The 109459-nt window shown below is 43.1% G+C and overlaps 1 protein-coding gene and 1 non-coding gene across 5 annotated transcripts; both read left to right on the forward strand.

Moving 5' to 3' along the window:
• Nucleotides 1–2521: 2521 nt before the first annotated feature.
• ETV5 (ETS variant transcription factor 5) lies at nucleotides 2522–59473 on the forward strand. Of its 4 annotated transcripts, none has more exons than XM_036350565.1 (13): nucleotides 2524–2720; nucleotides 5825–5942; nucleotides 6081–6168; nucleotides 6266–6352; nucleotides 6446–6496; nucleotides 30830–30959; nucleotides 31880–32167; nucleotides 43539–43798; nucleotides 46405–46464; nucleotides 50924–50992; nucleotides 51154–51323; nucleotides 55525–55626; nucleotides 56932–59473. In XM_036350565.1, the coding sequence occupies exons 2-13, from the start codon at nucleotides 5898–5900 to the stop codon at nucleotides 57151–57153; spliced, it is 1572 nt and encodes a 523-aa protein (XP_036206458.1). In that variant the 5' UTR covers nucleotides 2524–2720; nucleotides 5825–5897; the 3' UTR covers nucleotides 57154–59473. The 4 variants fall into 4 exon arrangements, with proteins under 4 accessions (XP_036206460.1, XP_036206458.1, XP_036206459.1 ...); XM_036350566.1 differs by having other exon boundaries at nucleotides 2525–2720; nucleotides 6305–6352; XM_036350567.1 differs by lacking the exon at nucleotides 55525–55626 and having other exon boundaries at nucleotides 2522–2720.
• Nucleotides 59474–96339: 36866 nt separating this feature from the next.
• LOC118677916 lies at nucleotides 96340–96502 on the forward strand. Its single transcript, XR_004974624.1, has one exon. It is a non-coding gene; the product is annotated as a U1 spliceosomal RNA (small nuclear RNA).
• The last annotated feature ends 12957 nt before the right edge of the window (nucleotides 96503–109459 follow it).

Consider the following 109459-nt stretch of genomic DNA (forward strand, 5'->3'; position numbering starts at 1 on the left):
CCAACCTGTGGAGAAAGATCTGCTCTGTATCCTCGCAGGTAGAGTTATAAAGTATGATTGAGCCTGGCCTGCGTCAACCTATGAACCAGGAGGTCACAGTTGGGTTCCTGGTCAGGGCATATGCCTGGGTTGCAGGCTCAATCCCCAGTGTGAGGCGTGCAGAAGGCAGCCAATTGATGATTCTCTCTCATCATTGATGTTTCTGTGTCTCTCTCCCTCTCCTTTCCTCCCTGAAATCAATAAAAATAAATATATACATTTTTAAGAAGTGTGATCAGTGTGCTATAGCTTATATGGTAAGGCCATGTGGCCCTATGGGCCGCAGGCCTTCCAGAGGGCTAGAGCCTGAGACAGATTTAAGCAAAGAGAAGTACAAAGCTCTTCTGGAGAAACTAGATCAGACAGCAGATAAGATGAGAAGAGGTAGGACAGGATCCGGGCAGACAAACTGGGGAGGAGGAGGACCCAGGAGTTAACCTGGGCCCTGAGTCTAGTTGGAGAGATAGAAGCTTCAGGGATGTCAGCAACACCCTGGGAACACAACTGGACTAGGGTAACACCTCTAGTCACCAAGCGGAAATGGTGCTATCTGGGGAATGAAGAGAAGCATAAAGTTACTGGAGCTGGGGCCAGTAGCAAAATGCTCTACTAGGAAATTAGATATCATGGAACTGCTCATTAAAAGTGCTGAGCACTTTCCCACCTATCAACTCATGCCCACCCTAGTGTCTCCCAACATCAATAATAGCTCAGCCCTAACTGGTTTGGCTCAGTGGATGGAGCGTTGGCTTGCAGACTGAAGGGTCCCAGGTTCGATTCCGGTCAAGAGCATGTACCTTGGTTGCTGGCACATCTCCAATGGGGGGTGTGCAGGAGGCAGCTGATCGATGCTTCTCTCTCATCGATGCTTCTAACTCTCTATCCCTCTCCCTTCCTCTCTGTAAAAAATCAATAAAATATATATTTTTAAAAATAATAGCTCATGCCTGGTCAGTCCTGAGCCCAGGATTCAATCAGGGTATTCCAGGTCCCTTAGGTGAACTCCCACCTTTCTTGAGCTTTAAACTACAGACCAAGTGCCTGCCGGCTCTGTTTAAGATACACAAGAGCGGAAGCAGAAAAAAAGGTGGGCAAATTTTGACCCAAAAAAAAAAAAAAATCCCCTCTAAAAATCCACACTGCATTCTTTATGGTGGGATCCAGGAGCAGCCCCGGAGTTCGCTACCCTGGGGACCCCTTTACTGGGGGCTCTCTCCTAACATTTGGCGTCTTTCCACCCCACCGCTAGCACTCGGGATGAATGACAGGGCAGAGCTCCCTCACAAGCCCCCGCATCCTAGGGTGGAGCGGAGCCTCCCCGCGGTTTTCACTGGAGAGGGGAGGGGGAGCCGGGAGAGCTGCGAGAAGACTGTTTATTTGTTTCCTGGAACGCCCCGTTAAGAATCTCGGCAATTGCAGTTAGTGCCCCATCGCTTGGCAAGCAGAGCAGCTTCTCGCCGCTCCCAGCTGCACGGGATCTAATTCTCAAATGCACCATCTTGCATTCAACACTTAAATGGAAAACAAGCAGCCCCCGGGAGAGAGGCAGGCGGTCTAACTCCGCAAGCCCTTTTCCGAGGGATTGATGCCCCTAGGTCGGTTGACTGGTTGGTGCCCTTCCCTGAGAGGATATTTCGTTGAGCGCCGACCCTCTCTCATCTTGGATCCAAAACCCACGCTAGCGGGGGTTATAAACTGCAGTTACACATGGATAGAAAACGGGATTTGGTTCGGCCTTAGGCCTTGCCAGTATAAAATAGTAACTAAAATCTGTTCAAGAGCTCAGATTTTAAAGGAAGATGCTGCTTATTCTTCCCCACTGGAAACCTGGGTAAAGGAAATTAAGGCCTCTCTTAAAGGTAACTAAGATTAGAGGGCTCGGTTTCCGTTTTCTGTGTTTCTGTGGGCCGAACGCCCAGGTCGGTCAGCGAGTTTCTCTCTGGGTGGAATGACGAATTCCTCTCGCCTGGATTCTAAAATGATCGTTTTTGCTTGGTTCTGCAGCTGTGAACGTCTGTCGCCCATGGGGCCCAATCCTGGCGGTAGCGCGCTGCTAGTGGGAGAAATGGGTGAATGGGGAAGAAGGACGAGCCATGCCTCTGTGAAAAGTTGGAAGACCTGCGAGGAGACAAGTAACCGCAGTTCCTCCGGGCCTCGGCCCCTTTAAGGGCTTCACTGACTCAGCTAAGCTTCCCCCTCAGGTCGTGTTTTTTATGAATGAAAAACGTCCTTACATTCATTATATAAACAAGCCTGTGCTGATTGGTCAATGGCCCCCGGTGCATAGATTATGTAAAACAGATCCCTGAGGGGTGGGGAGGGACGTCCCATTGACCAATGGGAGCCTGAGTTGATGGGGCGGCCTGGCTGGATTTGCCCGTAGACAGGGTAAACAAGAGGTGATGGACAGCTAAGGAAGCAACCTTAAGCCAATGGGAACGCGGCAGGGCTAGGGCTATGGGCCAATGGTGGCGGGCGGAGCAGCGGGCCGCGGGGGGCCGGGCCAGTGCTCCAGCCTGGCTGGCAGCTGCGGCGCAGAGTCCAGCGGCTTGTGTGCGGAGCGGTTCCCTGTACCTCGAGCGGTTCGGCCCAGCCATTTGCTTAGGCGCCCAGGCCCGGTGCGCGCGTGCGTGAGCGCGCCTGCGCCCGGGGCCGCTGCAAGGGGAGAGCCGCCGCCTCAGGTGAGGGCGCGTTGGGGGGGCCTCAGAGGGGGAGTCCAGGAACGGGTCGGAAAGGCCCTAGAGTTTACGGGCTGATTCAGAATCTTCAAATAGGGGTGCACTTTTTATTTGGGATAAGCCCCCCCCCAGGGGTCTGACCGCCCCCTCCTCTTATGGCCCGGTCCGGTTCGATTTCTGGGAGGCTTCGGGCGGGGGTGGCTAACGGTTCCGGAGCGCATGGAGAGAGGGTTTCCGCACGTCTCGGGGGAGGCGCTCGGGAGCGCGAAGTGCGGGGGCTCCCGGGCGGGGATGGGGGCGCAGAGTAGCGGGGCTTTATAGTCTCCGGAGGTCTGAGAGCCCCGAGGGGACCTGGAGGCTCGCGAGAAGAGACGCTCGGCGGAGCTTTGCAGTGGGGAGGAGGGGGCCGAGAGCAGCATAGGGGGGAGTATTTGAGAGGTGATGCCCCAGAACCCCAGGAGCGGTTAAGTGACATTAGGCTTGTCTGCGGGATTGGAGGTTGGCCCGGAACTTGCAGGCCTTGCAAGTTTCAGGGTGTGGAAAGTGGACACCCAAGCCCCCAGCGAACTGAGCGTCAAGCTGCACAGCGATTCCCGAGAAATTCGGGAGCATCAGAACAGCGGCCTGGGGATGGCGGGGAGGAAAACGGGTGCGGTGGGGAGGGTGAGGATGGAGAGATGCTGGAGCCTCGCGCAGGATTAGGGATCTAACCTCATTTTCAGAGGAGAGGGGACTTCTGAGGGCGGGGGAACAGAACTCCTTGTTGAGGAGGGGTGCCAAGGAGGGATGTTCGGAGGGTCTTTTGGGGGAAAGGGGAGGAATTGAGGGCGGTTGGTAGCTCCCGGCGCCGCAGCTCGTTTTTATGAATGTGAGTGACTTTATGAATGAAGCGGGTTTCTTTCGTCGGCTCCTGCTCCCTGCGGCTTTTTTTTTCCTCCCCTTTTTGTGAATGAAGCATTGAGCTTGCTTCCTAAAACGCTGGGGTGAGGGGCCTGCGTCGGAGGCTGGGCGTGCGTTGGGAGTGGGGGCGGGGGCGCCGCTGAAGGAGTTTTCATGAATGGGGAAGGCTGGGAATTGGGTGGAAGTGTGTCTTGTTTTGTGAATGGGGCCCAGCGCGAGGGATCCAGTTACAGGCTTTACCTGATGTGGCTGCCGCGGCTCGCTCTCCCATTCATAAAACCGGGGCCGCTGTGCGCCGCGGGGGAGGGGCCTGGATCGCTCCGCTGCGCCGTGTTAAAGTTTTCCTGGGGGCACCGAGAAGGGCGAGGGGGCGAGGGGGCGGGGGGCGGGGGGTGGGCGCAAAGGAAGTAGTTTAAACTCCTGGATGAACTCAGCCTTCCCTTCAGGTTTAAATATATACTTATATACTTTGAACACGATTTCTCTAGCCCTTGAACTGCGAGGACTGCTTTAAAGATCCTCAATGCCTCTTGGATTCGCGTGTGGCATCCTTCTTTCTTTTATTCAATTTTTTTAAAAAAAAATATATTTGCTCGTCATGGTGAAGTATTTTGCAACGTATTTTATCATGAGACTGAAACCCTCCGGTTTCTCCCTCGGATCTCCTACCCGTTGTCCCCTTCCCTCAATAGACATTTACAGAACTTCTAAGGCCAGGATTTAATCGGACAGGTTTTTGAAGGGCACAGAAGACTCATTTTCATGCCCCTCAACTCAGTGCTGGTGATTCTCAGATTTTGTATACGGGTTGGTGACATTTGAGAAAGGGGCTTTATTCTGAACATTTAGCGATATTTGGAAGGCACGCAAGCAGGCTAGCAGGAGTGTTTTTTGTAGGAAACTGAACTGTGTGCAGTTTTGCTCCCCCCCCCCCCCACCACCACCACCTTTCTCTTTGACTGAACATATCTGATTACTTGTGCCAAAGTGCTGAGAGGAGGCTGGCCGTGAAGGGTTTCCTTGCATCCTGCTCACCAAAATTTGATATGCTCCACACAGTGTGAAAAACAAATTGGATGGAATTGTCCACTAAGAAAAGGTTCCCTACTTAAAGTTTATATGCAAGTTAAACAAAAGAATTATCCTTAAGCATTTTACATTGTTTCAAGTTCGAGTGGGTGAAATTGTTTTCCCCATTTTGTTGATTAACTGTGTTTCCTTATTTGGAGAATAAAACAAATTGTTCAGGAAGATGGTACCTTCCTAAGATTGTTGTTTTATTCCTCCCAAATTAGAAAAGGTTCCCTCCTCTCCATTTTAACCCCCAATTTCTCTTTCCAGCCCCAAGACTTGACAGTACTGAAACAAGTTTAATTTTATAATTTGGTATGTTGGGGAGGGGTGGAGAATGAACCTCAGTGTAAGGAAAATACTGAATTTTCTTTTCATGGATCTTTTGCTTTCGATACTTTCAAAAAAGATCTGTGGTAGATATGCATTTAAAATATGTACAGTGGAATTTAGTTTCCTTTATCCATTACTCTTCATAGTTATTTTATTATTTTAGAAGTTGGAGGTATCTCTGTGAGTTGCCATGGAGATTATTTGTGACATTACAGACACACACCTGTTTGGACAGAAGGTTTAGGTTTTAGTAAAGAGCAATGTGAAGATAAGTATACCTTTGGTGGATATATTCATGGAACTATATATAGTGTTTTTTCACTGACCTACAAAATACTTTTAGAAACACTATGTATGTCAGATTCTTAATTGCCAATAATTTGGAATGCTTAAACCCAGTTTTCTACTTCCTGTCACTGTAGTAGAAAAATTAGATTATCTATATAACAATCCCAACACTACAAATGCCTTAGAGAATCTTCTATTGAAGAGAACTTGAAATCACCTTTTTATAATGAAAATAAGGTGCCCCCTCCTTTTTAAAAAAACAAAGGAAAGATGATAGCAAACCTATACTCTAATGATAGAAAAGGATGAGCAAATGGATTTGGCACTAAGTACACTATGTACCTTTGATGCCCTTAAACCCAGCGTTAGTCTGTAAAGCTAACACCTTGAGTGGGCTTCACGTACCTCAAAGAAAGGTAGTGGTTTACATAGGCCCTAAGAAAGAATGGAATAAAATTATTTCACTTCTCTTCTTCCCCCTCCCCCAGTAAAAATCTCCCAAATTCATATTACAGGAGGACCCCCTTCCCCCAGAAATTACTCAATGCTGAAACCTTTCCAAGTGATATTAGAGACATTGGAAGCACCATGGATGGGTTTTATGACCAGCAAGTCCCTTTTATGGTCCCAGGGGTAAGTTTATGTGGCTTTTGATTTGTTTTGTCCTCCCTCTTCAAATCCCAGTCTTCTCCTTATTGATTTAGTAATACCACCCCCTTTCAAGACCCCTTTTTTACACTTGAGTCTTCACTGTTTGTTTGCCTTTTTCAGAAATCTAGATCAGAGGAATGTAGAGGGCGGCCTGTGACTGACAGAAAGAGGAAGTTTTTGGACACAGATTTGGCCCATGATTCTGAAGGTAGCGAAGCTTTCCCCTCTGTGTTGTGGCTTCCTTAAATGGCTCCCAGGGAAAGCCGCAGATTTTATAAAGTAGATTCTTCCCTTCTCCCCAACAGAGGAATCTTCATTCTGGTGTCTTCTGTTTTTAATTCTAGAGTTGTTTCAGGATCTCAGTCAACTTCAAGAGGCTTGGTTAGCTGAAGGCAAGTTTCTTGGCTGTCCTATTTTCCATATAAAACATTTCACTGTGCTTTTTAATAAAACGTAAAGGTCTAAAATAAAAATCTCTTTTTCAGCACAAGTTCCTGATGATGAACAGTTTGTCCCAGATTTTCAGTCTGATAACTGTAAGTACCTTTCTGGTGGTGGCTGACTTGTTCTGAAATTGTTTGGTCTTGGATTATCCATGTCTAGATTGCTTTTTTCAGATATATAGTCAGCATGTTTGGACAGTGGAATGCATTTTGTTTCTTTTAATAACACAAAGTTAACCCCCAAAACATTTGTTTTATTCTTTATTGAAATTATTTCTAAAGTGCTTTTATTCTATTACAGGTAAGATTTACTGAACATAATTTAACCCTAAATTTCTTTTCCCTAAGAATATTGCAAGGCTTCAAGCTCAAGATTATGAATTAATTGACATTGTATATAAGATGTTGGACTAAACATCAATTAACCAGACATTATCTTACAGTGTTTTTGGTTTGTTTTATGAATTAAGTCCTTGATGCGAATCATGAGCCTGGCATTTTATTTTCTTTTAAAGGTGCAGAAAATAGTTAATGGAAGGTTCAGTTAATTGTGGCCTCACCTAACATGTTGTCAATTTTGTTTCTACTTCTAAGCTGAAAAGGGGTGATCACAGGGTGACCTGAATTACTCCTAATATTCATGTGTTCTCAGTACTTTATCACTCAGAGAAGAGTAAAGCTACTTTAAAAATGGTCGTTAAGTGATCTTGTCATTGAGATAACAAATAAGGTGGCCAGCTCAAAAGACAGCTCTCCGGGCTGGCAGGGGTGTGGTTAGCTTTGCACTGATCTTTCAGAGCTGTCCTCAACAGGTTTGGGGAGCTTTTATGGTCCAGGCAGAGCTATCAAGGACAAAGCTGGCTGATGAAATTTGAGCAGCACAGGGCAGCTCTAGAGAGCATTAGTCACTGGCGAATGAGCAGGTTTGAGAGAGGCCTGGAGAAAATGCTGCCTCTCTTGAGAGTTGCATCATAGAGAAATTCATGTCTCTTAGTCATAGTTTATAATAGCAAGCACCTGAGCCAGGCAAGGATTCGATTTCTCATTTTGTACCAACAAATTCTTCCCAGCTTTGTTTTAGAGAGAGAGGGGAAGAGAGAAAATGAATGACATAAAGAGAGAGAGAAAATGCTTTGGGAGAGAGGGTGTCTTTGAGTTTCAGTAAAATCTGGGTGTTCTAAATCATTCAATGAAAGATCAGAAGCACCAGCTAACCATTCTTTAATGATAGGTCTCATATTCAAGGCATAATGCCATGAGACTTTAAAAGGGGATAAACTATAACCCACAGATGCATGGTTACCTTAGCTTTGTCACAGCTTGCTGTGAATATTTTCTTAGGAAAGTAAATGATGTTAATTTTTGCCCTTTGATGGCTTTTAAGTGATTGGGAAACTTGCCACTGAAAGACTAAATAAAGATAACACAAAGCGGGGTGTGTGTGTGTGTGTGTGTGTGTGTGTGTGTGTGTGTGTGTGTGTGTGCATGTGTGTGTGCATGGATGCATACATAAGATAAAAGGCAGGATTTGTAATCCCACTCTGTTCTGTGTTGACAACTTGGCCCAGCCTTTCCAGTTCTTGCTCAGAGCAGCATAAATTGCAGTCTGTTTGGGAGGTGGCTTTCTTGGCAGAGGCTCGTTGAAATGCTTTTATGACACTTTGTTTGTTTCACTATAACCCAAAAGAGTGAAAGGGAGGTGAGATGACTGCATTCAAATTGATTTCATGTGCTAGAGCAGAGGTATGTTCTTTAGAGGAAGATGTCAGCAAACAGGATTTATATTTGGAGAGATATTTATCTGCAGGAATAAGCTGAAAGGAAAGAATCAATAAATGGCTTTTGGCTCCTTAGAAGCGAATAGAATGTGCTAAATTCTTTCATTAAATTGTCATACCTAAAATGGAGGTGCTTTGGGAGACATTTCTGCTTACCAAGTGTGCTATGTTTTTTACTTTGTTTGCTTTTTGCTTTAACTTCTTACGGTTGAGCTTTGCTGTCTTTTAAGGATAAAACAGATGGTTGAGTAGCCTTGAAAAGTTTTTTAATAATTCTTTCCCCTTCTCTGTTATTTCTGGAGATGGACCCTCAAGAAGAATAGATTTTAGTAGAGCCACTTGCTTTAGAGGCTAGTGAAGAACACAAATTTGGAATGGTGTATCCTTCATCCATCCATCCGTGCTATTAGTGTGACTGGTTTGACTTCTGTTGAAACGGACAATGTAGTTGCATGGATGCTGGCAGAGCCCAAGGCTGGGCCCACTCTTCTCTGTGAGTGCGTCTCACAGCCTTGGGCTGAGGAGCAGCTTCTACTCCTGTCACTTCTCCTTCTGGAAGAGCCTATGATTATTCCAGGGGAGCGGGAGAAACTCATTCATTCAGATTTAATGAAACTTTATAAGTTGGTTTGAATCAACTAGTCCATGAACTTAAAACAAACTTGCACTTGTTGGTAAAGCAAACCTTTCCCTACTCTAGCAGAGCATCTGAAACAAGCACTCTCCTGTGGCTTGCCACTTGGGATGGTCTGCCTTTGCTGGGAATGCTGATTTGGTGAATTTTCTATTGTGCATGTGTGAGACTGTAGGCGAGAGAAAAAGAAATATCATGTGGGTAATTGTCTTTATTTTAGAATTCAGTTTTGAAAATTATGGCGTACTTTCTTCAGTAAGCACTTACAAGGTTAACTTCTAACGAGATGATATTTTGTTAAGTGTTCTAGCTTTAGGTTCCTACCCATAGGCATCCATCCACACTGAAACCATTGTTCTTATAAGTCTTATATAAATGCCCAGTTTATTTCTAGCTATATAGATTTCACCTTACTTCACAAATATAAACATTAGTAAAGTATCTCCCATCTGGAAACTCTTCTAGGTCAAATTCAAGGGAATAAAAAGTGCAACCTATAGCCTATAGGGGTTCTGCCAATTTCTCCCCATTGTCCCCTGGTCCTGAGAAGTACCCCTGAAAATCCCAGATTGTTTGAGCTGGAGGTTTCTTGCAAAGATAAGTCTTGTCCAATCCCTCATTTTACAGAGGGCCTAGATAGCTGGATAGCTGGAGAGCCTGACTAATGTGAGGGGCCAATAGCAGGGGTTAGGTGAAATGATGAGAGGAAATTATACAATAATATCCTTAAAGAAGCAAAAGCTGCAGAGGCAGGGGGTACTGGAGGGTTCAGGTGTACCCAGGGCTCCCCCTCATTATTTCAAATACCTCCAGATAGCCCTCGGGAGAGCCCTAGGGAGACTGCTGGCTGCCTGGTTCAAAACCTCCATTCTCTTTATTCCATGATCCTGAGAAACTTATTAAATATCTCGGTGCTTTGAGTTTTTCCCATCCAGGACTTGGAAGAGAGAGAGAGAAATTATAAAACAGAAAAAAATATAAAATGGACATGTTTCCTAGAAGACATATTAGCATGTGTATAGATAAAACTGTGTGTTATGCATCCTGTATATTATAAATGAGTATATGTGTGCATACCTATGTAAATGTGCCTGTGGCTAAATATGTGAATTAACACATAGAACTACCAAACCAGGGAATCTGGGTCAGTAGATGGATGTATAGACATTTTTACTACACATTTTCACAGAATTAACTACAAATCAAAAGGTAAGAGTGGAACTCAAAATCCATAGATTTGGGGTGGGGTAAGGGTTATATTGATTTTTCTGAACTGAGTGCTTGAGCATTTAAGGGTATTCCTGGATTTTAGCATGTACAAATCGTTTTGTTAATGCAGATTTCAATTTTTTTCTTAGTTATTTCATTTGTGATATTGTGAATGTTTACCAACATCTCAAATAACAAATATTTTATGCTGGGGAGAAGGCATGATAAAAATCTTATTTTAAAATCATGGCCTCCATACTAAGTATAATTTAGAGAATTGTTTTAAAATCTAAGTGACCTTATTTCCCCTGAACTGTTATTTTTAAATATGTGTCTCAAAAAGAATGGCAGGACTGGAGGAAGTACGAGTAATTTTCAAAGGACTGTCTAATTAACCGATGAAATTGACTTTTCATAAATACTTGTCATAGATGGCTGGGGAAATAGGTTTAACTGTTATGACAACCCTTGAGCCTAAAACACATTGATCTTAGTCCTGTTTCAATATGAGATTATTCAGTTGGACTTTTTCTTTTTTTACCAAATATGTGAATTAACACATATTTAGTATGAGGTTGATACAGTAGAGGCAGTGACTTCCTTTTGGAGAGGACATACCATTTTGGACCCAGAGGTGGGTAGCAGAACTCTAGGTTTACTTGCTCTCTGGTCCTGGGCCATTTCAATTTGAAAGGATCCTCCCTCTCCTTTCCTCTCTAGAATCAATAATATATATAATATTTTATTGACTTTTTACAGAGAGGAAGGGAGAGGGATAGAGAGTTAGAATCATCGATGAGAGAGAAACATCAATCAGCTGCCTCCTGCACACCTCCTATTGGGGATGTGCCCACAACCAAGGTACATGACCATGATCGCTGGGACCCTTCAGTCCGCAGGCCGACACTCTATCCATTGAGCCAACCGGTTAGGGCTAAAAAATATATATTTTTAGATGAGAATGTTGAAGAAGCAAAGCTATCAATTTATCGTTTTCAGAAGCCAGTAGTTGGAAGGTGGGGAGAAGAAAGAAGAGTGCTGAAGAAAGCCGGAGGAAAATGTGGGGTTGAGGGAGATTATTTCACTCCAGGTTTACACTGTGTTTTCAAAGGCTCTGTGAGCTAGTTCTGACCTCTGAGAGGGTGCTAAATGATAGGATATCCTTCCTGTTTTGATAGCATCCAAGATCCTTAGACCCAAGTCTCTTAAGAAACCAAGACCTAGCCCTGACCGGTTTGGCACAGTAGATGGAGCGTCAGCCTGTGGACTGAAAGGCCCCAGGTTCGATTCCAGTCAAGGGCATGTACCTTGGTTGCGGGCACATCCCCAATGGGGGGTGTGCAGGAGGCAGCTGATCGATGTTTCTCTCTCATCGATGCTTCTAACTCTCTATCCCTCTCCCTTCCTCTCTGTAAAAAAATCAATAAAATATATTTTAAAAAAGAAACCAAGACCTAGAGTGCCCATTTAACTAAAAGCCATATGTTTCTACAAATCTGTTTTCCTCTAACTTTAATGCAGTTAGGCTTATTGAAAACAATGGGTTTTTCTCTGCCTCTTAGGTGTCTTCCTGCTTTTACTCCTCTGATAAAACCTACTAACCTTTCCAGTCCTTTGTGTTTGTTGAGAAAGACTTGGGATGAGGAATTACATGGGGTCTGCCTGGTAGATCACTTAGGTAGATTCCAGGTAACAAAATCCTGTCATCCCTCAAGAGATTACCATCTATCCCCTATCTCTCATCTTTCTTCACTTTTGTAAGATGAGGACAGGTAGCATGATAAAGCTGAGAATTTGTACTATCTGCCATTTCTACCTTCTAGTCGTGTCATTGGTGGTGGAGTTAGGTGGGGTGTGTGGTTCTCTACCAAGAGACTGTTCCCTCCACGTGTTTCTCAGGTTTTAATGATGGTAAAGTACATCCAGGCTCAGAGGCTGGCAGCCCCTGGTGAGCACATGGCTGCCCTTGAGGCAGCTCGGGCCCCATCTGTGCCCTGGCACACAGTGCTTCTCCACTTGCAATCCGAGGAGTGCGGAGTCTTGTCATGTTGCAGCTCCCAGCTCTTGGACAAGTGCCAGGCATGCTGATGCCAGTACCGGATTAGGTTGCTTTTTTAAAAATTCATTCTGTGAACTCATCAAGCTCATTTAACAGGGACTTTGGTCGTCAGTTTCTATCATTGTCCCATTCCTCTTAGAGGCTCAGCTTGAAGGAGGGGCAAAATAGTAAAATAGTAGGCCCTAATATGCGTGTGTGTGTGTGTGTGTGTGTGTGTGTGTGTGTGTGTGTGTAGCCATAATATAAGTACACCTTTGGGCTTGGCAAGTAGATCATGGACTAGCAGCTCTCCTCAGGGAGAAGAGCTCCCCGCCCCCCCCCCCCCCCCCCCCCCCCCCCCCGCCCCCTAGGAAAGGACCCTGTGTAGCAAATACCGGAGGCTCCCATGCCTGGAAGGAGAAAGCATCCAGGGGAAAGTTAAGGCAGAGGCTGCCAGATGCCAGGGAGCAGGGTAAGATCTAGCCTTGCAAAGGCCAGGTGTTGAAGACAGATCTGCAGGACAGCCCAGGCATTGATCCCGACTCTGTGGTCAGAAGGACTTGACAGAAATGCTTTACGAGTCACCTCCCAGTTCACTAGGGAGTGGGGGTGACGGCAGCAGAGAGAAGGCGTCTAAGCATGAGACATTTGACAAAAGCCAGATATTTTATAAAAAGGAAACAACTAACATTTATTTCCTGGCTTTAATTTTCACAAAGTAGTATGTTTTTCCTTGAAATAAAGTCAGATTGTCAGACTGGCTTCAGTAGATCTCTCTCATGGGTGATTATTGAAGGTTTGAAAAAAATATATCAAAGAAACCAAACCAGGTTTTAGCCTCGTACTCTCTTTTACATTGTCCTTGGAGTAGCCCCAGATCTCCACTGCTCTTCCCTTTGGATGTCTCATGGGTATTCAGAGGCGATTATAAACCTTACAGGCTGGACGAAGCGCCAGGAAGAGAAACTGGAAGTGAATGTGTTAATAGTAGGTAGCTTGCCGCCTCCCACTCTGCAGCCACAGAATCTAGAGTAGAGTCTCCGGAGACCCTCTCCCTTGGGGGGAAAGCCAGGTGGCTCCCGATGTCGCAGTTGGCAATGAATGCAAAAGCAAGGAGTCTGTGAAGGCCAGCTTCCAGAGAAAGCTGTCCTCTAATGCAAACCAGCTCTCCCCCGGGGGCAGGAGAAATACCGCTGAAGTCTGTTTCTCTCGGCTGGTAGCGACAGTCCGATTCCGAACCAGGCAGTCCAAGAGAGTTTTCTTTCGCCCCTCCCCCTTTGCCAGCGGGCACTGGCCGACCCCACTCGGAGCGGACTTGCACACCCTTGCAGATTTCAACCCCAGTCTGAGCCATCTGAATCTTAGGGAGGGTGCGGAGCGGGCCGGCGCCTGCAGCGTCTGAATTTCTTACATAAACACAACTCGCTGGGCGAGCAAGCGTCCCTGCGGCGACAGCTGGGCTCTGCTCCGCCTGCCCCAGTGAGCCGAGCTGCGAGTCCCCCTCTTGCTGAATGGAGCATTCCAAATTGGTTGTGAATGGAGGGCGGGGCTCCCTCGCAGACTTTTTCAATGAATAACCAGACCCCATTGTGTAGCTTGTGGAAAAACAACCAACTCAAACAACACTGGGACTGTTAGAAATATGCTTGTGATTGGCAGCTTGGAGAACCTCCAAAATTAGTTTCCTTTGGCTTCCCTGCTGCTCCCTGTTCTCCGAGCCTGGGCTTAATGGGGTTTGAGTTTTCTTTCAAGTGCTGACTTTAACCCTTCAACTGCCCGGCCAGAAGGGCTGCTGCTGACCCATCTGGCCCCCCTTTCGTGGTCTCCGTTCGTGGTCTCTCTAAAAGGAGTGATAATAGGAGAGGGTGGGTTAGCTTCCCTGGAGGGAGCGGTGTTGAGACTTGATCTGAGGATATTACCCTTTTATCTCCTGCTTCCCCTGGGGCTGGGTCTCTAGCTTCCTAGTGAAGTTTGCCGCCCGCTCGCCTGCTGCAGTTTCCAGTCTTCCCTCCTGGCCTGAAGCACGGCTGTTTGCCGGCCCCCCGTGCAAGTATTTCTTGCTCAGGCTTACATTTTAACATGGGAGCGACAAAGCTATAGTTTCTCTACTCTTTGGCCTTCCTTCTTCTAATTCATTTCCCATTGTGGTCAGATATGTGTCATCTTAAAATGACACTTCCCAGACTAGGACTCAGCTATAGGGGAGCCCTACTATGGCTGCAACCCTTCCGGTGGGTGCTCCTCAAATGCCTTGTTTCTGCTCCAGAGCCAGGGTAGCCTCAACCCAGAATGAGGCCCGGTTCTAGGGGTACACTAGCCTCAGTAGCACCCCCTAAACATCCTCCAGTATCTTGGCTAACACCTCACAGACTACCCCAAGGGCTGTGTGGGCTAGACCCAGGCTGTATGATGCGCTTAAAAAGGACAACCAGTTAAAAAGCAAAACAAAACTTAATAGTAATCCAGTGCAATTTCCTCAGGGTTTTTTAAAAAGCTCTTCTTAGTCCCTAGTCCTTATCCTCACAACCAAAATGAGGCTGTTAGCATCTGTGTTTTGCTGTAAGGAGGTTTTTTTCGTAAATAGTTCCCTTGATATAAGTGGGTCCTTCTCTATTAAAAAAAAAAAAAAAAAAAGAACAGGCCTGGGCAGATTGTCCTTTTGTGAGGGAGTTTGAAACCTCTCAGGAGGTAACCCTAGATATCGGCTGTGTGAGAGGATGCTGATGTCTGTGCTTGCTGAGGAGGACTTCAGCTTACATAAACACTTTCCAGCCCAGGGCCTGCAAATGCTTTGCAAGTGCCTGAAAGGGCACTTCATGAGGGTCTTTTATACTTTTCCCCTAGAAAGAGTAGAATAGAAGGGAAGGGGCGGACTATTCTATGTGACCGCCCACTGTAAAGACCAGATCCTGGAATGCCTACCCTAAGTTTCCTAAGCTGAATTTTGGTAGAGAATAATTTAGTGGTCATAACTTCACTGTGTCGAGGGATACCTCGAGTCAGAACATTTCTGCCCTCCTCAACTCCCTTTTAATTCCTTTCGTTCCCCACCAGCCTGGAATCTTATTTCCTGAGGAATAGGGAGAAAGCAGCATAGGGATTTAATGTGCGGTATTTGGTATCTTGATGAATATTAAACTGAGTCCCTGCTTCCCAATTTTCATTCTGTTGAAACAGGAAACAAATTCTCTTTGGCTCTAAGTGTCTCCAATAGCAGAGAATCCCTGCCTTATGTTTCCTCAAGCCTGTCTCAGCCATAGCACCTGCTCTGCACACAGCCAGTACTTGGTGAACGTATTTGCACTCTACCACATTCTCTGTTATGTTCCCTTTCCACCCCATCTTTCAACAGCCCCAAGTCCAGTCTCTAGCTGGTAGGGAAGTAACTCTGTAGAGGGTCTCAAGACCTGAGTTCTGAGAGCCCTCGGGATGACCTTAGAGATAAATGGAAAAGAACTAGTTAGGGCTACTTCTCATTTTCTGGTTCCTCTTTTAAACACACACACTAGCCAAGTCTTCCTAGGCTGCATTTAGACTTTGTGCAGCTAGTGCTATGGTTCCCAGAAAGAGCATGTGCGAGAGAACAGCCACAGTTTAGGCACCCTTGACACCCTTGCTGGGTTGCGGCTTTGGGAGGAGGGCTATAGATAGAAGGAATGGTTCACAAGAGGCGCCGATTCCTCTAGCTGGGATTTTCTCCTGTCAGATTTTAAAGATGAATTTTAAATTGGAAGATAAATTTTTCCACAGTGCTTAGATCCTATTTCAAGTATTCCCTTTACTGCCAATTTAAATGAGAATTATATAAATTGGAAATAAATTATAGAAGGGATGTTAGAGAAGGTTTAGTTTTTGCATGTTTTCCCCTTTCAGGAAAAGTGCCCTGTTTCCCCTTTACCTGATGGTGTGTTCCACAGTGAGTAGCCTTCCGTGGTAAAATCTAGGGTTGAGCAAAGGCCCATGGTAGAGGAAGCCATCCTGTCATCTCTAATAAAACTCCAGTTGGGAGGACAGAGCTCTCTTTAGGCCTCTTTCTCAACTGTGAAAATTAAACGAATAGTTGTCTATCATATTGGTAAAGACTGAATATTAAAATTTTTTGAACAGCTGCCCCAGGAAAGTAGATGGTATGAATCATACTCAGCCCCTCCTTCTGGCATAATTAGGACAGTCAGTCACCTTCTCCTCCCAGCCATCTCTTAAGCGTGAAGGTAACCAAACACCCCAGGTGGAAGCAAGGCCTCGAAGCTGCAGGTCTAAAAAGATCCAGCCTGTGGCAGTGGAAAGGGGACGGTGCATTCAAAACCAGAGGAACCACTTATTTCTATCTTGACTCTCCTCGTGGTCAGCTCTGTACACTCGGACAAGCCTTTTATTTGACTGTCAGATGCTTTGGTGTCTCCATAGCCCACAAGTATGGGGATGTGATATCTTACGCAATTAGAAATATTTATCCTGTACACAATATTTTTATGAAAGAGCCCCTATCTATTAATATACAAGCCCTACCTCCATCAAAGTTGGGCCTGTTCTTTTCTAAGCTCCCTTTTCCTCCCTTTAATTTCTGACTCTCACATTCAAGGCCTCTGGGTTTCCTTTTGCAGAATTCTAAAGTAGCAAACCTAAATTGTTAGGATAAATGAGTTCTTTGAAGAAAAGGAACTGCACAAATCCAACCTATACTTCAAAAATAATTCTGAAGTGTGGAGAGAGTGTGCACTTAAAGGAAGTAAATCTGAAACTCGTTTATCTGGGGGGGAAAAAACCCTCTCTACGACCATCGGTATTAAATTATCTCCTTTAATTGATAACAGAGAATTTTCTGTTTGGAAATGACTATTTGAAAGATTTGCAGTTTTGTGCCAAGAATGAGATGCAGCTATTCCGTGATAGACACTTGTTTTTCACCAGTTCCCCATCTGTGAGTCAGGACATTCCTAGTTTGGTACATACATCCTTATTGGGCTCCCCTTACTAGCACAACCACTTCTGTTGGGAGGAAGAGAGAAGAAGCATTAATACAAAGAATCTCTTTCCTTCTATTTTAGCAAGACTTAGAATAGAAATCTTTAAAAATCACTCATGTCATTATTGTTAGTACTGATAGAGGTGAAGAGAGGACAAGGCCAGTATCCCAAATTCCATTTAGCAACTGGTCCTCCTAGTTGATGACCAAGGACATGAACAGCCAAATTCTTTACCCTGATAGACTTGTCCTTGGACCATTGGTCAGCCTTGAGGACTGTCCTTCTCAGAAGGTCCATTATTACCCCGACTTCTTCCCAGGCTAAAGAGCAGCTTCCAAGCTCCTTGCAACTGAAGACGTAAATTGCCTTGAGGGCCACTTTTGCTCTTCTTAGCCAAAGCTATCCCATCACTGTCCTCTAGGACCTGGGTGTCATCCTTGAATTGGATCACATGTTTTCCTCTCTGGAGGGGGAGTGAACAGGGGAAGCCTCAAGCTCCCGTGAAGGATAGGACATCCTCCCACCCCCTACATGTCAAGTGGTCAGCCTGAGTGGTACTATTCCAACCTTTGGGTTGTAGTTGTACATTATACAGTGACTTCCCAAACTGACTTTCATGGGAGAAATTTGATTTTGAGATACCATGTGCTGGCCTGCTGACCAGCTGCTACTATTGTTGAAAGAGGCAATGGGAGGAGGAGCGTAGGAGGGAGGAAATTTGGGGGGATGTTCTAATCATTGAGCTGGGACTAGTAAAAGCAAAACTCTAAATCACCTCCTCTCCTCCCCATTCTATGAAGCCACTAGATAATATAAACATACTGTAGTTTAAATTATATGATCCCAGCAGTGTAAAGAATGCCCCCAATAAGGCCCTGTAAAGTATAATCCCCTTGTTAGGTCAACCGCCCCCCCTTCCCTCAGAGAATTTAAAGTCTCTTTATATGCGTAAAACCATTATTTTCATCTTTTATTCTAACCAGAAGGACCTTGTTTTGGGGTCTAATGGAAGCTGCAACATGGGGGGCCCTTACACTGAGACTGCTAATGTGCTTTGGCATCTTCGGAGCTGGGCTTCTCCAGTGCTGAGTCTGTCTTGTAGCACATAATCCACATTCCAGAGAGCAGTAAGGGCATAAAATAACACCATCCTTATGCAAACAAAATTTACAAACACTTCCCTCTCCAAGCCAATGTGAGCACTGCAGCATCTTGTCATCCAAGCACCAATCCTAGGTACTGCCAGCATTTCCCCAGAGAAAAGAAAGATCTGCAAGCCCAATGCATTATCTATGGCTCCACTTAGACCCATGTTGCTGTTGTCAGCTCAAGTCCATAGCAGAGATTTAGGGTTATCCGAGATAAACAGAAAATGGAAGAGAGGCTTACAGAGAACAGCCTTGTGGTTTTAACTTCTCCATGGTATCCATTCTGTTGTCTAATTTAAAACCCAGGTGGGAGAAACTCTATCAGTAACTCTAATTCCTGTACTCTGGGAGAAATTCCACTGCCTTTGCAGGTGGCCTCTTAAAGTTGTTTCAGATTCCACTCTCTACTAATTTATACAGGGGTTGGCAAAAGTAGGTTTACAGTTGTCAGTATGCAAAACACAGTTTATACTTGTATTATTATTTATTTATTACTTATTGTATTCTTTGTCATATTATTATTATTTTGTATTCTTACTCACAATTTATCTTTTAGGTAATGATGGCTGGTAATTTTAATCTACTTTTGCCCATCCCTGTGTATTTTTTTAAATTGGACTATTTTTCTAAGCTCCCTTTACTTTTTTTTTTTAATCCTCACCCGAGGATATTTTTCCATTGATTGTTAGAGAGAGTGGAAGAGAGAGGGAAAGACAGAGAGAAATATCGATGTGGAAACACACCGATTGGTTGCCTCTTGCATGAGTCCTGACCAGGGTCAGACCAGGAAGGAGCCTGCAACCGAAGTACGTTCCCTTGACCAGAATCGAACCTGGGACCCTTCAGTCCACAGGGCGACGCTCTAACCACTGAGCAACACCTGCTAGGCTAAGCTCCCTTTATTTTCTAATGCTATGTTCAAGGCTTCAGGGTTTGCATTTTCAGAATTCTGAAATAACTAGAGGCCCCATGCACAAATTTGTGGACTGATGGGATCCCTCGGCCTGGCCTGCAGGGATCAGGCCGAAACTGGCTCTCCGACATCCCCCGAAGGATCCCGGATTGCTAGAGGGCGCAGGCCAGGCCAAGGGACCCCACTGGTGCACTATCGGGGCAGGGGAGGGACTGCAAGAAGGTTTCAGAGGTGTCCGACCCATCTTGTCCAGTCCCGAGGGCCGGACCCCAGCGGCAAGCTAAGCTACTGGTCAGAGCATCTGCCCCCTGGTGGTCAGTGCGCATCATAGAGACTGTTGAACAGTCGAACAAACGTTGGACACTTAGCATATTAGGCTTTTATTATATAGGATCTTCTCATGACCCTGTTAAGCCTGTTTTTCTACCATCCCTGTTGTGAATTGAGAGAGGGCTCTCTGGAGACACAGTCTCCACACTATCAAGTAAATGCCTATCACTTTTTAATAGGAGCTCACCAACACAGTATTCCTGGCTTGCATCCCAAAACAGCTTCCAGCTCTTGAACTTCCAAATACTTGGTATAAATTTCCACCTACTCTTATGGGCAAGAAAGGTGTCTTCCTCCCTCATCCCTTTTCCCACTGGACCAAGACCTGGCTCCAGTCTCATTGGCTATTCTTTCACTCTGGTATTCCCCAGCCATTTTTATGCAGGATCATCAAGACTTAAGTCTCGCTCGCGGGTTGGTCCTGTTTCTATATTAATGTAACCCTAACCCTATTTGTTAGTTCTGACTTTTCCCATAGGTTATGTCAGAAGTTCAAAGCCTTTTTTCTTATTTTTTGAGCTGATTATATTATCCCAAGTTTCTAGCTCTAAATCATGAAAAATAGAGTGTTTTTTTGTTCCCACACCAACTCCTGAAGCCTCTCTCCTGCTGACTATAGGTTTTTGCCACTGCATAGGAGAAATCTGATTCCTGGAACCAAATGTTCCAGGAACTAGCTTTATCAGTTGCTAATTTGGCTCTTTTGTTATTTCTTGTACAGATGATATTGACCATATAGGAAGGACTTCTACAATTGTTAATTAATGAATTCTGCTTCCTCATGGTTGACCCTGACCCCTAGGACCCTGCAATAAACCATTAGCATGATAGTGTTTGGGTCCTCACTGAGAAAACAGGACAAGTAGGAAATTACCTGGAATAATCAACACCATAACCCCACCCACCCAGCACCACCACCATGATGAATCACCAACCTAAAATTCTGAATACTGCTGCACCGTGTCAGGCCTGAAGAGATCGGTTCCTATACTTACTGATACCAAATTCTACCCCAGAGCAGAAGCCTTGCTTCCTTCTTGTAGGACTTTGTCCAGGACAAATTCAACTTTTCTTGTAGTTTGAGATTGTAGAATGAGCCTGCCCTGAAATCTCAGCCCCTGTATGTGGTATGCTTACCTAGATGTTGGCTGTACCAGATGTTTGTCATCTTTACCACGAGTTGCACAGAAAGCCCTGATTCCACATGAGAGTCCTACGTCCATCCTTGATTGCCAGGATATAAATATACAGAGGATTCTCCAACATACTTTCTTTAACACAATCTAGGTCTTCAGCTCCACATTCCTTTCTGATCTCCTAGGCCAGTGGTCGGCAAACTGCGGCTCTCGAGCCACATGCGGCTCTTTGGCCCCTTGAGTGTGGCTCTTCCATAAAATGCCACGTGCTGGTGCACATGTACAGTGCGATTGAAACTTCGTGGTCCATGCACAGAAGTCGGTATTTTGTGGAAGAGCCACACTCAAGGGACCAAAGAGCTGCATGTGGCTCGAGAACTTCAGTTTGCCGACCACTGTCCTAGGCTGTCAAGCTAGGTTGGACCAGTTGGAGCCCCCAGAAACACTTGTGTCATTTTTCCTTAAGGCTCAGAGCACCAAAAGCCCAGGCCACCTGTTGGGGAGCACACGAAACTTGTTTGGAAAGGTCAAGGAATAATCAGGGGCGCTGCCTTCGGCACTGCCCTAATTTGGAATTCCGATAAATAGGGCGGGCCGCCTTCAGCACACTTCCCTTTTCTCAGAATGTCCTCTTACAAACTTTCCAACCAAGTCTCGTGTGCTCCCCAACAGCCACCCATTTCGAGCTTCTGGCCCTGGCCCTGCTCAGCCTTTATGGGCAGAAGGAGCCAAACCAGCTGCTTTGTGGGGAAGAGCATAAAGGAGAACCTCAAGGAAGAAAACTTTAATTATTTTTAATTTTGTCAACTTTCACAGGTTGGTGATGGTTGTACTATATCCTCCTTTTTTTTTCTTAATCCTCACCCGAGGATATTTTTCCCATTGATTTTTAGAGAGAATGGAAGAGAAGGAGGGAGAGAGAGAGAGAGAAAGCAACATCGATGTGAGAGGGATACATCAATTGGTTGCCTCCCACACTCACCCCGACCAGAGTTGGGGATTGAATTTGCAACCCATGTACATGCCTGTGACCCTTTGGTGCTCGGGCCAAGGCTCTAACCACGTAGGAAAACTGGCCAGGGTTGCACTATATCCTCTTGAATGCTCTGGGATGAAATCTAATGAGTTATCTAGCTGTTTTGGTAATGTTCTAAACCTCTTGGGCATGTATATTCAAAGAATGAATGTTCTCCATTTTTTCCCCCAAGAATGCTTTGTGGTCTGGAGGTGGACATCTGTTTTAGTTTATGTATATTAATATCTATATGGAATTACTAATAGATTTCAGTTTTGTTAATATTTGTACTTATATAATTGATGTCATTTTACAGCATCAGTTGGAAGAGGGGGCAATGGGGAAGAATCATGTTGACAGGAGTAGCAGTTTTCATTTTGTCCGCTCCTGGGTGATCCCTTCTCCTTTCTAAGTGGGCCAGAGCCACACACAAAATTTGAGAGCCACTGGCTTAGAAGTTAGGGTACGACCAACATTTGTTCTTGTGTAATTTTAGATTCCTGAGGCTATGTTATCCAAACATAGTAGAGGTACAAATAAACAGGCCAGTATCCTTTCATTTTGGTAATAGGCCTGCGTGACTTTCCTCATGTGTGAATGCATGGTTTTGAAGTTCTTTGCACATCTACTTGTGACCTTTTTAGTCAACCATAAGATAAAGGGATTTTTTTCCTCTAAGTATCTCAGAGATTGGGTATTATACCTGCTTTACTGATTTATTTTAAAACATTGCTACATTTGTTGCATTTCTCGATATATAGATTTTTTTTTTATTATTTCTGGATCATTTGAAGTAAGTTGCAGACATTTTGATATTTTACCTCCAAATACTTTTGTGTACATCTCCAAAGATTAAGGACATTCTTCTACATAGAAATTAACTTTTATCCACTAATATTCAGAATTCCCCAGTTGTTCCCAAATGTCTTTTATAGCTGATATTGATACTGTTTTTTTATCTAGGATTCCATTAAGAACCATATATTGCATTTATTGTTATTCCTCTTTCATCTTCAATCTTTACAATCAGCCTACATTTTTTCCCTCATAACACTGAGGTTTTTTAAAAGGCCTGGTCAGTTGTTTTGTAGTTTTGACTTTTTTAGGATACATTTTTAAAGGATATATAGAAATGCAAACATATAGGAATGCTAATCTTAAATCTGGACGTCTCCTCTCCTGTTTAAGTCTGGAAATCCCCTGTTGTCTATTCTCACATCTGATATCCATGTTATTGTGTTGACTTTAAAACACTGGTAAAGTCCAGCCTCTGTGGTTCAGTGGTTGAGTGTTGACCTATGAGCCTGGAGGTCACAGTTCGATTCCCCGTCAGGACACATGCCCAGGTTGTGGGCTCGATCCCCTGTGTGGGGCATGCAGAAGGCAGCCAATCAATGATTCTCTCTCATCATTGATGTTTCTATCTCTCTCTCCCTCTCCCTTTCTCTCTGAAATCAATAAAAATATATAAAATAAATAAATAAACTAAAACACTGGTAAAAACAGTGAGCCAGATGGAGATACCTGGTCAGAGATAGCTTGTGCATGTTCAGGAGAGGGCTTTTGAGGGACTTATTTTTAAAAAAAATTTAGCATAGCTTATTAAATAATTGATTTATGGGTGATTTTTCACTATATTCAACTTTTGAATCTATGCTTTCAAATCTTAGCTGTGTCAGATATTAGAGAAAATAGCACATTCCCCTATACCTCCTCCAATTCTTCATTTAGAACCTGTGCCCCCTAACTAAATTTGATAACACTTAAAGTTTTTAGTTTTGGAAACTATTCCCAGGCAGAATTGGTGTTAACCATTAAACAAGTTTGAGCAGGTCTCTTATTTGGTTTGGAAATCCAAAAGGCATCTCCTTTTCCAGATGTTCTTTGTTAAGTGCCAGAACCATTTACTTTATCTCCCTTGAACCTCTTGTTTCCCAGAACAGGTGCCATATCCTTGTCATTCACTAGTGCTGCTATAGCAATTACAAAGAATATTGAGCTATTAACAATATATTTTATGCTTGAAATGAATTTCTAATCTTCTGAGCCCTAGAATAAAAACATATTTCCGACCTCTTCTGGTAATATGGGACAACTTAAAAAATAAGCCTCATACGGTCTACCTCTTTTTTTCTTACTAATTAGCTTTGTCCCAAAATGTCCTAAAAAGGGAAAGGCAGCCTTGTGTTGGGAAGTAGGCCATTTGCTTTGTTTGTACTCTTCAAACCGAAGAAACCAAGGGATGCTGCATTTGGTGACTTAAGCCCTTTGATCTTTGGCAATGGGGTACTCTGACAAGCTAGGGGTAAATCAGGGGAGAAGAAGCCACACCTGCCTTCCAGGTGGCTTCCTCAGTTCTGTTTTGCAGTGTCATTTTATGTTCACATGTCCATCTGCTTGATAGTCTTTCCCTTTGCCTGCCTCCCTCGTGTTCCACTCACTGTCATATCCAAAGAATAGTGTGGGCAAATGCCTCAGGCTCCTTCATCCCCACATTCTTGAACTATACAGCACATATTTCGTAGTATGGAGGGAAGTGAGGATGGGTGGTCATGGTTTAAGAGAGGAACAGTGAGCTAAAGTTGGTGGCAAAGAGAGTAATAAGCTTAGGAATAGACCTTCACTTCAGGATTACGGCTCTGGAATCCTGAGAAGTCTCTGACCGCGACTATGTCCGTTCCACATCATGTTTGTTCAGAAGTGCTGTGAGAGGCTCTGCAGACCGAGGCTGGCCACCTGAGACCTAGCCTCATGGACATGCCATTCTGGTCAACTTCCGCATGAGACACAACTTTCCATGTAAAGTAAGAAGATCATGGCTGTCGAGTGTGACCAAATAAGGTTCTCCCTGAGGTCAGTCTTGCACAGCTGATGTGGGAAAGATGAGTCTGCCCCAGATGAAGGTAATGAAACTGCAGAAGAGAAGAGGAAAACCCCCCAAACAAGATCTGAACAACAACTGGTGGAAGGCAGGCAAAGCCTGTGTGTGAAGCGGGAGTAATAAGGACTAGCTTGTTCTTTCTCCCTCTCAGACGGCAGTATAACTGATCGGCAATTTCTCTAACACTTAACAACTGCATACATGTTGTATGTATTCACAATAGTCTGCGACTTGTTGCAACTTTGATGATTATGAAACACCAAAGTAAAGGTTTATTGGACAAGGTGTGTTGTGTTTTTTGTTTTTGTTTTTGTCTTTCTAAGAAAAGAAACAAAACAATTTCTTGTGACTTAAATTGTTGTTCATCATAACATTCAACAAAAGTATTTTCCTTTGTTTTGATCCTCGAAGCTATAACAGCGAAGTTCACAGCCAGCACTGGCATGGGGTAGCTTCGTTGGATAGATTCCATAGGCCTGTACTTGTGGGCAAGAAACAGGTTTTAGCAGCAAAGGGAATTATTATTCCTCTTGAATGGGCCAATTTGTCTATTTTTTTCTCTTTTAAAACAAGTGGGGTATTTCTTTGAAAGGCTGCTTCTATACCATCACACACTAAGATGTCTAGAATTGCTAAAATTTTAGACATCTTAGTAACTATTAACTCGATGATGGATAGGGCTCCTTAGCAAAAAAATAGAAACCTAATTGAAATAACATACAGCAATCATAAGAGTACAGTTTGATAGATTTTCACCAACTGTATAAACATTTAGATCAAGACCTAGAACTTACCAGAAAACAAGAAGATTCCTTGTGCCCCCTAAACCAATACTACCCCCAGTCATCCTGACTTTAAACACCATAGATTAGTTTTGTCTCCTTTTGAATGTTATACAAATGGACCCATGTAGTATGTACCCTTTTATGTCTAGCTTCTTTTGCTCAACATGTTTATGAAATCCCATGTTGAATGTAATTTACATTTCATCCTCATTCCTGTAGTAGTGCTGAGATTTTGTTTGGGGTTACCTTGAGTTTATACATAAATTTGGGGAGAATTGATATCTTTATAATAAGCTTTCCAGCTCATAAATATGCCATATCCTTCTTTTTATCGAGAGTTCTTTAATTTTTCTTAGTGTTTTGTAATTTTTAGTTGAGGTATCTTACATGTTTTTTATTAGATGTCTTCCTAGATATTTGATATTATTTGTTGCTATTGTAGATGTATTTTTTTTAATTTCACATTGTTTTAGTTACAATGTATAGAAATAGTTCTTTTTATATATTGGCCTAATGATCTTGGTAAATTAGTTTACTTATACTTTGTGGAGACTTTTATATTTTCTGTGTACCCAACCAGGCCATCTGTGAATAATGACCCTATATTTCTTCTATTCTAATTTTCCTACCTTTTATTTATTTTACTTGACTTATTGCATTGGCTAGCATCAGGCATGACTTTTGATCAATTTTTCAGAGAGAAAAATCTTTCATGGAGTTCCCTAGTAAAAAAAAAAGCAATTTATGAAGTTAAGTTGGTTGATTTGTGAACATCATATCCAAATTTAAAATGGTGTTATGATGGCCTACAAAGCCACCATACACTGTTCCTTATTGTGCACACCCACAGATATGGATTGAAAATCTTGTCAGCCAGCCACCCTTGTCTTTCCTACCCCAGACAAGCAGAGCATCTCATTTATATTTGTGCATGTCCAGACCACTCACTGAAAATGTTCTTGCCTCAGAGGTGGAATTAAGAGAGTATTGTCAAGTAGCAATTTCAGGAGGGCAGAGCTTGTGGAGAGATGGTATCCAAGGCAATGGTGCCCTGTCTGGCAAGTCATTGGCTGGCTGCAGAAGATACCAAGTCTTCCAAAGTGCCTGCAGTTGTCTAAAAGAGCAGACGATTTTGGTCAGCTAGCATATAGAAGGAAGAATGATATCTTTTAGATGGAACACTAGAACTGGAGGCAAGGACTATAAGAAGTTAAAAGCTGCTGGAGTCAAGAGATGTCAGCTGCCAGTAGGAGGGAGAAGGGAGGAATCCTGGGCCTAGAGATAGGAGAAAGTGTAAGTCCTTGAATGAATTCAGGTGTATCAGGTGTACCTCCAGCTGGAGAGTGCAGTTTTAGAAAACATGAGGATACAGACCCTGAGAGCTGGCAAAATGTATTCTTCCTATCTCTTCTTTGGTGTTGTCTTCCTTTTCCATCTCTTTCTCTATTTCCTTTAATCCCTTAATGATGTAATCTTTATCTGTCAGATTTCATCTGGGAGGCAATGTGACGGAATGACTAAGAACTATTTAGGTGGAAATCCTGACCACTTACAGCTATGCAACCAGAACAGATTACTTACCTTTATTAAGCCATGGTTTTCTCATCTATAAAATGGAGACAGTGGAAGTAACTTTTCTATTGTTTGGGAAGATCAAATAAAATAATGTATGTAAGAGTAACTTGGCACAAAGTAGATGCTAAAGGGCCCATCTGGCTGCCTCTCTCGTGGTCTGTCTACCTTGTTCTTTTCCAGAGGTATTAGTTCTTATGCATGTTTCCCTTGTACTAAGTGTAATGTGTTTTTCTTGTTTTAGTTGAAAAAAAGCTTTATGTCCTCTATTTTTAATGTACAAATTGAGTGAGTGAAATATCTTCCATTTCTGTCCCTGTGGTAGATTACCGAAATGACAGTGGGGGATGATTTCCTCCTCTCCCTTCTAATGGCAGCAGCTCCAAGACCTTGAGCAATTTCTTTAACTTCTTTGGGCCCAGGGTCCTTATCTATATATGTAAGGGACTAGATTAAGTGGACTGTGAGGCTCTTGTCTAACTCTAATTATATCTATGAGAAGATGCTAAAAGTCAGATTCCTCACTAAATTATACATGTCATGAAGAAACGTGTCTGTTTTGCTTATCATCATATCCCAGCGCCTCCAGGATGCCTGGCCCATAGAAGATGCTCAGCAAATGAATGGTTGACATCTTTACAACAAGGAATGTGGTTCATATTCACCAGGAGTTGTCAGAGCACCATTGGCTTTATGGGCCCATCTTCAATAACTCTGAGAAAAATTTCTAATGGTAGAAAATGCTTACCAACTCACATAGTCAACTTTTTTGGCATTTATTTTCAAACTTATGAATTCAAACTTCATAAATATTTTAGAGTTCATGATCCTTTCTCAATTTCAATTTGTTGCCATGCTTTATAGCCCTAGGTCTCGCCGTCGTTCAGTATGTCACCTGTATGAAGGTAAAGACTCTATTTTTGAAAGCACAGTGTATAACTACACAATATCATAGCACCATCTGCAAGGTGCTATGCCATTTTCTTTATTTCTCAAGGCAGCATCACAAAGCTCATTTACCAAAGGAAGGAACAGACTAAAGGCAAGGAGCATTCCTTGGGCTTCTTCTTTCTTGCTTTAAATATACATCACTATCTCTGACTAACGCGTGCCATAATCAGAATCCTTTATACATCCTCTGGCTCAGTTCCTTGGGAGAGCTGAGCCTTCTTTCTTACTGCTTGCAGGGCTCCTAATGGCTTTCCTATCAGTGGTCTGTGAAACTTCCAATTCTCATTCCTGCTGTGTTCCACTCTCTTCTTTCTCCTTTAAATGGTAGATTCCTGGGGAAGAAATATTCATGACTATCATTGTGTCTAGCTTTGTAGGCTAGATGTGGTTAAGAATTAATTGGAAATTTAATCCATTCAGTCACTCATTGTCTTAGTCCATTCAGGCTGCTATAAGAAAATACCATAGACTGAGTAGCTTATAAAAAAACAAGTTTACTTCTCACAGTTTTAGAGGCTGGAAGTCTGAGATCAGGGTGCCCGCATGGTTGGGTGAGGGCTCTCTTCAGAGTCTAGAAAGTTGGCATCCTCACATAGCTCTGCTCTCATTACCCAATTATCTCCCAATGTTCCCTCACCTTTTAATACCATCACATTGGACATTAGGATTTCAACATACGAATTTGAGAGGAACACACGTATTCAGACCATAGCACTCACCAGATATTACTTGAATTACTCCTTTGTGTAGAGAATATAGGATCCCAGGTATAAGACAATTTGGGGGTCATAGAAGGTTTATAATTTAGAGCCAAAATGGTGTGGTCCACACTAGAAGTACTGTGTAGATTTAAAGAAATCAAGACTTGGAATTGTCTGGCAGTTCATATTCTCTTGCAAAGTAGATATACACTGTTCCTGAAGCCATTATAAATTTTTTTCTTTTCGGGAAGCTTTGGTTTACCTTCTGGTGTTAGTCTTATCAGCAGAACTGATAATATTTATAATAATATCATGAAAATGTCAAGACATTTCTAAAACCTGAAATGAGAAAATTGAATAGTACCATAATCATTTACTTTCTAAACTTAGGTAAAACAGGGATTGTAAACTTAGGTAAACAGGGATTATTTTCTTTAGATAAAGTAAGAAAAGTAGACACAGAACCTTTGTTTACATTGGGACATCATCACCTTTCTCATTGTTTTGCCAACACTTTTATGGCAGAAGACGAGTAGTGACAAAGGGGCAGTGCTGCCTTAGAGAAATGGTTTCTGTGTCCAGTTGTCTGACTCTCCCTTCTCGTTTACTAACAAGATGCTAACAATAACAAGCCTAGCCATTTTCTGTGTCTGAATGTCTGAAAACATTGGATAACAATTGAGAGTTGGCTGCCATGATGTCACCATCAAAAAATCATGGGAGAGACTCTAATGGCTTCTACATATAATCTGCCAGTTCTGAACTTATTTCATGCACTCAGGAATAGCAGTTGGCATTATGTAGGGAAGAAATTATGAAAACCTGTCCTCTCCAGTCAGTCACTGGCAGGACTTTGCTTTATAAACTTGTCATCAGTGATAGACTTTCCTGTCTCATTTGTTAACTTCTCAGACCAGAATTCATGGTTGGAGGAGGCACTGAAAAACCAGTTAGCCTGAAGATTGTTCAGTCTTATCAGTCAGAAAAGGGATGATTGTTGAGCTGTAAGTCTACCTCTTTTAATCACAAAGAATTTGCCAATCTCCTGAAAATATTTTAGGAGTAAACACTAAGTCAAACAAAATTTTCGTGGGTTACCAGGGCACTGACTGTGGTTAGCTATTTAATGAGACCTTTGATACACTGGAAAGTGGCTAACACAAATGCTTAACTCATTCGCGCTTCCCCCACCCTCCAGGATAGCTGGACAGAGTAGCAATTCTGACTATAACAAGAAGAAAACAGCCCTCATAGTGCAGCATCTTTAAAGTGTGTCCTACTTTGGGTAAAATGCTCCCTCTAAAATGAGTAGCGCCTAGATAAGACCGAAAAGGCAAACCTGGTTTGATTTAGTTCAGTTTGGTTTGGCTACTATATGTAAGTCACCTTGACTTGAAAAACTTGTTGCTTTGGCTTCTCAAAATCACATATGGAATATGCAGTTGACTTCCAAATGGAAAGCAACAGCTCTGTGCACCATTTCATTCATTGAGGAAAAGTAATTGGCACCATCCATGAAAGGATGAGTTATAAAAACCTGCCCTTCCTGGGGAGTCACTGGGAAAAAAACACACATAAGCGCAAAGGTTTCCAGGACATTTCCTGTACAGTTAGCCTTTCCTAGGTTGTGGTCTGGTCCTTTGTTTTACTCCTTTGCTTTTAAAAATGTTTGAAATGTCCCTAAAGTTGAATTGTCTCCTATTCAGACCTGATATTTAGAGTTGCTTGTGGAGGGACTTTTAAAAAGTCATGTATTTAATTTATAAATATGCCTCCAAATATGAAATGTATTTGCCAGAGGAATTTCAAGTCTTTGATGAGTTAATGTGTAATGTCTACCAATATGTTTTTGGCTGTTTTGTCCTTTTTGGATACAAAATTCTTCATGCTTGCAATTCTTGGTTTTCTATCATACCTGCTCTGGGGAGGAAGAGGGAGCATCACCTGCAGAATGTTTAAGTGTTTCAGAGCCTCTGGGAAGCAGACCCAACACCAAAGAAATTTGGAAAAGACACTTGGCCCTGGTTGGGTGGCTCAGCTGGTTGCAGGTTCCCCATCAGGGCACACACGTAGGTTGTGGGTTCGATCCCCAGTCTGGATGCAGCCAATCGATGTTTCTCTCTCTCTCTCTCTCTCTCTCTCTTTAAAAATCAGAGGATTAAAAAATAATAATTTTTTTAAAGTGTCATGTGATGACACTTTAAAAGAACTTTTTAAGGGTTTTAGATGGAAGACTATATTTAAGCACTTGGCTTTCTCTGGCATGTGACTTGACATGAGTTCCAAGAACAATCAGCTCATTTCAGGGTTTGCAGAAGGAAGCACTGTGCTCCCTGTTAATCGGCTGTCCTCCCTCTTCTCATTTCAGTGGTGCTTCATGCCCCACCTCCAACCAAGATCAAACGGGAGCTGCACAGCCCCTCCTCCGAGCTGTCATCCTGCAGCCATGAGCAGGCTCTCGGTGCTAACTATGGAGAAAAGTGCCTCTACAACTATTGGTAAGTGGAGCCAGAGAAGGCTGGCCAGAAAGTAGCCTTCAAGCTGACTGTTTCAAATATTATTCAACAGACACTCAGCATAGCACACCCCATCTTTACCTGCAGTGTAATCCTCTAGGTGCAGGCCAGCTCAAACGGGCCTTTCTTTGTGCTGAACATGAAATGCAAAACTGTTCAACTGACTGGGGTGGTGGGAGGACTCAGTGCTTGGGGTACTGAACCCCCCTCCTCCCCCAAGGGAAAAATCCTTGAATACTGAGATATTTGATCTGTGACTTCGAGGGAGGGAATGTATACTCCTTCGTGTCTATCATATGTTAATGTGAACTTTAAGCACCAAAGAAGTAATCTTCAAATCAGAAATATGAAAAGGCCTTGATGCTTATGCCCTTTACTTAAGAATATCCAGGCTCAGGAATGAAGCTTTAATTTTAAATCATTCTTTGCTCTAGAAGATAAACATAGATCTACTTGAGAGGGGGGAGGAGAAGAGTTGTTAATTCAAGTGATGTTACAGCAGAAATTCGTCTTCAACAAAGATTCTGACTAATTTCTGGGAACCCTGGAATACTTGGGAGAGGGTCTGGGAAACTTCTCCAGACACGTAAATTCTGCCCCCATCTGTCCACCTGACACACACATACATGGAGAACACGGTTGGAAGGGGGGAGAAAGGAAACTGGAAGCAGAGGCTAAAATTATCTTTGAGAAGAATCACTAGAAGTGTTAAATAGTCCCTGTGACGCAGTGTGTTTGTCACTTCTCAGAGGTACAAATATTCCCTCGGGGCTGCCAGCAATTTAACTATGTTAATGCTGTCATTTCCTGGCAACTGAGGGCTGCAGCATTCTGCTGGACCTGGTGACCAAGCTAATGGCTTCATTGCAGCTTACTGGTTCCTTCTCTTTTTCTGTTTGCAGTGCCTATGATAGGAAGCCTCCCTCTGGGTTCAAGCCATTAACCCCTCCTACCACCCCCCTGTCACCCACCCATCAGAATTCCCTATTTCCCCCACCTCAGGCAACTCTGCCCACCTCCGTGCACCCTGCTGCAGCAGGCCCAGTACAAGGTGTGGGCCCAGCCCCCACCCCTCATTCGCTTCCAGACCCTGGACCACAGCAGCAAACCTTTGCGGTCCCCCGGCCACCACATCAGCCCCTGCAGATGCCAAAGATGATGCCTGAAAACCAGTATCCATCAGAACAGAGGTGGGTGCTGATCTGGGCTTCCTTTGCTGCCTGCATTCCCCTCCCCTTTTCCTCACTGGGAGAGGGGGAGCCGTTAGTCATATTTACCAGGTGTCTATAAAGTTCTCATTCCACTGCGGCATCTTGTGAGGTAAGACTAATAATAACATGAATATGACCTGTTTACATGTCACCCTGTTCCTGAGGTATTCCAAGTGGTTTATAAACATTACAACGTCCTTTTGAAGCAGGAATGGGGAGATAATTAGTACTGTGCCCCCATTACAGAGCCCAGGGAAGAGTGACTTTCCCAGGACACATTATCCATTGACCCTCACTCAGGGCCGCTCTCCTGGCTGCTCACTGGATACTAGAATTGAACCTTGATTTATGCTACCCATACATCCTTTATTAACACTTACCTATTGGGGAAGCTTGCTGGTAGGAGGTATTATTACTCATCTGATTTTCACAGATTTTAGCAGTAGGAGATTAACTAAAGACTTTATTTATAATTATCTACTTTTGAGATAGAAACCTCCTGGTTTCACTCCAGGTAGTTCTACATTTCAAATAAGGAAACTAAGACACCAGGAGAAACGTGCCCAAAGTCATGTATTCATCAAACAAACCAATGTGTGTGAAGGGAACCTGCTCTGAAAACATGAAACTTAGGTCCCGGCCTTCCCAGCCTGTAATCTGCTGTGTTCTAGAATTTTGGATGCTTGTGGCCTTCCTTTATGTAGGGTGTCTTGGGGGTCTCGGTTTCTCATTTCAAGTCTCTCTGGGATAAGGAGATAATGTAGGCGGCAAGTTGTCAGTGATGTTACCAAGGGCTGCAAGATGGTGGCCATTGTATTTCCTTTCTGTCTGTCTTGCTCTGCACTGGGTGGGTGTGAGGGCGGGAGGCAGGAGAGGAGGGAGGATGAATGAGTACACCTCCCCCAGGCCTGGCCCAACCCAGATGCCTCCCCGTGTTTACTCAGAGGTCACTTTATTTCTAAATGAAATGAAGAAAAACATTAGCCCTCTTATCTGGTTCTAATCCCCTGACCCCCTTGCTGTGAAACTCACCATAAAGAACTACCTCATTTGGCTGGTAGTGTTTATTCCCCGGTGAGGCCAAATGCCACAAACACCAGTGATACATGGGGCCCAAGGGGTGAGCACTGATTGGAGGCTGGTTCAGTAGTGGGCCTCCATTTACACAGAACTCATCTAAAGGAAGCAGCCACCACTAAGCTTTGCCAGTTATTACCTTGTTAACAGCCTTGCACTCTTCCAGGAGAATTCGGAAATTTGGATTTTTATGTAAAAATTCCGGGTTGCCTTTTTTAAAGTTGGCAAGTAATTCAAATTAAAAACAACAGCAACACTTTGCAGACTAAACAAAACCTCTCTGTGGGCAAAATTACCCTGCAAGCCTGCCAGTTTGTGAACTCGGGCCAGGATACCATTTTTATTCCAATAGTTTTTTTGTGTGTGTTTTTAAATAGTATCCTCCTGATTATCTGCAGAGATTATTAATTGAGGGGAAGGGATGGCGTAGGGCCTATATTCAGTATTTTAAATACTTAGTAAACTTTGTATTTGTCATACCCTGTGTAAAAGAAAATCTCTTTCATTTATACAGTTGTGCACTGCTTACCAACAGATACCTTCTGAGAAATTCATTGTTAGGCGATTTTGTCATGTGCGAACATCACAGAGTGAGTGCACTTACACAAACCTAGATGGTAGCCTACTACACACCTACGCTGTGTGGGAGAGCCTACTGCACCTGGCTACAAACCTGTACCGCGTGTTACTGAGTACCGTAAGCAATCGTAGCACAGGGGTATTTGTGTATATAAACATCTAAACATAGGAAAGGGATAGAAAAATAATGTACTAGTATATAAGATAAATAATGGCACGCCTGTCTGGGTACCTACCATGATTGGAGGACTAGGAGTTGCTCTGGGTGAGTCAATGAGTGAGCGGTGAGTGAATGTGAAGGCCTGGGACAGACTGTGCACTACTGTAGACTCTGTAAACACTGTGCACTTAGGCTCCACTCAATTTATAAAACAACACGAGATTAAATCAAGCACAAGAGAAATGATGTAATCAAGCAGCAGGGTAAACACGAGACGTGTGAAGCTGCTGCTGGCGTAACACAGCATACTATTTTTGTGCACTCTAAAATGAGGATCAAAAGTATAGTAAAACATAAGCCAGCAGCATAGTCACTTATTGTTATCAAATCAAATGCACTGCACCTAATTGTATGCTCTATACTTTAATATGATTTGCAGCGCAGTAGGTTTGTTTACACCAGCATCACACACAGACACGTGAGTAACAACGTGTTACACTGTGATGATACAGTGTCTATGACATCACCGCATTTCTCTCTCAATCTCTATTTCTTACCAGATTGTGTCAAAGGTTAACTGAACCAGGGAAAGAAAAGCCCTAATTCTGCTGGAGGTTATTTGTCCTCAGGCAGGCCTGGCAGAGAGGGGGCCTTAGTCTCCAGGCTGCCCAGCCTCCTCCCAAAAGAAAGAAATTTGATCCCTGATAGTTAAAAGTTTCTGACCTCAAGTGTCCAAAAAGAAAGAGTTAGGAACCAGAAAGTAAGCATTTCTTTTATGGGGTGATTCCTCCCTGAAATTTATCTGTTCGTCTTGGACTTACTTCCCCTTCCCCTCTGCCATTAGGAATGATGAGTCTGAAATAAAAAGACCTCACATCCCCTGGGTGATACAAAGATCCTTGAGAGAAATGGGGTGAAGGGTGAAGTTCCGAATCGATAAATAAAAAACACTGGGGCACTTAAGCATTATACACCAGAGCTCTGTAGTCTCAAAGTTGAGGGTACACAGGAGTTCCCACAGGGGCTTATTAGAAATGCAGATTCCTGCTGCACCCAGAGATTGACTTGGTGGGTCTGGAGCCAGGCCTGGATATATTATTGTCACATTTTGAGACATCACGATCCAGCCCTCTCTTTTATCCCCATCTCTACTCCAATGCCCCCCTTTCTCGCAGCATCAAGTACTCAGTACTCTGAATTTTTTTCTTATTGCCCTGATCTATGACGAATGAGATCATGTGATATCTGTGTGATGCAAAATGCATTTAAAAAGCAACAAACAATTTTGCTTATAGATACCGGGTAGCACATGGAAAATGAGACAAACTGAAATCCCTGGTCTGATTTTGTAACAGTAACAGTAATTGCAGGCATGTATGATAAGCTTAATAACCACATGTTTAATAACTTTTATGCATGCCCGAAAGTGGGGCAGATTACTCGAATTAGTAACTGTAGTTTGTTCTCTGTTAACTCTTTATTTAAATTAGAGGGAATATTACTTCAAAAACGAACCCCCTTAACCAAAAGGTATGGTATTTTGTGGGATAGAAGGAAATACAGTCTTATTGGAGCCCTTTAACAGCTCTGTAAACAAGGAAGAGTAAAAAAAAATCTATTTTACAGATAAGAAAATCAGGCCTCAGCAACTAAAGGACTTCCTAAATGTCACGTAGCCAAATGCAGGGTCCTCCATTTAGAGACCAAAGCGTTAACTTACAGCTCCGCCATATGGTTTGGTTATGATTTGGGTGTGGGGGGCAGGTTGCTAATGTCTATTAAAAACTGAGTAAGTGACCTTGAGAAATTTGTTCTAGCCTTGTACTTTATCCAACTCTTTATCTCTTAAACTATCAGAACATACGCCATCTCTTAAACTATAAAATCCTACTAAATTCCTTCATCATTTACAGACGTGTTATAATACGTATCTGTTTTGTTTTGCTCATTCTGTTGAATAGAGTAAGCCTGTTGAGGTTTAAAAACCATGATTTAGACCCCTTTTTTTAGACCACATTTAACCCAGTATCTTACTTGTCTTCAGTATGTCTCTTGATGAAGTGATAATAGTTTGCTAAGATTATACTTTAAACAACTAAAACATAATCTTAATGTTTTATGCAATCTTAGTATATAATTCTTCACAACTCAAAATTTATTTTTAGAAGATAAATACTTGTTTGGGAGGGTGATTTATATTCACTATTTCCTCCCCTCGAGGAGGAAAAACCCTTGTAATTTGGCACGTTCAGACCTGTTCCATTTATCCTTAAAGACCACAGCTGCTCTTGAAGAGGAGAGGAGAGTGCTTTTCATTCATCCATTGCAGTCTCACGCGGCTTCTCATCGTGCTGTTTACCACATTTACATGGCAAGGTGCTGGAACTTAGAAAATATCCTTACGTTATGCCCATAGTACTGGCCAGATATGGTTTTGCCTTTCACTGTACCATTTCCCATTACATCTAGAGTTGAGACTCCACAATTCAACTTAGGCTCAACTAAAAAATTGACCAACTAAGAATTTTAGAACACACTATTCTCTCATTTGGCATCAAGACACAAAAACTCAAGAAAAGACAAAGTTTAAAAAAATATTGCTGCTGTTGGAAAAATCCTCTGCTTGGATGCGACCCGAGGGCATAGAATTGTAACAGGCTATTCTGCTGATACTGATAGTCAGATTACAGTGCCCCAGGGTCACCTAAAAAGGATCAGTCACGTGTGGCATCTTCTGAAGGATGAATGGCCTACCTGCTAAGTTCTCTCCCTCAGCGGTTATGACCAAAGCTTCAGAGCTCGAAAGGATGAGCTTGAGTATCCTGGAATTGTGATTTACTGGATACGACTCATTCTCTAAAGATGGTAGATAGTAAGAGAGTTAACATATTCAAGTTTTTCTCCTGTTTCTACTTTCTCTTTTAAAGCCCATCCCCAGTAAATTGCTGTTCGTTTTTGTCCGTCATACTTTGTAGCTTTTAGAGAGAGAAGAACTTGACTGAGTCACATTTGTTAGCCTGGACTGGAACGCAGTGAGTGTGTCTGATGCATCTTCTCGCCGTGCACTCCTGTTAGTACCATGTTACAAATGGCAGCACAAACTCACTCTGGGATCCGAAACTGCGTTTCATAGATGCTTAATGGAACCTTCTTTAACAGACTCAGTAATCTACTTCTAATGGTTACAGTGTGGGTGTTTTTAGTTCTGAATCTTAAGAGAGCTTGTTTTCAGCAATTCACCATGTTTACTATAGGGTTTTTGTTACCTTTTAATTAGGCTAAAGGAAATTTCCTACTATCCCTAGTTTACTGAGTTTTTAATGGAATGGATATTGACTCTTATCAAATACTTCTCCCTCTGTTGAGATGATCAAAGGAAATTTTAATTTCCCACTGTAGAGAGTTACATTGATTTATATGGAACCAACCTTGTATTCTTGTGATAAACCTAACTTATCTGTTCTGTATCATCTTTTGTACGTTGCTGGACTTGATTTTCCAATATCTACTTAGGACTTTTGCATCACTATGATTGAGATAAATGTACACTTTTTCTTATATTGTCCTTGTTGGTTTTAGCATTGAGGTTATACTCATCAAATGAGTGGTGGGTATCCTCCTTTTTATATATTCTGGAATAGTTTGTGTGAAATTGGCATTCTTTCTTCCATGAAATCTTGGAAGAATTTGTCAGTAAAATCATGTGGATCTGATATTATCTTTGTGGAAGATGTTCAGTTACTGATTCAGCATCTTCACCTTTTTATAGTTTTGCTCTGGTGTTTCTGTTTAGCTGAGTGAATTTAATAAATTATTTTTTCATTTTTTGTGAATTTTTATGCCATAAAGTTGTTTATAATGTTTTTTTAAATAAAACCTCTATAGCATCTATAGGTATCGCTTTTTCATGTTTGATATTTATCTAGTTTTTTTTTTTCTTTCATAGTCTTAGCAGACAATTTCATTCGTCTTTATAACAAATCAAATTTGGCTTTACTCATCCTCTCTATTGGGTGTTTTCTATATCACTGACTTCTGCTTTCACTAAAATATCTCATTTTATTTCAGTTTATTCAGTTTTTCTTTTTCTAACTTCTTTGGTTGAATGATTACCTCATTAATGTGTAGCTTTTTTTCTTTATAATATAACCATATAACCAAATAAAACTCCTCCTAAGGCTCGGTGACCATACATTTAGTTTTTCCCAGGTCGTGTATGGTTCATGTCTTGTCTGGATGTAATTGCTAATAGCATCCGCTTTAATTCCCCAAAATATCCTGGTTGGGGCAATCAATTATTTTATCTCCCTGCCCAAATCCTGCTTAAGCTGTCCCCACAAGTTCTGATGTGTAGTATTTTAAAAATTCAGTTCTAACTGTTTGCTATTATTTCTTTTAGTCTTGAAGTTCTTTAAAAAATATATTTCTTAATTTCCAAACCTTTGAGAGTTTTCAAGTTGCCTGGACTATATTTTTATTTAAATGTCATAAGATAGTATTTAAAAACAATTATAGAAACAATTGTAGAAATAGTATAGGCCAGTAGCTCTGGAGTTGGACAGACAGACCTGGTTTTGAATCTGTATGACCTTAGGCAAGCAGTTAACTGCTCTAAGTGTTGGTTTCTTCATCTGAATGAAAATGGAGAATAGTAGATACCACAAGTATCATTGGGTGGATTAAATGAAAAATCATATTGGCACAGAGAAGGTACTTATTAAATTATAGCTTTTATGACAATTTCACTACTTAAAAATCACTCTTATATTTCATAAAGGAAACTATACTTAGGGAATCTTCCTAAAATGATGTAGATAGCACAATTTTAGAAATTGCAAGTTTTGAAAATGTAAAAGCCCTCTTTATCCCTAATCTTTTCTGTTTGTCATCAGACTTATTAATAATGTACATATAAAACTAATACTTTCACTATTTTATATTGGGGACATCTCATGTTTACATCACCTTCTTCCATATTTGATCTTGAGAAATCAGATAAGCATCTAAGCCTTTAAAATTTTATCACTCAATGTTTTATCGCCGTTTAAATGGGCCAACTTGAGTCTAAGCAGAGCTGACAGGCCTCCCAGAGCCCTGAGAGCTGTTTCAGAATTCTCTGGTTTTGCTTTTAGGGACCGTGTTTGGGTTTTGTTTTGCAACAGTGTCTGGCTTGGTATATGGCAGGAAAAATAAACAGTGTGAAGTTGGGTAGCACATTGCCACCCAGAATATAAATCAGCATTCTCTTTCTGAGAAAGCAAACTGGATACTGGGTAGGCAACTAGTGGACTCTTCTATTTTGTGTGAGTGATAGTACTCTCTCCCAATTCCTTAAGATCTTTCCTCACATTTGCATAACTTCTGAATTTGGCTTCTTGCGGGCTGGGGGAGGGCTGGAGCATTTGATAGTGATGTTTAAACGTAATGTATATCAAGAACCTAGCAGAGTGCTGGGCCCTGTTTCATGCATTATCTTACATAATCTTTACAACAGACTTTTGGGACAGATCCCATGGTTGTCCTTATTTTACTGAAGAGGAAACTGAGGCTCAGAGCAGTTACATAACTCACCCAAGGTCACATACCTAATAAGGGTAAAGATTGGATGTCAACCTAGGATGTGCTGGCTTCACAGCCAGAGCCTCTTACCCAGCTATGCTGCTTCTCTATGTTCTATCTGCTCTTAGCCTTAACGGAAATATTAAGCACTTGGTGTTGGTGTCTTGGCTGATCTTACATATCATCTCTCAATGGCCTCTGAACATCACTGCTTCACCTGGCACCCACGGCCACTGTGTGGCTTTCATTGAATCCACACTTTTCTCCTTTTTTTCCTCTAAGCATTGTGTTTACTCTGTGTGTTGGCAGCAGGAACTGAAAAGGAAATGCAGAAAAAGCATCTAACGGTTTTCATAACGTAAACCAAATGTTGGTAGCGTGGGTGAGCTCTTGGGAGGAAAGGCGCTATATAAATCTGACAGATAAATAAATAACTGGTTCTTTAAATAAACTGGCACTGAAAAAGCCTTAATCTGTAACCTATTGAATTTAGAATCCCTTGATAGTCAGAAGTCTCCTTTTGCTCACCAACTGTGACCTCACTACCACCTGAGCCCTGTTGGGATATGAGTGTGGGAGTGCGGGTCAGAGGGGTTGGGAGTGAGCGGGGAGAGGTTTGTTAGGAACCAGGTCTCTCTTCCACTGAAAATGCTTGCCTGCCTCAGTAAACAAGAGGCATCTTTGTCACAGCTGTATTATGTATACAACACATTCTTAGGTACTTCAAAGGATTGGGAACAGGGAAAGGGGGTTCAAATGAAGGTCAGTGAGTAAAGTTCACAGAATGTATTTAGGGGAGAAGAACTGAATTACTTTACTAATCTCAGCAAATAAAAGCCGTTATCAGCAGCAAGCTCTGAGAGACTTTCTTCCAAATATGTTGGTTTTGTGACCTACCCTTAAGATCCCCTTTGCCACTTCCACTCCCTCAAAACAAACCAAGACAGAACCATCCCAATGACAGAATCTATCTGCAGATCCCAGGCCCCCAAGTTTCACAAATCCTTCCAGTTATGCTGCCTGATGCCCATCTGGAAGTACCTTTTCCTGAAGGGGCTGTACCAGGACAGCTCTAGAGTTTCATTCTGAAAGGTGAGAAGATGAGCGGAAGTGGAGTGGTTGGGCCTGCCAGCTGCAGAGGCTCTGATTACAGAACTGAGTGGTTCCTGCCATCCCGGAGCCATCAAAGGAAGTGATTTGTGCAGGTCACCTTTGAAGGTGCTGAGATGGTGGCAGAGGGGAAAGATAGAGAACAGCAGCCTTATTGCTGTTTCTTCCTGCTAGCATAAGGTTTGGGTACTTTATAAAAATAAGGCCTTGAGAATATCCTCATCTTTCTTTTGGGTTCCCTTCTTCAAATTTTTCTTCAAAAACTCAGGTTTTCAGTGTGCTGCTGGTGCCTAAATTCTATTTTCCTTTTTTTTTTTTTTTTTTTTGGTAGCTATATTCTAAACATCAAGTCGAACCCCGAGTTTCAAATTTACACTTCTTCAAAGACTCCGCAAGGGTTTCCTTAAATAACAGCATCCTAGAAAATCTCATTCCTGATGAAGTTCCACTGTAATGCATTCAGTCCCTTAGTGAAAGGCTCTCAACCCACTGAGCCTTATATAGTTTTAAAACTTATTCAGTACATTGGCCAGGCAGATTCTGATGCTTTTAGTTCTGGGATAAAAGGATAAGTATATGTAAAATTGTTGGTGATCTTTATGTTATAAAATCATCTTAGGCTGCTGCTTTTTTAAAAATCCTCACCCAAGGAGTGAGGATATTTTCCCCATTGATTTCTATAGAGAATGGAAGGGAGGGCAGAAGGGGAGAGTCAGAGAGAGAGAAACATCGATGTCTCTCGCATGGATTGGTTGCCTCCTGCATGCTCCCCGCTTGACTGGGAATCGAACCGACCCTCCGGTGTGCAGGCCAATGCTCTGACCACAGTTATGCCAGCCAGGGCATAGCATGCTGCTTTTGATAGGGTAGTAAAGACTCAGAGTGAGAGCCATGCTGTACCCTGATCTAAAAAGTACTTTATCTGCACCCAATCTTTTCAGTTTAAGATTTTAAAGCTTGATATCCTAGAAATCTGTTGGCCACCTGTTGCCACAGACTGATTCAAATCAAATTCAAATGATTTGATTAAAGCTATTAATAGGATTCAAGCTAACAGGAGAGAGTAAGACCTTAATATTACAGGATTATATTGTTGATTTTTAAAAATGTATTGAAATTAGCTCTAAAATCTTTACTTTTTTCCCCCTGAACCTTGGCTCGTTTTTTTTACCTGAGGGCACATATTCACAAATGCTTTTCTTTATACACATAGATTAGTGCCTTATGCATATTTTTTCCCATCTCTAACTGCTGCACCCACCCTCCTGATGTCTACCCCAGTTCGGCAGTGAATACAGCTGTGCCAGAAACCATGCTTTTGTAGACATGACTTTATTTCATCATTCCAGTAGCATTTGGTCGGAAAATACATCCCCATGTTACAGATGAGGAAACTGAAACCAAGAAAATGTGCCCCCCATCACTTCCCTAGTAAGCGGCTTCACTTCAGGACCCCAGGCTTTCTCTTTTACTACTCCACCTTCGCAACAGGGCAGGGGCAGTTGGCACTCCTCTGGGTTGCTCTGACAGCTAAAGGATGTTAATGATACTCATTAAATAACAATAACAAAGGCTTTTATTGTTCTGTCTTATTATAAAATAATGCATATTTATTCAACTATAGATGAGCAAAAAAAGAAAATCACCTAAAATCATTACCACCCAAAATAAGCAATATGAACATTTAGGTACAAATCCAGGATTTTATATAACACCATACACACTTTTCCTTATGTTTGCGAAAATGTGATGCTCTTTGTACTCTTTCACAGCCTGCCTTAAAATATCAAAAATACCTTTGCAGGTCCTTATATATTTGTATACTGCATCATTTTTTTATGATTCCTTTCAACTAAATGGCCGTATTACCACATCCTTAGCCAGTTCCTGTATTAGACATTTGTACTCGTGACCATCTTTGTAGCTAAAATCTAACTATATCTATGATTTCAGTGTGTTTTATGTGTCAGACACAGATTTATTAACTGCCTGCTCATCCTCTAAGTAATCGGGAAAAACTGTCTCTCTCCTTAATGATTACTAATGACTGGTTAGTTAAACTTTTTGTTTATTTATGAGTCCCAATATTCCTTCTTTAATGATTTTTCCTGATTTATGTCATTTGCCCATTTTTTTCAGTTGGGATGTTCATCTTTTATTGATTTTTAAAAGCCCTTTCTGTCAACAACATTAACATTGCTGTATTTGTTAGAGAATTTTCCTCCAATTAGTTTAATTTTGGGGTTTGATTCTGGTATTTTCTGACTGTCACAGATTTTCCTCCCAGTTTGTTGTTTCTTTGTTGGTTTTGTTGCTGATGTTTTTTGACTTATAGAAACTTATACAATGAGGTGTGTTCATATTTATTTTGGTGGTTTCTGCTGTTGGTACAACGTATAAAAAGGTGTTTTTCTCCAAGATTTTATGTTTTCATATATATTTACTTTACTATTATGTTTTTACATTAAATCTTTATTCTATATTAAATTTATTTAAGCATATGGTATAAAGCAGAAGTTCAACCTTTCCCCTCACTAATTTAAAATGCCTATCTTAACAAATTTTGGAATATATTTGACAGTTTCTGACTTTCCATTCGATTTCTTTGACATGCCTATCTTTCATTTCTTCTATTCCTGTTTTAATTATTATGGCTTTATAATATTTTCAGTGTGGAATAGATCATTCTCTTTTCAAAATTATTTAATCTTTTAAATAAAGTTTAGGATCATTTTGTCAAGTTGGTTGGAGAGGCATTGCTTTGCAAATAATTTCCTTAACCTGAACATCTGATCCTCAGTGCTAAATTATAGAAGGTATTTGTGATGTTCTTAATTAAACAATATAACTACTTTCTTCTTGCAGATTTCAGAGACAACTGTCTGAACCCTGCCACCCCTTCCCTCCTCAGTCAGGAGTTCCTGGAGATAATCGCCCCAGTTACCACCGGCAAATGTCAGAACCTATTGTCCCTGCAGCTCCCCCACCCCCTCAGGGATTCAAACAAGAATACCATGACCCACTCTATGAACATGGGGTCCCAGGCATGCCGGGCCCCCCAGCACATGGGTTCCAGTCACCAATGGGAATCAAGCAGGAGCCCCGGGATTACTGCGTTGATTCAGGTTAGTATGAAGTCATGCCACTTCTTTCTTCATTCTCTCATCCATCTTTCTGGGTATTATTGAATGTCTTCCTCCTGTAGGGCTTTGGGGAATAGTTTCATAAAATTAGGAGCTAGTAAAGCAGGCGTGTTTATGCATAACTGAATAAAAAACAGAACACAAAAGCCATGCAAATCGTAGGAAATGCAGGGGGCAGTCAAAAGTGGTGCAGGGAGATTTCAAGATGGTGGCAAGTAGGTGGAAGCTACACTCACCTCCTCTAGGACCAAACCAGAATTACAACTAAATTAAAAGTGGTGCAGAATACACCTCTGAGGCCAACCCTGAAGATTGCTGTGGTCCAATCTTTTTTTTTTTTTCAGAGAGGAAGGGAAAGGGAGAGAGAAAATCATTGATCGGCTGCCTCCTGCATGCTCCACACTAGGGATTGAGCCTGCAACTGGGGCATGTGCCCTGACTGAGAATCTAACAGTGATCGCCTGGTTACTAGGTCGATGCTCAACCACTGAGCCATGCTGGCCAGGCCCGGGGTCCAATCTTGATGATACTCTTTTTAAGACCTATTATCTTAGGGTCACTGGACACAGGGCATATTATTTCTGCATCTTAGTCCTGTCCCTAGTTCTGTGGCTTTCTTTCTTAATACAAGACTCATAAACTTTCAATATAAGAATATGGAAGAGAGCCCACATGTGGGAAGGGATTCTTTCTATTCTTGAAATGAATGGTGTTCCAAGAAAGCACCTAGTGTGTCATTGCTCTGTGGGGTGCTGGGTGCGCCATGGGAAAGGTGTCTTTTTGGTTGCTTCATGGGATTCACTGCTCTATTGCAGTGTTTTCATCTGGAAAAGTTTCTGTGTCCTTCAGTGGCTGCTGGTATACACAGAGAGAGATACATTAGGTCTCCTATTATTTGGTTACTAGAGGCCCAGTGCATGAATTCATGCACAGGTGGGGTCTGGCCAACCTGCCCCAATGGGGACCGATCAGGGCGGGGCGGCAGGGGGGAGGGGCCTAGGGAGGTTGGCCGGCCGGCTCTGCCCCCAGTCAGGATGGTGGGGCCAATCAGGAGCAGGGCCGGCGGGGGGGGGGGGGGGTCTGCAGGAGGTTGCGGGGGTTGATCAGGCCCCCATTGGACCGGTTGACCACGGCAGTGCACATCATAGTGACTGGTCATTCCAGTCATTCCATCATTCCGGTCACTTGGCTTTTATATAGATAGATAGGTTACTCTTGTCTAGAACCTGAAGCATATCAAGAGTTTAAGCTGTACTTGGGGGCCCTGCTGTCCCCCCTCCCCTCCACACACACTCATTCACTGACTACATATCTTAGAGGTCAGGTTTATTCAATGAGATCATCAGGGAAAAGGAGGGTTGTGTTGTCGCTTGCACATTTAGAAACTGTTTCTTCTGCTTCGTTTTTCCTCCTTTCAGAAATGACTTAAGTTTTTCACTCTTTTTTGCAGTTGGTGCTAAAGGAATTTGAGGGTTGGTGGGTAGGTTTTCAGCCTTCCCCAGGCATGCTTTTCTTGAAGACCCTAGGGAAGGCCGGGGCAGTATATACTTGAATGGCTTTTGCAAATGAAATAGGTAATAGAATTTACTCAATGGCCTTTTGTGAGATAATACATAGGTTGCTAAATTCAGGCAGAAATTGGTTATGAAAAAGGTTGAGGAGGTAAGCAGATGGGAGACATCTGTTGCTTTATGATAGAAAAATCACCAAGTATAGATATCAATAACTTGTAAAGTTCCCATTGGCATTCCTCCTGAAGGCTTTGATGTATTATTCTCAGGAGTAGGCATGACCAGAAACATTTTTACTTTGGGATTGACATTTTAATCTGTCCTGACCAGTTTTTTACCCCATCCCACTCCCTTATAGCAAGACACTCAGCAGATGTTACCATATCTGTAATTCTTTGGTCTGAGTGGTGTCCTGGTATGTAGGCAGGCTTGCCCTGCATAGACACAACTCAACTCACTGTCTTGAAAACATGATGCCAGAAGAAGAGATGGCTGTGCAGGGGTTCCATTCTGACAGGTCCAGCATGGTGCAAATGTGCTTGCCAAATCCACTCCTGCCAGTTCTTGTCCTAGCTTCATAGCTTCAGATCCCCTAATCTCTTTGGCCTAAAAATACCTTCACCTCTTACAGCAGAACTGGATGTGACCATCAGCTATAAAGAGTAAATTGGGAAGATCTTAGTGACCCTCCTCCCCGTCCAAAACCCCAAAGCCGCAGAGTTGTTATAGGCAGAAGGCCAACCTTGGCCTTTTAAAAGCCAGTTTCTTCTACCGTGAACTCTCCCATCAAGTTTGGTGTTAAACTAATTTCTAAATGAGCAAGTTGTGAGAATGAGACATTTTTTTCTCTCAGTTCTTGATTTAGGAGTCAAGAGTCCTCTTTTCAGATGGTGGGTTATATGGTGTTTTCCATGTTGGTTATTAGGGTGGTACCTCTTTCCCAGGACAAAACCAAAATGACATGACCTTGGAGCAGGAGAAGGTTAGGGCTTCACTGCAGAGCTGCAGTTTGATTGTTGTGATGACTCACCACAGAAATGATTGACGAGAGTGTGCCTGTCTGTGTTTCTCTTTCAGAAGTGCCTAACTGCCAGTCAACCTACATGAGAGGGGGCTATTTCTCCAACAGCCATGAAGGTAAGTAACTTTAAAAAAGAAAAGTATTCAAGGAAGCTTAAAATTGCTCAGTTTCCAGGCTAAGATTTGAGATCATAGTTTAAACTTTAAACCATCCTTAGCTCATGAATATGAGAGCTAGTTGATCATATTCTTCTGTTATTTTGCACACACAGTCTGAGGCATGCTCCTGAGCACTGTGAGGGCTGCCAGCATTTTCAATAGCAATGACCCTAACTTTAGGAGTTCAGGGGAGAATGTGAAGAAAAGGTGGACCAATCAGTTTTCCACATTTCCATACAAGGAGATTACACAGCTGTATATAACACATTCGGCCTAAACTGGAACTTAGGGATTATGTCATGACTTGAGATGGTAGGTTCAGGACTTCTCTTCTGAACACTGAAACACGGAAGAGCTTTTTCCTTAGAACAGCTTCCCCAGAAGTATGTTTTATTTTCTGTTAATCACTCCATAAATATCTAGAGCAGTGATTCGTCAAGCCCAGGGCATAATCTTCACCTGGAACTTGTTAGAAATGCAAATTCTCAGTACCCACCCAGACCTGGGGAATAAGAAACTCCCAGCAATCCATGTTTTAACAAGGCAGGTGATCGGATGCACATTCAAGTCTGAGAACTACTACAGTGGGGCCTTGACTTACGAGTTTAGTTCGTTCCAAGACCGAGCTCGTTAACTCAAATTACTCTATCAACTCAATGCAAAAAATCCCCCGAGAGACAGCTGGTATCTCAAAAAACTCGTTAGTTGGGACACTCGTAAGTCAAGGCCCCACTGTATAGAGCAGGGAGTCTGAGCTTTGGCTCCACATTAGAATCACCTGAGGAGCTTTTAAAACAGTTGATATCCAGGCTTCATCCAGACCATTAAGCAGAAATTCTGGGGTGGAACCCAGGGGTTAGTAGCCACTAAAACTCCCCAGGTGATTCTAATGTGCATCCAAAACTGACAACCACTGTTCTCTAGAGCAGTGGCTCTCAACATTGACTGCACATTAGAATCACCTGGGAATCTTTTTAAGATCCTGATTTCTGGGCCTCATCCTCCGGAAATTCTGTTTCTTTGTTACGGGGTGAGGCCACAACATTAGTAACAAAGAAACAGAATTTCCAGAGGATGAGGCCCAGAAATCAGGATTTTAAAAAGATTCCCAGGTGATTCTAATGTGCAGCTAAGGTTGAGAACCACTGCTCTAGAGTTTTAGAGGAAGGTTGAAAGAATTAGTAAAACAGCACTATGAAACATTGGCTGGTTTTTGTAAGTGAGTGGTTCACAAGAGTGGTTTCAATGAAAAATTATTTCCCACTGGCTTGGTTGGAGGGGAGACCAGGTGTTGTTGCAAGGGGCACTGAGATAATCAGAGTGAGTGTCCAGCCCTGGGAAGGAAGGGCTTCTATTGGACCTCTGACTGTGATCGGCACAGCTGTGTGGGGCTCTCTTCCAGGTTCCCAAATGTTTCTACAGAATCAATTGATGTCTGCAGCAGGCAAAATAAGAGGGAGTTGGGGGGAAGAGGGAGGAAAACATTTTGCATAATTACCACATTTAGAAAGGAGCATGCTCTTAAAGGAACTATTTTTAGTAAGGCATTGGGCCGCTTACTACACACAAAATACCTGGTGAGTTTGTGTTCGTTGCCCCGCTCTTTCCCATTCCTTTCCCTGCCCCCACACAGTGAAGAAGTTCGTTGCAAAGAGACCTGCATTTTTAATTGCTCTAAATTATTCTGACATGGTTTTTCCCTCCGTATACAGGCTTGACCACAGATGCCTGTGAAACAGTTAGTGGAACAAGTGTTTCTGATTGGTATCTGTGATTACTAAGATAGCCATCTTGCCTTAGCGTTCACCTGGAATCTTTGCATACTGTTTTGAATCTCTCATTTCTACTTTGCTCCTCAAACAGGTCCTTCCTGCCACCTTTATTTGAGTGATTAGATAGTTGTAGCCACAACTGATGTAATTGCTGGCGCAAATTCAACTGACTTATATTTCACTTAAACCAACAGCATCTTCCAGATGTTTTAGAGAATCACATGTGGTGATAACTAGAAACCACAAAATACATCAAAACGATACTCATGGGCAGGCCTTCATCTGATTAGTTTGAAAACCAAACCTAGAAGGTAATCTAGCTTTACATTTTCTCCCGGTATATTATAACTGCATTATCTTTACGTTAGAAGAAGAAAAGCTCTAAAAATAACACAGCAAGTATAACAGGTGTGTGAACTTTGAAGTAGTATATTTATAATGACTATCATAAGACCATTCAAACACCACTGGAGTTACCAAAATCCATATGGAAAATCAGGAATATATAGTTTTCTGGCAAACAAGGCAAAAAGCATGATGTAACTCCTGTTGATAGTATAAAGTATTACAGTTTGTCATAAAAGTCAGTTTTCTAATCAAATTGGAAAATAAATGTATCATAGGAGTCACTGAATTCCTGATTTAAAAGTTAGCATTGTATTCCTAAGTCTTTTTTAATGGAGACTGTAGATTCTCTCATTTATTCAAATACTTAATTGAGCACTTATTATGTATCAGGTGCTATGAAGATATGAAGAAATTCAGAACATGGTCCTTATCCTCAAGGAATTTAGAATCTATGAGAGAGAATAGAAGATAAAGCTCTCACATTATTCAATTAATTTCTTAATAGTACTTATCACAATGTACAATTAACTATCTTAACTTTTTTCAATTATCATTTATTGCACACTTATCAACCAGGAGCTATTCTTGGCACGCCAGTATAAAGATAACTAGATCCATGGAACAGAATATATATTAACTTGTTAAATTCTCACAACCCTATAAGGTAGGAATTATTATCTTCCCTAGTCTTCATATGAGGAAACTGGAGCACAGAGAAATTAATTAACTTGTTCAAGGTCACACAGCTAATCTAGGTCCATCAGTCTGGCTCTAGGGCCTACACTCTTTAAATGTTCCATACCACACTATGTCTTATTTATTTTTTTTTCTTACTTAATTGTCGGTGTGCATCAATTGGGATGCGAGCTCCATGAGCACAAGCACCAAGTCCATAGTCTTCTCATGTCTACCTCCTTCCAGCGCAGTGCCTGGCAAAAATATTTATTGAATTAAATAATAAATAAATGACAATAAAATTATACATCCTTTGAGGTAATTAAGCAAACAGAGAAATAGTGCTTAGAGCTGAGGAAACAAAAAATCATTCAAACCTCAAAAAAATCTCAGTTTCCTTTAAATTGGACAGTGTTTTCCCAATTCCAGGCCTCTTAAAAATGGTGCTGGTCCTGCCAAGAACTTGGTCTGGACTGATCATGAAGAAAGAACAGCAGATTGTTCCTTGGCACCTTTACCTGTGGATTTTTCAAGTTATAGCAAATCCCTCTCAAAATCTAAGATAGCCCTTCACTGCAGAGTGCCTCCCCTTGCCTGTCCCCACTGCAGACCTGGCATGCATACACCTATACTACACAGCCAGGTTTGTGGACCAGAGAACTGAGCACAGGGAGCATCGTTTACCAGACGGGAGCCCCTGGTGCTTTCTCCTGAGAAGTGTGCTGGTGGAGGAGAGTATACTAGAGTGCTCACACCTGGAAGCAGGCCAGACTATGGGGAGAGATGTGGTCCCCATCAAGCCTGTCTATTAAGTGGCTTTGATTTGAACTGCTGATCTTGTCAGGATGCCTGGTGACCTGGTGGTCAGCATGGAATGCATATTAAGGGTTTTTGTGGATTGAATACAGGACATTCTTTCCTTCTTCTTGACCCCTTTAACTTTCTGCCCTGGCTTCCTTTCATTTCCACGTACATGTGTTATTGGACCAGTCAGTTCCCCTTTCTTGATCTCTGTTTTGTTATCTGCAAAATAAGTTTTATTGCTAGAACATCTCTTCAGATTCCTTCCATGTGCCTGGTTATTACTGCAACATGCTTTTTAAGTTATTACTCTGCGAAATCCTCCACAGGCCCAAGTCTTTACTCAATTGGCGAGCCTCTCTCCCCTCCAAACTCTTTCGTAATTGAATGAGGTATGTAGGCAGCCTCAACAGAAAAAGGTTGAACATGGCGAGACTATGCACAGATCAATCAAATCCATGTGGCTAGGCCGACTGAAATAGATGAGATGTCTTTTCAGATATAAAGCCTTAGTCACAGCAACACTGATCCATGCAGACATCAGAAGCAAGATGTGAAGGAACTTCTGGTGACTCGGTGCTTCCCTGCAGTCTTAGCTCTCAGAGCAGGGCCGCTCTGAAGCTCTGGTGAATACATCAGAACGCGAAGGCCTGAGTCCTTTTGAAATCCCCCAAAATTCAGTCTGGCATCGATATTTCCGTTAATGGGGCTTAGGGCCCAAAAGGATAGAATCCCATTTTAGTTCTTAGATCCAGAATTTTAATAGAACACACAGAGAATTTGTTAAGCAGCATGGTCTTTCTTTTTAACTTCTCCTTCAGGCTTTTCATATGAAAAAGATCCCCGGTTGTACTTCGATGACACTTGTGTTGTTCCTGAGAGACTGGAAGGTGAGTAGCCCTATCCAGTTTGTTGCTAAGCCGGAGGCTCAGGGATGTCAGAGCACCTCCCTCAGTCTTATTAATAGCAGATTAGCATTAACTCTTTTTTGCCCAAACCACTTGAAATACTTAAGATTAAAGTATTGCATGTGTACCTTTGTCCCAAACAGGCAAAGTCAAACAAGAGCCCACCATGTATCGTGAGGGGCCCCCTTACCAGAGGCGAGGCTCCCTTCAGCTGTGGCAGTTCCTGGTTACCCTTCTGGATGACCCAGCCAATGCCCACTTCATTGCCTGGACAGGCCGAGGCATGGAGTTCAAGCTGATAGAACCTGAGGAGGTGAGCATTGGATGCTGGACTCGAATGATTTTTTATGTGTAGATGGTGCTGATGTTCGCTCTTGTTTAGTTCTCCATTGAGGCTTTTACAGTGTTAAATATGCTCTTCTCATTCAGATCTGGCCTGGTCAGTGGCCTTGGCGGTGCCCTTCCTATTATCCAGAGGTCAGTTTACAATTCACAGACAGGCAGATTCTCCACTGTAAAATACATTAAAACGCATTAGTATCACTTCTACAAAGTCTGGGGAGTTGGCCATAAAGATCTAAATGGGGCCTGTTTTCGCCTTGGAAAGTTGTTTACAAGTGTTGTTTCAGTGATAAACTTGTTTTGGTGTCGGCCCTTATGTGTCATAGCCTATATGTGGAGATACAGAATATTTGTGTGATGCTTTGGTAATATATTACAGGATGCAGCTACCCTAGTACATATTTCAAATAGCTCTAACCTAAAGAAATGAAATTATCAGAGATAATTTAGATTTTTTAAACTATATTATGTGACATCACGATAGTTGAAAGATGACAAAACCTTCGTTATTTTGTTAATAGAAAAAGAAACATGGTTAACATTATTACTGTCTGTTGCTCAGAACTATTGACAAAAAGGCCTACGGACAGAACCAGTACCATTTCTTCAATGGGGAAGACATATTACAGAACCCCTTACCTGAATATCACATAACAAAGTAAATTAAATTAGACTCTCAGTTTGGCATATTCCAAAGGGATTGATTTTTAATTTCCATTTGACTTAGATTCTAGAGAGATTATAAATGAGAAGAAGTAACAGCCCTGAAAATCTTGCATGTGCTTTGTAGAGTAGCCTGTACTTAGGTGTGTTATATATTAAATCAGCAGAGCATAAGTCTCTTTGGGTATGTGTAATTGAAATGAGAACAATGTTCTTAGAAAACATTCGAGCAAGAACTGCAGTTTTAAATGTTGTTCCATTAATTCCAGGGCTCAGGTTAGCACACTAAGGGGTTAAGTTGGTATGAGGGCTAACAGCAGAAGGTAACAACCTGGCACTTGATTTGGAAGAAGACAATGGTCCAGAAGTTAAGAGGAGAATGTGTGGATTGGAGGCAGTTATAAAAGGAGATGCACGTATGGTGTTCCTTACCTTGTATCACTCACGAAAATGGAAATGTGTCAACATTCCATGTTATAAATGGTTTCTGTCAGGACTCAATCTACCTTCAAAGCCAGAGTCCAGTACTGTGGTGTTTCTAAGCGTTTCTTTATGGCTAAGTCATGTGGAAATGGAGCCATGTTTTCGGCCTCCAGCCATACTGGGGAGCCATCGGCCCGCATTCTGTTCCTCATAAAGCAGCCTGGTTTATGTGAGGCTTGAGGAAAGCATGTCGCCTAGACTCTCCGAGGCTTTGTGACAGTAAATCTGTCCTGCGGCAGCCCTTATTGATTTATCCTGTTGCACAAACAGGAGCTTTTATTACTTTATTGCCACTGCCTCGGGCCTAAGCACAGGCTGTACAGCTGCAGGTGAACCTGGTTATGACCCTTTGTAAAGCTGTTATTGAATCTTCTCCTCTCCTACCAGTGGTAAAGAAAATGATGAACAGATGGCAAAGGGCCTCTGCTTTCTCAATAAAGAAACTAATATTAATCCAGAATGCTCATAAATGCCAAGCGGCCAAGTCACATGAGGCCCGTAGTGGCCTTGAGCCCCCCCTCGGCTGATTGGACAGCTTCGTTTCTTCAGGAAGTGCTCCTTCCCACCCCACCTTGCCATCCCAGGCATTCCATGAACCCTGAATGTTCCAGGCTCTTCACCCAGGACGGCTCTGTTCCATCTCTGCACTTTACCTCGGGACAGGCAGCATTTGTGGTGTGTTTTTCCCACTGTACTCCTTGCGGGCCCTTCTCTTGTTAATGTCAGGAAGATACCAACTCCTCAGAAAAGCTGTAAGAAGTCGTCATGAGGGGAGCTGGGAGGGTAAAGTGGAGGAGGAAGCTGTTTGGGACGTAATTGTAGGCAGCTGTGTGGCTGAGTAGTGCACTCTGGGTAATTATCCATAATATCCATTACACTGTGCATGGAAATTGTGGTTTTAGAACTGCGTTTTGGCAGGCCCCCTAATCAAATGTCTTTTGATAGTCGTCCAGCTTAGCACCCTCTCAATTATGACTGACTCGGCTTTAATCTGGAGCCATTTTAACTGTGAATCTGCATTAATGAATATTTTGGGGGTAGGGTTGTTTGTTGAACATGTGGCAGATAACTGATGCCATGGGAGGTGTAAAAGGATGGGCTGCAGAAAGAACCGCTCCCCGTGCTATGGCTGCTCTCTCTTGAAATGGAAGGAAAAGATATGTGGATTTTTTTTTTTTAACTCCTTCAGCCTCTATCCTCAAGATGCCTGCTATCAAAGGAATGGTTGGGAAAGATGAAAGGCAGAAAGAGCTGGTAACAAACCATTCCCTGCTCCCCTCACCCCAGAAATGAGGCAGCCCTAATTCCCAGCTGCTCTGCAGTTGTGCCACATTATGCATTACTGCAGAAGGAGCAGCCCTGGTGAAGGCTACTGAATCATAGGGCCCTGGCCCAGGAGGATGAGTCAGTAACTATGGCTACCACAGATGCTTTGAAGTCTGTGCATATACAAAACCTCTCTCCAGTAAGCTATTGCATAAGCAAGTGACTGCAAAGAGAGGTTGTGGCAGAAGCGGAGGAATATTCAAGAATGTTTTCCACCACTAAATATACTAAAGTGATGAGGCTGGGCTTCTTTTAAGGGTCCCTGCGTCACTTGTGGCTGACAGTAGGTTAAGTATGGTTTCATAGTCTCATTTCTATTGAGCCAGGGTGGAAGAACATATATTAGGGTAGCAGGTTTCCCTTTACACTACTATTTCCAGATGTAATTTTTGGTTAATTTTGCCCTTTTGGCTATTTCAGAGATAGAGCTGAATGGATGCATTATGGAGAAAAGAGGAGAGCCAGGACATCGTGTGTGCATAGGGGCAGGAAGTAAACAAATGGAAATTTAACTTTCACAGTTTCTTGCAAGGCAGAGTGGAATCATGGCTATTAAATTATTCTAATGTAATTAGGACAGATGCATTCCTCCTTACTTATCAGATCATTTCTGGTATTTATTAAAGGTCATTTTAGAATCCTGAATTCAGATGTTGTTTTCATCCTGCCCAAATACTTTCAGCAGAATGCTGTTTTATGATTTACGTTTCCACTTGCAATCTCCCTACTTCCCGTTCCATATTTAACATTTGGTGTTTTAATATAGTTATTTTGCTTTTTTTAAGAAGTTTCCAAAACTGACCTAACATGTTCAAAACCTGACCCCTGGTTTGCATATATTTAAAGACCTCTGAGAAGACTCACATTTCTAGGGTTGTTCTTTTCCTGTCTTGATAGTCATCTTTATAGGCAGGATTTGGGCTCTTGAGAACAGAACTTGCTTGGCTATCCTGAGAATTGGGTAAACTCTACTAGGAAGTTTTTTGGCTGTAAGACTTTTTTTGCCCAGAGCTCCAATTACTTCTCCCCATCACTGCACCTCAGGTGGACTGGGTGGGATAATGCACTTCAGAACTGTTGGGGAAAACCTGTTAATTTTTCATTAAGTGGATAATGGTGCTACATGTTTTAATGTCCATTCTGCAAGTCCTCTGGGAGCAGGGGATTGGATGGCAGCAGGCTGAAATGATCTGGTTCCCCCTTATTCCATGAGCTGCAATAAGTAAACATCTCCCAGCCCCTCTCCAATCTTATTAGAATTGAACTTTTGCTCTGCTGGCCCATTAGCAACTCACTAGTGTGTTTCTAATGTTTCAGGAATGACCATTCTAATTATTCCTTATTGACTGCTACAGAAACTATAGCACTTAATGGCAGCATGTTAATGGTCTACGGGTATTGGTCAATAATTCATATGTGGAGAAACAGTAGAGGGCCTGCTTCCTCTGGGACATTATCCAAGCCCTCTGTAATCTACAGTGCTAGCATTCTTCCACCTCTAGGTCTCACCTCTTAGCCGTTGTGACCGAATCATCACCTTTGTGGAATGTTTAGTCTTGAGGGAATGAGATGCTTTTCCTTTCAGGTCAGGGAAATGGAGCATTGACCAGAACAGTCAGAGTACAGAACTGGCTCTCCTGGGTCAGCAGAAAACCACTAGACCCAGGGAATGAGTTTCCATTGCTTTCCTGTCTCTTCAGGTTGCTCGGCGTTGGGGTATCCAGAAGAACCGGCCAGCCATGAACTACGACAAGCTCAGCCGTTCTCTACGCTATTACTATGAGAAGGGCATCATGCAGAAGGTGAGACGTTATGAGAGACACGAACTGCTCTGACCACATTCAAAGAGAATGTCAAGGGCTTCTGCAATTAGGCTGTTTATAATGGCTGGCTGGAGAAAATTAGAAAATAAATGGTCTTCTCAAGTTCTTCCTGGAGAAAATGTCAGCCTCGTCAGTGATTCTGTGGTAGGAGAAAGCCTTGGAAAAGCAAACTTAAGACAAGAGTCAAATGAGATATAAAGAGTACCTTTATTGCTCTTGGGTGTACATGAAAACCAGAGGTTGTGTGTGGAACAAATCATGGGAAAATTAGGCTCCTCTGCTTTACTTAAACTGCCTCTAATTACGAAAATGTCCAGACACTTAGGCCAATTATTGTGTCCATAAAGGAGCATGTGTGGGAATTGACTTGAATCTCACAAGAGTTTCGTTGAAGTCTTTAGTTGTTAAAAGCATTCTAGACCTTCAAATATGTTGGTTTAATGCTCTCAAAAATGTTAGAGAAGTAACCAACTCTTGAGGTGGGGAACCAGAGATTTAATGTAAAACTGTGGCTTAGAAAAACTAAATAGGAATGGTTAAATGTATGTCTGTATTACCAGCGAAGCTGATTTTCGGGTTTGATTTTTGGAGGTATGGGATGCTAAACAACCAGCAGAGAATGGTTCCCAGTGACCTAGATTGCTCGTCAGCTACATCATGAGGCCTTTGGATAATCAAGGCTTTTTGGTGCTAAATAGTGTTATGATGCGTAAATCCATATAAAGTAGTTATCAGTTCCTCAGTGTAACAGAACCATGGAATGAGCAATTTAAAACTGCAGGTAAGCCAAGAAGCAATTCTTTTTGGCTTTGGAACAAACTTAAAATTTCCACATAGGCTGTCTGATCAAATTCCTAGCCCTTCAAAATAACAAAGCTTATTGTGGAGATTGAACTTTAGAAGTGACTGAAATCATGACCTGGCTTCGGCTTTGTACCTTTCAGTGCCGAAGCCATTGTACTTCCTCGTAACACCAAGCGCCAACCTCAGATACTCATTCTTTCTAAGTTGTGACTATAAGACAGTGAGCCCATCTAGTGTGAATATGAAATTCAGATATCTCAACTGCTGAGCTGTGGTGTCAACACAACACTTGGCAGGTAGCAGGTCCCCAAGATTTATCAAAATAAATCTGCATGATTTGGATAATCAGTTACTAATGAGCCTCCTTTGGTCCCTGGCTTCCTGAGAGCTTGGTGACTTAAAAATATATCATTATTCTTCCCTTGGTCCCCACCATGCCCTGTTCCAGCTGGGCCTTATTAGGTGCGTTTTCTCTCTCAGGTGGCCGGGGAGCGATACGTCTACAAGTTTGTCTGTGACCCGGATGCCCTTTTCTCCATGGCCTTCCCTGACAACCAGCGCCCGTTCCTGAAAGCAGAGTCCGAGTGCCACCTCAGCGAGGAGGACACCCTGCCGCTGACCCACTTTGAAGACAACCCTGCTTACCTCCTGGACATGGATCGCTGCAGCAGCCTCCCCTATGCTGAAGGCTTCGCTTACTAAGTTTCTGAATGGCTGAGCGGCCAAACCCTAGAGCTAGCAGTTCCCATTCAGGCAAATGAGGGCAGTGGTTTTGTTTGTGTTTTTGGCTGTTCCTAAAACTTGCCCTTTGAGTATTATCTGGAGAACCCAAGCGGTCTCTGGATTGGCACCCTTAAAGACAGGCACCTTGGCTGGGGAGTGGGAACAGGGAGGGGCAGAGAAACCTCCAAAAGGCTGGTGCCTCAGCTCTGATCCTGACAGGGTTTCTGGGAAGAGATTGCAATGGAGCCTCCTTCCCATGGACAATATATGCAAAGCAATACCTTGTTCAGGTTAGTACCCACAAACTGGGGGAGAGTGTGACAATCTGCATTGATCACGAACTACTAAATGCCTTTACATAGAAGGGCTCTGATTTGCACAATTTATTGAAAATGAAACCACAAACCCAAAGGATAGTAGGTAGGCTAAGTTGGGGAGGCTCAAACCACGAAGGGTTAAAAATATATCATAAAATTCAGAGAGCTCATCTAGCTCAATCTGTAATGTTTCCCCTTGGTTTAGAAAAAAGGGGGAAAGTCAGAACAGCTGTTACCCACTCCATGGTTCTCAAATAATTAGCATTGCTACTCCTGGGAACCTTCGGGCCATGTGGTCACCAAGTAGAACAAGCCCCCTTTTCTCTTCCCAGTCACATGGCTCTGTGCGGATGGCTTTAATTTTAGGAGAAGGGTGATTAACACTTTGACAGTATTTTGTTTTGCTTTGATTTGGGGGATTGTTTTGTTTTGGTGGTTGTTTTGGAAAAACAGTTTATAAACTGATTTTTGTAGTTTTGGTATTTAAAGCAAAAAAAACAAAAACAAAAAAAAAAAACCACCAAACCTTTTGGTAACTGCACTGCATCCCTTAGATGGGGCAGTGCCGACTTATGAAGACGCTGCAGCTTGAAAGGGGCTTTGTGGGGGCTTCCCCTCAGCCGTGTACAAGCCCACTTTACTGCCCACTTTGTGCTTTCTGCACCAGACAGCCTGACGGAACACTTGCACCTGAGTTGTACATTTTCGAGGTGTGCAGGGCAGCCTGAACACACCGCTTAGATTCTATGTGTATAGTTCCCCACGGTCTCTAACACCCTCTCTGGAAAGCAAATGTACATAATACATGTCATGTCCATTTGGAACCTGGTCACCTGGTGGGAACCCAGGGGACGCGTCCCTGGGTATGACTGATGACAACTTCCGTTTCATCAGTTTGTTTTGTTTTTCCTTTTTCTTTCATTCTTGGACTTTAAACCCTGCATATGATTCCATAGGGTTTGAGACTTACATGTGACACTGACAGGTAAACAGTGCTAGCATTTTAGTTTCCTGCCACCTTAAAAAAAATAAATAAGAAGCTTATCTGGTTGCTGTATTATACTGAAGTTTTAAACAACCCAGCTAAAGCTATGTGGAAGCTGAGCTCAATGTAGAGGAAAAGTTCATTAGAAAAGAGGTGGTAGCACCTCGCTGCTGCCGGCCTGCTCTGTTGACTCTGCTCCCGTGACACTTAGCGCTGAGAACAGCTGTGCTGCTCCACACTCGGAGGACAGCGTGGGCTCCGCGAGGGTGACACCTGCCGTGAATTGTTTTCCTATGGATGGAGCGCTCCACAGTCACATGGTCCCCCCTGTGACCGGCAGCACATTTGTGAAGAGGGTCATGGGGGAAGGGGTGTGTTTTATAGCTATGGAAACACAAGGTTTTCCTCTGTTGGAAGCGACTTAAGCCCACAAAGGTGTTGAACCTATAGCTTGGGCCTTCATTAGCATTGTACTCTAATCAAAGGACTCTTTTTCAAACCATATTTATAGCTTTCTAACCTACACATAGTCTATATACATAGATGCATATTTTATCCCCAGCTGGCTAGAGATTTATTTGTTGTAAATGCTGTATAGGATTTGTTTTTTCCTTCCTTTGCTTATCCTGGTTTGGGTTTTCTGGGTTGGTTTGGTTTTTTTAATGGGTTTATGCTATCTTAGCAAGAATGAAAATAATCGTGTAGCCTGAGCTCCCCCTCCCTGCTGTGACCGCGTGGCCTGTGCTGTCAGGGGCGTAGGATGGAGGCATCACCGTTGCATTCCCATCGGACTCATGCACCTCCCGGAGGGTTTTATTTTTGTTTGTTTGTTTGTTTTGGTTTGCTTCTTTTCCAGAGTGTGGAAAGTCTACAGTGCAGAAAGGCTTTAACCTGCCAGTTGATTTGAAATACTTCCCCCTGCGCAGGGCCGTATGCATCCTGCCAAGCTGCGTTATATTCTGTACTGTGTACAATAAAGAAGTTTGCTTTCAGTTTACCAAGTGTCTGAAACCCGCCTCTTTCTTGCCCTCTGTGCCTGATTTTAAAGCAAGCAGAAGCCACCTGGCTATGTCTCTTTCTCTCTCCCTCTCTCATTGTCTCTCAACTGTTGAGCATTACCCAGGATTGTGGAGGTGAGAGTAGTGTAGGGAACTGTTACCTAGAAATAGAGAATGCAGCTGCTCTTTGGCCTCACCTCTTAAACTCTGGCTGAAAATGTGATCCAGAGGAGAGGAGGAAGAGGTCCTTTTCCCAGCCAGTGGTGAGCTGAGGTCACCCCATCCCCTTGAGCCCACCTACTCACCAACACTTTAGTATTTTTTTTAAGATATTTTTATTGATTTCATAGAGGAAGGTAGAGGGAGAGAGAGATAGAAACATCAATAATGAGAGAAAATCATTGATTGCCTGCCTCCTGCACGCCCCACACTGGGGATCGAGCCCACAACCCAGGCTTGTGCCCTTACTGGGAATCGAACCATGATTTGGTTAACCACTGAGCCATGCCAGTCGGGCAACACTTAATATTTTTTAAAACATAGCTCGTGTCTGGGCTCTGAGTTGTGTAAAAAGATTACTAACTAGCCAGGACTTAGAGTTCCAGAATGACTCTAGCTCAGCCTCTTACACAGATACTTTTGAAAACCAGTAAAAACTCGAGAAGATCATTTATTTCCTAATTTTCCTGAAATAAGTTTTGATCTTAAAAGTAAAAGTTTTACTAATAGTTGGTCCCTCGAGAACAACAACAGCAAAAACTTAGGGAAGTCTTTCCTGCTTTGTTTTTTCTGACCCTGCAGCAGTGCAAAAATCATCCAAATTTGTCTTTTTCTCATGGGTTCGCTTGGGAAAAGTCTGGGACAAAATAAAGTTTGCAGGGTTGTGTGCAGTATTATGCCTGTTAGTGTTCCCATTTCAGCCTTTTTCTGCAGCTTACCTTGGGCTTTTCAGGACTCCTATTACAGTAGAGGAATAAGTAGAGCCTTTTTTCAAGCCTATAACAGAAGGCTTTCTGTAAGTTTATCTACTTTCTCTCTTAAGGGCATTTTACAAGCCCTTAAGTGTAAAACCATCTGAGACCGAATGGGTGCACAGCCGCTTGAATGGGAGCTTGTGAGGAATGAATGTCTGCCACATAAACCCATTAGCTCGGACAGATTAAGATGCTTGGGGAGAAGGCAGGAGCCCAGGACAAAGCAGCTCTGCCTCAGCTTCACCATGATAAGGCTTTGACAATCAGCGTCCCATTATTCATGGGCTCATTATCCAGCCCGGGCCCAGACCCAGGTCGTTAACCTAACTCGGGAGGTCACCAAACACTGGGCCGCCCTTTTCATGCTGGGCGCTAGGATAAGGAAGCCCAGAAAATGTGAAGTTTACTCTTCATCGAGGTCCCTTTTCACCAGCCAAGCCAAGGAAACAATGCTTATTCAGTTGTTCAATGACAAAGAGGTAGTGTGAGGGCAAAAGAATGTGCTTTTGAAAGCCAGAGTATGTGTAGAATCTAAATTCGAATGCAGCTGGGACAAATGTAAACGAATGTGGGAGAAAAACACTCACGTTTCCAGTTGGTCGGAAACCTTGGACAGACAGTTTGTTGCCCAGTGGTACAGGTGGCTGGAGCTCAGTGTGTGGCCTCTCAAACACAAGCAAAAGGGGAGTGGGAGTAGAGAGAAAAATCATCAGTTCTAACATATGAGAGCATTAATTTTATTCAGCATATAGGTTGTACTTAAAATAGAGGGTGGGGATGAGAGTACCACACAGATAAGCCCCGGAGTCCTTTTGATCTCGGCAAATAACGCTTGTGTCCCATTCAGGAGGGACCCCTTGCATGGCCAGCCTTCCGTTAGCTCCTCCAATTTAAGAGCTGGCTCTACACCCGCCTGGGTTTGTTGACCTTGGCAGTGAACCTCAGAGAGCTAACCTTTGGATAGCACTTTACAGTTTACAGAGCACTTTTTCATTCCCATTATCTTTTTGGCAGACTTTCTTAAATGGTAACACTTTGTTGAAATTGAAAATACGGCTGTTAGCCTCCAAAATTACTTTCTTGGAGTGTTCACCGTGGCTACACTGGAAAGAGGACTAGACAGGGATTCTGGCCCCAGCTCTGAGGTTGACTGGATTAACTAGATGATTGCTGGGCCATCCTGGCCTAAGCTTCTGAATTGAAAATAGATTGTAGGGGAGCAAGACCAAGTAGTAGGCTATTATAGTAATCCAGGTGAAGTGAGACAGTGGCTTTATCCAGGGCATAAGGAGGTCATAATTTGAATATATTGTTATGGTAGAGCCAATAGGTTTGGATGTGTAGAGACAAGGAAGTCAGTTGTGGCTCCAAGGTTTTTGGCCTGAGCACAAGTGCTGACGTTTCCATTTACTGAGAAGAATAAGACTGAGGAGAAAAAATTGGAGGTGGGAGTGGGGAAAGAACAGGCATCCTGTTTGGAACATATTGACTTTGAGGTGCCTCTTGTAAATCCAAATGGGAATGGCGATTTGGATATACAAGCCTAGGGGAGACATCCAGGCCGGAAATAGAAATTAAGAGTCATCAATGTGTAAAGAGTATTTAAAGCTGAGACTAGATGAGATCATTAGGGAATAAGAATAGATTGAAAAAAAAAGTTTCCAGGACTGAGCCCTGAGGCACTACAAGATTAAGGATAGGAGAGATGAAGAACCATCAGAGGAGACTGAAAAATAATGGCTAATGAAATAGGAATAACCAGGAGGCTATTTCCAGAAGAATGGAGACACCAACTATGACAGATGCTTCTGATGTGTACAGTAGGGTGAGGACTGGGACTAAATTAGTAACATGGAGGTCATGGATTACTTGCACAAGCCATTTCCATAAAGGGAGAGAGATAATAGACAAAACTGATCCATACTACTAGGATCCAAAGGAGGTTTGAGTTTACCCTCAGTCTGGGACAGGGATCAGAGAAGGCTCATAGTTCCAAAGTCCTGGGTTTGAATTCAGCCCAGCCGCTTACTAGCCCTTTCATTTTCATTCTCTTAAAATCTGAAAGAGGCCCTGGAATCCCTGCCAGGTATCCTGCCCCGAGAGTGGTTTTTTGTTTGTTTGTTTGTTTGTTTGTTTGAGGATAAATGAGCAATTAAGATGCTATTATCACCCTTTCCCATCTCCATGGGACTCTACTCTTGTTTTATGCTCAAATTGGTTTTTTTTGGAAATGTTGTGTTTTTAAATAACTTTCTTTTTCATGTTACACAATTGGCATATGTTTTTTATAGAAAACCAGAAAAAAAACACAGCCAAGTTTAAAACTATTCTAAAAATTCAACTAGAAATCACAGTTAACACTTTACTGCACATATTTCCAGATGGCTTTTTTTATATTGTTATTTAAATTTTAAAATGTGGTCATATTTATATCATACATAATTTTGTAAATTACTTTTTAAATAATATATTTGAACATCTTTCCATACTAAGAAATATTCTCCTACAATACCTAGCTGCATGCTATTCCGAAGTACATATATAATATATTTAAGCAGTCCCCTTTACTAAAGATTTAAGGAACCACAAATATATATTCAAAACCAAGCCAAGTGATCTCCATCCAAAATCAAACAAACAAAAAAAATAATAATTTGAGCACCAAATGTTGGCAAAGATATGACTCTGGGGGAGTATAAAATGCAACAACCACTTTGGAAAACTGTTTGGCAGTTTCTTATTAAGGTAAACATACATCTATCCTATGATCCAACAATTTCAATCTGAAATATTTACCCAAGACAGTTATAAACATGTGTTCACAAAAAGACCTCTGCAAGAATATGTTTAGAAGCTTTATTCACAATAGCCACCAAAAACAACCCAAATGTCCATCAACAGGAGATCAGATAGACAAGTTGTGGTGTCCACATAGGAGAATACTGTACTACTCAGCAACAAGGAAGGAACAACTATGGTGATAGAATCAGAAAGCGGTAGCAGGGGATCGGTGGGCAGGAACTATTTGGAAAGGGGTGGAGGGAGGTTCTGCAGCAATAGAAATATTCTACATCTTGGCTTGGGTGATTGGTACATGTATGTTTGGCAACACTTGGAAAACTGAACACCTGAACTCTGTGCATTTTATTTTATGTTAATTATTCCTCCAAATAATATTTGTAGTCATTTCTTGGGATAAAACTAAATTCCTTACCTTGGCCTTACAGGGTGAGTCCTTGCATATCTCTACAGCTTCATCTTGCTACTTTCTCTCCTTTATGTTATACTAGAGGCCCGGTGCACGAATTCATGCACCAGTGGGGTCCCTCGGCCTGGCCTGCGGGATCAGGTCGAAAACAGCTCTCCGACATCCCCTAAGGAGTCCCAGATTGCGAGAGGGTGCAGGCCAGGCCAAGGGACCCCACTGGTGCATGATCAGGGCCAGGGAGGGGTGTGGGAGGTTGGCTAGCCAGGAAGGGACTGTGGGAGGGCTCCAGGTTGGACTCCAGCCGCAAGTTAACCTACCAGTTAGAGTGTCTGCCCCCTGCTGGTCAGTGCATGCCATAGCGAGCAATTGAGCAGCCTTAGCATATCATTAGCATATTACACTTTGATTGGTTGAACAGATGACCAGACAACCAGACACTTAGCATATTATGCTTTTATTATATAGGACTAGAGGCCCGAGGCACCAAAATTTGTGCACTCCAGGGGGGGCGGGGGGACCCTCAGCCCGCCCTGTGCCCTCTCGCAGTCTGGGACCCCTTGGGAGATAACGACCTGCTGGCTTAGGCCTGCTCCCGGGTGGCAGAGGGCAGGCCCAATCCCTAGGTGCAGCCCCTGGTCGGGCTCAGAGCAGGGCCGATTGGGGAGTTGGGGCACTGCCCCCTGTCATACACAAAGCAGGGCGATCGGGAGGTTGTGATTCCACCCTCAGTCACGCTCAGGGTAGGGCTAATTGGGGTGTGGGGGCACCGCCCCCTGTCACACTCAAGGCAGGGTCGATGGGGAGGTTGCGGCGCCACCCCGTCATGCACAGAGCAGGGCCAATCAGGGGGTTGGGGCATTTCCCCTGTAACTCACAGAGCAGGGCCCATCAGGGGGGTTGGGGCTCTGTACCCTGTCACGCACAGAGCAGGGCCCATCAGGGGGTTAGGGCGCCGCCCTCTATCACCCACAGAGCAGGGCCGATCAGGGGGTTAGGGTGCCGCCACTCTCACACTCAGGGCAGGGCCGATGGGGACGTTATGGCTCTACCCCATCACACACAGAGCAGGGCCTGTGGGGTGGGGGGGGTTGGGGCGCCGCACCCTGTCACACACAGAGCCACAGGGCGATCAGGGGGTTTGGGAGCTCCCCCCTATCAGGCACAGAGCAGGGCCGATCAGGGGGTTGGTGTGCCTTCCCCTGTCAGGAACAGAGCAGGGCCGATAGGGAGGTTGTGGCCCCACCCCCTGTCACACACAGAGCCACAGGGCGATCAGGGGGTTTGGGCGCTGCCCCCTGTCATGCTGATCCCAGTGCCGGGAGACGGGAGATGTCGCGGCTCCGCTGATCCCGGTGCTGGGAGGCATATTACCCTTTTACTATATAGAATAGAGGCCTGGTGCATGGGTGGGGGCTGGCTGGTTTGCCCTGAAGGGTGTCCTGGATCAGGGTGGGGGTCCCCACTGGGGTGCCTGGCCAGCCTGGATGAGGGGATGATGGCTGTTTGCAGCTGGTCACACACCCTTCAGGGTGGGGGTCCTCACTGGGGTGCCTGGCCAGTCTGGGTGAGGGGCTAAGGGCTGTTTTCAGGCTGGGACTGAAGCTCCCAACTGCTCCTTTTTTTCTTTTTTTTATTTTTTTTATTCTGAGCCAGCTTTAGCTCTGAGGCTCCAGCTCTTAGGCCTCCGCTCCTGAAAGCAGGTATCTGGTTTGTTTAGGTTCTACAATCGAAACTCTGTATCAACTCCAGGTCTGAGATCCTGGCTAGCTGAAAGCTGGTTTCTGGGGTTTTGTTTAGCTTCTATTTTTGTAACTATGTTTCAAACTGCCAGCTCAGAGGCCTGCAGGGGCAGGCGGGGAACGTTGGAGTCCTCTGTCACTGAAGCAAGCAAGCCTCATGTTAGTTTCAAGCTGCCTGGCTGCCGGCCGCCATCTTGGCTGGCAGTTAATTTGCATATCTTGCTGATTAGCCAATGGGAAGGGTAGCGGTCGTACGCCAATTACCATGTTTCTTTTTATTAGATAGGATGTTTAGCACCCTGCCTTCTTCTGGTGTCTCAATTATACCTTGCTCCCTCCTTGACACAAACTATTCCCTAGACCTGAAACTTTACACTGCCTCTGAGTCTATTCCTAACTCGATCCAGCTCAACCCCCACACATTCTTTTATCCTCAATTCGAAAGCCACCCCAGGGAAAACAATCAACTAATCTTGCAAGTAAATGAATAATTTTAATTTCCTGGCCTTCCTAGATATGATCTTATGTCCCAATATATGAGCGCTCTTCTTCAGCACTCACTAGTTTGGTGTGTGTTTTTTCATATCCCATCTCACAATTCTTAATTATTCACATATTTGGAAAGTTAGTTGATTGTCTTCTCCAATAGACTGTAAATTTCATGAAGGCAGGACCATGCCTCTTATGCTAACTGCTTTATCTCTAAATTAAGTAATTAAGAAATATCTTTTGGATGAATAAACATAATAATGAACATCTTTTTTTATTTGTGACTTTCAGGATAAATTCCAGGAAGATAGATTGTTTGGGCAAAGGGCACATTTCAAGGCTATTTATATGAACTGCAAAAGGCCCACCAAAAAGTCTGTATTAATTTGTACTTGTTTCAGCAGGAGACTACTGGTTCTCACAACCTTTGTCTACACTGGACATTATTTATGTTTATACATCTATTTGCCATTCCTTCCTTCTCTTCTTTACTGAATTCAAATATTATTTACTGGGTACCTATTAATACCATGTACCAAGACAGATGTTGAGAATTCAATAATGAATTATAGCAGCAGTTTTGACATTTTTGGCTTACATACCCTATAAAAGAATTTTGAAAAGTTAGGTATCCTTTAGCACTATTTTAAGTTGACATTAAACATTTTCCATCATATTTTTTAAAGTTGAAAAGGATAGCCCCAGCCAGGTGGCTCAGTTGGTTGGAGCATCATCTCATACACCAAAAAGTTTTTGGGTTCGATTCCCAGTCAGGACACATACCTAGGTTGCAGGTTCAATCCCCAGTTGGAGCACATACAGGAAGAAACCTATCAATGTTTCTCTCATATCTCTCTCTCTCCCTTCTTCTCTCTCTAAAATCAATGAACATATCCTCAGATGAGGATTTTTTAAAGTAGAAAATGGTATAATTTTCAATTTATTGTACATTCTGTCTTTTAAAATGTAATTATTCCAATTTAACAATGCATTCTATTTACATTAGCAATTTAATTGCCACCATCACTAAATTATCACCATTAATTATCACCAAATACACATTTTTTAAATGTTTTATCTTTTTTCACAATCTCTTTAGCAGACTTTTGTCACTCCTTTTTATCCTTAAACTCATATTGTCATGTATGTCCCCAAAAGAATTTTATCCTAATACAATAATACATTTTTGTGCTTGGAAGTCTTTATCCTACTTTTTTATCTTGCTCTAACATTTCCTTTTGATGGTAAGACTCTACAAGTTAAATATTAATTTGCATTGAGTGATTATTACAATTATCAGTTCATAATTTATCAAAACAGCATAAATATATAACCAAATATGATATGTAATTATTAAACATAAAAAGTAGAAATTCGACAGAAATGAATCTCTCAATGATCTCATTGGGATGGGAGTGTTATTGGTTTTTCCATATGTTCACTACAAGAATGAGATAGGGCTTAGCACTAGTTCTATTTCTAATTTCAATTTTAAGTAAATGCTAAGTTATACCATGTGACAGATTATGCTAGCTGTTGACCAAAATAATTTTTCTTTTCTCCCTTGGTAATAAGATTGTAGCCAAATGTGTGACTGACTATATTCCCCAGCGTCCCTTTTATTGTAGCTTACTGGTTATTAATATGTTGCCTCTTAGCTCAAATTCACCCTTTTTGTTTGCTCTGTGAAACGGATCCGAGCCCTTTAAACATTTTTCCGTTGCTAACTGGCACTGAAGCTTTGTCAGTAGAGGGCATTAGAGTGACTTTGAAGGAGAAGAGAGTTTTATTAGTTCCTGTGTGCAGGTTCCTAAAGTGATAACAGCTTCCTCAGTGCCCAGCAGCCAGCAGCTTCCCTCCCAGATAGTTTTGTAGCAAAGTGCCTTGAGCAGCTTAGATTTTCAGCAAGTTCCACCAGCCAGGCATTTCTCTGCCCTCCAGTGAGCCATAGCCCTGCCATCTAGTACAGTAAAGGATTAACTTACCAGGCTCACATTGTCCAAATCCTGCACATTCCAGAAAAAATTTGGCCTTTGCCTGGCTCCTGGGAGATAACTGTCAAGCCCTTGGAATATCCTATCTGGGAATAGGGTATTGGGCCTATGCTATGTTAATCTATGCTAACAATGTGGTTTATGGTAGGGGGCCTTGACCTCTGGAAGGGCTGGAGACTAAGTAACTAAGGTCAACCATGTGGACCAGCCCTCATAGAAACCCTAAACACCAAGGCATGGCGAGATTCCCTAGTTGGCAATACTTCATGGATGTTTTCACACGTCATTGCTGGGAGAATAAATGCTGTCCATATGACTCCACTGAGAGGGAACAATGGAAGCTGCAACTGACTCCACCCTGTGTGCCTTTTGCTTTGCTGATTTTAATCTATCTGTATCCTTTCACTGTAAAAACAAAAACAAAAAAACAAACAAACAAACAAAAACCATGCTTTTCTGAGTTTGTGCCTGTCTCACAAATCATTGAATCTGCAGGTGATACACCTCTCTCTAAAGTTTGCATCTCAGCCTTGAGAGGCGAGGAGAGAAGAGGAGAAAGTAAAGACTCTTCCTTAGGCACTCTGTCCCAGCCCTGAGTGAGTATCCGTTCTTTATATCTACCATCCCTTTCTTCCTGAGCTGCCGATTCCTGGTCATACCAATCGCCTGTTACAGTTAGTAATTCTTCATATTAAACTTTCCCTATTCAAATTACTTTGTGGTTTTCCTCTCCTGATTGGACCCAGAGAGACACAGGAGTCATGTTACTTGTTCTCTCTAAACAGAAGTAATGCGTGCTATTTCTGGGCTATTAAGAAAGCAGGTACACCACTGTGCACCCTTCCAGTTGGACGTAGATGATGACAAGACCTGAGGGATGGTGGAGGCACAAGCCTGGGCCTCTGATTCACCACCTGCTGGAGAGCATCTGCCGATTAAGAAATAAACTTTGATTATGTTTGAACCACGTTTGAGTCTATTTATAATACCCATTTAACCTACCCTAACTAACATACTTTGTTCACATAAACAAGTGCTTAGGGATGGAAGGAGTAGTGTATATGTGTTTCTAAATACAAATGCCACTCCATTCTTCTAAGTTCTGCGCCAAAATTTACATACTGATCTTTCATTAGAAACTAGAGGCCTGGTGCATGAAATTCGTGTCTGGGGGGGGGGGAAGGGGGTCAGAGGGTCCCTCAGCCCAGCCTGCACCCTCTCGCAATCCGGGACCCTTCAGGGGATGTCCGACTGCCGGTTTAGGCCAGGGATCAGGCCTAAACCGACAGTCAGACATCCCTCTCGCAATCCGGGACCGCTGGCTCCAAACCACTCACCTGCCTGCCTCATCAGGCATAACCACTCTGCCTGCCTGCCTGATTGCCCCTAACCACTCTACCTGCCTGCCTGATTGCCCCTAACTGCTTGCCTGCCTGCCTGATCACCCTTAACCACTCACCTGCCTGCCTAATCATCCCTAACTGCTCACCTGCCTGCCTGATTGCTCCTAATTGCTTGCCTGCCTGCCTGATTGTCCGTAACTATTCTGCCTGCCTGATCATCCCTAACCTTTCTGCCTGCCTGCCTGCCTGCCTGATTGCCCCTAACTGCTCACCTGCCTGATCACCCCTAATCACCTCTGCCTCAGCCCCTGCTGCTGTAGCTTTGTCCAGAAGGATGTCCAGAAGGTCGTTCAGATGTCCAGGATAATTAGCATATTATACTTTTACTAGAGGCCCGGTGCACAAAAATTTGTGCGCTCGGGGGGAAGGGGGAGTCCCTCAGCCCGGCCTGTGCCCTCTCGCAGTCTGGGACCCCTCGGGAGATAACGATCTGCTGGCTTAGGCCTGCTCCCGGGTGGCAGAGGGCAGGCCCAATCCCTAGGTGCAGCCCCTGGTCGGGCTCAGAGCAGGGCCGATTGGGGGATTGGGGCACCGCCCCCTCTCACACACAGAGCAGGACCCATCAGGGGAGTTGGGGCTCCGTACCCTGTCATGCACAGAGCAGGGCCCATCGGGGGTTGGGGAGCTCCCTCCTGTCATGCACAGAGCAGGGCCCATCAGGGGGTTGCGGAGCTCCCCCCTGTCACTCACAGAGTAGGTCTGATAGGGGAGTTGGGGCACCGTCCCCTGTCACACACAGAGTAGGGCGGATCAGAGGGTTGGGGCGCCGCCCTCTATCACCCACAGAGCAGGGCCGATCAGGGGGTTGGGGCGCCGCCACTGTCACACTCAGGGCAGGGCTGATGGGGAGGTTATGGCTCTACCCCGTCACACACAGAGCAGGGCCTGGGGGGTGGGGGTTGTGGCCCCGCCCCCTGTCACACACAGAGCAGGGCCGATCAGGGTGTTTGGGCGCTGCCTCCTGTCATGCTTATCCCGGTGCCTGGAGGCATATTACCCTTTTACTATATAGGGTAGAGGCCTGGTGCACGGGTGGGGGCCAGCTCGTTTGCCCTGAAGGGTGTCCTGGATCAGGGTGGGGGTCCCCACTGGGGTGCCTGGCCAGCTTGGATGAGGGGATGATGGCTGTTTGCAGCTGCTCACACACCCTTCAGGGTGGGGGTCCCCACTGGGGTGTCTGGCCAGTCTGGGTGAGGGGCTGAGGGCTGTTTTCAGGCTGGGGGTGACTGAACTCCCAAACGCTCCTTTTTTCCTTTTTTGTTTTTATTCTGGGCCAGCTTTAGCTTGAGGCTTGGCTCCAGCTCTTAGGCCTCCGCTCCTGAAAGTAAGTTTCTGGCCTTTGCATACAATGTTGCGAATCTGCTGGCTGAAGTCCAGAGGTATTTGTTAAAATGTTTCAAACTGCAGGCTCAGAGGCCTGCAGCGGCAGGTGGGGAACGTTGGTTTCCTCCGTCACTGAGGCAAGCAAGCCTCATGTTAGTTTCAAGCTGCCTGGCTGCCGGCGCCAACCTGGCTGACAGTTAATTTGCATATCTCACTGATTAGCCAATGAAAAGGGTAGCGGTCGTATGCCAATTACCATGTTTCTCTTTTATTAGTGTAGATTATTATAGATTATCTTAAATGACCTATCAATTGACAACTCTATTAGGTGCCCCTTCAATTTATTGAAAAAAAATAGAAATTATTTAACTTACAAAAATAGAAGTTACCATTCACTAGAATTTAATCATTATTCCATTTCTGAGAAGTATACCAAAAAGATTTTAACACATCTTAGCTACCAAATGACTCTTTTTTATTTTTTAATATATTTTATTGATTTTTTACAGAGAGGAAGGGAGAGAGATAGAGAGTTAGAAACATCCATCAGCTGCCTCCTGCACACTCCCTACTGGGGATGTGCCCACAACCAAGGTACATGCCCTTGACCAGAATCGAACCTGGGACCCTTGAGTCCGCAGGCTGATGCTCTATCCACTGAGCCAAACCAGTTAGGGCCAAATGACTCTTATGTCAGTGGTTCTCAAAGTGTGGATTCCAGGCAAGCCGTCATATCATCTAGCAACATGTTAGAGATAAACATTCTCAGGCCCTACCTCAGACCTACTGAATCAGAAATTCTGGGGGTGGATTCAGCAATCTGTTTTATGAACAAGCCCTCTAGGTGATTCCGATGCATTGCTCAAGTTTGAGAATCACTGCTGTACACTCTGCCTGTAACTCTTTCCCTTGGATTTGTATTTAATCTGATAGTTTCCAAAAGTGTTAACATAATTACATACATCCCATGATTTTTTCCACATTCTCTTATTTAAAGGTAACTCCTAGATTTCACCCACACTCAGGGCAAGGGGATGATACAAGGTGAGAATACCAGGAAGCAAGGATCATTGGGACCCTCTTAGATCTTGTCTGCCTCATTACTAAGTAGTTTTGTTTAAATGCCTTTGTTTTATCACATGATTCATTATTTTTGTTTCATTCTTTTTTTTTAATATATTTTATTGATTTTTTTACAGAGAGGAAGGGAGAGAGATAGAGAGCTAGAAACATCGATGAGAGAGAAACATCGATCAGCCGCCTCCCGCACATCTCCCACCGGGGATATGCGCGCAACCCAGGTACATGCCCCTGACGGGAATCGAACCTGGGACCCTTCAGTCCGCAGGCCGACGCTCTATCCACTGAGCCAAACCGGTTTCGGCTTTGTTTCATTCTTGAACTACACATGGTGGTGGTCCCTAGAAGCCCAAGCTTACTCTCTTATAACTTCAAGTCCAACAGAAAAAAAAACAACTATCTCCTTTGAAATAATACCAAGTTTTATCAAAACTTCAGAGATTCCATTTAGAACATTCAATAATAAGCATTCTGGAAAATGTTTACTAGGACATTTTTGGCAAAGTTGGGCCTCATGTTCAAACCAATCAGCCAGAACAGACCACAACCTACTTTCCATCAGAAAGTGTCTGATGTTATCTTTTAATTCAAATAAATATTTTAGTATAAAGAATAATATACAAAACTTGAAATAATACATTTGCAGCATATTATGTAAGAAAGATTATTAAAAGCAGTCAGGTCAAGAGCAAACTGATGCAGATCTAATATAACTCATCATATTCTAGTTACCAAAACAAGATGATAGTGATAGGCTTCATTACTTTATAATTATGTGTGGCTAAAGTTATCAATTATTATTAATGTGAGGAGTATTACTGAAGGCAAGGTACTCCTTCAGTAAATGGGTGTCCATGTGGGTATTGAACTCTGGTGGACAGCTTTGGGGATAATGCATTTAAAAAGCCAAAATAGCTCCATTAATTTCATTAGACTTTATGATTAAATTTCCCATGCATTTAATGAAAAAGAAAGGTATATACTGCTAAGACTAATTGGTCCAGCAGCTAGCATATAATTTTATTTTTTGTTAATAGGAACTGGAAAATCTTATTATAAGCTGAAATAAGATGAGTATTGACCATAATTGTAATGCACATTTCATAATATGATTTGACAGAATAGGTTTGAACTATTTTATTGAACGATGCACAACATCTACAAAAGCACATGAGATTTTTATATAGTGTATATTTTGTGTGCTTGTGTGAAGGATAGTTTATTTTGCTTACAGATTTATTTACTTTTTTATTTCAAGTCTATGAAAGGTCAAAAGAATAATATAATGAACACATGCAAACATTTCCCTTAAATTCATCTATCCTCCTATCTATTTATTTACTTTTTAATGAAAAGTATATAAAATGCAAGCTCCTAAGTGCAATGACATTTCTCTAGGCCTATTATCTGGTAGAATGTCTCACAAGCTGGATTTGTCTGATATTTTCTCATGATTGGATTTAGATGAAATGTTTTGGCAGGAATATGACTTAAGAGTTATTGTACACTTCCTAGCACATCACTTTAAGAGGAGCGTGATATCAGTTTGCCCCAGCATTACTGATGCTGAGTTTGATCACTTGTTAAGTGGTGATGCCAGTTCTTCCTATTATAAAAGTACTTTTCCCCCCATGTCATTAAGAAGTAACCTGTTCCCCAACTAAATTTTACCCAATGTTTTTATCATCCTCTGATGATCTTGCCTGAATAAATAAATATGCACATTGGTGGTTGCTCGATGTTGATTTTCTGGTATATCTTGAAAGGTGAGTTGATCCAAAAACTTTGCAGGTCCAGTTAAAAGAATCAACACCCTGAAATCTGCATTGCTTCAGTTGTTAAGAGAGACCACTCCTTCCAGTGAGTGACAGCTCCTGGGGATGAGTGATGGGACTAGATGAAAATCTCACCTCTTAGGTGAGATTCCCCAGAAGCAGAGTCTGAGATTGGGGTTCTGCTCAAACTATTCATTGGAAAATATCCTCAGAAGAGGGGAAATAAAAGTAGTAGGGAAGGGCAAGGAAGAAAAGTTAAGCAGGAAGGCTCTAGAAGACAGTCTCACTTTGAGAAAAGAGAATTGGCCTTTTTTTATTCCATGCCAGTCAGTCACTGGCAGAGTATGGGTTGGTCAGGGTCATAGCCTCCCTTGTAGTAAGGCTCCTGTATGAGCAACAGCAATTCCCTGAATAAGTGGACAGCTAAGAACTGTTATCAGCTAACACTCACAGCAACATTCAAATTTAAATGTTTTTAAACACCAAGGTAACTAAACAAAAGACAGCTGAAAACCAAGTTTCTCTAATTTATGACCCTTGGAATAAATAAATAAGTCAATGGAACAGATTTAGAGGAATAAGTTTATATAAGAATTTTCCATACAATAAAAACATTTCAAGTCAATGGATTATTTTTTCAGTTAGGGGTCTTTTGATAAGTCAAAAACCCCAGTTGTGTGTGTGTGTGTGTGTGTGTGTGTGTGTACAAGAATAAACAAAAATAGGTTTACAGTTGTTTGTATGGAAAAAGACATGAAAATTATGATTTTTAACTCAAAAGAATGTCACAATGGCACAGTGCACTTAGGTACAATCTCATAAGTGCTCAAATTGCCAGCCTTCATTATTTATATATTCTTACTAGAGGCCCAGTGCATGAAATTTGTGCCTGGGGGATGGGGGGGGGGTTGTCCCTCAGCCCAGTCTGCACCCTCTCCAATTTGGAACCCCTGGGGGAAGTCCAACTGCCGGTTTAAGCCTAAACCGGCAGTCGGACATCCCTCTCACAATCCGGGACTGCTGGCTCCCAACCGCTCGCCTGCCTGCCAGCCTGATCACCCCCTAACCACTCCCCTGCCAGCCTGATTGATGCCTAACTGCTCCCCTGCCAGCCCGATTGCCCCTAACTGCACTCCCCTGCTGACCTGGTCACCCCCAAATGCCCTCCCCTGACAGCCTGGTCACCCCTAACTACCCTCCCCTGCCAACCTGGTTGCCCCTAACTGCCCCCCCTGCTGGCCTGATTGCCTACAACTGCACTCCCATGCCAGCCATCTTGTGGTTGTGGGTGCCACCATCTTTGCAGCCTGCTGCTCAGTCATTTAGTCGTCCCTCACTAACGCCCCTGCCGGCCTGGTCACCCCACGCAGCCTGCGAGTCAATCATTTGGTCGTCCTTCACTAACGCCCCCGCCGGCCTGGCCACCCCACGCAGCCTGCTGCTCAGTCATTTGGTCGTCCCTCACTAACACCCCTGCCGGCCTGGTCACCCCATGCAGCCTGCTGCTCAGTCATTTGGCCGTCCCTCACTAACACCCCTGCCGGCCTGGTCACCCCACGCAGCCTGCTGCTCAGTCATTTGGCCGTCCCTCACTAACACCCATGCCGGCCTGGTCGCTACCAATACCTAGTGTCTTTGCATTATACAACGCTCTCCTTTTCATTGTGTTTGCTTCATTCTTGAGCTACACATGGCAGTAGTCCCTAGAAGCCCAAACTTACAGTCTTATAACTTCAAGTCCAACAGAAAAAAAAAAGCTCTCTCCTTTGAAATAATACCAATCAGTCTTAGAGCTGAGTCTTCTTGACTCTGATTGTCCTAGCTTTGGTTATGCCCCATTCCTGAACCAATGACTATGGCCAAGGTTTATTTATTTACTCAACCCTGGAGCAGGAGTTAGTAGTGTCAGTTCCAGAAAACCATATGGACCGAGAGGTGGTTACTCAAGAAAAATAGAGGGACTGTTATTAAGAGAAGAGGCAAAGGATTCTGGTCAGGAGGCAAAAATAACAGATGTCTCCTATAACTGATTATTCAGTAAAGATGTTTAGATATCTGATAAGCCAACTGCAAAGACCAAGGTTGGACAATTGGGAGTGAAGCTAGGCACTTACTCACTCTTTACATCACAATAGATTCCAGATGATTTAAAAAATTTTATGTAAAAAACAAAACCACAAAAGTACTGGAAGAAAGCATGACTAAATAATTTTTAAAGCTAGAAGCAGAGATAGCCTCATTAAGCATGACACAAGATACAGAAACCATAAAGGATAATATTGATAAAATTTGACCACATAAAGTCTTAAAAGCTTTCTACATAAAAAATACCACACTGAATGAGATAAGGAAGATCTACAATGAAAATATAATAGTTATGAAAATCTATACTCCAAGTAATGTAACAATGATCATCATATATAGCATAAATTATAAAAGACACAAGAAGAAAGAGACACAAACACATTAGTAGGAGACTTTAATTCATCCTTTTAGTCTGTGACAGATCAAGTAGATAAATGATGAGAGAGATTTTATAAAGATAATTATTAGTAAGGAAGTTCTGATAGATAAAATTTCAACTCTTTACCCTAAAAATAAAATGAAAAACAATACATTTCCCTTTCCTCCAAAGGCCCATGAAACATTCACAAAATGTGACTATGTATTGGGCCATAAGAAGACATTCTCAGATCAATGTACAATAAAAGCAGTAATAATAAAAAAATAAAAAGAATGTTAAAATTCTGTCTCAAACACTTCTTGGGTTTAAGGGAAAATAACTAAAGTTGTAATCAATCTAGAAATAATAATAATGAAAACAACACATTAAAACCTATGAACATTGTTCAGAAGAAAGTTCATATCTTTATAAGCATCTGGCTCCAAAATTAGAAAAAGAACAACAAAATAAACTATAGGAGAGTAGAAAAAAAGAATAAATCAGTGTTTTAGAAAACAGAAAAATAGTAGAAATAAGAATAAATAAGAGCAATGAATAAATTAAAGACAAATAATAAAATGTAAAGTATATATTTATAAGTTTTTATTAAATTAAAAAGAGAGTGCATGAGCATAAATGTGGTAAAATGTAAATATCTGAGAAAACTGGGTGAAAAGTATGTGGAAATTCTTTATACTATTCTTATAATTTCTTAAACAGCCTTCCTTGTGATGAGGAAGTAGAGATAAGTTGGCCAACGGTTTGGGTGGTTTTTGTTTTTTTTTTAATGACAGAAACCTGGGCATATTTAAATATCCATGGCAAGATGCCAGTAGTGGGGAAAGGGTAAAGATTGGGGGAGAGAGAGAGAGTGCAAGGATGAGAGAGAATCGAAAGAATGAGCAGATGCTTATGACTATAAAACAATATATGTGCAATGCAGAAAATTTGGTAAAGATAGAAGGGTATATATTAAAGAATACAAACCGTGAATCATATCAAGACCTAATATGAAGGTTCATTACTGGAGGCATTTCAGGTGCAGGCAGGACAGAGGGAGGCCTGGAGGACAGAGGCAGAGAGGAGGCCTCAGAGGATTTGCTCACTCATTTCATAGATGGGAAAGCTGAGGTTTAGAGACATGAAAGTATTTTCTTTAGATTACAGAGCTAGTTAAGGGCAAACATCCTTTTCTAACTCCTGATCCAATTCATTCCACTTTATAGGAACTATCACTGAAGTTTCCAGTGGTTGTCAACCACGGCAGACACTGTCCCTGGAAGCACTGGTAGATGTGTGGGAGCCTTTTTGATTATTATAGGACAAGGGGATGCTATTGTCCTTGAATGGATGGGGAGTAAAGATGTAGAAGTAAACTTTCTACAGTGATCCAGGAAGTTCGGAACAGTGAAGACTGTACTATCCAAAGACCAACTGCACCTACGTTAGGAACCCTTATAGGAGCTGTGCCCAGAAACCAGGCTTCTGGGGTCAGGTCCAGCCCATTGTTATTGCGCTATGTGTCTGGGCAAGTCACCAATCCTCCTCATTCATTGTGAAAATCAGCATTTTATACCAGATGGGAACTCACATCCTTCAGCCTCTGACTTGCCCAGATTCTGTCATCACATTTGGTTGGCCCCTCAAAGGAGGCCAACGGTGGTCAGCAGCAGGTGCTGCCAATGACACACAGGTGCACGCAGAGTAAAACCCCAAGCCCTTCACTTTGTCAGTCCCTTGGGCTCAGTGGCTTCACAGCTGAGCAGATCTCTAGCATCTTAGATGATAACTATGCTCTTATTTGTAGAACTCTTTATAGCGTTACTAAGCATTTTCGCCTGCACTATTTCATTGTTCTCCCATTAGCCCTGTGAAGTAGTTATTACAACTCCAATTTTATAAATGAAGGAAACTAGATTCAGAGTACGAATGACTTGTCTCAGATAACTGGGTCAGTAATTGAAAGATGGAGCTGAGGTAAAGGCCTGTCCTCTGAGGCCAAATCCGAAACACTTTTCAGCCCCTCTCCATGCCCTGATGGCAAATGCTGGATTTTTATTTTTTTTACCTGCTCCCTTTGGTCCAGGCTGTGCAATGATTTCCACTCCCCCATCCTCCTTCTCTCAGGCCACTATTTTCACTTGGGTTAGAAATTAACTGGAGAGCAAGCAAGAGAACCACAAGCTTGCTCTTAGCTTCCTTAGGAAACAGCTTTCTAACATCAACAATAGATGGTTAATCTATAATAATAAAGGCGCAATATGCTAATTAGACAAGACAGCCGATCGACCTCCCTGATGTCCTTCCAGACAACCTTCTGGACGAAGCCAGGGCTGTGAGGGCCGAGCCCCTTGTACGAATTTCGTGCATCGGGCCTCTAGGTGTTTATAAGGTAGTGAGCTCTCTGTCACTAAGGTGCTTAAGAAGACAGTGGATGACTATCTGGCAAAGACGTGGTAGAGAAGATTCCTGATTTGCAAATTCAAAAGATCTCCGGAGTCTCTTCCAAATTTGAGAGCAGAGGACTCTGCACTTAGGGAGACAGCATGGCTTGGAAGCTGACTGGGCAGAGGACCAGGCTGTGGAACAGAATCAAGTCTGGAGAAGGAAAGAAAGAAAAAAACTCTTAAAGTGATTGTGAAGCAGATTCTTTTCTTCCAAGAAAAAGACTGGAGCCCCAACAGGGATGGAGAGACAAACTGGGTTGATGCCTAAAAAGGAAGTTAGGGGAAATGTCAGTATTTCTCAAATAGCCTTGTACAGAAAATGTGTCAACAAACACCCAGCCAAACTTCCCCAACTACAACTCAGGCATCACAGACGAGAAACAGAGGAGCAGTCTCTTGAGAGAAAAGCACTTGAATCGAGTTAAAAATATATTAAATTCACAATCAGTCAAAAATGCTAAAGGCCCACAGAATATCTTTAGACCAGACTTCTTCCATTTCCCTGAAAGTGGGATTCTTTCTAAAATATTATCTGAATCAACATTTGGGGGTGGAGGGTGGGAAGGACAGGCCTTGCAGTGGGAAATCAGCATTTCATCATTTAGCCGGAGCAGTCTTTTGATTGCAATTCCAGAGGGAATTCTGGGAACTACTGCTGTTCTTACAATGGAAACCAAGTCCTGAATTATCTTTGCAGCCTGGCAGCCTGATGTAATAAATAGCTTCAGGTGAAAAGGGGATTCACATTTACAATAACCAACAGAATGCCTTCTTTCCCCCAAAATTCTTTAGAAATCTTGTTCAACCCCTTTCAACCATGGGTACACTTGAATATGTTTAGAAAAAAACAGGTTTTAAAATAAGTCCTTCTCTTATATATGTAATACATAGAGAAAATAGACATGCACCCAAAACAGGAAATAAATGTGGTATGTTTATCCACCACCCCAAAATAAGCATTTTAGTATGTCTACTAGATTTTTAAAAATATATGTTTATTGATTTCAGAAAGGAAAGGAGAGGGAGAGAGAGATAGCAACATCAATAATGAGAGAGAATCATTGATTAGCTGCCTCTTACACACCCCCCCCACTGGGGATTGAGTGACTTCCCTGGCATGTGCCCTGCCCGGGAATCGAACCATGGCCTCCTGGTTCATAGGTTGACACTCGACTAGAGGCTCTACACACTGAGTCACACTGGTGGGGTACGCTATATTTTTTGAAGTTTCATTTTAAGTTTTTGAATGGTTCAAAATCAAAGTGGCATTAAGAAGATATTCTTTGACAACTGTTGTCTCCACTTGACCTCCATCTATCATGTTTCCCACCCACTCCCAGGTGACCTCTTTTGAGTTGGTTATGTATCCTTCTAGTACAAACATAAATTCTAATTTTATACCTTTCTTACTACAAAAAGGTTGCATATACTACATCTAGCTTTTTGCACTTGAAAATATATCCTAGTTCACATTAAAATGGGATCATACTTTTTGTAACTTGCTTATTTGCTTAAGAATTTTTTATGGATATGTTTGCATATCATCAAATATTTTTCTAGAGTATAAGTTTTAAAGGATATGATGCCAGGAAAAAGCCCTGGGGTACTACTATGGCTGGGTTGTTTTTTGTTGTTGTTTTGTTTTTTGTTGTTTTGTGGGGGGGTTTTGCCCCTCTTGGGATAATTTCTAGAAAAGGAAAGAAGAATGCTCTGGCTCCTGGAGTCGAGGCCTGTAAATGAGTTCTAGCTCAGCCAGTTGCCAGCTATGTGCACATAATGACTGAGGCAAGACAAGCTGGGAGCTTCAGTTCCCAGTATTTACACTTTCTCACCCACAATAATGCCAGCTTGGCCCCTAATCGAGACTGTGTGAGAATTAAATGAGACAATGGTTAGGAAAAGACCATTCAATGTGAGACAAACAGTAGTTAAAATGTTAACATACCTACACCATGCTCACAAAAATATTAACATACCTACACCATGCTCACAAGCATACACCCTCCCATGCATGCACCAATGCATACACAAGTATTTACATTTCAATAGGGAACTCTTTTTGGTTACTGTTTTATGGCTTTTCAGTAAATAATTTTTGTCAAAACTTGAGTCTTCTAAAAACATTTTTCTTGTTACATATTTAATGTAATCACATTATAGAAAAATTAAGATGAGTAAATAAACAAAAAGGAGAAAACTGAAATCCTATCTAATAAAAGAGAAACATGGTAATTAGCATATGACCGCTACCCTTCCCATTGGCTAATCAGGGCGATATGCAAATTAACTGCCAGCCAAGATGGCGGCCGGTAGCCAGGCAGCTGGAAGTGAACATGAGGCTTGCTTGCTTCAGTGATGGAGGACTCCAACGTTCCCCACCTGCCGCTGCCGGCCTCTGAGCTGCAACTCTAAGCAACTATGTTACAAATATAGAAGCTAAACAAAACCCCAGAAACCTGCCTTAGTCGCCAGGCTTCAGCCAGCAGGATCGCAGCATTGTTTCAAATACAGAAAGTAAACAAAGGCCAGAAACCTGCTTTCAGCAGCGGAGGCCTAAGAGCTGGAGCCTCAGAGCTAAAGCTGGCCCAGAATAAAAGAAAAAAGAAAAAAAGGAGCAGTTGGGAGCTTCAGTCACCCGCCAGCCTGAAAACAGCCCTCAGCCCCTCACCCAGACTGGCCAGGCACCCCAGTGGGGACCCCCACCCTGAAGGGTGTGTGACCAGCTGCAAACAGCCATCATCCCCTCACCCAGGCTGGCCAGGCACCCCAGTGGGGACCCCCACCCTGATCCAGGACACCCTTCAGGGCAAACCAGCCGGCCCCCACCCGTGCACCAGGCCTCTATTCTATATAGTAAAAGGGTAATATGCCTCCCAGCACCGGGATCAGCGGAGCCTCGAGGCCTCGCAGCACTGGGATTAGTGGAGCTGAGAGGCCTCCCGGCACCGGGATCAGTGTGACAGGGGGCAGAGCCCAAACCCCCTGATCACCCTGCGGCTCTGTGTGTGACAGGGGGCAGGGCCACAACCTCCCTATCCGCCCTGCTCTGTTCGTGACATGGAAAGGCGCCCCAACCCCCTGATCAGCCCTGCTCTGTGCCTGATAGGGGGGAGCTCCCCAACCCCCTGATTGCCCTGCGGCTCTGTGTGTGACAAGGTGTGGTGCCCCAACCCCTGCCCCCCCCCCCCCACAGGCCCTGCTCTGTGTGTGACGGGGTAGAGCCATAATCTCCCCATCGGCCCTGCCCTGAGTGTGACAGGGTGCGACACCCCAACCCCCTGATCTGCCCTGCTCTGTGTGTGACAGGGGGCGGTGCCCCAACTCCCCTATCGGCCCTACTCTGTGAGTGACAGGGGGGAGCTCCCCAACCCCCTGATGGGCCCTGCTCTGTGCGTGACAGAGGGTGGCGCCGCAACCTGCTCATCGGCCCTGCCTTGAATGTGACAGGGGGCAGTGCCCCAACCCCCCAATCGGCCCTACCCTGAGCGTGACTGAGGGTGGCATTGCAACCTCCCAATCGGCCCTGCTCTGAGCCCGACCAGGGGCTGCACCTACGATTGGGCCTGCCCTCTGCCACCCGGGAGCAGGCCTAAGCCAGCAGGTCGTTATCTCCCAAGGTGTCCCAGACTGTGAGAGGGCACAGGACAGGCTGAGGGACCCCCCGCCGAGTGCACAAATTTTTGTGCACCGGGCCTCTAGTAATATATAATTTATTTACAAAATCCTCCCCTAATTTCCATATTTAAGTGTATATGTGTGTACATGTGCATGTGTTTGTGCACCTATACAAACATATATACAATATATAAACTGAGCTCATATTGTATATTGTTTGTGCAATCTCCTATTTCCACTCAGCATGTTACATATATTGTTCCATATTCATAAACATCTTTATTGTCATTAATAGTTACATAGAATTCTATTGCATTAATAAATATACTATACTTTGTCTAACCAATCCACTTTTGTTGGGAATTTAAGTTCGTTTGAGATTTTCATTATTACATATAATGCTATACTGGACCTCTTTATAGCCAAATGTTCATATACATTGAAGAAGTCAATGCAAAAGGAGTGTTGCATGTTTTATTTTATTCATTCAACAACTGCTCTGGAGCACCTACCGTTCTCTGTGAACTGTCTAGGTCAGTGCTTCCTAACTATTTTTTGTCATGCCCCACCTAAGTGGAACCAGCTGCCTGATGGCTCTTTTAACTTCGTCCCACAAATGCTCAATTGGATTGAGATCTGGTGATTGTGGGGGCCACCTAAGCAAGGTAAAGTCTCCCTCGTGTTCTTGAAACCACTCCTGAACAATACGAGCACCGTGGCATGGCACACTGTCTTGTTGGAAGAAGCCATCTCCATTGGGATACGCCATCAACATGATAGGATAAACTTGATCAGCAACGATACTTAGGTATGTTGTGCTATTCAGACGTTGTTCCACACGAATTAAAGGGCCCAAATCATGCCAGGAAAACATGCCCCAAACCATAACACTGCCCCCACCAGCTTGAAGGGTTGTACTCATGCATGTGGGATGCATGCTTTCATGCTGTTTCCGCCAAATTCTCACTCTGCCATCTGCATGATGCAACTGGAAACGTGATTCAGCAGACCACATGACTTTTTTCCAATGCTTGACTGTCCAATCCTTGTGTTCCTATGCGAATTGGAGACGTTTTATCTTGGTAACTGCAGACAGAAAATGTGTTCGAACAGGCCTTTGGCTTCCATATCCCATACAAAGCAGTGTACAGCTAATTTGCCTACAAACGTCAGGTGGTCATAATAATCTGGCCACTCATAATAATATATATCCCACATTCAGAGGCTGTTAAATCACGTTGTTTACCCATATCTTCAGAAAAAAAAATCACTTCTACTGTTGTAGTAAACAACCTGATTCCCTATTTATAATGGTCTGGCCCTCTAGCAACTTCAGCATGAAATTATAGCTAATTTGCCTACAAACATCAGGTGGTCATAATAATCTGGCCACTCAGTGTATATTTATATACTGTATATGAGGCCCCTAGAGCAGTAATGGTGAACCTATGACACACGTGTCAGAGGTGACACGCGAACTCATTTTTTTGGTTGATTTTTCTTTGTTAAATGGCACTTAAATATATAAAATAAATATCAAAAATATAAGTCTTTGTTTTACTATGGTTGCAAATATCAAAAAAATTCTATATGTGACATGGCACCAGAGTTAAGTTAGGGTTTTTCAAAATGCTGACACACCGAGTCAAAAGGTTCACCATCACTGCCCTAGAGCCATAAGAAATGCAAAAAAATTCACTGTTAATAACACATTCTTGAATTGCCCCCCTTAAACATCAAATTACCCCCCTGTGGGGCATGTGCCCCACATTGGGAACCACTGGTCATGGTGCCAGAGTTACAAAGATGAATCTGTTTCAGGAACTGTTAATTTAAGAAAGAATACTGAAAGAATTATGATTACATTTTGGATTTGCTGAACTCCTAAGGGTTCCTGGTGTGCCTAAAAGTCCCTTTCAAAAACACTACATCTACTCCCTAATCCAGTGGTTCTCAACCTTGGCTGCACATTAGAATCACCTGGGAATCTTTTTAAAATCCTGATTTCTGGGCCTCATCCTCCAGAAATTCTGTTTCTTTGTTGCTAATGTTGTGGCCCCACCCCATAGCAAAGAAACAGAATTTCAGGAGGATGAGGTCCAGAAGTCAAGATTTTAAAAAGATTCCCAGGTGATTCTAATGTGCAGGCAAGGTTGAGAACCACTGTGAATTGACCCTTTCTCTGCCTGGAAAACTTGTACTCACCTGTCAAGACCCAGTCCAAATCTCCCCTGCTCTGTGGAGCCTTCCCTGACCCCGCAGGAAAGAATAAGTCTTTCCTGAAGAACTTTATGGCCCCAGAACACCTGTCCATATACCCTCCTATCTTTATCTCTCTCTGAAATGTAGGCTCCTTGAGGCTGGGGATTTATTATCTCCAGCTGTGCCCAGCAAGATCCCTAACACAAATGTTCTCACTGAATAAATCACTAATGCCATGTGCTTAGTAAAATTGGCAAAGAAGGGCTGTTAGCAAAGGCCCATGGCCAGCAACAGGTTTATGGAAAGGCTCAGCTGTCCTGGCCCATGCAGTGGGCCAGCTTTTTCCTATGTCCTTATTTTGTCACTCTATCTTGACCCTGACTATATATATATATATATATATATATATATATATATATATATATATATATAGAGAGAGAGAGAGAGAGAGAGAGAGAGAGAGAGAGAGAGAGAGATTTCAAAGAGGAAAGGAGAGGGAGAGAGAGATAGAAACGTCAATGATGAGAGAGAATTATTGATTGGCTGCCTCCTGCGTGCCCTCCACTGGGGATTGAGCCCACAATCCAGGCATATGCCCTTGACCGGAATGGAACCTGGGACCCTTCAGTCCACAGACTGATGCTCTATCCACTGAGCCAAACCGGCTAGGGCGACCCTGACTATTGAAGACTTCACTCCTAAGTGTTTGGGCTCACTTAGGCACCTAAGGGGCAGCAGGGGCTCCCCAGGAACTAAAATTTTTATAATTAGGGGGAGTTTTTAAAGTATAATATACAAAATCATGAATATCCACTTAGGGATAAAATAATAATTATTTCAACCAAGAAAAGAAATCAACAAAACACAAATTACAAAAGCTGACCAACATTACAAAATCCCTAAATGCCTGATGCACTTCTCTAATACTTTTTAAATGTTTCAATTATTCTGAGAAAAATACACATTAACCTTAAATTAAGGAATACACAAGGATAATTCAAATATGCTTTTATTTATTTATTTCAAAATATTTTAGTGATTTTTTAGAGAGAGAGGATGGGAGAGGGATAGAGATAGAAACATCAATAAGAGAGAAACATCATCCATCGGCTGCCTCCTGCACACTCCCCAGACCACCACCCCTCCTCCCCAGGGGATTGAGCCCACAACCTGGGCATATACCAAACCAGAAATCAAATCAAGGGCCTCTTGGTTCCTGGGTTGATGCTCAATCACTGAGCTACATTAGCCGGGCCAAATATACTTTTAAATGGCTACAATCTGGGGCAAAAAATATGCACCGTGAACCTCAGCATGCTGCAGGGCCAGAAAGTAAGGGAGTGCTCAAAACCCAAGGCCAGATGTCAGAGGAACACAGGAGCTAACTGGGAGAGCTCCCAAGGGCCAAACCTGGAACAATTTGAGGAACAAAATAAAGAAGTATTGGATTATAACCCAAAGTACAAAATAAATATCCAGACTCCATATTCATAGAAATAAATGATTGAATGAGAGAGAGAGAGAGAGAGAGAGAGAGAGAGAGAAAAGAAATCTTTCAAGTAGAATTTCAAATAATTTATATAGATACTGCTCCCTCAAGGGAGGTTATATAACTCCCCATCCTTTAACTGTGGGCTGCACACAGTGAGTTCCTTCCAAAGATTACAGCAGAGAAAGAGTGGGGTGGGAACAGTAATTGTACGGAGGAGAAACCTGGCAAGCACTACCTCAGCCAGGTGATCGGGGTCATCATCCACACGATGTCACATTGGTAGCACAGGCCCTTGACATGGCGAAATGAAAATGGCACTCTACCTCTGTGGCCTTTCTCCCCCAAACCCACCACCCCAATCTAACCATAAGGAAAACAGACAGATTTCAATAGAGGGATGTTCTATAAACCTGACACATTCTCCTCAAAGCTGCAAAGTATTCAATACAATGAAAATTTGAGAAACTATCATAACCAAGAAAAGTGTAAGACAGCTAAATGTAATGTGCTATCCTGGATAGAGTCCTGAGACAGAAAAGGGAAATTAGGTAAAAACTTAGGAAATATGAATAAATATGCAGTTTAGTTAATAACAATGTAGCAATATTGGTCCATGAACTGTAACAAATGCACCTGACTAATGTAAAATATTAATTAAATAGGGGGAAACTGGGTACTGGGTATATGGGAACTCTGTACTATCTTCACAACTTTTCTGCAAATCTAAAACCATTCTAAGAAAGAAAGCCTACTAGGAAAAATGGCTACATTATATTGAATTCCATAAATGTATAGTGAAATTATTCCTTAACTACAAATTTTAACTTTTTAATGAGCATGTATTGAGGACACTTGTTCTCGGGCCATTGGACTGCATCAGGAGAAATCTTTCCTGTTCTTACAACCAGACTTTATCAGTAAATGCAGGGTTTCCACATCTTACCCGGAAGTACATATTTAAAAATTAATGGATAAAAGTGAGTGCTTGGAGTTGAAATATGGATGGGCCTGGAGCCCAGTAAAGTGGCTCTCCTCTCCCAACCCTCCATGGCATCTGGGGAACTGCTCAGGGCTCTGAGAAGTTAGTTTGAGCATTTATACAACAAATGCTGGTGTTGCTAGAAGATGCTGTGGTAAACAATTCAGACAAGACCTCCGTCTTCAGTAAGAGGTGATCTGAAAAGCCTGGATTGATTCTCAGTTCAGCCTGGACTTTAGAATCACCTGTGGACCTTTTGTTTATATATAGGGAGAGAGATTTCAGAGGGGAGGAGAGAGGGAGAGAGAGATAGAAACATCAATGATGACAGAGAATCATTGATTGGCTGCCTCTTGCATGCCTCACACTGGGGATCAAGCCCACAACCCAGACATGTGCCCCCACTGGGATTCGAACTGTGACCTCCTGGTTCATAGGTCCATGCTCAACCACTCAGCCACACCAGCTGTGCTGGAACTTGTCTTAAAAATACCAAAGCCAGGCTTCTCTCCAGAATAGCCGAGGATGGGGCTCAGGAGTCTGTACGCTTTAAAAGCTCCCCCAGAGATTCTGAAGGGAAGGCAAGATTGGGGAACATTGACTAAATGGTCTAAGAATGGCCTGCTCTAAAATGGGTGTTCTGTGATCTCTGTCATCATGGAGAAGGACTGAAGTCAAGAGCCTGGGGTGTCCCCTCCCCCGGGGGAATCTGGGAGGAAGGAGCAGGAGTGGCAAGGCTCCTCAGCAGAAGGCAAGGCTCCCGTTGGCGTTGGCAAAAGAGGGGGCGAGGGGCGGTGCTGGGGAGCAATGGTGCAGAGCAACCCACACACTTGCTCGTTTTAGCACAAATCAGCTCTTCTCAGACATATGTACTGAAGAAGCCTCCTCCTGGAATTTTCCAGAGAGCTGAGAACTACTCCCAGCATAAAAGCATCAAGCGCAAATTCTGCTTATCTTGACACAAAGAATCTCAAGACTGGAAGGCCCTTAAGGGGTCACCAACCTCTCTTCTCTCTCTCTCTCTCTCTCTCTCTCTCTCTCTCTCTCTCTCTCTCTCACACACACACACACACACACACACACGCACATAGCTCAACACTGTCAGTCTCACAAGCTGTATGTTTCAGAGCAAGTTTTTGTGGTGCGTCTGAACAAACAAACCATATAGCTATTTTGATTTATAACCGCAAACAAGAACTCGGTTTAAAGAGAGCCTGGGAAATATGGCTGAGGGATAGAGAAAGGGAAGAACAATGACATGGTGGCCTACAGTTGGACAACTTTCCACCGCCATATAACCTTATAGGGAAGGTGAGACTCTTCCCATTTTACAGAGGAGGAAACTGTGCCTTAAAGAGTCAAATGTCTTCCCCTGAGTCATTCAGCCAGCATTCGACAGAGCTAGGATTTACTTCATCTTCCCAACTTTTCCAGGAGGTAGGTGTTATCATCCTGGTTTTCAGATGAGGAACCACTTATGGGAAGATGATGGGCAGAAGGATTATACTTTAAGTTTGGTCTCCTACTCCAAGGTCAGATCTCCCTTCAAGGTTATCACAGCTGCCTGCTGACCTGGGAGGTATTATCTGTCCCTCTCCCATCCCCATTCACACCAGGAAAGGCTCTGTGCTAACTTAACAACTTTTCTGTAAATGTAAAACTATTCCAAAATAAAAAGTTTATTTAAAACAGCAAATATTCAATATCATTGCTCTCAGATTTTTTGCACACTATAGTAAATGAGATACAATAATTTTTTAAACATTGGCTTTTTCATCTGTACACATTTTTCAATATCCATTTCTGTGTGTGCTCTATAATGTGCATAACATATCAATGCAGTAGTACATATACAAGTTGTAATACTTTCTTAGGGCTGCTGTGACCAAGCACCACAACTGCATGGCTTAAAACAACAGAAATGTTCCCACGGTTCCCATGGTTCTGAAGGCTGGGAGCCTGAAGTTGAGGTGTCCTCAGGGCCATGCTCTCTCTGAAGTCTCTAGGGGAGAATCTATCCTATGCCTCTCTCTTTGCTTCTGGTGTTACTGGCAATCCTTGGTGTTCCTTGGCTTCTAGACACATCACCCCAATCTCTACTGTGTTTATCACATGGTTGTTTCCCTGTGTGTCTCTGTGTATCTTCTCTTCTTATAAAGACAGCAGTCACATTGGATCATCGACCCACCCTACTCCAATGCAATCTTATCTTAACTATATTGTATCTGCAATAACTCTATTTCCAAATAAGTTCAAATTCTGAGGTTCCAGGAAGGATATGAATTTTGCAGGGACACTAGCTAACCCAGTATAGTATACCTTTTTGGTCTCCCCAAATTCACGTCTGTCCCATCTACAAAACATATTCACCTGATCCCAATATCCTCAAAAGTTTTAAGTCATTCCATCATCAACTCTAAATCTAAAATCTCATTTAAATATCATCAAGTCAAAAAGGTCCACATTTCATCATCTAAGTCATTTATGGTTGAGACTTAGGGTCTGGTACATCTTGGAGCCAAATTCCTCTTTTTATCTGTGGACCTGTGAAACCAGAAAACAAGTTATCTGCTTCCAAAATACAATGGTAGGACAGGCATGGGCCAGATACTCCCAGTCCAAATGGGAGAAAGAAGGAAAAAGGGGTCATGGATCCCAAACAAGTCTGATACCCAGTGCAAACATCTAGGTGGCAGTCTAGGTGTACTGATCTAGTCCTGCTATTTTTATATTTGTTTAAATTTTCCCCCAAAAAAATTTAAATAAAAAGAAAAATAGGTCCTTTTTACATGATATAAGAAGTGTAGGCTTATTGCAAAAAAAAAAAAAATACAAACAATAAATAAATATCACTCCTAATTCCATGACCCAGAAGTAACCCCTGTTCACATTTGGTATAATTCTACATCTACATTGAATTTATTTTTCATGTTTTATCACTTTCTACATTATATCTGTACCACACATGTGAAAAAAGGAAAACAATATATATGACATCTATAGGATTGTAACTTCTTTGTCCAAGCAGTTTGTGTCCTGTGCCACATATTTCCAGCCATTGTTACAAATAGCATTGTTGAAAGAGGCAGTTGCGATTTCAAGTGACATCCGGCCACCAGTCACTGATCACCACTAATGAGATCTAATGGGATGAGGAAGATTTATAAGAATAGAATGAAATGTTATCTTTTTTAGATGAAAGTCCTGGGGTTTTTTTAGGCTTTCAGTACAACCACTTGTATCCTTTTCTTCCTTCTTCATCTGACTAGAAAGGAGGCTCTAAAGAAATTAAAATGTGAAATATATTACCACAGTAGATTGTGAAGGAAGATGGTCACAGAAATCATTCTTTAAGGCAGGGGTCCTCAAACTATGGCCCGCGGGCCACATGCAAATACAAATATTGTATTTGTTCCCGTTTTGTTTTTTTACTTCAAAATAAGATATGTGCAGTGTGCACAGGAATTTGTTCATAGTTTTTTTTTTTAATTATAGTCCGGCCCTCCAACGGTCTGAGGGACAGTGAACTGGCCCCCTGTTTAAAAAGTTTGAGGACCCCTGTTTTAAGGTATAAGCAGCTGTCAGAGTCTATAGAGTTGTTTGTTTTTGTTTTTAAGTATTGACTAAAGTTTTAGAACTGTGCATCAGTCCTGAAAGGAATATCACTCCAACAAATAAATGTGAATTAAAAAGAAACATCCCTTGTTCTGACTAGGGACAAACAGGATTGGATTAAAATGGCTGACAATACAATGTTGAAAATTATTCAAGATGCCTCATCAATTACCATCTACATATTTATATCTCCAACTACTTGCTCAATAAATTCACCTTTTTTTAGTTAGAATTTAGTTATAATGTATAAGTTCAATTACTTAATAAAATGTTTTATTTCTATTTAAAAATAATACCACAGTTAAATGCAACAATCCAGCAAGGCGGCATCAATCAGCTCCCCTTCCGTCAGACCATGCATCCTCCACCCACGACTGTTTTTATTAACTGGGATTCCATCCATCTCTGTGTAAGTTTATGAAATGTGTTTTGGCTTGGAGCACAGAAAATCCATTTAGACATTAATAGTCTAGTTGCAAGTTATGTTACTCATTCACAAGAGTAACAACAGTGTGCTGAGATTTTTTTCCCCCCCCCAGCATTTTTCCCTTAATTTTATTGGCTAATAAAATCCAAACACTGGAACCTTTTGCCCAGAAAGTGGCGCCAAAGGAAAGCAGCTGCCCACCCAGACCCCAGGGGCTCTCCGAGTAGGATCTGAGTCTTGGGGGAGGCTCCAGGGCAGAGAGGAAGGCCTCCTCTTCCACTGCTGAGTCTCTCTGCGCAGGGTCAGCCAGCGGTTTTCCTTATGCCTTCCTAAAGGAAGGAAGAGAACTCAGGTCTCTTTCTAATTCTAGAAATTCGAAACGGTGGTATCACTGTGGCGTGTTCCCTAATTTAACCTTTTCCCTCAAATGTTCTTTCTCTAAGAACCCTTAACAAGCAATTTTGAGCAAATACTATGTATCAGATTCTACATAAGGTGTTGGTCATATAGAAAGGAGCTCATAGCTTAATAGGAAAGAGAGGGACATGCAAACCAATCATTGTAGGCCAACCTGATGAATATCATAATGAGATAGGAACAAAGTACATAGAGGCCCAGGGCAAAATTGGCACAAACTCAGCTAATATAAATAATAGCTTTTTGGGAATTATTTTTACTAATATACTGGTTCGTTTTTTCCCTGACCGGTATATTAGTAAAAATTATTCCCAAAAAGCTATTATCTATATAATAAAAGCCTAAGCGACCATTACAGCAGAACGACCAGAAGGGCCAGTCGCTATGATGCGCACTGACCATCGGGGGCAGTTGCTCAACATAGGAGCTGCCCCCCGGTGGTCAATGCACTCCCACAGGGTGAGCACTGCTCAGCCGGAAACTGGGCTCACAGCTGGCAAGCACAGCAACGGTGGTGGGAGCCTCTCCCGCCTCCACAGCAGTGTTAAGAAGCAGCGAGCTGGGCAGTAAGGAGCGAGGGGTCCCAGACTGCAAGAGGGTGCAGGCCGGGCTGAGGGACCCGCTCCCCCCCCTCCAGTGCACTAATTTTGTGCACTGGGCCTCTAGTTTATCTATAATAATAAAAGCATAATGTGCTAATTAGACCGGACGTCCTTCCGGACAACCTCCTGGACGAAGCCAGGGCTGCATGCCAGAGGGAAGCCGGTACCAGCAGCCAGGGGAAGGAAGGCCTACTCTTGCATGAATTTCGTGCATTGTGCCTCTAGTATTGTATAAAAGTGGGTAAAATATATATAAGAACATTACCTCAACTCATTAGACAAATGGTAAAAAATATCAGCAGGCAATTAACAAAAGAAAAAAAGTAGCAAACAAGCAGTAGTAACAGACCCCCTATTTTATTGGTCTTCAAAGACACAAAAATTAAAACAATAAAAACAGAAACTTATGAAATCTAGTTCTCAGAATTATTACAGAATAATTGAAACTCCATTTAATCTAATCACAACGCAAATTTATGCAAACCTCTAAGAAGACAATTGCACAATATGACAAAATAATAATTATCTTTTTAAACCCAATACTCCTAATTCTACGGAATTTATCCTAAGGAAATAATTGTAATGAAGAAAAAAACTACATGTATAAAGATACTTGTCACTGTTATTTATATTATTACTAGAGACCCGGTGCACAAAATTCATGCACGGGGGACGATCCCTGAGCCCGGCCTGCAACCTCTCACAATCCAGGACCCTTCAGGGGATATCCAACTGCCAGTTTAGGCCTGATCCCTCAGAGCCTAAAGCAGCAGTTGGACATCCTTCTCACAATCCGGGACTGCTGGCCCCTAACCGCTGGCCTGCCTGCCTGCCTGACCACCCCTAACCACCTCTGCCTCAGCCCCTGCCGCCTCAGCTTCATCCAAAAGGACGTCCAGAATGATGTCCAGAAGGTCATTCAGCTGTCCGGTCTAATTAGCATATTATACTTTTATTATTATAGGTTTCACTGTTATTTATCATAGTGATAGACTATATATCACACATACTAATGTAAGGGTAATGTTTCAGTAGATTTGTTGTTCTACTTTTCTATGCATTCATTGGTTGATTGTTATATGTGCCCTGACCTGGGATTGAACCCATACCCTTGGTGTAGTGGGATAACACTCTAACCAACTGAGCTACCCAACCAGAGTCAGTTTATTTCTTAATATAAAACTTAATAAAAAGAAAAACACAAACTGCCCATAGTAATAAATATAACTCTATCCCCCAGATCCAATTGGGACCGCAGCATCAGAAACCCTTTGCTAAAATGGGTTGCAAAGTGATTTAGGAATTTTAAGCAAGATAATACCAGTCAGAGTTAATCAGCCCTTCTTTTACTTCCTTTTCCCTAGCCACCTCCCATTCAAGTCATCCGATTCTTTACTTATTCCATTCTAGGATTCTTCTTTACCTCTCTGTCTACGCCACCTTTGAATGTAGAAACCATCCTACTCATTTTTGTAACCACCTACCCCTTCCCAGCTGCTAACAAATTCAATGAAATCATGAGTATTTAATTTACTTAACAGTGTACAAATACATTTGAGGGGAATGCATAGCAAGGACAATGATTTTGCTAAGCTGGTAGAACTGAGACAGTATTTTAAAAAAAATTTTAATTTTACAACATTTTTAAATTATTTTTATTTTTGTATAGGTAGTACCAGTTGCCTGGAGAGGATTTCATGATGGTATCTGAAATCAGGCTTTGAACATTTATGACTCATATGAGTAAGCAAGCTTATCTGGAAAAATAAATTTATAAACTTGAAAGACAAGCCAAGACATTTTTGGGAAGAGTAAGGAAGGAGGCCTTATTCTATAGATATTATAACTTCTTTTAATATCTTCTATGGTAATCGTGTGACTAAGAAGCCAACAATCCAGACACCTATCTGAGTGCGAATGTGTTGTTTTATTGTCACTGGAACATCTGCCTATAAGAGCTAGTACATCAAGTATTCACTAGTGCTGGGCAGGCACACAGTTTTCATTGTGAGCCGTGATGAGTCTGCAAGGACACAAATTGGCAGAATAGCACAGAACCTACCTTGGACATGACTCAAGTTCATAGTGAAGCATCATTTATTTCCTTTTTCCTCTTGTCAGTAATTCTCCAAAATGCTCCAGTTTTATGATATGACTTTTAAAGGAATTAAACTTGAATAGCACAAAATTGTATAATTATGTTACAATTCAGTTGCAATTATTAATGGATCCAAGTCTGCCACAGCATTATGAGGTAATAATGATGATGATAATAATAATGATAGCTAACATTCACAGTCTGTTTACCATGAGCCAGATATGGTGCTAAACAATTGGCAAGATGATTCAGCCCACCAGCCTGCTAGTTCATGTGTGCTAGTTATTTAGCATTGAAAAAAATTCTAAGAATTTCAGGTGAGCCACAGTCTGGAGGCAGATGAGTCACACTGAGCTCCTTGAATACATATTGGATGCACAGGCCCGAGAGCAGGGCCCACATCCCCAATGGCAACAAGGGCAGGAGCTGATTTTCTAAGGTCCCCTGTAGACAGGGGGAGCACTTCCGTATTCATCACAGTCCCCACAGCTCCCTGCTAGGCTTACACCCAGACTCTCCATTTCGATAACTTGCCCGCCTCCTAGACAATATGACTGCAAGCCAGCCATCTGCCACTAATTGTACAATGCCAACAACCAAACAAAAACTAAAGGGGACTTTGGCAATCATATAGCCTGATAGTTTTTCCAATCTTTTTATAGCATTGAAGTATTTCTTCTAATAAAATCTTACACAAAGGCCTGATCTCTAAAGACAAAAGAGGAACTGTTCTGGCTGAGGGTGGGGAAACCCCAAGAAGTACACAACCTACTTGGATCCTTCTACTCCCCATCCTTCTGCCTTTCACCCCCTGCGGGATCCCTTGACAATCTAAGGGTAGTGGCAACAGTCCCGTCTCCTCATTACAAAGCGGAGGCCACACACAAGTGAAGTCATCTGTCCTCAGTGACACAGCCAGGTAGTGGTGAGAACCAGGTCTCTGAAAGATGAGTCAGTGATGACAGTTTCTTCCATTAAAGTTGGTGGGTTTGTGGAAATGAGAGAGAGAGAGAGAGAGAGAGAGAGAGAGAGAGAGAGAGAGAGAGAGAGAGAGAGAAAGGAAGGGAGGGAGGAAGGGAGGGAGGGAGGGAGGAAAAGAATCTTTTTTCAAGCCCTCCTGTTACTCCATGTCACATACCAGCAATTGCCTTTATTAAAAAGGTTCTAAATAGTCAAGCATAGAATTATGAAAGCACATGGTGTTAGAGCTGAAAGGGACATTGAAAGTCTTTTTTTTTTTCTTCCTACCCCTTCATTTTACAGACCAGGAAAGTAAAGACATGCTTGAAACCAATCCCCCCTCTTAAGTGTTTTAAATTACCATCCCCTCCAATATGTCAAGTACTGTTACATCTTGACTTGATGGTCAGAAGCCAGAACTTCCTGTTTAAACCAGTTTCTTTATGAAAATCATGAAATTAAGATATAAATAAAAGTTGTGATTTCTTTCTCTCTGTGATTTTCCTTAAATCTTTGAAAGACACCCTCCCAATTGGGCATTCAAACATCTCCTTACTCCAGAAAGTGCACTTACAAACTTATGAGAAGATTGTTTCAGACTGAACTTTTCCAAGAGAATGCATGTCAAACTATCTGTGGTCAAAGAGTTTTTATTTTAAAATTTTCAATTCATTGCAGTGTAGACCAATAATTTATATAATGCAATGAAATCCATTAATAGACAAATGAAATTTTAAAGAGACTCACAAAATAGAAACTCATTTCTCATGTTTTATTATTAGATTCTAAAAAAAAAAAAAAATTACAACCAAATTGCTCCAACGGTTTCTAAATGCCTTCTTTCTATTCCTGTACTCACCCCATCATGAATCAGTAACAAACATTTGTGAACCAAACTTGGAGCTACATTGAGTAGCTCCAGGGTAAAGCACTGTTGAGATGGTTGGATATAGATTATGTCAGTAAGACAGCTCATGTGAACCAGGTGATGTTCCCCCCCCCCCCCTTCCCAGCCCCAGTCTGCTACTTTGGGACTATAGCTGTGGTTCTCAAAGGTCTGGGACAGGGTCCCTTCACAGCTCAGAAGAAAGAGAACTACTCAACCTCCTGACTGCACCACCTCAAAACAAGCTGGGCTGGGTTCAGATCACAGAGGGATTGCAAAATAGACAAAAGGAATTTGGACACTCCATCCTGAAAGTAAAGGGAAGTTGTTAAAGCCCTTGAGTCATATTAGGGTATGGAAAGGATAGGATGTCTGCAGTATGGAACAGGGCTTAGAGCAGTGGTTCTCAACCTTCTGGCCCTTTAAATACAGTTCCTCATGTTGTGACCTGACCATAAAATTATTTTCGTTGCTACTTCATAACTGTAATGTTGCTACTGTTATGAGTCGTAATGTAAATATCTGATATGCAGGATGGTCATAAGCGACCCCTGTGAAAGGGTCATTCGACCGCCAAAGGGGTCGCGACCCACAGGTTGAGAACCACTACAATAGGAGGTTTCTGTAATAGTGTTGGAAAGAGATAATATGGCCTGAACTCAGGTAGTAGCCATAAGGTATCAAGAGCAATTTAAGGATACTTACCTGGTAGGGGAGATGCCAAAGCAGTTGCCTTGCTTTCCCAGGACAAGGCTTATCCATTGCACTTGGGATGCGCTAACCCCTGCAATTTCCCCAAATGTGGGAAACTCGGCTGCATAATTTGTGGTAGTGGGGGACTGTGTTTGCACTCTCCCCTGTTATTAAAAAAAAAAAAAGAGGAATTTAGGGGACTTGATTATTGATTGAATGGAGGTGATGAAGCACCAGGAGAAATCAACAATGATTCCCAGGCCTTGGCTTGAATGACTAGATGTCTGGTGATACTATTCAATAAGATGGGAGACCCATAGGTAAACTCCGGAAATTGCTGCCTCGCACAACCACTTCAAAAATACAACTAAAAGACAAAACAGACATCATCCAGAACCACAAAAAGGCTGGCTGAGTGGAAATTCTACAACTAGAAGGAAAGAGAAAAGCACACTGAGACTCAGAGGAGGTGCGAAAGTAAAGTGCAGAGGTAAGGAGGCCCACGTGGAAAGGGCTGGCAACTGAGGACACGGTTGTCTTTTTCAATCCGGAGGGAGTCTCAAGCTCCCAACTCCAGTTCATACGGGAAGAAACTGGACTTTCTGGCATTGATCGGAACTCTAGAGTGGCTTTCTCTCAGAGGTGCTTGCAGCGATTACCGGGACACTGAGACCCAGAGCCTCTTAGAGTAGGACTGAGGAGCACCCATAGCTGCTTGCTCCGCCCTGTTAATCCCCTGAGACCCCGCCCCACCCAAACTGTGTGCAGAGGCTTTTGCATATGAAAGGCCTGGCCCTTTGTAATCTGAAAATTACTTAACAAACTGCAGCTGGGTCAGAGAGACCCAGAACTTCCAAAAGAAGGCCCAAGGCCCCACAGCAGCTTGCATTGCTTCACAGCTGGGCCTCATCTGGGCACCCCCAAACCCCAAACAAAGAAGAGGACTCTGCAGATCTCTCCATAGCTCCTGCTGGGTAGCCTCAGGCAGAGACTAAATTATCACCTCCTTAGAGATCCAAGAGCCAGTGTACCCAGTGGTCAGAGTGGGACCATCCAGATTACAACTCCTCACATCCATAAGGGACACACTCAGGGGGCAGATTCAGTGAGCACCAAAGCCCTACTGAAGCAAGTCTTGCCCCAGAAGGGTGTCTCCAGCACAGAAGTTCTCCCACTGCAGACACAGCATATTCTCACAGCCAATTGGCCTGGAAGTCAATTCCTCCCAGTGATACCTACAACAATCAAGGCTTAACTACAAGACTGTGCACAAAGCCCACAAAGAGGTGCACCAAGAGTGTCCACCTCAGGTAATTGGGGAGGCTGAGCCACTGGGCCCTATAGGACACCTAGCACAGAAAGCCACTCTATCAACACAGGGAAGCATAAAAAATGCGGAGACAAAGAAACAGGACACAAATGACAGAAATGGAGGAAAGCAAACAACTGGATATAGAGTTCAAAACCACACTTTTAAGGTTTTTCAAGAACTTTCTAGAAACCACCGATAAATTTAGTAAGACCCTCAAAAAGACTGGTGAGACCGCCGATAAATGTAGTGAGACCTTCAAGAAATCTAGTGAGACCCTCAAGGTTATGGAAAAGGACCAACTAGAAATTAAGCATACACTGACTGAAATAAAGAATATTATGCAGAGTTCCAACAGCAGACTAGAGGATCGCAAGAATCAAGTCAAAGATTTGAAATACGAAGAAGCAAAAAACACCCAACGAGAAAACAAAAAGAAAAAAGAATCCAAAAATATGAAGATAGTGTAAGGAGCCTCTGGGGCAATTTCAAGCGTACCAACATCCAAATTATGGGGGTGCCAGAAGAAGAGAGAGAGCAAGATATTGAAAACCTATTTGAAGAAATCATGACAGAAAACTTCCCCTACCTGGTGAAAGAAAAAGACTTACAAGTACAGGAAGTGCAAAGAACCCCAAACAAAAGGAATCCAAACAGGACCACACCAAGACACATCATAATTAAAATGCCAAGAGCAAAAGACAAAGAGAGAATCTTAAAAGCAGCAAGAGAAAAACAGTCAGTTACCTACAAGGGAGTACCCATATGACTGTCAGCTGATTTCTCAACAGAAACTTTGCAGGCCAGAAGGGAGTGGCAAGAAATATTCAAAGTGATGAATACCAAGAACCTACAACCAAGATCACTTTATCCAGCAAAGCTATCATTCAGAATTGAAGGTCAGATAAAGAGCTTCACAGATAAGAAAAAGCTAAAGGAGTTCATCACCACCAAACCAGTATTATATGAAATGCTGAAAGGTATCCTTTAAGAAGAGGAAGAAGAAGAAAAGGTAAAGATACAAATTATGAACAACAAATGCACACCTATCAACAAGTGAATCTAAAAATCAAGTGAATAAATAATCTGATGAACAGAATAAACTGGTGATTATAATAGAATCAGGGGCATAGAAAGGGAGTGGACTGACTATTCTCAGTGGGGAAAGGGGTGTGGGATGTTCGGGAAGAAACTGAACAAAAATCGTGCACCTATGGATGAGGACAGTGGAGGGGGGGTAAGGGCAGAGTGGGGGGTGGGAACCGGGTGGAGGGGAGATATGGGGGGGAAAAAAGGAAGAACTATAATAATCTGAACAATAAAGATTTAATTTATTTTTTAAAAAAAGATGGGAGCCCAGAAGGAGAAGGATGCTGAAAACAATGAATTCCATTTCTGGCAGGCTGTGTTTGACCTTTCCTGACCCTGTGCTATGGCTCATGGTGGGCTCTAAACTAGAATTCCCTACCTTTATATTCACTCATTAAATCCCAACCATAAAAAGGCTTTGCAATCATAAAAGAGCTTTTTAAGAACATTAAAGTAACATGGGAAAATATTTATTAAGTAATGTTAGGTAAAGTAATAAAAAATGCAAATTAAAACAAGGTAAAGTTCTTCCCCTGTTAAATTGGCAAAAAGAAATTTTTTTTGTTTAATTAAAATGCCCCAACTGCCAAGGATGTGGAAAAACTGGCATTCACACACGTTGCTGGTGGTAATGTAAATTGGTATAAACCTTTTGGAAGAAATTTGGCATAAGGCATCAAAAGCCATAAAAGAGTTTGTATCCTGTGACCTTGTAATTCCACTTCTGGAAATCTATTCTAAGGAAATAACTCAAAATGTAAGAGAAAGCACTTTATACACAAAGATGTTTATTATAGCAGAAACTGGAAACAACCAAAACGTCCCCTAATGGATTGGTTTAATAAGCTATAATAAATTTATTTGCTCTCCTCTTGTGCATAATGAAACTATTCAATAATAAATAGTAAGGTTTGGACTATATCTGCTATTGTTGTAATATGTATTTAACTTCCACAGAAAAAAAAGACTAGAAGGAAATGATCATAATGATCGGGTTAGGGTTGTGAATCTAGAGATAGTCTCTAAAATTTTTAAAAATAAAATGTCCCAAAGTCATTGTAAATGTTCAAAATGCTTTAATAGAAATCATCATATATAGGAAGAAAACTGGTAAGTGAAAAAAGTAAAATAGAAAATTCAATCTGTGTTAGTTACCAAAGAATATATATGTTTTTTGACGGACCAAGAATGGGAAAGAGCATAGGTAAAAGCAAACAGTTGACTTGAGTGAAGGATTTTAAAAATTCTTTATTTTAGACTGGTGCAGCCACTGTGGAGAACAGTATGGAGCTACCTCAGAAGACTAAAAATGGAACTCCCATTTGACCCAGTGATCCCACTACTAGGAATATATCCCAAGAAACCAGAAACGCCAATCAGAAAGGATATATGCACCCCTATGTTCATAGCAGCACAATTCACCATAGCTAAGATTTGGAAACAGCCTAGGTGCCCATCAGCAGATGAGTGGATTAGAAAACTGTGGTACATATACACAATGGAATACTATGCTGCGGTAAAAAAAAAGGAACTCTTGCCTTTTGCAACAGCATGGATGGAACTGGAGAGCATTATGCTAAGTGAAATAAGCCAGTCAGAGAAAGATAAATACCACATGATCTCACTCATTTGTGGATTATAGAGAACAACATAGACTGATGAAAAGGGACAGACTCAAAGACTGAGAAACAGCAATCAGGCTATCAATCCCCAGAAGGAAAGTAGGGGAGGGCGGGGGTAAGGGGAAGAGATCAACCGAAGGACTTGTATACATGTATATAGGCCATACCAATGGACATGGACAACAGGGGGATGGGAGCATGAGTGTGTGTGGGGGGGAGGTTGGGGGTTAATGGGGGGGATGAGGACACATTTGTAATACCTTAACTAATAATAATAAAAAATATATATATATAAAAAAAAAAATTCTTTATTTTAGTTATAACATTATATGTGACCTTATATTCATTTGAAGCAATCTACCCAATCTTATAAACCATCTCTAAAACCTCCTTTCTTAAGGCTTTCCTCATCCTCTGATCAAACATTATTGCTACTTTTTTTTTTAACCACCATGGCATTTGCTGTTAATTCTTATATAATTGTGGCCTGTAGTTCTCATTGGCCTGCATCAGAAAACCTGGTGCTCATTGCTGGGCCTCACCCCCAGAGTTTCTGATTCTGGAGACCTGGGGTGGAGTCTAAGAATTTGCATTTCTGACAGTTTCCCTGGGATGCACATACTGGGAGTCTGGGGACCACACTTTGAAAACCTTGGTAGGAGTATATGCAGATTCAATAGGATACCCATTCCCAGGAGCAACGTCTATTCTGTTCCTCCCTCAACCCCTCCCTTCCAAAGGCTGATTAATCCAAGATTATAGACAAGTAACCCAACCTGTGCCATTCAGAATATATCCCATCCCTGGGCACATAATTGGTCCAAAGTGAAGGCCATCTGTACATGCCAGACCAATCAGAGCCCTTCCCTAGGATTTTTCAAATACAGAACCATTCAGATGTATGTATGTAGCCCTCCTGCAGTGGACTATAGCCAGCATTAGAGAGAAGCCCAGAGTCCTGACGCTGTTTGTTTGAACTTGTACAAATTTGGATGCTTTTTGGTGAAAGTAGTAGATGGTGAACTCAAACCATGAACAAAATGAAAAGAGAACTGTAAAAACCTGTCTCACATAAGATGAGGTAAGATGGGCCCTATGTCTTGCTCTTATAGCTGCAATGTCACCAAAGATCTGGGTTTTCCCCATCACTCTGCTCTTACTACTTGGGTATCATAATGGGCCTAGCCTAAGCATAGGTCGAACATTGAAGGATGTCATGTAGCAGGGGAGTTAGACAAGCAAAGGCAGTGAGTATAACCTACACCCGCCTCAAGCTATGTCATGGAGTCACCCACAGAGATCTCCACCGAATCTAAGAGCTAACCTTTGAGAAAATGTGCTGTTCAACTCTTTTATTTGATCCTGTGGCCCCTACCTTATATTATCATTATTATTATTATCATCATTATCATTATTAATTTTTTTAATCCTTACCTGAGTATACTTTTTCCATTGATTTTCAGAGAAAGGAGGGAGGAGGAGGGGAGAGAGAGAGAGAGAGAGAGAGAGAGAGAGAGAGAGAGAGAGAGACATTGATTGGTTGCTTACCATACCCAGCTCTACCAGGGCCAGGGATGAACCTGCAACCAAGGTATGTGCCCTTGACCAGGAATTGAAACCAAGTTCCTTTGGTCTGTAGGCCAGTGCTCTAACCATTGAGCGACTTCCAGAGCTATTATTACTGTTTTTGCTTTACTTGCTTTGGGTTGCTGTTCACAGAGCCCTGACTGTTCTTTTAGTCTACCTTAAAGTATCTCATTTTTGTCATCAGTTCTCATTCAACCCTCAGGTAACCACAACCCTACTCCCCTCTCTAACCTTTAGTTTATGGCTTTGGCTGGGGTCCTACCCTTGGCTCAAAGATGAAGCATGAAACCTAGACATGAGCTCCTCAGTGCTTCATCTCCTCTCTCCTACCTACAATGGGCTGAGAAATGGGCTGTGACTTGTTTACAGCCAGTGATGCATTCATTATGAGGCTTTTGCTAATAATCCTGGGGGAAAAAGTTTTTCTCTATTTCCCATTAGACATGAGCCAGATAGGTAGCCCCAGTAGCTGTTAGGAATCATCTTGCAACAGCAAGAGTAAAGCCGGTCTGAGAATGGAGGCAACCCAGAAAGCAAAAAAACTGCATGTTGAGCCCCTGGCCACTGATGTGCCTGTTCTCATTCTTTTCTCTTCTTCAGTCAGATGGAAGCAGCACTGTCATCATTGCAAACAAAAGGGTCCTAACTTTGCTAGTTGATTCCCCACTCCCTCCTGCTGTAATTAGTGTGAAAACACAGACTGAGTCTTATCTGCAGTTGTGTCCCTAGCAGCCATATTAGTGTCTGGCACACAGTAGATACCAAAGCAGAGTTTTTTGGATGAGCTTGAGGCTGCCTTCACAAGACATTTCTAATAGGGCCCCAGGGCTCCAGGGAGCTAGAAGAGCCTTTGTCCCCTCCCCGGGCAGTTACTAATGCAAGGCCAGGACCCCTCCTGAGTCATTAGGAGAGATGCCCAGGATTTGATCAAGAGGGAAACTGCCATGTGGGTTATGACTGAATGGTCAACTTGGAGTTTCCACTTGGAACCACTTCGTTGCCCATTCCCACCCAAATGCAGCAGTTTGCGCAAGAGCTGTTTATTTTGCAACTAAGCAGAAGGCCCTTCTTGTATGAGGACTGAAAACAAGAACCTGAGGACTGCCAGGCACCTAAAGAAAGTAGGTCCTTCCATTTAGCCTCTCCTGTCGTTTCCCAGAACCTGTCAGGATTCTCATGTTCCAACAGACCCACCTTCCTGGCAGAGCCTGGGGTTAAGAGCAGAGAAAGAATTATTGGAACAGGTTAAATCCCTCTCAGAGGCTGATGAACAATATCACAGCCCACTCCTTTGGGCTCTGACCTAAGGCTCCTTCAACTGTTTGCAGGAGGCTAGGGGCCTCTCAGTTTCCATATTCCCTGGCCCATCTGAAATGCTCAATGCCTGGAACCCCCGACGTTCCGAGAATACACTAGCCCAGAAGGAGTGCTCAGGCTCTTCTTTCAGGGGAGGGGTGTGTAGGTGGTTGTCTCCAGAGAGAGGTGCATGCTTGCTCTCGGCACTGTGGGACCCTAGGTAGCTTCAATTCCTAACCCTGCTGCTAGGAGGAGGGTCAGCGAGAGGGAATGGAGAAGATGAAAGCAGAAGTGAGGAACCTCCTGCAGTTGTGCTAGTTGATGGTTGACATTAGAGCTGACTGAGTCCCAGGTCCCCATCCCCTATTTTGCAAACTCCACTGTTAATGGGAGATCATCAGAATATACAAGTGTCACCATTTATAAAAAATATATTTTTACTAGAGGCCCAGTGCATGGATTCATGCACTGGTGGGGTCCCTCGGCCTGGCCTGCAGACATCTCCTGAAGGGTCCCAGATTGGAAGAGGGAGCAGGCCAGGCCGAGGGACCCCACCAGTGCACAATTGGGGCTGGGGAGGGACCGTGGGAGGGCTCCAGGGTGTATCCGGCCCTTCTCACCCAGTCCCCATAGGCCAGACCCCAGCAGCAAGCTAACCTACTGGTTGGAGCATCTGCCCCCTGGTGGTCAGTGTGTGTCATAGCTACCGGTCAAATGGTTGAACAGTCATTTAGGTATATATATATATATATATATATATATATATATATATATATATATTTCAGAGAGGAAAGGAGAGAGAGAAACATCAATGATGAGAGAGAATCATTGATTGGCTGCCTCCTGCCCCCTCCCCCTGGGGATCAAGCCCCCAATCCAGGCATGTGCCCTGACCAGGAATCAAACCGTGACCTCCTGGTTCTTGGTCAACACTCAATCACTGAGCCACGCCAGCAGGGCACAAGTGTCACCATTTAGACCCTCCATTACCTGGACCCTTGCCTCTCTCCAGGACCCACCTCTTAAGTAAAACTCATGATAATCTTCTTGAAGTGGATCACTTAAAGCAAGCTGCATTGCCACTCTATGCTTTGCTCATGCTTTTCTTCTGCCCAGATTGTCCTCCAAACTCTACCCTATTCTGGTCTCTATCCATCCAAAACTCATCTTTCAAAGTCCAGCTCAAATGCCATCATCTTCTTTATTGATAGCTCTATCTTCATCTCACCTTCTTTCCCACCCCACCAATAATCTTTCAGTCCTGCATGATCCTGGTCACTTGAGGCTGTGTTGGTTAGGTGCACTGCCTTTGCCTGTCTACCTCCTATATATCCTCTAACTTTTAGTTTAGGTACCACCTCCTCCAAGAAGCCTACCCTGATATTCCCAGGCTTGACTGAGCACCCCGCCAAGCTTCATGCCTTGTCTTAAAATGGCGTGTGTCTCTTCCTGACTAACCTATGAGAAGTCCCATGGCAGGAACAGAGTCACAGTAGGGTGCATGTCCTCAGAGTCCAACACAGGGCCTGCCACATAATGGGGATCCATGTCAGGAGCCTAATTGGACTAAAGTGCCTACCAGTTGGGACACCTTCTACAAGACAAACACATTCTCAGGGAGCAGTTACCTGTGGTAAATAGGAAGGCATTCACCCAGTCCACTGAACTTTCCTGGAGATCGGGGAAGGCAAAACCAGTGAGCCTGACACAGCCAGAAGTGCAGTCTACTGCTCTGGCTCCTCCCTGGCATCCTAGGAGTTTGTACCAACAGCTTTCAAAAATTCAAGTAGTTACATATGCTGAACAAGTCACTAGGTGGGGGTGGAGAAGACATAACTAAGGCTTAGTCTGTCCCCAAGGTCACCCAGTGGCACACACAAGCAAGTGCAGCCCACAGTGCCATAGAGCAGAAATGAGGGGCATCCACTTTGCCTGGAGGAGTTGAAAAGGCTTTGCCGAAGGAGCCACATTGGACTGGGTCCTGGAGGGTGAGGGGTCCACCAGGCAACGATGAGAATTAGAGGAGAACAAGCAGGCAGAGGGGCAGCCGGGCAAAGGCTCCCAGGCTGAGATGAACGGGCACACCAGCGGGCCAGTGTATGTAGAGGGATGACATGAGGATAGAAGATGGTTTGGGGCCTGCTTGTCAGGGCCTTGAGCACTGTGCTAAAGGTGAGGCTTTTATTTGAGGAGCACCAGAAAGCCCTGAATGTGTTTAAGCAGAGGAATAAAAACTGGCAGCAGCCCGGCCAGTGTGGCTCAGCGGCTGAGTGTTGACCCAGGACCCAAGAGGTCACCGGTTTGATTCCCAGTCAGGGCACATGCCCAGGTTGCAGGCTGATCCCCAGGGGTGGCCATGCAGGAGGCAGTTGATTGATGATATCCCTCTCTCATTGATGTTTCTGTTTCTCTATCCCTCTCCCTTCTCTCTCTCTCTAAAAATCAATAAACGTATTTATATTTAAAAAACACACACACACACACAACCGGCAGCAGTGTTTAGGAACAAGAGGGACAAGGAGACTTATCAGAAGATATTGCTATTATCGGTGAGGGTGATGAGGACCAGGGCAGGGACTGTGCCGGAGGAGAGGAAGGGATGGCTTGAGACTCGAGAGATGTTGTGGGGGTGGAACCACAAGGAGCCAAGCCTGTTCAGCATCCTGACTCCTTCCAAGTCCTTTTTACACACCTCCCCCACCGCTCCCCACTTCCCAGCCTCGCAGCACATCCTTCTCCCCTCCTTGGCTGTTAAATTCTAAGGCAAGGAGATTCCAAATGCTGACTACATCTTCCTTGGCCCATCCCAGCTTTTGGCAAATAAGTTGGTGCCGTTCCCCAGAAAGCTTTTCTTGAACTTCATAAAGTTAGCAAAGAGGAGAAGTGTTAACAGTATGATCTGTTGAGTCTCAAATTCTAATCCCAGCCCTAACACTAACCCAGCTTTTTCACTCCCTGAAGTCCTGCCAAAATCAAAAGAGAAGGTCTGTGCCAGACGCAAGCAATTTCAGCTGAACAAGCACGCCCGGGTCACAGAGAGCCGCTGTGCTCGCAGAAGGTTCTGCCGATTTAGCACAGGCATCGGGCGGCTGGTGTGCGTGTGGGTGACACAGTCAAAAGGAACATGAAAAGTATTTTTCTTTGCTAAGTAAATATTCCACTGTTAATACTGAATTAAATCAGAAGCTCCAAGAAGACAGGTGCCATTTATTTGTTAAAAGAATGAAGAGAGAAGGCACGACTCAGGACTGCCTTCTAGTGAAAAACAAAAATGATTTGTTCCTGGCACCTTGAGAAAAGTCAAGGTTTGGGAAGCATGCAAAACATATTTTGGAGTGTCTATTATGTGTCTAATTCTTTAAAAACACGATTGCATGTAATCCCCACAATCGCCCTATGGAACAGATGGTAATGTGCCCATTTCGCAGATGAGGGAGCTGGGGCTTAGAAAGGTGAAGCCATGTGCCCAAGGAAATAGTCACTGGTGCACCTGCTGTCTAGTACGCTGTCTGGCACTTGGTGGGAGCTCAATAAACATTCTTCTGATGGATGAGGGAATAAATGTATGGAGAGGAATAATAGTTTGGAGAGGAAAGAGTATATAGGGAGACCAGCCAAGAGGCAGACACAAGACTCTGGGCTAGGATGGGGGCAGAAGGAATGAAGAGAAAGTAAGAAATGCAAGAGGCATGTGGAAGAAAGGACAATAGGACTTTGTGAAGGACAGACCATGGAAGTTCATGGGGAAGGAAGGATCCATGTTGCCTCCAACCCTGGGCTCCTGGACACTGGCAATGCCCCTGCTAAAAATGGGAAGAAAGGAGCAATAGGCCCTGGCTGGTGTGTCTCAGTAGTTAGAGCATCAGCCTGCGGACCGAAGGGTCTCAGGTTCAATTCCCAGTCAAGGGCACGTACTTCAGTTGCAGGTTTCCCTGCCCCTACTGGGCAGGGGTGGGCGGTAACCAATCGATGTTTCTGTTTCTCTTTTTCTCCTCCTTCCCTTCCACTCTCTCTAGAAATCAATGGAAAAAAATATCCTCCGGTGAGGATTTTAAAAAGAAGGAAAGAAAGAAAGAAAGAAAGAAAGAAAGAAAGAAAGAAAGAAAGGAAGGAAGAAAGAAAGAAAGAAAGAAAGAAAGAAAGAAAGAAAGAAAGAAAGAAAGAAAGAAAGAGAGGGGCAGTAGGTGTGCAAAAGATTTTGCCATGACTTTGCCTTTCTTGAGCTTCATAGAAGTTGCTGGTGATGAAAAAGGAGTGACACGGGCAGTACTGGGGGGAGAGGTATTGGCTGGAGATGGGGATTTAGGAAAAAGCAATTTGGTAACCTCCAATGAGTGTCTGTTCTTCTGGAAAAGGGGCAAGCACCAGGAGGGGGGTGGACTGACCAGCCTGAAGAGGCTTAGAGCAGAAAGGAAATAAGGATGGCAAGAAGGGAACTTGTATATAACAATAATAGGACCATCATTCCCAAACTGTCAGTTTTGCCTCAGGCAGCCCAATCCATCCAGTGGAGTTGAATTTAAAACTAACCCTTGGGCCCAGCCCAGCGTGGCTCAGTGGTTGAGCATCAACCTATGAACCAAGAGGTTATGGTTCAAGGGCATGTGCCCGGGTGGCCAATCAGTGATTTTCTCTCATCAAATATTTTTAAATAATAAATAAAGCTAACCCTTAGCCTTGCTCAGACATTCTATTTCAGTCTACCTCTTCACCCTGTCCTTTCTTACTCTTCCCTTCTCTCCAGTGGTCACCCCATCTTTTCCCTGTTTCACAAAACACACACACACATCCTAATATATAAAAACCCTGGGTCTGCCGAAACTGGTTTGGCTCAGTGGATAGAGCGTCGGCCTGCGGACTGAAGGGTTCCAGGTTCGATTCCGGTCAAGGGCATGTACCTGGGTTGTGGGCACATCCCCAGTAGGAGATGTGCAGGAGGCAGCTGATCGATGTTTCTCTCTCATCGATGTTTCTAACTCTCTATCTCTCTCCCTTCCTCTCTGTAAAAAATCAATAAAATATATTTAAAAAAAAACAAAAACCCTGGGTCTGTCACATCGGCAACCACCAGGAGGCTCGACCAACCAGAAGTCAGTCCTGCAGTCAGCGCTGGGTTGCTGTGGTGACCCAGGGCTGACTGCTATGACTGCAGGCACAGTGACCCAGCACTGACTGCTGAGGGCGCTGAGAATCAGGGCCTGAGAGAGAGGCCTGAAAAAAGAAGCAGGGTCTGATACGTAGCCTCTGTGGCAGCTATTGATCAGCACTTGCCTCTCTCTTTAGCTCTGGGCCTGGTCAGTGGCCACCTCCATTTCTCTCCAGGCCTCCACTGGGGCTGCTGATCAGCCCCACCTTTCTGATCAGGCCCCGTTGATAGGCCCAGAGATGCTGACTGGCATAGAAACTGACCAATCAGAACCAAATTGGGCCTGCAGAAGAGGGCAGTTGAGGGCGAGATCAGGCCTGCAGGGAAGGGAAGTTGAGGGCAATATCAGGCCGGCAGAGAAGGGCATTTGGGGGCAATCAGGCCAGCAATGGATAGCAGCTGGGGGCAAGATCAGGCTGACGGGGAGGGCCATTGGGGGCGAGATAAGGCTTGCAGGGGAGGGCAGTTGGAGGCAAGATCAGGCCAGCAGAGGAGGGCAGTTGGGGGTGATCAGGCTGGCAGGGGAGGGCAGTTGGGGACGATCAGTTCGGCAGAGGAGGGCAGTTGGGGGCGATCAGGCCAGCAGAGGAGGGCAGTTGGGGATGATCAGGCCAGCAGGGGAGAGCAGTTGGAGGAGAGATCAGGCTGACAGGGGAGGGCCATTGAGGGTGAGATCAGGCTGACAGGAGAGGGCAGTTAGGAGTGAGATCAGGCCGGCAGGGGAGGGCAGTTGGGGGTGATCAGGCAGGCAGAGGAGGGCAGTTGGGGATGATCAGGCCAGCAGGGGAGAGCAGTTGGGGGAGAGATCAGGCTGACAGGGGAGGACCATTGAGGGTGAGATCAGGCCAGCACGGGAGGGCAGTTTTGGGGGACCAGACCTGCAGGGGAGGGCAGTTGGGGGGGACCAGGCTTGCAGGAGAGGGCAGCTGGAGGTGACCAGGTCAGCAGGGGAAGGCAGTTGGGGCGACCAGGCCAGCAGGGGAGGGCAGTTGGGAGCAATTGGGCCAGCAGGAGAGCAGTTAGGTGTTAATCAGGCCGGCAGGGGAGTGGTTAGGGGGTGATCAGGCTGGCAAGC

The sequence above is a fragment of the Myotis myotis genome, unplaced genomic scaffold, assembly GCF_014108235.1.
Source record: "Myotis myotis isolate mMyoMyo1 unplaced genomic scaffold, mMyoMyo1.p scaffold_m19_p_2, whole genome shotgun sequence".
Classification (NCBI taxonomy): Eukaryota; Metazoa; Chordata; class Mammalia; order Chiroptera; family Vespertilionidae; genus Myotis; species Myotis myotis.

Bases quoted from the DNA above. Each gene is read 5' to 3' on its own strand.
- ETV5 (XM_036350565.1), top strand. From the start codon at position 5,898: ATGGATGGGTTTTATGACCAGCAAGTCCCTTTTATGGTCCCAGGG. The intron at 6,169-6,265 runs GTAGCGAAGCTT...TCTCCCCAACAG, and splicing joins TTTGGCCCATGATTCTGAAG to AGGAATCTTCATTCTGGTGT. The intron at 55,627-56,931 runs GTGAGACGTTAT...TTTCTCTCTCAG, and splicing joins AGAAGGGCATCATGCAGAAG to GTGGCCGGGGAGCGATACGT.